The sequence below is a fragment of the Astyanax mexicanus genome, chromosome 1, assembly GCF_023375975.1.
Source record: "Astyanax mexicanus isolate ESR-SI-001 chromosome 1, AstMex3_surface, whole genome shotgun sequence".
NCBI classification, from domain to species: Eukaryota; Metazoa; Chordata; class Actinopteri; order Characiformes; family Acestrorhamphidae; genus Astyanax; species Astyanax mexicanus.
The window spans coordinates 17,415,026-17,559,204 of NC_064408.1; the positions used below are offsets into that span (position 1 = coordinate 17,415,026).

Here is a 144,179-nt window from a genome sequence, read left to right on the forward strand (position 1 = left end):
GTAATGAGGGGTCAACAATTGTCTCATCCCATCATAGGATTTAACGTAATTGAGCACATCCTCAGTAATACTGACAAAACAAAGCAGTATAGTACAGTCAAAACAGCTTTTCCTAACTTTAGAAAGAGCAGAGTTAGAGCACTCATTCAAGCAGTTAGTGCTGGACAGGCAAGTGAGTATGTCGTAAAAACAAAGAGATTGGGAGTAGTGATTCCAAAGCTCAGTGTTGTTCAGACGGAGTGTCGTATAGCTTCTCAGTCACCCAGAGAGGACACCTTCATGATCTTTGAACCAGATCTAAATCCTCAGTGGCCAGAAGGCCTTGAGCTCAGTGACGCATTAGTTAACATTAGAAAGGGAGCTGATCCAGTCATTAAGATTGGTATTGCAAACAAAACTGACAGAGACATCACATTAGCAGGGCGCACACAGATTGGTACAGTGCAGCCAATAATGACAGTGTTACCATGGCATGCTACTGAAGATGTCACCACCACTGCCACCATCAGCCAAGCTGTGACTTCAGAGAATGACAAAGAAAAGGATGGAATGTGGGACCCACCCATAGATCTAAGCCACCTTGATGAGGACAAGCGACAGATTGTACAACAAATGCTGAGAGAGGAGTGTCACTCTTTCTCATGCTCAGACAATGATATTGGATGTATTGAGAGTTTACAAATGAACATAGCTCTTAAAGATCTGGAGCCAGTTCAGCGCACATATATGTCAGTCCCAAAACCTTTATACCAAGAGATGAAGGGGTATCTCCATGATTTAATTGCACAAGGCTGGATTCGAAAGTCAAACTCTCCTTACTCCTCACCTGTAGTTTGTGTTAGAAAAAAAGACGGCACTCTACGCTTATGTGTCGACTACAGGGACCTGAATATGAAAACCCATCAAGATCGCCAGCCTATCCCCCGTGTCCAAGACATTCTGGACAGCCTAGGTGGAAATTCCTGGTTTTCCCTCTTGGACCAGGGGAAGGCGTATCACCAAGGATTCATCACTGAAGAAAGTAGACCACTCACTGCATTTGTGACGCCATGGGGCCTATATGAGTGGGTGCGTATCCCTTTTGGGCTCACTAACGCCCCAGCAGCGTTTCAACGCTGTATGGAAGAGTGCTTAGAGGGACTGAGAGATGATATCTGCATCCCCTACTTAGATGATACCCTTGTGTTCAGTCGGACATTTGAAGATCATGTGAATGATGTGCGCAAAGTTCTGCAGAGGCTCAGACAGCATGGCATCAAACTCAAGCCCAGCAAATGTGACTTATTTAAATCTGAAATACGCTACCTAGGGAGAATTGTTTCTGCAGAAGGTAGTCGAATCGATCCTGCTGACTTTGAAGCTGTAAGAGCACTAAAAGCCATCAAGCCAAAAAATGTTGGACAACTCAGGAAGGTGCTTGGTCTACTGACCTATTATCGACAGTACATTAAAGACTTCTCTAGAATAGCAAGTCCCCTTTATGACTTACTCAAGGCAGATACTGAAGATGGTCCCATTACCTGCAGCAAAAAAAGAACAAAAGCAAAACCAAGAAAAAGCTGTGTAGTGCCTTCTAACCAGCTGATCTCTTGGAATGATCTTCATCAGCAGACCCTTGAACAGTTGATTGACTGTTTACTTAACCCACCTGTTCTAGGCTTCCCAGATTTCACCCAGCCTTTTGTTTTGCATACAGATGCATCACAGCAGGGCCTGGGAGCTGTTTTATATCAAAAGCAGAATGAGAAACTGAGAGTTATAGCCTATGGATCACGCACCTTGACAGCAGCAGAGAAAAACTATAATTTGCATGCAGGTAAATTAGAATTTCTCGCTCTAAAATGGGCCATTACTGAAAAATTCAGGGATTATCTGTACTATTCCCCAACTTTCACTGTGTACAGTGATAATAATCCACTGACCTACGTCCTATCTACTGCAAAACTGAATGCCACAACTTCAAGGTGGGTTGCAGAGTTGGCCGATTTTCACTTCACTATTAAGTATCGGCCTGGGAGGGAGAACAGAGATGCGGATGCTTTGTCCAGAATGCCGCTTGATGTAGAGTCAATAATGAAAGAATGTTCTGAAGATCTGTCTCCTGATGTTGTTATGGCTGCCATTCAGTCTGTTGAGGTCCAAAAGGAGATTGGAGTAAGCTGGTCAACCGCACTGGTGACCCAAACTCCACCAGAACACAGTGCAGTTGGGTCTGTTGTCCCCATAACAAAAGATGAGTTGAGAGAAGCACAAAAATCCGATCCATCCATTAATCCAGTGCTTGAGTATAAATTACAGGGTTGCAAACCACCAACTCAAACCCTAAAAACATTCAACTCAAAGACAAAATGCCTGTTTCGTGAATGGGACAAACTAACAGTAGATGATGATGGCATTATGTATCGAATCACAGCAACCCGCAAACAACTAGTGCTGCCTGAAGAGTATAAGGCCAGAGTGCTAAAAGAACTACATAATAACATGGGACATCAGGGTGCTGAACGTACAGTATCACTTGTGCGTGACCGTTTTTTCTGGCCCTATCTGCAATCTGATGTTGAGCACTATGTGACCAGAACCTGTGTCTGCCTGAAACAAAGGAAACCCAGCCGTGAGAGCAGAGCTCCTCTCACCAACATTGTGACAACACATCCCTTTGAATTGGTCTCTATTGATTTCCTTCACCTGGATCAATGCAAAGGTGGTTATCAATATATACTTCTGATTGTAGACCACTTTACCCGTTTTGGCCAGGCTTATGCTACAACCTCTAAATCAGGTAAAGTAGCTGCAAACCTCATATTCAATGATTATGCCTTGAAATTTGGGTTCCCAGCCAGAATTCACCACGACCAAGGTGGAGAATTTGAAAATCAGCTCTTCACCCAGTTGAAAAAGCTTGCTGGTGTGTCTGGGTCACGAACTAGCCCCTACCATCCCATGGGAAATGGGCAGGTGGAACGGATGAACAGAACGTTATTACAGATGTTGAAGACCCTAACCGAAACACAGAAGTCAAACTGGAAGGAACATCTGAATAAACTGATGTATGCCTACAATTGTACACGTAGTGAAGTGACGGGATATGCTCCTTTTCATCTCCTTTATGGTAGATCACCTAGACTTCCAGTCGACCTGTTGTTTGGATTGCACTCACAATCAGACCCCGAAGAACTCCGAGACTTTGTTCAGACCTGGAAACAAGGTATGGAAGAGGCTTACACCATTGCAAGGAAAAATATAGAGAAATCAGCTGAAAGGGGTAAGCGATTTTATGACACAAAAGTTAGGAGTTCAGTACTACAGCCTGGAGATCGTGTACTAGTGAAAAACCTCTCACCTAGGGGAGGGCCTGGCAAGCTCCGCAACTACTGGGAGGATAGTATTCAGACAGTGGTTCGGCAAATGGGGTCAGATCTTCCCATCTACGAAGTGAGACCAGAGCAAGGGAAAGGGCGTTCCAGAATCCTACATAGGAACTTGCTCATGCCATGTGACCATCTCCCATTTGAGAAGTTAGATCCAAATTCTACTTCCAAAAAGAAACAAGAAAGGAGGCCAAAGCCTGTTCCTCAACCCCTGCAAGTGGACACAGATAGTGAAGATGAGAGTGATTACAATTATGTGGTTCCTCAAGCTAACATGAGACAAGAAGACAGACAACTTCAATCGGATGCAAGAGTTGAACCTACTGATCAAGAAAGGGAACAAGAGGATGAGATGTTGGAAGATGAGATGCTTGCTGTTCCTGATGAGACTCATAGTCATGAAGATGCTGAAGATAATTCTATGGCATTCCATGAATCTCTGGAACATCCAACTGATGAGAAGGATGAAATCTCCTTGATGAGTAGTAAAGCAGAGTCAGATGATCAAGTCTACCAGCGACCACAAAGAGATAGACACCCGCCAAGGCGAACCACATATGATCAGTTGGGGATTCCCTCATGCTACCAAGTTGAACAAACATGTAGTGGTCAGTCACACTTACAACCAGTACCAACGTACCCTTTTCCAGGACTGATTGCATTCCAGCCACCTTATTACTGGCCCACATACATGTACAAACCCCAACCAGCACAAACATAGTCATGGACAATTTATGGACTGTTCATTCAGGTTATTGCCATGAATAATCCAACGACTATGTACTATGGACCATGCCCTCAAGCATTAAGTGGACGTTACTATCATGCAAAAGGAAGTAGGCATGTAATGTTTTTTGCGTGTGAACTGAGGACAGTTAAAATGTCGAGACGACATTTATTTTGCAGGGAAGCATGTGACTAGTTAAAAATAATACATGATTTGTTGCATAGTACTTTAAAAACAGAATGTTAAAAACAATTATCTGTGGTAAAAGCTGAGCTAAAAATTTATTAAGAATTAATTTACAAATTCATGTATGAAAAGAGTAAAAACTATGGTGAAATCATGCTGAAGAAAAAAAAGGTATTTACAAAAACAAAAGAATTTATAAACATTAAGTCTAGCTGTTTTTAAATTGGAAATCAGCTAATAGTACTTGCTAGAGTGATTTGTGATTGTGTGGCTATGCCTTGATTCAGACAGTAGGGGGCGACCACAGCGTTTTCCTCATTCTAGATAAAACTATCACTGAGGAAACAGCACTGTTTACTGTGGTCTTTTTCACTCCCTATATTCAGGTAAGAAACCAACAAAATAGGGTTTTATATTGTCTAAAATGCCACTGGGAAGTCATATGAAGTCAACAGCATAAGCTTAATGGTTATAAATACAAGTTAACTCAGTAAATAGTTGATGTATTTTTGGAAAGTTCCAGAGCAGACTTGCTGAGTGAGCTAGTGTGTAATGGCCATAGCTAGCATTGTTTTAGGACCACATAAGAAAAGATATATGTCAAATGTGGATGAAATTCCAGTAGAAAATATATATTTTTGTGGTTAGAGTGTGTTTATACATTTTCAAATGTGATTTATGTGTATCTTTGAGTTTGTTAGTAAAGTAGGTCACCGCCGCCATTTTAAAATGCTTTTGTTTATATAAAATGTGCGTGCTTAGTTAGATAAATGTGACCAGTACTAGTCTATGTAATTCATCTGTCTTAAAAACAAAGTAGTTAATTTATACATAATAGAGGATCTCTCAGATGTGTTGTTCATTTTGTTAGAAAACTGTTAAAGAGATAATGTGAGTTATGGCTTGAGATAAATTTTGAGAAGAGAAAAAGTATACATATACCTAGTGGAAAATTGAGTTTGAGTTTGAATATTTCATTCTATATTTTTGTGTTGTCAGAAAAGGAATTTCTTTGTTTTTTATTATTATCTCACTGTTCTTAAGTTGTAGCTATTGCAGTGACACTGGGCGCTGGAAATCATTCATGTATTGAAATGTGTCTAAATTCTATTTCTCTGTAAAAAGACTGAATTGAAGAGAATGTAAACAAGCCTTGTTTTATAATATATTTTTGTGAAATTCTAGATAAAACTATCACTGAGGAAACAGCACTGTTTACTGTGGTCTTTTTCACTCCCTATATTCAGGGGCGTAACATATAGATCAGATTTCTTTTAAATCGAAAATGCATGGATCTGAATTATTTTAGTTCTAAAAATGTATGGATCAGATTTCTTTTATATCTAAAAATCATATATAAAATCATTTTTAGATCTAAAAATGTATAGATCTGTTTTAGATGTATGGATCTGAATGATTTTAATTCTGAAAATGTATGGATCAGATTTCTTTGAGAATCAGATATAAAATCATTTTTAGATCTAAAAACGTATGGATCTTATTTGGTTTAGGTATGAAAATATATGGATCAGATTTTTTTTATCTGAAAATTTATGGATCTATTTTTTTTCGATCTGAAAATGTATAAATTGTTTTTTAAATCTGAAAATGTATGGATCTGATTGTTTTAGCTCTAAACATTTATCAATGTGATTTTTCTATTTTAAAACGTATAGATCCTACTTGGGATCCTAAGAGTGTTTAATTCTTATGTGTATATAATTATTTTGGCGAAGCGTTAACAATAAAAAATTATATATATATATAAAAAAGTATAATAATATTATTATATAGGACAATAATATTTAAACAATCCCTTGTTTCTTAATATTTTTACTAGCTTTCTGCGTCTGGGCTCTGTGTACATGAACATTTGTTATGTGAATAAATCATTGCGTTAAATTGCATTTACAGTAATTCAATTGAATCAAGTGGGAGTCGGTCTACCCTGTCTGTTTACAGCGCAAAATATCGCGAGTCTTCATCATCCACTCCGTTCACACCTATAGTGTAGGCTTCGAATTCTCGCGAGACTTTACGTCAGGCACACTAGTGAGGTCCTTATGCCAGGAAATGCTAAGGGGACTGACAGCCTGTTAGATACTAACAAATCAACCCAGCAAAGAGAGGAGATTCTACACCGAGAGGTAACCTGACCTGCTTTCTGAACTGGAGAATCTTTATTCATTTCTGATAGGGATAGGGATAAAGCTGAGCGGTGGTTTATATAGGTTAGCCGGTTAGCTGTTATCTGCATGTGTATAGTAACGTTAGTGTTTTGTTGTCTAACTGTAGTTAACCTAACCTAGGTTGTCTAACCTAGTTAATCTGGATAACCTAAAGCTAGTTTACTTTATTCATACATTTAACTAAGAGCAGTAGACAGAGTGTTATCCAGCTATTGGTGCTGTAACTAACCTAGATAAAGGCTTAAAGTTCCATTTATTTACTAGGAAAGGTGTTGTATGACTGTACAACATAATTAGCAAGGTTAGGTTAGCTGTTATCTAGGCTATCTGGCGCATGTCCTGATGTAAAACAGCACATTAAATATCTGCTTTATTGTTTTTGTTTAGTTATGTTGTTAACTAGGTAACAGCTAGCTATGTGCTTTTTCTCGTTTGTCTTTCCTTTATTGGTTGTTCGGTAAACAGTACCAGTCAAAAAACTGGACACTCCTCTTCTCATTCATTGTGTTTTCTTTCTTTTAGTGACTCTTTACATTGTACATTTAATATTGAAGACTATATTAAAGCTATACAGAAACACGTGCTGAATTATTCTGTAAACATATGTTTTATACTTTAGAGTCTTCTAAGTAACACATTTATCTTTGAGGACAGATCTGCACACTCTTGGTATTTTAATCTCAGTGTCTTCATGAGGAGAGTTACGTGGAATAGTTTTCTTAGCGTCTTGAAGGAGTTTCTAGAGGTTCTGAATAATAGTTGCGACCTTCCACTGTGAAGCTCCAGCTCATCCCAAATCACCATCTCAGCTGATCATGTTTAGATCAGGTGATCGTTTTTTTTTGTTTACTACACAATTTCATTTTATGTCTTTCATATTAATCTACAATGTAGAAAACAAATAAGAGGTGTGTTCAAACCTTTCACTGGCACTGTAAAAAAATAAGAGACAACTTCAGTTTTTGAATCAGTTTCTCTGATTTTGCAATTTATAGATATATATTATATTAATTACAAACAACATTTCTCCCAAATTCCAAATATAAATATTGAATTTAAAGCATTTATATGCAGACAATGAGAAATGGCAAAAAATAAGAGATCACTTTAAAAAGATGAGTGTCTTTGATTTTAGCAAATTCAAAACCTTTGAAATATAATCAAGAAAAAGATGATCACAAGTCATCAAACCAAGCTGAACTTGCACCAGCAGTGGCATAAAGTTATTCAAAAGCAGTGTGTAAGACTGGTGGAGAACATGCCAAGATGCATAAAAACTGTGATTTAAAACCACTCTTAAAACTTTATGAATATGAACTTGTTATCTTTGCATGGTTTGAGGTCTGAAAGCTCTGCATCTTTTTTTGGTTATTTCATCCAATTCTCATTTTCTGCAAATAAATGCTCTAAATGACAATTTTAATGTTGTCCGTAGTTTATAAAATAAAACAACAATGTTCATTTTACTCAAGCATATACCTATAAATAGCTTCAGATAAATTGATTCAGAAACTCAAGTGGTCTCTTATTTTTTTCCAGAGCTGTATATCCAAAAGTTATATCACAATCCAAAATAATTCTGATAATTTTGAAAATATGACCAAATTTAAAAGACACCATCTGTGGTGTACTGTACGATGTCACACACTGACTTTCCCAAGGCTATGGTAGCCTGTAGTGCCCTGTAATGACATAAGTCAGTAAAAGACACTGTAATTGATGCATATTAAAATATTAGGAATGTGTTTAAATGTCATATGAAACATTTTCCATCCTTATATAGGGTGATGCATAATGGGTTGATTCTTCAGCCCTAGTCAGGAACTGTAATCAAAAGTAAAATGTAGGTCTGACCTGTCTGTAACTGCTATATGATAGCTGGTTTTACTGAGTAAACCAGTGTAATGTTTTAACTTAGTCATATTTAATATCAGTAATTAAACTCAGCTGAAGTGCTGAGGTATGCTGTATTGTTGTTTGTATAAAGGTGTCCCTCTGAGTTAATTCCTGTTGGAATTCTGCTGCAGCGCTACAGAAAGCAAGCTTCATATAGAAGAGGCCGCTTTAGGCTAAAGTGGAGGTTCACAATGCCTCTGTTCTATAAGAAGAAGAAGCAGAGTGAAGATTCCAGGAAACGCTTAGAGTATCAGTTGTGTCTGGTGAGTCTGCTTGTGCATGTGTTTGATTTTATTATTGTAATAATAATGCATTGAAGTGGGGATTGGAGACTGATGGGAACATCTGATCTAGATCTGAGACAGCTACCTGCAACAGTGACAATAAAAATCTCCTTATATGAGTGTTTAGAGTTTATTTGCATTGTAAAAAACTAATATTAGAATTAATTAAAATAATAGTTGTAAAAAAGATGATTCTAAATCCCTGTGTTTATTAAAACATCCCCAAAGCACTCGGTCATAGCTTAGGCTAGTATTATTATATTATATTTATCATCATATCAACAGCTGGCTTGGTAAATCAGTGCTTAATCAGGTAATGGAAGTGAACCCATCCATTGAGGCGCTGGCTGGGGGTGTCCAAGCTTTGTTTCTAAAACTAGCTTACAAGATCTCAACTAATTCCTTCACCAGGAGAAAATGTATTTTTATTTACATTATTATACATATGTGTGTATTATGCCCATACTGATATATTTCATTAATTGTATAAATTGGGACTTATTTTAGTATGGTTTTGTCATAATTGTGTATCTCTAGTTTTAATTAAATGTCTGACAAAAAAAATGTTGTTAAAATAGTGTTGAATATGTAAATGATGCTGCGCTGAACACCATTTAAGTCTTGTGTGTTTTCTGCCAGTCTAAAGAAGCTGGAGCAGATGATATACTGGACATTTCAAACTGTGAGCTTACTGAGGTAAAATTTCCACCATCTAGTTGTTGAAGGTTTGAGGTTCTGCTTTAGAATTCTGAGGTTGTTCTTCTTCTTCATTATTCCATCCACTTTGTGTATTGTATATGTTTTCACCTCTAGAGCATGATGCTACCGCCACCATGCTTAACAGTTGTCTCATCTGACCTGAAAGAAATCTTCTTCAGAAGGCTCCAGTTCATGGCAGATTTGTGCCTTGATGCTTTTTGAGATGTTTCTGACTATCTGAACCAGTTTAATCTTAGATGAGAGTGACAGTTTGGGTCTCCTTCCAGGCCTTGCCAATGTGACTACACCAATAAGTAGTTTGTACTTGTGTACAGTATAGTTGTGTAAAAGTTATTGATTATGGCATTGCAATTTAGAAACAGCTCCACATGTTTGTGGCTTGTGTAAATCTGTGATCATCATTCTCAGATCTGCACTGAGGTTCTTGGACTTTCCAAATATACTGTGTGTTGGTCAGTCTCGTGAGTGCCGTCAAACAACTCCTTTTTATGTGGGCACAGAGAAGTACTAGTGATCATAGCCAGTCATGATCACTAAGAGGAAGTTCAGAGGCATTGGTCTTAGCAAGTAAAGACATTCTAACTCTTTCAGCATTTGTGTATTTAAACAACTAGCCTACATAATAGCCATACACATGTACTGTGATATTGATTGATTTGAATTATTTTGTTGACTTTTGCTTCTATGTTTATTGACCATGTAACATGATAAAAGTGCCAGATGCTCTTAATCAGACAAATTCTATATACAGCTTTTGAAAAAAATAAGAGACCACTTAAAAAAAAAAAGAGTTGATTTTACCAAATTAAAAACCTCTGGAATATAATCAAGAGGAAGATGGATGATCACCATCAAATCAAGCTGAACTGTTGGAATTTTTGCACCAGGAGTGGCATAAAGTTATCCAAAAGCAGTGTGTAAGAGGGGAGGGCGGAGGGGAACATGCCAAGATGCATGAAACCTGTGATTAAAAACCAGGCTTATTCCACTTAATATAACTAATATAACTAATTTTTTAAGCTCGTTTTCTTTGCATTACATAAGGTCTGAAATTTCTCTTAATGGTCTCTTATTTTTTTCCAGAGCTGTATATTCTATAAATGTAACTGAAATATTTACTGTTCATAGGTTCCGTCCAGTGCCTTGTCCATATGTAAGGTGCTCCAGAAAAAGGTGAAGTTCTGTTCTTAAATCTATTGAAAATCTAAATCTATAAATTGAGATATTTTAAACAGAAATAGGCCTTGATTACAGTATTTTCTGTCTTCACTGCAGGTCTTCATTCTCCATGGAAATGAGCTAAGGTCACTGTTACCCAAAGGTTGCAGCATCAGTTCTTTAGAAACTATAAAGGTATATAAAAAAGAATATATAAAATAATATAACTATAAAATAATATATTGAACGGTTATTTAAAAAAAAAGGTCTTTTCTTGTGTTCCTAAGGTTTTGGATCTGCATGAAAACAAGCTTACCTCACTCCCAGATGACATAGGACAACTGTCTGCCCTGCAGGTAATATTATGGTCTGTTAAGTTGTGTGTTACTGTATTTGCAGTTGGGTTTATTTTCTGTTGAACTACCATGTTAAACAATGCTGTTGTTGTCCAGGTATTGAATGCAGAACACAACCAAATCAAGACACTCCCAGAGTCTATAGGCAATCTTCATAATCTGCAGACCCTTAATGTTAAAGGTGAGCTGTATGAACAAAAAGAACAATACAGTGATCATATGGAAGAATCAGCTTTGATTGTAAAAAGTTTTCAAGTTTTAAATCCACATAATTCCAAAAGTTTTAAAGAAACCAAAAGCAGTTCTTGTAAGGCACTGCTTCAGTAATAACATTTATAGAATAGAAAGTCAAGTTCAAGTTTTAGCTACTTGTTACTATAGAGTGTATACTTTTAATTGTTTTGTCCAAAAATGTATTGTAATTATTGTTATTTATTGGAAAAAATATGTATTTTTACCACTACTCTTAGCCTAAATTATTTTATTGTAAATAATTGTAAAATTATGCCAATATGTTTTACATAAAGGGAACTGCCTGAGTCAGATTCCTTCATCTGTGGGGAAGATGAGCAGCCTTCGCACCCTGGACCTGAGTGAGAACAGCATCAGAGAGCTGCCCAAAGAGCTGGCCAACGTCCGCACCCTGGAGGTGAGACTGAGGTCTTCATGTTTATAAGTGATCTGTATTTGTGTACAGTGTGTGATCCACATGCATTATGGATTAGAATAAATGAACAGTGAATTTATTAAATGACAGTCTGGTAAAGAGGATCAAATTAATAGGGTAAACCTACAGTGAAGAATACAGTTTAGCAATTCCTGTGAAACTGTTATACAGCTCAGGAAAAAAAACTAATAGGCCACTTCAGTTTCTGAATAAGTTTCTCTGATTTTGCCATTTATAGGTATATGTTTGAGTAAAAATTAACATTGATGTTTTATTCTGTAAACCACGGACAACATTTCTACCAAATTCCATACAACAAAATTGTCATTTAAAGCATTTATTTGCAGAAAATGAGAAATGACTGAAATAACAACAAAAATGCAGAGCTTTCACACCTCAAATACTGCAAAGAAAAAGTTTTAAGAGTTCAGAAATCAATATTTGGTGGTTTTTAATCACAGTTTTCGTGCATCTTGGCATGTTCCCCTCCACCAGTCTTACACACTGCTTTTGGATAACTTTTTGCCACTCCTGGTGCAAATATTCAAGCAATTGAGCTTGGTTTGATGGCTTGTATTTAAAATTCAATAAATCCATAAATCCTGGTATTTACTTATTTAGTAGTATTTTACCCTCTTCAGGAACACAGATGCTGAGAAGTATCGAATTTTTATTTCATTATGTTCGTATCATGATTGTATCTCTTGTGATGCTCATGTATAAAGGTGTGTCTGTGTCTTTATAAATGTGTGTAGAGTCTGACTCTGGATGCGAGTACAATGAACTACCCGCCAGTCTCAGTCTGCACAGCTGGCACAGAAGAGATCCAGCGCTACCTCTGCTCCGGTAAAGATCCCGTTTACTGTCTAGTAGCACACATTTTGCTAATTTTTGCTTTTTAGAATAACAGCTTTTGGCTGTTATACAAACAAAATTAACCAAGCATTTAGAGTCAGAAAATTGTCCATAAACTAGTTGAAAACATCTTTAGGACAAACTTTCGACTGGTACTGCAGCTTACACAACCCTGATCACACTCAGCAGAGCCATGCAGTAAGTCTGTCTGATTAATGGTGTGCTTTTACAGAGCTGGGTGTGGAATACTGTCCTCCCTCTCAGTATCTGCTGCCTGTACTGGAGAATGATAGCAGCAAGCAGAGCAATGACTGTGTGGATGGAGAAGTCATGGCCTGGCAGGTGAGATTTCAGCACTGCTGTTCCTAGGGACAGTGTCCTTCATTCATATGCGCATTTGGATAAAACATTTGTGTGGTTTTATCAATCAGTCAAACTTAATTTACATGAAGTTTTTAACACTGTTTTCATTGTCAATATCGTACATGAAATGAAGACAAAAAATGGATTTTCAGATAGAAATTTGAACATGTTCACAGGAAAGTGTACTCACATGTGTTGCCAGGTATTTAGACATTAATGTCTGCATGTTGAGTATACAGAGGACAGTAAATTTATACTGCTATAAAAGCTGTACACTGACTACTGTTAGGTATATCTAGTTTTCATCTAGTGTTCTCCCATAAAAATATATGATATATATAATGAAATATTTGAAAAAATGTGAAAATATTTGTCAGATTTTATATATAAGTGATACATATTTAAAGCATTTAAAAAGATAAATAATAATAAAAAAAGATAAATAAGATACAAATAAAATAGTGATAAAATAAAAAGGTAAAAAGGTCAAATGTAAAACATAAATTAAATACATAATAATAAAAAGAAAAGAAAAGGTTGAAAGAAAACGCAATTAAAAGTAAAACACCTATCTATCTATCTATCTATCTATCTATCTATCTATCTATCTATCTATCTATCTATCTATCTATCTATCTATCTATTTAAGTATTTTGAGTGTATTGAATGCAGTAGGTTTATAATATGGATAAACACTAGATTATATTTGATTGTGTATAAATTGCTTATTTAAACTGTATGATTGTTAGGTAGACTGCATTGTTTTGGCTGTTATTTTAATACTCAGTCTCTTGCTTTGCAGAGCAAGTTCATGGACTATGAGAAGAGAAAGGTATGCTGAATTAGTCTAAATGTGTTAATTTCTTAAATTAATGAGTTTTGTGACTCTTGAGATCTTCCTCGTTCTCTCTCGCTGTCTCTATTAGGAGCAGAAGCAGCTGGAGAAGCTAAACTTTGAGAAAGACCTGGAGGAAAAGCAGAGGGAGCAAGCGCAGCTCGTCGTCCTTAACAACTCCCGCAAAGAGGGCATGCTGCTGTCCGTCAAACTGGTACCAATTACAGACACAAACACACTGCATATAACATACACAACATACAGTGTTTAATACAGTTTTTATTGACAAAGACACAATTGGCCATAATTTGGGCATGTTCACTGTGAGGTGTATTATTGCAGCTATTTATAGATTAATGGCTGTGTGTTCAATTTGAGAGGAAAGTAAATCTATACTGTTATACAAGCTGTACAGTGAATACGTCATATTCAGGTTTCATTTCTGTAGTATTTTCCCATGAAAAGATATTATATATAATATAATATAAAAACATGTGAGGGGTGTACTCACTTTTAAAAATGTTATTATAAAGAACAAGGCATTTCATCCATGGCTGTTTGTGTATATCAGGAGCAGGAACGCGTGGAGAAGGACGTGTGTCAGCAGCAGAAGACCCAGGAGGCCGAGAGGCAGAGAGTGCTGGAGAAAGTTCGACAGGCTGAGACCAGCATTTCCACCCGCATCTCTAACCTGCTGCTGGACAACAAACGGTGATTATACAGAGAAAACACTGTTCCATATAGAAATTATAGACAGCTTTATATAGTAACTCCTGGCTTAAAATTAATTGAATAAGCTGACATAATTAAAAATAGAATAATTATTTTAATGGCAATCCTGTGTTAAAAATGTCCTGTTTCTATAAGCCAAGAGAATTACTAAACCTTAGACCCATAGAAAATTACTAGACACATGTTGTGTTAGAAGGATAATTTTCAAATGGCATATTTATGTGATGAATAACACCTTTACTATCAGGGTGCATTCATTCACATTACTCACAACAGAATGTCTAATTCATAATTAACTCATAGATTATTACATCATATTATTAATCTTTACATATTGATTTTTTTATGCAACTAATTCCTGAATTCATTATTATTTACAACATTCTTAAGAATTTAAATTTAGTAATATTTAATACTATTTAACTTGTTTTAACTAATAATTAGTTGAGACATTATTTAATAATTTAACAATATTTATTACTATTGTTAGTACTGTTATTTGTGACCCTTATTGTAAAGTGTTACCTTGTGATGTCATTACTGTGAAGTCTGATGTCATGATAAAAAGTACAGTATGTAGAGTCAGTTGTTACTTGTTACAGTTGTTACAGTTGTTAAAAATTACTGTACTCCTCTGTTTACAGGCAGGCTAAGAGTGCTGAGATTCTGCAGGCAATGGAAGAGGAACGGTAAGAACAGGCTGCAGTTTTATTGATCTTTACTGATGGAGAAAAATGTGCTAAACTATTTATCCACTCTACAGTGGTTCCCTCCAAGATAATCTGGTTATATATATATATCACACACACACACACACACACACCAACACACACATATACACAGACAGACAAACACTCACACATGCAGACAGGCACATACAAACACACAAGATGCATTACAAGATGCATTAAACTGCTATTTCTGGATGCAGTCACAGATTGTAGCTTGGCCAAAAACACAGCAAGTAAAGAATTAAAAAACAGTAGGTTTTTAATAGATGAACTATAAAAAAGGATGTGTTTTTATTAACGTTTTCATTTCAGATGTGATTATTAGAGCAGATACAATCAACTGTCGCAATAAATTCACAAAATATGTGGTTTATATATATGTTTAACTTGCTGGTAAATTGGTGTCAATAAATAATTTAGACACAGCAGCTGTTTTTGTAATATTTTGTGACCACTGGAAATGCTTCATTCGTATTTCAAATAAAATATCTTTATACAATTTAAATTATTTTGCATTTTCTTCTAGTTTACCATAGAGTTGCTCCTATTTCTGAGATATACTTATCAAAAATCAAAAATATGCTTAAAATATGTTACCTCATATACATACACATATTATATGATTGGTATTAAATATTAAACATCTCTCTGTATGAAGGATCCGCGTGGAGCATCTAACTGCCATCACACAGGAAGAGGCCAACTCTCTGAGGAAGAAAGATGTTGCAGGTAAACATGGAATATGAAGTACCATACATCATCAAAACATATAAAATAAATAAATGTATTTCTTTCCAATACATACCAATGCAGCATGAAATAAAATCTTTTTTTTTTTTTGACTCAGGAATAAATTGCTTACATCCACGATCATAAATAATTAAGCAGATATAATGGAGCAGTGGAACTGTGTTCTCTGGAATTATACTGTACCCAGGGGCGTAGCAACAAATTCGGGGCCCTGTACACTCTCAGTGACAGTGGGCCCCTATCCATGCCAGTACACAAGGAACGTGAGCAAAAATTTTCATGGGCCCCTCTCTCTACTTGGGCCCTGGGTGGTCAGGTCCACTTTTCCCCCCACTACCACGCCCATGACTGTACCATCCAGTACTTTTCAGATGTGGTGGTCATCCAACATCCTGACCTTACTAATGCTCTTATCTGATGTTCTTGTCGCTGAATTCAATTAAATCTGTAGGGCAATGCTTCAGAATCTAGTAGAAATTAATGCAGTTGATATATGTTATATATATAGGTTTTAGTTGCAGCTGAAATACGGGAAGTAAGGGATATATTGTGTGAACACATTAGCAGTGAAGTCCCTTGTTATCTAGTTGCTAAACATCTATTGATGGATTTTGAATGTTCTGCCATTATATTCTTGATAATATCTGCTCGCCATTATATGTTTGTAGTGGCAATGCAGACCATGTTATCTGAGAGCTACTCGATGAGGTTACTGCAGGAGGCCAGCGAGGCCAGAAGACAGAGTATGATGTCTGAAGCCTGCAAAAGGTACGAGCAAAAACCTTTACTCCGTTTTAAGTAGGGATGGGAAAATAAATCTAAATCACAATATATTGTATATTTTTGATTTTGAACATATTGTATCATATTGATATGTGGCATCAAATATTGATATATTTTTTTTAACATAGGCGCTCTAAACTCCCTAAACGCTTGGTGGCGCTATAATCTAATGAATAAAGTACCGTATTTTTTTGCACTATAAGGGCACTTAAAATCCTTTAATTTCCCAAAAATTGTCAGTGCACCTGATAATCTGGTGCACCTTATGTATGAATTCTACCAGTCAGGTTGTAAGGAGCAGTAAAGTGCAGCATTATACAGGAGTTTCAGTTTAGTTCTCCAGCAATATTAGCATTAGCTGCTAACCGCTCTGAGCGCTAGCTCTTTTGCCATTCAGAGGTGAGTATTATCGGACTGTAGCCTGCTGCTAACCCCGGCTAGCACTGCTGGAGTAGCATTAGCATTAGCCACTAACCACAGCGCTAGCTCTTTTGCTGTTAAGAGGTGAGTATATCAAACTGTAGCCTCCATGTTTACTGTGTTAAACAAACTACGTGGGACAAACCACTAGCTAATATTGCCCTGTCTTAACAAAACACTTAGGGTTCCTCAAGGTAGCTCTATCAGGTGGCCTAAGCCACTAATCGCTAGCAGTTAGCTGCTAATGCTAATGTTTCAGCTTGAAAATCTGTAAACCTAAGCTTACTGTAAATAAACAGAAGCACTTTACTCACCCAAATAAACAGTTTTCAGGAGAGAAATCTGTGTAGATTAATATCCAGCGCTCGTTTGACTTGTCTGACTCATCTGAAATTTTTAAGAATTACAGTTTTGTTCACTTAAATTGGATGTAGAAGAAAAACATGGCAACAATCCGGTTTCTACTACTAGTTACAAGTTACTAGTGTCGCATAAAATGCGCCTTATTATTCGGTGCATCTTATGTATAAAAAAATAGACCAGAAAATAGGCGTTTATTGATAGTGTGCCTTATAGTGCGAAAAATATGGTAAATTTGACACCAATAAATCCATTATTCATGGTATTTGCTCATTTAAAAGTATGAAAGTATTAAGTAAGTTTAAAAGTATTTTATCTTGTTCAGTTGCACAGATGGTTTGAAGTATCTAGAGAAATGTCTTGCGATATATATTGAGTATCACAGAATAATAGTTTTGTAATTATCCTGTTATTGTGGGCACAGTATTGTGATAATATTTTTATTGTGAGACACCCTGGGATTCCCTCCCCTAGTCTTAGGTAACTGACTGCTGATGTATCTCTGTCTTGTCTGTCTCTTTAGTATGGAAACAATGGATAAGAAGTTTGAGCAGGTGCTGTCGCTACAGCAGCTTGACAAAAGCAAAGCCATCTGCCAGATCCTGCAGGAGGTAAGGAATATTGTGATCTATATTGTTTTTTGAAAGCAGGTTCAGTTTAGTACACATTACTGACAATTTGACTTTTTTTTCTGTGGCAGGAAGAAATGCAGAAGGCAGCCTTTGAAGCCCTGCAGCTCCAGAGGGACAGCGTGCACGGTTACATCCGCAACCAGGTAGATAACACTGGAGATAGCCTTAAAGTGATAGTTCAGCCAGGACTATTATTATATACACTTTTCCAATAAGCTCACATGTATTACCTTATTTTTCTAATTTTGTGATGGAGTCAATTTAGAAGAAATCCAGTGACTTTTAATACCATTTTAATATCAAACAAAAATGTCTTGGTTTGGTCAACTACATCATAAGTTTTTATCTATATATTGTATGATTTTAAACACAGTATCATTGTCCAGAATCATTGCAGCTATTCAAGTAAACTTAGATACTTAGATACTCTGTGCCTCACTTGGTTCTAGATTAATCTAATCTATTACTTCTTAAAGTTCATCTCCAGCAAACCACTGCAAAATATTTTATTTTCTTTAATTTTGGCAGCTTTTTCAGCTCACTCTTTTGCTTACCACCACCAGTGCAGTGTTCATATTGCTCAGACATTACTGGTGGCTGTGTTTTCTCATTTGTTCAGTATTTTGGCTCCATCAAGCCCATTCACACTCCCTGTGTCTCCATGTCCCTAGATTAAGCTAATTGAGGCAGAATTAATGCAGCTGACAAAGCTGGAGGTTAAAAGGAAGAATCTGGATGCAGAGAACCTGCAGGTATGTTGGGAAAGTAGATTCTGTGGTGGTTTTATCTGTAGTCTGTTTTTTGTGTGTGTCTGTAGAACAGTGAGAGGTGTAAATCTGTTTGATTGTGATTCTAGTTCAGTGAGTCATCATTAGATAGAGAATAGATCTTTTTGAATTATTAAGTATGTTCAGGAGATCGCCTGTTCGAATCCTGTTCATTTAGGTTGCAATCAGCTGCTGGAGCCCTGAGAGAGCACAATTGGCCTTACTCTCTTTCTGGGCAGGGAAATGGCGCTCTTTCCCCCACATCACTCCAAAGGGTGATGTCTGCAGCACAAGGCATCTGTGAGCCGATGTATCAGAACCGAGTGCGCTGTGATGCTACTAGGAAATGTTGCATCAGCAGCAGTTCAAAAACAGGTGGTGACTGGCTTCACATGTGTCTGAGGAGGCATGTGCTAGTCTTTAACCTCCTGGTGATGGGGCATCCCTAGTGATAGGAGGATTCCTAATGAGTCGGTTGGGTAATTGGTTGTGTAAATTGGGGAGAGAATGGGAAAAACATTTAGAAAAAAAAGAATGATTAAATATGTCAAGTTGTTTTGAACTTGTTTTTGGTCTGACGTGTACATACACTCATCATGGACATTTATTGGACCTTTCATGATTTATTCAAACTGCCTGGGGTGGAATAAGTGTACAACGTCAAGAGATAAAATTAGTTTTTTATTACTTGTCTGGGTTTAACACAGGACCAGTTATATACACATACAGTCACACGACACTCACTTGTGTCAATTTGTCAACTGTTTAGGTTTAAAATAGCTGTCCTTCCTTAATATTTCATCCAAAGGACATGTACGTTCTGCAACACAACAAACCAAAGCAAACCTACAACCACCATGCTTAACAGTTGGTACTGTTCAGAGACTGTAAAAAAAGATGGACGCTGTGTCTCCGTTCCCATTCATTCAATGAAAATGAAGCCAAAATCTTCCGCCGTTTTGGCGATCCTGAAACCCGATTCTGCGCAGTAGAGACCAGAGGAGGGAGAAAGACTGTGGATAGCAGTCTACTCATTTAAATAACCCCGCCCCTGAGGGCTGCCTCGCGGTCACAGGCTGCAGAGAGGGGTGGAGCGGAGCTGACGGTCTGTTATTGGTCCCGCCCATAACCAGCCCTTTTACAATAACCACACCTTTTTTGAATAGAGCTGAATAACGTTTTAAAAAGCGAATTCTGTGGGACTATAAACATTTGACAATATAAGCAGAGGTTACACTAGCTGTTGCATTTAAATAATGGAGGTAGAATTAAAGTATATTGGAAGAAAACGTGATTGAAAGTTGTCTGTTTTGCCATTGAAACCTATGGGGATGGGTGGGGTTACACGGCTTTCTGAAACCGAACAGCAGTTGGCTCCTGACCTGTGGTGGCTTCACTTTTGAGAGACGATGCTCTGTCCAGCTATACACAGTCTATGGTACTGTTCATGGGGACAAATGTTCCTTGTGGCCAAAACTCTTAATAACATTAATAATGAAAGCTCCGTCATTGTCCTTCCAGTAACTTGTACTTCTCTGTTGATGATCTTACAATCAGATTGTCGGTTCTGAGAGACATTATTGACTTGTAAATGTACAATAATACTTCTCAGATCAGAACTGAGCTGCTTGGACTTTCCCATTGGACTTTGGTTTGTTTAATTTACAAGTGCTTTTAGATAAACCCCTTTTTTAAATAGGCAGTGAAAGGCCTTGACAAGTTAAAAGACATTTTGTATCACTTTGAGCACCACTGAATCAATAATGAAGGCATGTCTTTGTATATTTTTGACCCTGACATAATATCCAAAATGACCAGTTAAATATTGTACAACTGAATTAAATATTGTGCACCAGAGCAAGAATAGTTCAAAGACATCATTAAAAGTCTAAAAGTGCCACGACATTCATCTATAATGTCTATAATGAGTGTATATAAACGTCCGACCACAACTGTTCAATATTAGTGTATTAAAACAGGATTTTTATTTCAAATATTCTAATATATATAAATTCCAGGTTATTCCAGAATAAGATTAATTTCCACCTATGAATTGATTTTGCTCTCATTACATCAGATTTTTATTATTTTTTCCTCCATATGCTCTTCTGCTTCTGCCATTGACCAATTGGCACCTCATGTTCACAGTACAGATGTATAGTATAGTATAAATATATATATGTATTATTGACCTCAGTCTCTGTACCCGTCTCTCTCTGTGTTTGTATATATGTAATGTGTCTGTTATAGGAAGTGTTGGCGGAGCAGAGAGAAGCTCTCTCAGACATGCTGCAGCAGTTACTGAAACAGAAGGACCAGAGAGAGGTGGAGCTCAAGCATATCTTGGTAAGGCCACTGCTGACCCTGGGTCAGTTTCCATAAGGCAGCTTTCATCATCTCAGGGAGCATCACCTCATTAGCTGTTAATTTCATACTGTGGCTGCATTTTTATGCCCTCTGTTTTGACCAGTTCACTGACAAATAATTGCCATTGAAAAATTTGTTTAAACTAATGAGAACTGATCATTAATGTATCACGCTTTGAGGAGAGATTCGGAGGTATATTAAAAAGATTAGATTAAAAAAACATTTTAGTCCAAATTCAAGCTTGTATAATAAAAACGAGATTAAAGAGACCATATTTGTGCTTTAATTTTCTGGCCAATTGTAAAATCTTGCTTTGTGTCGCTAGCTAATTCAATGCTGTAGTTTACCAAATTAGCTTCTGTATATTAATAAAGGATTACGCTATATTGTTAATAAAATATTTAATGAAATATATTCATATGAATATATATATATATGTATAGGGAGTCAAGTGGTCTAGTGGTCTAAAGCACTGCCACAATGGTCGAATCCCTATCATGTAGCTTGCCATCAGCTGCCGGAGCCCTGAGAGAGCACAATTGGCTCTCTCTGGGTGGGTAGATGACGCTCTTTTCCCTCATCACTTCAAAGGTGATGGTTGAAGGTTGAAGGTTGAAGGTTGATCAGCACAAGGCTGCGTCTGTGAGCTGATGTATCAGTACCGAGTTGCTGCGCTTTCCTCCAAACACGCTGTGATGCTACTCGGTAAGGCTGCATCAGCAGCAGTTTAAAAAAAAACAGGCTGTGGCTGACTTTACATGTATCGGAGGAAGCATGTTCAAGTCTTCACCCTCCTGGTGTTGAGGCATCACCTGTGATGGGGGATATACAATGGGTGGGATATACAATATGAATGGGTGGGACAGTTGGCCTAGCTAAAGTTGGGAGAAAATGGGAAAAAGTAGATATTAAATTCTTTAAAAAAAAAAAAAGAATATCTTCAAAATGTCATATTTTACAGGAAAAGGAAAAAATCCATTCAACCACACATTTATCCACATTAAGAGATGCACCAATGTGGGAATTCTGAGCCAATATTATACATGTACATATCTGCATCCACATTTATAAATTACAGAGAGCCCTGATATCCTGGTATAGCTTCAGAAATAAATGTATTTATTTGCCTCACATTTTAGCTTTTATTCAACTGTATACAAATGATAAAATGAAAGGTTTCTCCTGAGAAATTAGCTTTCACTATTTTTTGTTTTTACATTTATTTAACTAACTTTACAGCTTTAAATAAAAATTTTTAATCAATGCATTTTAAAGTAATGTGGCCAGTGTAAAATTCTGGCCAGCATCTATTGTCCTTTTCCAGCATAAAATAAGTACATCAGCAAGTATCAGTCTGAAATATTGTCCAAATGTCAATGTAGATGATTAAAAAAAAATACAAATAATTAAAAAAAGAAGCAATTATCGTCTGTTAAAATTCCTTGTTGATGGAAGTTGATGATTTGTTTGTAGATGGAGATGGAGCTAAAGAGTGACTCCACTCAGCAGAACTACTGGATGATTCAGTATCAGAGACTGCTGGATGCTAAGCCTCTGTCTCTGCGTATGCAGGTGAGCTCAGTTCAGCTGAGATCTTCAGCGCTCCTGATCTATTCAGCTCTACAGCTGTAGTTATATAAACCCTGCTCTGCTCTGTTCTCCTCCTGCTCTCAGGAAGCTGGTGTGGATAAGGATCTGGTGAGCTTGCTCTGTAAACTGTCTGCCCAGCACTACCTGCCAATCCTGGCTCATCATCGAATCACAGCAGAGGCTCTGCGGCACATGACCACCAGAGACCTCAGCAAGGTGGGTCCTACTTCTCCTTACTGATGTTTCCTTGTGCTTCTGTGTTTTACATTATTTTAAAGGATTTTATGTGCAAAAATTAATGTTTCCATCTAATATAATTCTTGCTTTTGTTGATCATTATGTTAATTTCTAATAAAACAAATAGTTTGGTTAAAAAAAACAAAAGTACATGCAGAATTCAGCCGTTCAGACAGCTGTTTATACTGTTTTAATAACGTACAATACATTTTTTTTAAGGAACACAAATTAAGGGTCTGTTAAGGTCTTGATCTTTGTTCAGTAAAGCTTGAATCAGATATTTTATTATTGTTTATTTTAAATGCATTATGATTTATTATTTATGGCATTAATCTAGTTTTCTATCACTTTGTTAATGTTTTGTATTGCTGTTTTGGAAGTTACTGAGCACAAATTACAAAGTTTTAGTGCAGTTTTAGAGTTTAAGAATTAATTTAGTCACTTATACCATGTCCATGTTCAAATGTAATGAGGAAAGAAAAGCACAGAATACATTTTTCTAATGAGTCAATTTGCATCACAATGTAATTTCTATTTATTGTGCTTGTGTATTTGTACATTGTGTTAACAAACTTTCTGCAATTTGTTGTTAAAACAGTTAAACTAACTTCTGGCTATCTGGACATTTTAGATGATATCTATTACACATAGAATAATTTGAGACTAAGCAGCTCTAAAATAGCATAACAGGGTGGTAAGTGTTTTGTGCATTATTACAATTAATATAACAAACAAATTAACAGATCTTCAATTTTGTAGGCCATAATAAACAAATATTAATGTGTAGTAAATAAATCGTTTACATACAGCTTTGGAAAAAAAACACATTCAAAATGACAAGTTTCTTTGATTTTAGCTAATTAAAAACCTCTGGAATATATTCAAGAGGAAGATGGATGATCACATGCCATCAAACCAAATTGAACTGCTTGAATTTTTCACCAGGAGTGGCATAAAGTTATCCAAAAGCAGTGTGTAAGACTGGTGGAGGAGAACATGCCAGGATGCATGAAAACTGTGATTAAAAACCAGTGTTATTCCACCAAATTTTGATTTCTGAACTCTTTAAAATTTATGAGTATAAACTTGTTTTCTTTGAATTATTTCAGGTCTGAAAGCTCTGCATCTTTTTTGTTTTTTCAGCAATTTCCCTTTTTTTGCAAATAAATGCTTTAAATTACAATATTTTTATGTGGAATTTGAGAGAGTTGTTGTCTGTAGTTTATAGAACAGAACAATGTTCGTTTCATTTTGTCAAACATAAACCTATTAATAGCAAAATCAGAGGAACTGATTCAGAAACTGAAGTGGTCTCTTATTTATTTTTCCAGAGCTGTATATAGTAAGGAAGTAACTAAATTTCTTTACTATTAACTAAGGGTTTAATGCTTGTTTAATGATTTTTATTTTGCTGAACTGTTTCTTTAACTGTGTGAAGTGCTTTTAGCTCTATTTTCTGTTTTGCTATCTCAGCTGGGGATCAATGAAGTGGGAGTGCAAAAATCTCTCCTCCACTGGGCCAGAGAACAGCCATGTAAGCAACACCTCACATCTCACTCTCTTCAAAATATCAGTCTTTTATCAAATGTTAAGAACCGTATATATAGTGGTGCTTGAAAATGCATGAAAAAGATAGATTATTCTAATGATATGGAGAACTGTAACTTGTTTATATTAATGGAATGACATATTAAGATAAAGCTGCATCAAAGAAACATTTACATTAAAACTCACTCAGATATCTAACTACTCAGGTTCTCCTAAGAAGCTCCATGAGGAACGAGAGGCTGGTGCAGTTTTACCCACTGCCCCCCTGCAGGAGCAGCTGACTCCCCCACTCACCCCCAAAACCCCCCTCACTCCAACAGTACCCAGCCCGATGGACGGACCCAGCAGCTCCGAGTGTGTGGTGTGTATGGAGGCTGAGGTAAGGCTTAGAGATTTGTATTTTACCTTTCAAAGCCTGGAGTAATTGTCCATTTGCTAAACATTTCATTTATTATACACACATATTTATATTAGGGCTATCGATATTAAAGTGTTAATGCATGCAATTAATTTGGAATCAGTCGCATCATTATTTTATTTTACGCAAGTTAATTACTCCACAAGGTTTGTCAGTTGCGGGTAAAAATTCAGGGGTGGTGAGGCGCGCTTTTTTGGGGGTTACTTCAACACGGCAGGCAAATATGTAGAAGTCAGCACTAAAATAAATCTTCCTTGAACAATAAGAACCAGGAGAACATAATGATATAAGATAGACAGCGTGAAAAGGAGAAAGAGAGAGAGAGAGAGAGAGATGAAAAAAAATGTTAAAGGGGAGAAAAGAGAGTTTAGGAGGGGGAAGAACAAAAACAAGTAAGTAAAAGTCAGTTCTTTTTTCTTTTTTTTTTTTCGCTAATTGTTATTTGCTAAGCATTATTTTTGCTACTATCATCTTGACTGGGATCGTCTTGACTTACCTCACCTACACACACACACACACACACCCACCCACTCAGCACACAGAGACTGAAATGTCTTTATTCCTATCAGCAATATTTGCTGCTACTCCTAAAAAACTATAAACTCTACCTCAGTAGCTGCTCTGATTATATATGTTCTATATGTTACAGTATGTTGCACATCTCTGCACCTTATCCTCACTATACACTTTATTATACCGTATCGGTACTGCACTGTCCTGTCTAAATTGTCTCGTCTTTTGTATTTATTGTAGTGTTATAGTTTTATGTTGAACGTCACTCTTGCACTTTATGTTGCCTATTGCTTGTTCCAGAGGAATATAATTTTACTACACTGTGTACCTGTACTCAGATGTAATGACAATAAAAGCCTCTTGACTTGGGATATAAAACTGTAATAAAAGAACTAATAAAACACTAATGTTACAATATTATTAATGACTTTAAGATAAATAGCATTACTGATAATAAATTCCTTATAAACAGAATACTAAGTCCTACACTCATAGTTGTTTTGCCATTTACTTTAACCGTGTAACATATATATTTTGGGCTAGTTTAAGTTTCTGAAGGGCAGATTTTAGACTGACTTTGGGCTGGATATTTTTTTTTGGAACTGGCAACCCTGCCTTAAAGCATTGTGTAGCTGAATAAAATGCCTTCATTAAAAGTGGTGTTCACTTGTATCATGTATATAGTGTGTATATCTCCTGTGCATGATAAATCCTCACAGTGCATCCTTTGCTCTTTGCCTTCTTTGTTTTTTTTCCAGTCTCAGGTGATCTACCTTCCATGTGGGCATGTATGCTGTTGCCAGGTGTGCAGCGATGCCCTGTATTCCTGCCCGCTGTGCCGCAGTGACATCTCTCAGCGCATCCGTCTTTACCATGGCTGAACCCGGTCAGCACACCCCCACTATTCGAACCGTATCCTGACCTCTGATGGATCTCGGGGTTACGTCTCATTTCAAACTCGCCCAGTTTCACAGTTTCTGCATGAAGTGATGAGCATCTGAATTGCTGTACCATGTATCCTTCTGTCCACTGCTGCACTTTCCTTCCTCAACTGGCCAATCAAACGGGAGTATTAGATGCTGAAAGACAATGACCTCATTTTCCCTTTACCTAGTGCAAATGGTGTGCTGTCCTTAAGTTAGAGTGTTAAGAGAAATAATGGAAGATGACTTAGTACTAGTTCTAATGTTATGCACTTGCACTACTATACTGAGTATTTGTGCCTTTCTTGTGTGTCTGTTTCTTTCCAAATCATGTCCATTATATACTTCACAGTCATTATTCTATTCATTACCCTAAAAAAACACCTTAAAAAACCCTTATTTACTCACTTCATCTTTGGCCATGCTCAGGTTGTTTCAAGATAGATATCAATCTAATTAAAAAAAAAAATGTACTTAAGCATTTTTCAACCTAACCTTCATCAGGCTCATCTGAAACATGGTTATTATAGGTTTTTGACATTTCCCTTTATAAAGTTAAAGTTAAACTCTTTAGGGACATTGTTTTGGCTTCTGTTATGGATGTGCTTTTGTGAAACAAACACTTAACCCACCTTTGTTCACACCCAGCATTCTGAAATACAGCACTTTTAGCCAATGCTCCCAACAGGCTTACAATGCTAGTGATAAGGGCAAAGCCTTGCCCATCCAAAGAATCACTATTTTTTACACCATTACCAAACTCAAAGTAGCTCCACACTTCATCGGTAGAATTCTGAGGTTTTTGACATTTAAAACGAGGCACTGAGAGCTTTAAAAGTGCACAGATAGTTTATTAAAAACACTGTTCAATACACACAGTACCTTCAGGTAGTCGACTGAAGAGCATGAACGTATACAGTACAGGCCAAAAGTTTGGACACACCTTCTCTTTTTCAATGCGTTTTCTTTATTTTCATGACTATTTACATTGTAGATTCTCACTGAAGGCATCAAAACTATGAATGAACACGTGGAGTTTTGTACTTAACAAAAAAAAAAAGGGGTGAAATAACTGAAAACATGTTTTATATTCTAGTTTCTTCAAAATAGCCAACCTTTGCTCTGATTACTGCTTTGCACACTCTTGGCATCATTCTCTCAATGAGCTTCAAGAGGTGGTCACCTGAAATGGTTTTCCAACAGTCTTAAAGGAAGGAGTTCCCAGAGGTGTTTAGCACTTGTTGCCCCTTTGCCTTCTTCACTCTGCGGTCCAGCTCACCCCAAACCATCTGGATTGGGTTCAGGTCCGGTGATTGTGGAGGTCAGATAATTTTTTGTTAAGCACATAAAACTCCACATGTGTTCATTCATAGTTTTGATGCCTTCAGGGAGAATCTACAATGTAAACAATCATGAAAATAAAGAAAACGCATTGAATGAGAAGGTGTGTCCAATCTTTTGGCCTGTACTGTAGGTAGAGTAGAGGAACAGATAGCAAAATGAATTACAAGCATTACAAGCCTGTTGGGAGTATCGACTAAAAGTGCTGTGTTTTAGAACGCTGGGAGTGAATGGAGGAGATGGGCTATTTGACAAAGGTTTGTATTTGTTATGTTTCACCAATTTCACCAAGTCTATTATTTTATAGGATCTATGTAAGTTTGAACACCAAAACGCCTGGATACGCCCCTGTCAGCATTAATTACCATCACTGCTGCCATAAAGGAGAGCTAGAAGAGCACTTACCTTATATAGAACAGTACTTTAGGTACAGACTCTACACTATTTTCATCTTATTCAATAAAAGTATTTAGTAGGTGTCAGTGCACAGATCTCACTTAACTGTGTTGTATTCTGGGCCTCCAGGATCAGAACTGAAAATCCCCTAATAGAACCTTGAAGGATAAAATGTATATCATCGCTGTCCAGTGAAAAACAAGTATCTCCATTTTTGTCAAACTATTTCTTACACTGTGTCCAAATTTCTTAATGAATGGACCAATAGAAAATATCCAAAATTAGCTGTAAGGAACATTCATTGACTTCCATTAAAAGTTAAGAATGTTTAATCTCTCTACTGTAATTCATGTTTTTCATTGGAAAGTGTCATAAAGGTTTCTAGCTCTAGTTGGTTCACCTGAACCCTCGTCACCAAACAACGAAAGCCTTTTTATTTATTTAAAACATTTACTTTTTGTTTGTATGTGTTTGACTATATGTTTGAATGTTGATTAGATTTTTAAATAGCAGTTTTGGCTTCCGTGTTTTTATATTTCTTTTAATTGTAAGAGTTTGACTAAAAGTGCTCCCTTTCAATCCGGCACATTAATCAATCTCTAAAATCCATTTTCACATTGTTCCTAAATGTATCAGTCAGTTTCACATTTTATGCTTTGTAAAAAATATTAATTTAATCACTAGGTCAAAGTTGTGTTGAATTAAATGTGGGTACCCTCTTTAGATCACGTAACTATTTCCTGGTCCATCTCAAGCTAAGACATTTTACCTCCTTCAGTTCGTCTACAGTTATTCGTATAGCCAAAATGCAAAAAATAAATAAGGAAATCTCTGAAGTGCTCTTATAACTATAAGCATGCTTTAAAATATATGTGACTGTGATTATATAGAAAGCAAAGAAAATGTAATTTAGCATCAGTAAATGTATATGAAAGATCTAACTGGTTTAGCTCATCTAACACTAGTAAAACACCAGCTATATGTGCATGTTGAAAGACCTGTTTGTATTTATAATATAAAAGTCCCACAGTCTGGTTAAAAATGACTTTTTGTCATTTTGTATTTCTGCCCACTGCCTAGTGATACGATCCAGCTGCACACAGCTGCATCTAACTATTAGCCGTTAGCTGCCTCTGTCTACACATCTCTGTATGTTGCTGTAATTTTTAACTGTGAATGTTAAATCTACAAAAAACAAGGAAAAGCTTCCCAGGAAAAAAAAGTTTCATGTCATATAATCTCTAATCTCTAATTAATTATTAATATGCGCCTATTATGGCATGTACTGCAGAGGTGGCAAATCCAGGTCCAAAAATATTCAAAATGCAGGATTTAGCTGCCTGGATTTTCACTTTATGGACCTGGATGGATGTTTCAGAGCTGATTGTTTGGCGAAAAGTATAATTAGCAGGTGATTGTTGTCTGTGCAGCCTCTAGCCTCTATTTATAATAATATCTATTATTAGATTCCCCTTAAATGTCATGATATCATAGTGTATGTTTGCCTTAAATGTGAAACCCTGTCATATTCTTTTATGTTTTTCACCATCAGACACTGTATAAATTGTGGGTGGGTTATTATTTTTGTATATAATATCTTCTATAGTTTTTTTTGTGTAATATAATTTGTGTGTTGGTTTTGTCAAAGTTTAAAATCAGTACATTATTAGTGTGATAAAAATGTGAAAAATAAACTTGCCTGACATATGACTCCACTGACTTGTTCCTTAGTAGTGTTTTTTTTTTAAAAGTTATATTTGTTATATCCACAGGTACTCCCAAGCTTTATAATCAAATTATAATCAAAAATGAAAATTTTCCTCCCCAAAAATATACATATCTGTCAAGTTTTGGATTTAAAAATAAGGGAAATTTTCCGCCGCCTGCTTCGAGCCATTCCACCAGCCCAACCCCCAAGCCCAAGGTTCAGTATCATAGTATCATGATATAGTATGTAGTAATTAATATTATTAGATGAATTATTTCATTGTATATATTAATATATAATATTTTATTGTTATTTTATATGTTATTTTGTTTTGTTGTTCAGCCTAGTGGCTAGTGACGTTTTAGTTTGGAGAGGCACACGTTTTTTATTTTATTTTTTTATTATAATATAATATAGGAAATTTACGGGCAATATGGTAGAAATTGTTAGATTTCCGACCAAAACAGGAGATTTGACAGGTATGAAAATATAATTAATGTCAAAGAGGGTTAAAACTATTTGAATCTTTATTTATTTTTTTAGTTATCAGACTTTCATGACATTTCAAGACTCATAGGCCAAAAGATTTGCTAAAAAAAGAAAATTACCTTTGAAAGGTCAAATTTTACAAAGTTTTTCCTTCTCCTGCAGTGTTAAAAGTTTGGAAATCCAAGGTTTCTGCATGACAGTGACGATATGTGTATTCCTATTTCTGAAATACACTGACATGCCAAAAGTCATGGGATAACAGGGATATGTAAATGTAAAAGTCATAAAATATTTACTCATGGGATGGCTTGGGAACATCCACACCTGTATAAGTTGTGAGGTGATGTCTTGTGAATGAGGTTTAACAGTTTCACAATGGCCAGTGTGCTCATCATGGACAGCCAATGTGAATTATCCGAATTATCCGAGTAGGTGCCATCACTTTTGGCATGTTGGGTTCCCCTCATAAAAGTTTCTTAAAGTCAAACGTTTAGTTTAATTCAATTGAAACACAATTTACAAACAGTCAACAAAATTCTATTACATTAAATAATAATGGGATTATTTCAATATTAATTATTCAAATTAGTTTAACCAAAACACTCATGATTAATTCAGCTGATGATCTTTATATCAGAGTTACGTTGGTTAAAGAATTAGGCACAAGAGTATCCAGTGTCTCCACTGCCTCCCACTTCTTCCCACTAATTTAAAAATGGTTCTTCTACACTTTCTCTGTTTCCCTTTCTTTGAAGTGACCATCTTTCACCTCTGTATTAATGGAGGACTGTATTCTGGATTGTGATTGGCTACAATGATGTTGATTCTAATCCCCATGCTCATCCCTCCACTCTGTATCCACCGGCTGCCCTTCTACAACCAGAGCTATAGAAGAAGAGGAGTCACTAATCAGCTTAGATGATTCCAGGTGCGTTGTTTCTTGTGCAGTCATGTAGGTCTGGTCCAGACTTTCCTGAAAATCCTCTTTTTCACATTTTATTCCACTTTCCTCCACGTTCTCCTCCTTCCCTGTGTCTTCTGCAGAGAAATACCGCTCCTCTTCATCACCTGCTTCACTATCTGCTGCAGGATCCAGCTCCTGATGGTGTTTGAGAAGTCGCATGGTCACATGCTAAGAAAAAAAAAAAAAAAAACATAATTCATAAATATTGAATATTGAACATTACAACGCTTCCTCAGATTTTCAGGAATTTCCTGTGATGAAAATGTTAGCTGTATGTGTGAAATGTTTTAAGGACACTCCTTTTAATAAATGCAAGTAGCATCTAGAGCTGCACGATATTGAAAAACATTTACATTGTGATATTTTGTAATAGAGCAATATTTAAAATACAGGGATTTTCAGAAGGTCAGGATGTCACTGGAGGAACAGTGTTGATATGGTTCTCTTGTGAATGTCTATGTCTATCTCTATCTCTTTCTGGATGTTCAGAGCCTACCTTGATGGTCTTGAGGATCATCTTTAGAACAGAGTCCCCGGTGTAGGACCCCTGCAGAGCAAACTGTGCCCTTAGAGAGTGATACAGTCTGTTCATCACCTGCTTTATCTGTACCAGACACACAAACATACACACACAGTGCTTTTAGGTCCCAGTGATATGCACACAAACATTCATTGTACAGAAATAACTGGATATGGACTTAAGACTTGGATATTACAGCTAAAAGAAATACTAGATAATTTAGAATATAAGTGTGTGATATGGAAAGAATGTTGTTATAATTAATGACTTCATATTTATTGAGACAAATTTGTTATCAGACTTATAAAGATACAGTGATTCTGCGATACTTAATACATCACAAAACAGTTTTCTAAAATACTTCACAGCATCTGTGTTACTGAAGAGGATACAAAACACCTAAAAGGCAAAAAACAGGAATTATGGATTTATTAGGGTCAGTTTGACCAATAAGTGGGGAAAAATATCCAACTCAACCACAAGAATTGAAATATTTTTTATTTTATTTTATTTTATTTTATTTGGAATTTGGGAGAAATGTTGTCTATAGGTTCTAGAATAAAACAACAATGTTCATTTTACTCAAACATTTACTTATAAATAGCAAAATCAGAGAAACTGATTCAGAAAATGAAAAACAAGTATCTCCATTTTTGAAGTGTCTCTTACACTGTGCCAACATTTCTTGATGAACAGACCAAACTTACCTGAAATAAACTCTTTTTACGTTGACTTCCATTGAAAGTTTAGACGTTTTTTTCTCTCTCCTGTCAAGCTGCTGTTCTGGAGATACTTGTTTTTCACTGGACAGCGAGGATATATACTAAACAGCTCAGCCAATCAGTGATTAGTGCTTGTGTGTTCCAATCGGGTGCTGAACAAATGTTTTATTTCCAATAAAACTGAAACCACTTAAAACCTTGGAGTATTGCAATAACCTGCATAAGGTTAAAAACAATAACAGCTCCTCACCTGAACAGCCAGCTGGGTCTCGAGCAGCTGTCCATCACTCTCCTGTTTCTTCTGTAAAGCAGCACACTATGTAATACAGACACAGATTTTAATAAGACTGAATAAACTGGTTACAAAGATATTGATGGTAAAAATAAACACGTCTGATCAGAACTCCTCTCATGCTTTTATCTCTGGCCTGTAGCACTTGTACCTGTTCCTTCAGCTGATTAACCACTGCTTCTAATTTCACTGTCTGAGTCTTCACAGACACATCACACCTCTCCTGCCACTCTAGATCCAGCTCAGCCTGTAGATAAAAAAAAACACAACTACAATGTACAAAATGTTACCATACTAAGGTGCTGCCACTATGGTCGGGAGGTCGCTGGTTCGAATCCCATTCATGTAGCTTGCCTTCAGCTGCTGGAGCCCTGAGAGAGCACAACTGGGTGGGTAGATGGCACTGTCTCCCCACATCACTTCAAAAAGGGTGATGTCGATCAGCACAAGGCGTCTGTGAGCTGATGTATCGAAATAGAGTTGCTGCGCTTTCCTCCCAGTGTGCTGTGATACTATTCGGCAATGCTGCATCAGCAGCAGTTCAAAAAGACTCGGAGGAGGCATGTGCTAGTTTTCATCCTCCTGGTGTTGGGTAGCTAATGAGTAGATTGGGCAATTTGCCTTAAAATTTGGGGAAAAAATAGGATAAAAATGTAACATGACAATAAAAAAGTTACTATTTGATGATAAATTACCGTATTTTTCAGACTATAAGGTGCACCAGATTATAAGGTGCATTAATCAACACTAATAAGGATGCCTACATTGAAGTGAGTAAGAGTGTCGCTATGTTTCCCTCCTAATAGGGAAGCTGTGGGGAAGCGCCTAAGTAAAGAAAACTGTAATTCTTAAAAAAAATGTAAAATAAAATATATATATATATATAATTTCAAAGTTAAACGAGCACTGGATGTTAATCTACACAGATTTCTGTCCTGAAAAACGTTTATTTGGGTGAGTAAAGTGCTTCCATTTATTTACAGGCTTTTATTATATACTTACAAATATCCCTTCCAATTTCAGAAAAGCATCAATCATTCCCTAGTTATAATATCATATAAAACTGCATTTTAAAATCAGCCCTGACTGAGTTCACCTGCTGTCTGGCGTGTGCGTCTGCGCTGGCTCTGGCTCTCCTGAGCTGCTCACGGAGCTGCTGGTTCTCCTCTTCACTGCTCCTGCGCTGCTCCTCCTGCTCCATCAGGAGACGCTCCCGTTCCAGCTGCCACCTCCTCTTCCTGTCTGACAGCGTCTAGCAGAACACACAGAGAAACACACAGATGACAGCAGATGGCATGTCTCTCCAAACCATCACTGATTGTGAAACTTCACACCAGACCTTAAGCAGTTTGGACTGTGTGTCTCTCCACTCTTCCTCCAGACTCTGCTCCCTTGATTTCCAAATGAAATGTAAAATTTACTGATGATCAGTGATGGTTTGGAGAGACATGTCATCTGCTGGTGTTGATCCACTGTGTTTTATTATCAAGTCTAAAGTCAGTGCAGTGTTTTCCCACAAAATCTTACAGCACTTCATGATTCCCTCTGCTGAGAACTTTTCTGGAGATGTGGATTTCATTTTCCAGCAGGACTTGGCACACTGCCAAAAGTTCCAGTTGGTCTTATATAATATTCTAATTTTCTGAGATATTTTTTATTTCTGAGATTTTTTATTGGCTGTAAGCCATAATCATCAACAATTAAAGAAACAAATGTTTAAAATAGATCACTCTGTGTGTAATACATCAATATAATATTTAGTTTTACATTTTGAACGGAATTACTGAAATAAAGTAATTTGTCAATGATATCCTATTTTTTTAGAAACACTAGTACTTTTACTAGATTAAGTCACTTAAAGCAAGTGCAAGGAAGTTTAAAATAAATAATTCATTAATAAATATTTAGACTACATTTGAGAGGATTTCACTTGCTATTTTTGTTTGTACAGTGCAATGAGGTACACAAAATGTAATGGTTATAAAAGAAAACACACACACACACACACACAAACACACACACCTGTTCAAGAATCTCTTTCTCAGTTCTGAGGTCATGTATGTCCTCCTCCATGGTTTTCAGTGTGAGTTCCATCTTCCGGCTCTTCTGTTTTTCTGCTCTCCACTCCTGCTGAGACTGATCCCTCTCATTCTTCAGCTCTACATACACATTTACAAAATCAAGGATACAATGATATAATAAAGGAGATATATCCTGATTTTGTTGGAGTAACTGTCTCTACTGTCCAGGAAAAGCAGTGCTGTGAAGATTGAAGTATTAGTGCAGTCTGAACGCACAGAAGAATTCTTTCAGAAAACACAGCTCATTCCACTCACTGCTCCACAGCTCAATACTGGGGGCTTTAAATCCCTCTGGCCCATGCCTACAATTAGGGAGTCCTATTCTATTGGCAGTACTTTTCACGGATACTAGACAAGCTGTGTGTGCTCATATTTGCATATCCATGTCAGCAGTGGGTGCAGCTTTATGTAGCTTAATGCTTTCACCACATTTTTACAAACATTCAGACATGCTGTGATATATTTTTCAGTACAATATATGTGCTGTTCTTCTACCTTCTACTTGGGTCTGCAGGGAGCTGATGAGGGAACAGTGGTGTTGGCCCTCCTGTAGTGCAGTATCTAGCTGGGACTGAAGCTCTGTTGCCCTCTGCTGGAGCTGCACTGCTTTATCCTGCAGCTCACACACTTCAGAGGAGGAGGAGGAACTCAGCTCTTCAGATAAACACACCTGTATGGAGGGAGGTTACCGGTAAATGTTTTGTTCTGTTCTAATTAATATTCAGTACCATATAAGAGTCATAAGACTCTATATATTGATGACAAATTCAGAATTGAATTAGATAAATTCAGTGAGCAGATCATTTTGTTTGTTTCTTATTGTGGGAACATGACTGTAAATAATTTAAAAAGGTTAAAATCCTGATATAACATAACTCACACAACAACAATTTTATAATTATTAAGGACACCTAAAAGGTGCACCATCAATGAACATCTATTTTCTGGTCTATTTTATTACATAAGGCACACCAGATTATAAGGTGCATTAAGCAACACTAGTAAGGATGCCTACATTGAAGGGAGCAAGGGTGTTTCAGCCATGCTTCCCTTCTAATGGGGAGGCTTGGGATGTAAAAACTAATTCTTAAAAAGAAAAAAAAAAAAAAAACATTTTTTCAGAGTCAAATGAGTGCTGGATGTTCATCTAGACAGATTTCTCTCCTGAAGCTTAGATTTCCAATATTTTGTCTAAGGGCGAGTTTTTTTTTTTTTTGTGAAGTTTCTCCAGCAAAAAGGCTGGATGCAGCAGCATTAGCATTAGCCGCTAACCGCAGCACTAGACTGCGTGTTCTGATAACCCAAATTGCTATCAGCTAGCGATTCGTCCCACATGGCTTGTGTTAAGATGCAGTCCAATATACTCGCCTCTGAACGGCGAAAGAGCTAGCGCTGCGGTTTGCGGCCAATGATAATGCTGCTGCACCTAGCCTTGGTGCTGGAGAAACTTCTAAGGAATATAAACTTCAGGAGAGAAACTTGACTGAAACATCTGTATAACGCTGCACTTCAGCAGAGTGGCTTTACTGCTCCTTACAACCTGACTGATAAAATTCAAACAGAAGGAGCACCAGATTATAATGTAAACTGTCGATTTTTGGGAAAATGAAATGATTTTAGGTGCGCCTTATAGTGCAAAACAAATTCAGTATATGGAAGGTGAAACACTTAATTAAACAATTTAAAATGGTTAAACTAATTGGAACAGAGCTGTAGAAACAGAAAACAACTCTTAACAAAAGCTTTTTTAACTCCAGCACTAACCCAGCACTCCTACATTCTGTAAATAAGGTTAGATGATGGAACAAATGTTCACACACTGTGCTGTGATGATGCTCTCAGGATGTTCAGCAGTTAGCTATAGGTCACTGGGACTTCATGAGTTAAAAGGATGGACAGAGTGCTGTAAGGAACTTTAAACAGCTTTTAAAGGGTCTGTGACACACATTACCATGGGCTCTTTTTGGATTAAAAACAAAAAACATAATGAAGCCTGATAATGTGCAAGACTAAACATTTTAGACTTATTTCTCAAATTAAATGTTCACTTGTGACCTTAACATCACAGGATGAAAAAGAATGGATGCCTATGAACTCAAGCTTAGCACTAGAAGAACAAACCATACCTTTTCATGTTCAGTTTTCAGCAGTACCAGTCTGGTATTGTTTTGTTGGCTGCAGGTTTGCTGAGTACTGTTGCTCTGCTCCATCAACAAGTTGCTCTGCTCCATGTACCTAATGTTCATGTACACAAATACATAAAAAAAGTTTAGAAATGCTGGCTCTAAGCAGTGTTCACCAGGAAATGCTGAAATGCAATTTAAACCCAATTATCAAAGCCAGTTTTCCTGATATTTTCTGTATTAATGTGCACACAAATTTATTTTAAGAAAGTTAGATAGCTTTTTAATTTGCAATTGAATATGCTTTTTCAAGACAGACTTTTAAATGCACTGGTTGCTTTATGTACAAATATCAATGTGTGTATGTGTATTACTTTTATTATTTGGCTGCAAGAGTAAATGCATAATAGAAAAGAGCATTTAATCCACAAAATAATGAAATTAGAAACTTAGTAAAGTGCAATTTGTTCCATAATACAAATCTAAATTAAGAATAAAACACGCCAGCTATCTGTATTTACGATCAGACTCGGTGTGAATATGCCTTAATTCTGGCAGTACATTTTATTAATCTAGCCCGCAGTGTCTGAAACAGTCAATCATGTATTGAGAATCACTCTGTAAAACGAACCTCTGCCTCTGTTCAATGAGCTCTCCTATTTTACGGGTCTGCTCTTCCACTTTACAATCCCTCTCCAGAACCTCCTTCTTCAGAGAGCTGTTCTCCTGTAAAAGCACAGGCTGTGGTTTACACACCAATCTCTAGATTTTTCTCTAGATTTACTAGGTTTTACTGAAGTTTAATCACACCTGAACGATTCTCTGTATGTTGTTCAAGATCATGGCAGGTTCCAGTGATATGGAGGACATGCCGAATGCACAGAAACCCTGCTTCTGTAGGTTTTCCACCTGGAGGAGAAAGTTCAAATTAAATACAGTTTTTTTTTCTCTAGGGAAATGCTTTGGATGTGTATTTTAACATGGTTTAAATTAACCATAATACTTAAAACAATAACTTGTGCTAAAACTGGATCATTTGGTTAAAGGCCACATGCTATACCTTGGAGGCCAGCTGGTCCAGTCTGTCAGCCACCTTTCCTACAGCTAATCGGACTTCAGTGTTGTGTTGTCGTGTCTCGGTCAACAGGAAGGAGCTGATGTCAACAGCTTGAAGACAAAAACGGTCAGAAAAAATAGGCCTATATCTACTTTATCTTATATCTGAGGCATTTTAACACTTCTAAAGACAAAGACATAAAAAGATGAAGGTTTAGAGATCGTAGTACTGTATACTCACCCTGGTATGCAGTTTGGTATTGGGATGGAAAGACTGATGCAAAAGGATGCAGCTGTGATGCAGTGTAAGGCTGATGATCAAACACAGAACACAGAATTCCAATTGTAAACAAAAATCACTCTGTAAAGATCTTTTAAAAGATCTCTGTCAGATCTTTTAAGTTTTTTTTTTAATATTACAGTTTGTGCATCATCCTCATTATTCATCAGTGGTCACAGGACATCCTAATAATTAAAGAACAGGGTGAATGGAGGAAAATAAAAGTATACAGAAAAACAGATACAGGACTACAGTCCTGATCATAGAACTACAAAGTTTCCTTTATGATCAGTAGAGCTGAAAAAATTGATTAAGAGAGTAAAACAAGGTGGTGGTGGTCATAATGTTATGCCAACCTTTACGAGCGACTTGACTGTTTTGTGTGTAATGTTTTTTATTTTTTTATTTTACCTATTATGACTTATAAAATGCATATGCATAATAAAATGCAATGTGTCTGGCTCCAAGTAGTCCAGCAGGCTAAGCGCTGCCACTATGATCAGGAGATCGCCGGTTCGAATCCCGTTCATGTAGCTTGCCATCGGCTGCCAGAGTCCTGAGAGAGCACAATTGGCCTTGCTCTCTCTGGGTGGGTAGACAGCGCTCTCTCCCCACATCACTCCAAAGGGTGATGTTGATCAGCACAAATAGTCTGTGAGCTGATGTATCAGAACCGAGTCGCTGCACTTTCCTCCAAGCATGATTTATAGCAGCAAATCAAAAAGAGGTGGTGTCTGACTTTACATGTGTCGGAAGAGGCATGTGCTAGTCTTTACCTGCCTGGTGTTGGGGCATTAATAGTTATAGGGGGAGTCCTAATAAGTGGGTTGGGTGATTGGCCGTGTAAACTGGAGAGAAAATGGAAAAAGAAAGAAAAAAAAAAGTATAAATAAATAAATGCAATGTGTCCCTAAGACTTAGACCTGGAAAGCCCGACCCGAGGAGACGTCCACTTGTTGGGGAAATCCTGTGGTGTTGGTCTCTGGCTGCTGGATGGCCACAGGTTTTGGAGACACTAAAAAAGAACCACAACATGAGCAGTTATTAGAAATGGAGTGTGTATAGAGAAGTAGTGACAAATGCTAAGGGGCTTTTTTCTCACCAGAACAGGGTGAAGGTTTAGAAGCCACCTGAACAGGCTGTGGAGATGATGAACGAGAGATTTCTTGAGGGAATGGATCACAAACTGGGTCAGACTCACCAACATTCTATAGAGACAGAGTGGAAACATAGAGTTAAAATAAAAAGTAAATGAAAGTGATCCTTTTGAAAGTGCCTGGATTTCCGCATTGTTTGCAAATCCTTATATACATCCAAATTACAAACAAACACACTTAAACTAAATTTATTAAAAACAAACATTCCTGTGCTGTTAGTGCCTTGTTTCGAGCACACTAACTAAATATCCAAACTGAAGGACAGGAAAAAATAAGTGAACTACTTTTAAACCACTTACCTTTTCTTGTTCAGGCTGAACTGGGATGGCCCCTTTGAGGAAAGGCAGCATGGGCTGACCCATCTTAGCCATGCGTGAGATCAGCTTGGCTTTGGCTTCATCTGAGTTCTGAGTATAGAGTTTAGAGCATGTATTAGCAGATAATTATAAATTGTCAAAATAACGAAAAAGATGCAAGGCTTTCAGGCTTTAAAAATGGACAAAACAAGTTAATATTTGTTTAGAAAACAGCAATATTAATGTTTAAGACGTTCAGAAGTCAATATTTAGTGGAATAAACCTGATTTGTAATCACAGATTTCGTGTTCTTCTCCATCAGTCTTACACACTGCTTTTGGGTGACTCCTGACTTGTTTGATGACTTGCGACATTCCATCCACCTGGAAGATTGATTTATGTTGTTGCTCTTTGCATTATTAAGTCTAAAAGCTCTGCATCTTTTTTATTATTTCAGACATTTCTTTCCTGCAAATAAATGCTGTAAATGACAGTATTTTTGGGGGAATTTGGAAGATAAGTTGTCTGTAGTTTAAAGAATAAAACAACAATGTGCATTTTACTCAAACATAAACCTATAAATAGTAAAATCAGAGAATTTTTTTAGAGAATTTTTTTTCTGGAACTGTATATGTAGGTTCAAAAACATTTAAAAACAGTTTGAAAAGGTTTAGGAAGGGTAACCTGTAACATTACAGAATTAACGCTTCACGAACATTCTCCCAACATGCAACACAATAATGGTTTGCATCGCAACGTTATTAAATAACTTCTCTCCAAATCTTAAAAGTAACTTTTAAGAACATCCAGTAAACTTGCCAGATTAAATGTTGTAAAAACGTTAACTGTAACATTAAACAAACTTTCTACGAACCAAAGATTGTTAGCTAGGATGTTGGTTAGCTTTTAGAAACAACCAAAAACTAATTCTGAAATAAAATAAATCACAGCAGATTAGAGTGTTTCATTACATACCTTTGGAAGCTCGTTTAGGGCTCCTGATTTACCATGTGGCGCTTGATCTTGATCTCTACAGAATAAACAGCCTTTAACTCACATATGGCTGAATCACAATGCAGTTTTTATCCTGTATAAAAGTTTGACATGTCTTAGACAAACCTTTGGTCAGGAGACACAGAGACGGCAGATTGATCTGTACTTTCTAAAGCTGAACTGTCAAGTGGAACTGGAGAAGCAGTGGCAGAGTCTGCAGATCCACTGCTAAAGCAGTCTTCATCTTTGGAGAACTTGACCTTAGAGGATCATGGAATAAAGGAATGAAGAAAACACACAGTCTGATACCAGCTAACTGTGAGAGATATAAACTGCTACTGGTATCATTGAACCTACCTGATGAATCTCCACGTCATACACCAGTGTGCTTGTTGATGGTACATGGCTGGGGACACCCTTTAACCCATGACCCATACCGGGAGGAATGATGAGAAGACGACGTCCTCTTTTTCTCATCCCCACCATGCCATCCTCCCAGCCCTAAAAAAGAAAACATATAGAGAAAGATTAGGAAAGAAAGAGGGAGGTTATTTGTTGGTAATTTTTAGATAAAACAATGGTTTTAACACCTCACCTTCAGGACCTTCCCGGAGCCCAGCCTTACTCTCTGCAGCTTGTTTTTGCCAATGTTGGAATCAAACATCTGCAAGACAGAAACACACATCTCTTACTGAGCCATTCCACTGAATTCACTCAGTCCTGTTACTGTGACACATTACCCCATCTGAACAATCTGGAACATTCTACAAGTCAGATCTACAACAGGAAGTGACATCAGCTGGTTCTTATGAAGACCAAAATTAAGTTCCCTTATTTGTTTTTCTGTATATTTGATCTTATTGTAACTATGACTGAGGAGATCAATCTCAACACTCATTCCTGTTACCTAAATCTATCTAAATCAATCTTATTTCTATTTGTTCATTTTTTAAATACAAATTTTGGGAAAATCACTAGAAGGTGCTCAGTGTCCTCATGCTATTAGCATAGCCGCCATTTAGCTATTTTTCTTGTATTTGCTAATTCTATGCTAAAAACTCATTCCTGATACTTAATTAATAATTAATAATAAAAATAAGGAAAACAGGAGTGAGTTCCAGTAACAGGAGTGCGTGCAAGTAACTGGAGTGATTTTTTTTGTCATATATATCAATTATTTGAACATGCATCAACTATTTCCTTAAAATAAACACTTTCTTAAGAGAAAATCAAAGAAACATTCTTTTTAAGAGTTTTGTAACCACCTTCGGTTTGGAAACCTTGTGAAAAATTAAGTAAAGCTGCCTGAGTTCGACCAGTACATGTTTTATGTTTTGACCAGTTAAATAAATGTGTTATTAGATTCAGAGTTGAAAGAAGATATAAAAAATAAGTTTAATTTGGAAGAGTTAAAACAAGCAAATAGCACCCATTCATGGAATGGCCCTACTATAACCAGCCATGAGTGGTTGAAACGGCAGAGATGCAATTATGAGCATAAGTGTAAACTGCAGGAGAGCATTTAAGTAAAGAGGGAATGACCTGAGTTAGTAATGAGCAGCACAGCTGTCTGAAAAGCAGGATCATGAGTAAAGAAGAAAAAGAAAAAAAAATACAAAGTTCTACTGTGAAAACTTCAACATGCAGTAAACTGCATTACTACACCCTGAACACTAGCTCTGTGGAAATAACCACATTTCAGTTTTTTCAAATACCAAGTATCTGTTATATCCCCTCATTCTTCTTAACCCCTGCTTCAGTAATCTTCGATGAAGGCCTTAGTTCTGCCAATACATGTCAAAACAGAAATATAAATATAGCACACACACAAATACAGCACTTAAAAATGATGAGTTTCTTAGATTTTACCAAATTGGAAACCCCTGAAATAAAATCAAGAGGAAGATGGATGATCAAAAGCCATCAAACCAAGCTGAACTGCGTGAATTTTTGCACCAGGAGTAAAGGCATAAAGTTATCCAAAAGCAGTGTGTAAGACTGGTGGAGGAGAACATGCCAAGATGCATGAAAACTGTGATTAAAATACAGGCTTATTTCACCAAATATTGATTTCTGAACTTGTTTTCTTTGCATTATTTGAGGTCTGAAAGCTCTACATCGTTTTTGTTACTTTTGCCATTTCTCATTTTCTGCAAATAAATGCTCCAAAAGGAAATATTTTATTTGTTATTGAGGAGAAATGGTCCGTAGTTTATAGAATAAAACATTACCTACCTCAAACTTATACCTATAAATAGAAAATTCAGAGAAACTGATTCAGAAACTGAAGTGGCCTCTTATTTTTTTCTATAGCTGCATATATAAAATCACCTGTCCAACAGCATGATTCTGAAGCAGCCAGCCAGAGAATGCCACCTCCACAGTGTCCCCCACATCCACAGCCATACCCTCACCCTGCAGGAGGTCCTGGACCACCAGACCATCAACACAGGTCCGGCTGTTAAATTTAGCTAAACACACCTGAGAAAAAAAAGAAACAGAAAAGTGGACAGAGAGAGGAAAATGAACAGAGAAGGGCAGGAAGAAACAGAAGACAGAGAGAGGCAAGACAGACAGGACAAACAAGGGACAGAGAAGAAAAAAGGGAGGGAGGGATAAGGACAGAGATACAGGCATACACACAGATAGGAAGAACAGGGAGAAAGAAGGACAGAGAGAGAGAGATAGAAAGGGGAAAATATGTAGAGAGAAGGAGAAACAGACAGGGAAAAAGTGGGAGAGAAAGGGACAGAGGAACAGAGATACAGACAGAGAGAGGAAATAAGAGGGACAGAGAGACAGACAGATCGGGAAAATGATGAAGAGTAAACAGACTTTGAGACAGAGGGATAACATAGTTCTTTATCTCTGTTCTTTTTGCACTATGTTTGTCTCTTTGCTTCAATTTAATCCAAAGTTCTTTACGCTGTATTATTTTTATGTAATGCACTTGTGATTTGCATTTATTAAAGAAATGGGATTCTATTTCTATTTACTTGCAACTAAACAATATACACTGTGTGCTATCAGTAATTAAACAAGCCCATATATATTAAACAAGACCATACAGATAAAAAAAGACCATGGCTGCTATGCTAGTAAAATGTAATACAGTTTAAGAAAGCCAAAACAAAGTCATGTCAAAGCTTCTGTAACAGGTATTTTGTTTGAGTTAAGATTTACCTCTTTGCAAAAATCTAATCCAGCTTTTTCTGGGTCAAACTTTAGAGACCAGTTCTGACGCTGATCATCGTAGAACGTGATGTAGTTTCCAGACTGAACCTGCAAAGAAGAAGGAACAATTTTCTGGTGGTCAATATTATGGTATGTTTTCATGTTTTCATTTGTGATACATTATCAATAGTGGTGTCAAATATTGATATTGTTATTGAAATATCGAATTTCTAAACTCCCTAAGACTCGACATGGTGGCACTAATCAAATGAATAGGGTAAACCTGACACCAATAAATCCATACTTCCTGGTATTTTCTTATTTAGAAGTATTTTCATCCTCTTGAGTAACAAAGATGCTGTAAAGTACTGTAGAGTATCACACAATCACAGTCTCATATCATCATTATCGTGGGAAATGTATCATGATGATATCGCACTGTGAGATGCCCTGTGATTTAATCCCTACTACTGACGGAATAGCACAACACAGCATAGCACAGTATTGAGAATAAGTAATAAAGAAGTGATCAAAATTAAATATATGATAGATGAGAATGAAACAGAATACAAGGAAAAAAATTTAAGGAGAAGAAAAGAAAAGATAAATAAAGAAGAGAAGAGAAGAGAAGGGAAGAGAAGAAACAAGAGAAGAGAAGGGAAGAAAAGAAACAAGAGAAGAGAGGAGAGGAGAAGAGAAGAGAAGAAACAAGAGAAGAGAAGAAACAAGAGAAGAGAAGAAACAAGAGAAGAGAGGAGAAGAAACAAGAGAAGAGAAGAGAAGAGAAGAGAAGAGAAGAGAAGAGAAGAGAAGAGAAGAGAAGAGAAGAGAAGAGTTACCGTGAGGATAAATCCAGGATGTATTCTGGCTGTGGTGATGTGCTTCTGTTGACTCCCATACAGCAGAATTTTATACTGTTAAAACAAACACAAAAATCATAATCCTATACACATTCATTTACATAATTTAGTTTAACCTTGCTTATAATAATGATTTTCTCACCTCTTTGGTCACATGGTTACCCAGGATGGCTGCACCCAGCTTACCCTGCTTCACATACTGTCCATTAACACTAAAAAACACAGCTTAGTTAGAGACTCTTCAGCAGCCATGACAGTGTAATTATTATTAGACATGTGAAGAATCAAATATTTGTAATATAAAAGTGTCCATTGAGAAACACCTATGTACTCACTAGCAGAATGCGTGGACACCTGTAGCAAACAGAACAGCTGGAGCAGATGGAGGCGGCCCTAAAAAATGCAAAATGCAAAGAAAAAAAGATTTTAGTGGGCAATATTAAGATTTGTTATCATTAAAGGTGGACGATATGACCCTAAAATAATTGTGATAATTAAAGAAATAATAATAAAAAAAGGTTTTGTGTAACAACTTAGTGTAAAAAGGTTTGTCTATTTCATACAATAACTCACCAACACTCATTTTGTATAAAATAATAAAAAACTATCAAAATAAAAAAATCCAACAAAATGTTGGTAGATACAGTAAAAAGCAAAACAAATACAAAACATACTAAATTCAAGAACATTGTGATATTACAAAATATTTTGCAATATTTTTCTGTATGATACAACATGGCACCCCCCAGTTACCAATATTGTAACACATTTACCAAGATACTTTTCAAAGCATATCAGGGAAATTGCACTAGCTGTACAAGTGTGTTGTGAGGTGTTATCTTGTGAGTGAGATTGAATGCTGGTCAGTGTGTTAGTGGCATGTGTTTGATTCAGGCCTGATAGTGGATGCCCAATGAATGGGAAGTTCTGTGGATATTTAACATTCCTTGATCCACAGTATCACATAATAGAAGGCATTACCACCCAGACTGCAAACTGCAAAGTCTGTGGTAATATTAGTGACTGCCAACGTCTGGCTAGAATTGTCCATTTGAACAGACAATTGACTCTGGCATAAATCAGATCTACGTTATAAGAGACAAGAGGCCAAACACATACTGCATATCCTGCAGGTCAGTGCAGTGTTCTTTTGCTTTGGAGGGACATGGCAAAAGTCACATGACACTACAGTAATCCTTGTCAGGGTATTTTTGCCACATTAAACAGAGTTCGTTAACCACTTTTAATACGATAATATATTGCTACAGCTGGCAGCACGGATGATGTTAAAATGATAGAATTTTGACTATGGATAAATGCACCTGCAGTAGCAGAGGGTTTTTTGGGTTGCTTGGGGGCGGTGAACTGGAAGGACTCATTTCCCTGACTCTCCGCCTGATGCAGGCCAAAGAGAGAGGCCAGCTTTGCCCTGTGAGAAACACACACATACAATATTTGTCACATTTTAAATTTTGCAATCAAAGTTAGAACATTTTTCCTTAATTAGTAGAAGGACAAGAATATTATTAAAGTATTTCTGTATTCTGTATTTTTGTGTTTAATGTTTTTTCCTGATTCTCTGTCCACCAATCACATTTCTGTAAAGCTGCTTTGTTAAAACATCCGTTGTAAAAAGCGCTACACAAATAAATTTGAATTGATTAAAGTTCACATTTTCAGATAGTTACTGAAGCTATAAGAGCCGTGTATATTTATCACAATACAAATGTTATCCAGATTAGTGATGTCAGTCCATGATCAATTGTGATTAAATGCACCTTTTTAATCAGAAATCCTTTAAATGCTGGTAAAGCTTCTCCAAAATTGAGCTGTGTTCTCTGCAATGATTACTGTAACTCTAAATAACTTCTGCTCTAAATACTAGTATAAAACTTCCCTGGACAGTAGACACAGTTTCTCCACCAAAAGCAAGATAAACACTGATTAATAACTTTGATTCAAGAAGAAACGATAAATGAAAAGGTATCTAGTCTGATTAAACAATTGCTTTAAAATATACAAATATACTGCAGAAGTCAACAGTCTTTGACTGGTCAGTGTCTGGTGATGACTGCAGCACATGGTCAGTGTTTGGTTGGTGAGATCATTTATAAACAGTGGTATCTGTTCAAAATCTAAGACAAACCTATTCTATACACTACAAGCCACATTTTGACTGGGATGACTGCAATACAAACTGCAGTGGGCCGTGAAGCCCCCTTTAGGGGTCCAACGACCCATCCTCAGAGGGTAACAGCACTTTAAATCATAAAAGTATAAGTGGAAATAAAAACCAAGAGATCAGTTATGATTAAACTATGAGCATTATTTACAAATTAATAGAAACACAAAAAATACTTTACAAAAATAACTTAAGGTAAATAAAACATTATTAGTTTGAGAAATGCAGCTGATTTAGACAATTAGCTAAATAAGCTTAAATGAATAAAGGTGACATTTACTTTTAAAAAGCAATAAATTTGCTATTGTAAATTCTCCAATTCTATGTTTTACCTTTTTAGCGTCAACACTTTAGATATAAAAGACTAAAAACTGTTTTACAAAAAACATAAAATTTTGTTTTCTTGTTGGCCATTATCCCTTCTTATTATAAACAAGCAGGCTGTGAGAACTGACATAATATAAAACACCCCCTATGTGAAGTATTTTTAACAGATAACAGCCAGATAATATACCAGACAACAGAAATAATCACTAACATATTTATCTTGCCTTAAAAAAGCATGACTTTCAGTTATTATTATAGAGAAAAACAGCCACAAAGTCATATACTCAAATCAGATTAACAGCAGAGATGTCATGAGTGTCCCTTATTTCCCCCAAAGCATCACTTCAAAATCCTCTTTTCCAAAATCAAATTTCAGGTCTTCTGCTGATATAAAACTCTTCCCTTTCTCTTGCTTTTACCCAAAAACTAACCCCCTCAGCGTTCAGGGTTCAGAAGTGAGTACCCTATACTGACCCCTGCACCTCTCTCCACAGATAGTCAGTGTCCCACACGGCCGACATGACTGCCAGCTTTCAGAAGCTGCCCAACAGGCCGAGCAGCCTGAAGGGTAAAATAAAGAAAAGAAGAACTATTCCTCCGGTCTCGTCCTCGGTGTCTCTCCCGGACTCGTTGTTTGTGAGTTGTGATGGGTGGACTGCAGTGATGCCGTGTCCCGTAATAACTAGCATGTGAGTGACATTATACAGACTCCTGATTATGATGCTCCACCTATTCAGCTCTTCTTCTTCTTCTTTTTTCCTGCTCTTACAGCTAATGGCATGGTATGGAAGGCCATTTTCTCCACTTAAAAAAAATAAGGGACCAGTAAATCATAATAATGAGAAACCATGTCATGATTATGAGATTTTAAGTCAATGTTTTGAGAGAGCAAATAATTATTATGAGATAGTAATTTGATATGATATATTTTGGAAAAGGAAGAATGCCTAATTTGTAAGTCATTATTATGAGATTGTAATGTACTGTTGAAACTTTTTTTAAAATAGTAAAGTCATCATTATGAGATAGTAAGTCATAATTATAAGATAGTAAATCATCATTATGAGAGAGTAAGTTGACTTAGTATCTCAATTATGATTTAGCTTTTAATTATTAGTATGCATTAGTGGCAGAAATGGGCTTCGACAGCGTGTACCAAATATTAGAACTGTGATTACTCTATATTGCTTAAGGGAATGTCATAAGTCAACCTGATATAATAGGGTAGATGGGTGTGTTGATGGCGTGTCGATATGATACATTTATGGATGAAAATAAATAATAATAAATAAATAAATAAATAAAAGAGAATGTAAACATGTCCTCACTGCAGAACCAGAGGCCACATCCACAATAAGGTTACGTCAATTCCAAATGTGATTTTTTTTTTTTTTTTTTTTACAAAATGTTTTTCTTTTTTTACAATAAATGCCACAAAGCAGCTTTACAGAGATTCGGATCCAAGCACAAAAGTAACAATGGCAACAGTGACAAGGAAAAACTCCTTCAGACTGAGAGGAAGAAAGCCTTGGAGGAACCCATCCTCCCGTGATTGACTCGAACAGCACAAACAAATAACAGAACAAAACTTTTTTTTATTTAATCCTGTTAATTAGACACTATTTTTATTAACTTCTGAACTCATACAAAATAAGGTCATTTTATTATATGAGTACAACAAACAAAAAACTGTGTCACTCTACATGACAGATACTGATCACTTCTTAAAAAGAGAAACACAGTTTGAACTTTGACTTGCATATATTGAATGGTCATCATGGGTTTTTGAGTTCAGTGTAAACAACAAACAAAACCACACCGGCCTAGGGTTAACACATTTAACAGTGAATACGTTTTTACAATGGTGTCTACAATTAATTCTACAGATAAATACACGTTTGGGTCAACAGTTTTACCTACATGTAGTCTCTTTTTAAAGTCAATGAATCTGGTGATTTTTATAGTGAAGATTCTGTTACACTCTTTTACCTTGTCAGCTATTTTTAAGTATAAATCTGTGGGTTTTTTTGGGTTAACAGTGCATGAATAAGCATGAAGATTTGTCTGTGATCTTTGTATTTACAGTAGCTCTTGTATCAGCTCAGTAATTGCTCAGGTAACCAGCAAAAGCTGTAATAGTCAGAAAAGGGTCCTTGAACCTACGGACCATGATTTTAAAATGAATATATATGTGGCTTTGCAGGAATAGTAGCAGAAGCACACTGATACTACTTATTGAAATAATTTCCCCTCATCCCACTTTCACCTTCTATTTAAAATGCAGAATTTTTTAGGACTGCTGCTTTAGGCTAGATTTGACTTTCAACATAGTGAATGTTGCAACTTAAAAAAAGACAATTTTATTTGTACATAAAATTAATTGATACACTTCTTGTTAAACTTGATAAATATCATATCATAGGCCTGTGAATTTATTTAAAAACTAGAGAATATTCTGTTCGTGTTCAGTTTCTGCTCCTCTAAGACTGCAGGCTTTTAATTTGTAGTGGTTCAGTCAATTATTCAGCAGCTTTACTAAACTAACAAACAATAAACCCCCTCATACAGAACTGTCTGCAGTCTTACCCGCTCTTAGGAGCCAGAAACTCTTCATCAAGATAGTCTGTAAAAATCTCTGTAACTTCTTTCATCCTCTGCTCACACACTCCACACACTCCACACACTCCACACACCCCACACACACACCAAACTACTCCTCAAACACAGCAGCTCTGATTCATACACCACACGGTTAACCTGCTCTGAGACCCTGAGAGAGGGAGAGAGAGAGAGAGAGAGAGAGAGAGAGAGAGAGAGAGAGAGAGAGAGAGAGAGAGAGAGAGAGAGAGAGAGAGAGAGAGAGAGAGTAAACCCCGCCCTCTGCCCAACCAGAGCGCGAGAAATCTCGATGGCGTCATTACATTTCTTCCAGTGCAATGGTTAGTGTAACGATTATTAATTACATTTTCTGACCGTTTTAGGCTAAATGCAAAAATATAAAAATTTAATGTAAAAACTCATTATTTATTTTTTATGTAATTTAGTGTACAACCAATAAGTTTTCATCCATTTTTCCAATTTTAGTTTTTTCATCTCTGCCCCTCACAATCAGAATTTCAGGAAAATGGATTATACCATCAGATTTGTGTTACAAGATACAAAAATGGACAAATAAATTTTTTCCTTAAAATTCTGTTTGTGAAAGACCAAAACAAAAAACTAGATAATTTAAAAAAATGGATAAAACATATTTTTTTCTTTACTATACTGAATGGAAAAAATATATAATTAAATTTCATACCCAATTTTTTTATTTTCAAATTTATCTTGATACTGTCAGAAAATGAAACTGCTAAACGTTACACTGACCTGCAATCAACATGTATCATAAATGGCATATTCCGCCATTTATGATACAGTGCCATTTCCATCCTCAGGAAATTACATGTATAAATGTGCACACAAAATAACTTTAAAATAAATATTTTTTAAGCTTGGTGTGTTGTACATTGACCTAATTGCAAAAGTAAAATATGTAATTAAAAACATTAATAAAAACTACTCAGAACACTGAAAAAATATCATTTGTTACCTGTCCCCACTCTCTAACTATAAACTTTACCATGAAATACAACTATTATACTATTATACTATACTAACTATTATACAACTATATCCTTTAAAATATACATTTAGTTGTGTTCCTGGGTTTCACTCAGTCCTGTTACTGTAACACTTTACACCATCTGAAACATCTATAAGTACAATAACAAGCCTGTAAGTGAAATGATCTGTAAATATGTACATTAATGTACTGAAGCAAATTAATTTGTACAAAAAGACAGAATTAAATGAAACAATGTTCCCGAGATGTATAAAATTCTTCTAAATAAAATTGTCAATGAGGGTCTTCGTGAATTAACTGTCTGCAAATATATTTTTAGGTCTAAATATATAAAAACCTGTTTTAAAACAGGCATTAGGTATTTTCTATTGACTATAAATGGGAATGGTTCTGTTACAGGGTGTCTTATAGTAATGCTTACCTCTGTAACAGTTTAAATTAAAATATGTAAACTAGAAGCTCTACTGAGGCATAGCTACATCAGTCTCAATTTCTCTTATTTTCCAGAGACTTACTGAACACAGAAAAAAGAGCCACTTGATTGATTTTTCGACCTACCTAAAAAGTTTGTTTATTTTCAGGTTCAGTTCATTTTTCAGTTCCCAAAAATATTCTGTCAAATAAACATTCAGAGTTCCAGGTATATCCTAAATGTCTGTCTGGAGATCCTGTAGAAAGGTGTTCTTTGGGTGCTGTCTTTTCCACTTCCCTTAAGGGTTTCATGTCGGAACAAGTCTGATTAGTCAACATCATCAGTTGCTTGTTAACACCACCAGATAAGGTTTTTATCAAATAAATATTTTACTCTTTAATCAGTTTATTGGTGTTCATATGTTAAAAAACCAGCAGACAACAACTACATGCAAAAACAGTGATACGAATCAGTTGTAATTAATTCAATGTATACAGTTTTGTAAAAATTATATCAGTCAGCTCAGATTATTAAATTCACCCAAGCAGATCAGGCTGATCATAAAAAAAAACACTGGATTCACTGGAGCTCAGGGAAAGAATTAAACTCTCTACTGAACTATATTTTTATGATACAGAGCAGAATGGAAGAGAATTGTATTCTGAAACACGATATTCATGTTTAATTCTCGCTAAACTCCTCAAACACACTGTTAAATATGCACCAAAGTGTCATATTTCAACTGGACTGTGTAGTATATTATGCAGGACAGTTGTGGCAAATATCCTGTAAAAGTTTCCTGAAGAGTGCTGGAGTGATTTACAAAATAAATATTAATACAATATTAAAATTAGTTACCAGGAACAAAGTTTTAAACAGCTTTTTTTATTTTTAAACATAATCAATAACACCTGATATTAACACTATTCTCTTATTATAGAAATTATTTTCAATTCCTGTCCCAATCAGACAATCAATCACATGATTTAACAGTCAAATTAATAAATTAGAATCAACAATGCAAAGTTACATAGATTGGGACCTGAACAAAATATGACGAATATTAATTTTGCAGTCTTATAGTACAATCCTGTACAAATCAACAATGTGCAAAGAGATCAAATATAATATTAGTATGTTTCTGTATTTACATAATTATATAACTAAAATATAAGCAAATGACAAATGCCACACACACACACACACATTCCCATGCACACACACTCAAAAGCAGCATTCTGGCATCAGGACAATTCACTTATCATTGACTACAATCTTCCATTATTCCCGTTACATACAGCCATGTGTTTTCGGATCCAAACAGTAGAATTCATATCAAAGATATTTAATTTTGTAAAATTAAGACATTTCAAATAAAATTTCAAAATGAAATTTCTTGGTTATGAATTATATTTTTAGGTTCTTAAAATTTAGCCCATTTTGATACAATATATTCCATTTAATATATTGTGGTCAAAAAAGGAGGACATCCACTGCTGTAATGGCAACAAGTTTTGCATGTGGCAAAACAAAACTGAAATATGACACAATGAAATGAACTTAATTTTCAAACAATTCAAGAAACATGTGAAGGGACGAGACCTTCAACAGGAAAGTGCTCCTCAACCACCAGTTCCCTAAAACATCCAAAAAAGTTCAGCAAATTTGGTGGCGACACCAAAAAAGGGCACTTTGTAAACTGATTTACAGTCAGCTGTATTTGATGTAAGTGATTAGTCAGTTATCAGGGCTTTAACAGGTCCTGTCCTCAGGCTCAGACCAGTGGGGTTAGTAAGTGTTCTTATAGCTTGGCTTTAGGCGTCTGCTCCAGAAGGTTCTTCATGTCCAGCAGAGCGTCCTCCAGAGACTGAGCCATTCGGGCAGCGTTAGTGTCCGCACAGCTGTTGAACGCTGACACGGCAAAGTTGATGTGCTGCTCCATTGGGTTGTAACACACACCATAGCCGTCAGGGACGACTGGGCCAAAACACATCACACAGTCTGTCTTTGCTGGCACCTGAAGAGGAAGAGAGAGAAGGATTTAAAAAACAAAAACAAACAAAAAAACTATATAGCGTTTTTCTGTGCAATAAGATAATTTTAGTATATTAATTATTAATGTAACAAAAATAATGTTTTTGTTTTTTACAATAAGAGACCACTTAAAAATAATGAGTTTCTTCAATAATAAAGAGGAAGATGGATGATCACAAGCCATCAAATCAAGCTGAACTGATTGAATATTTGGCACCAGGAGTGGCATAAAGTTATCCAAAATCAGTGTGTAAGACTGGTGGAGGAGAACATGCGAAGTGATTACAAACCAGGGTTATTCCACCAAATATTGATTTCTAAACTTCTAAAACTGTATGAATATGAACATGTTTTCTTTGCATTGTTTGAGGTCTAAAGGCTCTGTATCTTTTTTGTTATTTCAGCCATTTCTCATTTTCTGCAAATAAATGCTCTAAATGACAATATTTTTATTTGGAATCCGTAGTTTCCGTAGTTTATAGATTAAAACAACAATGTTCATTTTACTCAAGTATATATACCTATAAATAGCAAAATCAGAGAAACTGACTCAGAAACTAAAGTGGTCTATCCATTTTTTCCCAGAGCTGTATATTCTTAAAAGTAATTAAATATCTTTCAGTGTCATACAGCACAGAATATTAGTATTGTAAAAATACTATGAAATACTATTATCATATTATTTCAGGGCGATATTTGCTGGACAAACAGAAATTGAAAGGTGTACACAGATTATGCAGCTTAAAGAAGTTTTTGTATTGAGTATTCATCCTATTACTGAATAACGGATCATCATCATTAATTAAGTGGTTGCTTTATGTGACTTATATTACATTTGAGGGGAAAAGGACAGATGAGGACATACTTAATATTTACAGTAGGGAAGACTGACTGGTCGTACCTGACTGGTTGAAAGATTATAGTGGTTGGCAACAGCATAGGACGTGTCCATGAAGATATCTGGCAACGCTGACAAGTCTTCAATGGCCTGCAACTTCAAGCCCAGCAAATGCCTGTCGATGGCCTGCCCACGGATTGCCTGCACAAACACGCGCAGCATTTTTTATATTAATATCTTTCTGTCTCTTAATTATAACCTAAAAACAAAAACAAACTTTCCCCCAAGGTAGTCATCTAATAGTGGGTTATAACATCCAAATTACTTAAAGCTCACCTTCCGCGAAAATCCAATTTTTCTTGTTTTTTGTGGAATACAGTAGGTCTCTCCGAGTTGAATGTGTACACCTGCACATTAAACTGTTTTGCAGCCCCCATTGTCTGCAGGAGCTAAGCAAAGAAATCCCCCCTCCCCCCCTCCGAAAAACGGGTGAATTTTGAATTATCTTTCTGCCTACGTAGGCAGAAACTCACAGACCAGCCCACCTTGGCTCGAGAAACTCCCAGAGGCGGAGCTGAAGCGACGCAACATCACCGCTCATCAGTTAGGAGGTGGGAGGCAGTGAGCGGCAGAGCGGTGGAGGGGCGTCGCAGTGCTCCTAGCCAATCAGAGGAGAGATATTTGCATTCTGTTTGCATGTATGAATATTCATGAGCAAAGCTGGAATCCGGTCATTTTGGACACACCCCTAAAACAGTCCATTAAAAAAGAGCTATACAGAGACACCTGAGCACTTTTTTTTACAAAAACGGCTCACATGTCATTCATTCATACTAGAGACCACAACTAGACATTTTAAAATGAAAGAAAAAACGACGGAAGGTGAGCTTTAAACACCACACCACTGTAAGAAATGCAAAGCTAACAAAATAAGTTTAAACGGTTTTCAGGCAAGATGTGACCTACTTCACGTTTTTAATATCTGATGCAAAAATGAAGCACCACCTTCACAAATGAAGAACCAACATTGTGTCACATACCAAGGATAATTTTGTAGTATTCTTTGGTTGCGGTTAAAATGTTCTCAGCTTCAGAAAAGATTCTCATAAATAGACTGGGATTTTTTTTCTTTTCAGATTAGCTATTCAGACATTCTCACATGTATAAACATTAGCAACATTCAAAGCAACATCCATAGGATTTCACTATTAAAACAGCAAGATGTCACTCACGATATCCGTGTATGATCTGTGAGCTTTCACTGCCTTTTCTAGCAGTGTCACCTTCTCCTGGTTCTGTTGAACAAAACAGCATCGTACAGTTTCAGAAACCACATAAGCAAAACCACCTAAGATTACTAATCATGCCAGCATTGTTTGTGCAAACTTTGATTTAAGAAAAAGTATAAATGGTATTGAGTTTAAGCTCAACAACAGAATTTAGTTAGGTGATGGAGGACTCTGTGCAAACAGACTTTATAACAGGGTTCATATATGTTTTAACCAATCATTTTTTGATGATTTGTCATGACTTTTCCATGCCTTCAAGGCAAATTTTTATGATCATACAATTTTTAAAACATCAGTGCCGACATGGACAATGAAACAAAAAAATCAATTCAAACTTTAGACAAAACTGATTAAAGTAGGCCTAAAGTGAATCAGATAAAATGTTGACACACAATATTTAATAATAAAATGTTTGTCAGATCCTGAGAGTTCCGTTGTGTAGGCTTAAATTACTGAATTTACTCTGAGCTGATGTATTTGTTAGCTCAAAATAGATTTTCCATTAATGAACTTAAAGATTTGTAGAGCAAATTTCCATTACTTTTCCAAAACTTTCTTGGTATTTTTAATTTTTCCAAAATGTATCCAGGTCGGAAACAAAAGGTTTCTTTTAATTCTGTGTTTATTGTCACTTTAGACACAATCAGTCACCCAGCCTATGTGCACTAAATTGTGATGCTTTGTTATGAATAGTACATAGTGTTACACCCCCAGTACCTACTGAGGTATTATTCTGCTTTGCTTTACCTAACTTGTGTAAGTTGAAAGAACCAAATTCACAAGGCAATGCAATGGAGAAGTAAGCAATAGCAGATAGTGGTACTATAAAAAACTAAAGATGAGTAAACCTGTTTGGCAGAATCATCCATGGCTTTGACAAAATTGGCAGAATCGATGGATGCTGAGCGGATTGTGTCAGTTCGACCCAGTCTGAACATGCGAAGAGAGGCGCTCTCATATGTTGCACAGCAACGCTTATACATCCTGAAAAGTAAACCAATGGCACATGTACATCTCTTTAAATTTCTGAATTATTTCGGAGAAATCATCATTTACATCTGTTTATGTAAGGGTTTATTTTAATTCAAGTTTATTAGCACTTACCTGTAATAGGCTAGCTGAAGACCAACCTGAATAAAGGCATCAGGACTCATCTTATAAGACTTTGGAACATTTTTGCCAAAGTGGGGGAACACAATGACTTTCACATCCAAGTCATGAACCATTCTGCAAGATTAACAAGAGTACCAACAGTTTGTTTCAGAATAAAATTCTCATATTTTGGCATTTAGCTGTATATAATATAATACAAAAATATTTCTGAAATTTGTCTGTAGTAGTGCTGAGCAGTATGACTGACAGATTCTGGCAGTTTTATTTATTTATTCTGGCTTTCATTAAGGCTTTAAGATAAGGCTTTGATTACTATTGGGTTTCTTTTGTATTACAAAATTACACAATATATAAATAAACCAGACTTCATTAGCAGAAAAACAGCTGAAGAATGTAAACAATAGACCTTAAAACGGGCCAACAACTTTAACACGGCTTCCTTTACAAAACTATATATTTTAAATAGTTCCATAAACACTATATACAAACCTAAAATACTTAATGTTTAAGTATAAGAGAGATTTCTTAAAGTAAGACAATTTAAAATCAATTAAAGCCATTAGAAGCATTAAAGTAATAAAATCAGCCACTATTCCCTTCTTTCTCCAGTTAAATAAATGTAAACAATTAAATAAATGTAACTACAGTATGAATATATTTAAATGGGCTTTAGTTACTGCTCTTGAAGCATATTTTCTGTAGTTACCTTGTTTCCAGAGTTTAAGGGAGTTTTATCTCATGTTGAATAAATGATTCTGCCCTCAGGACAGTTTCTGGGCTCGTCTGGGGAATTTTTTCTGAGTTAATAATTGCTGTTTGCTGTTGTTTTATTTTACTCATATAAAAACACTCATACAGCGAGGGACAGCAGCAGGAACTACTCTGATAAGGTTCTGTTGTCATTTCTCTCCAGGCAGGACAGCCCGAGACGCTGTAGCTGAGCTGCAGTCATGTGCTTGTATGCCAACTGGCTAGTGCCTGTGTCTGTCTGTGCTTCCTCAACGACGCTGTTCTGGTCCGGCTACGCAGTGCTTCTAGTGGTATGGCGGTATGTAAAAAATGCATACCGGTTCTAAATTCCCCTACGGTTTACCATATGAACTGCTATACCGCCCAGCACTAGTCTGTAGTTATTAAAGTCAAAACAAAGAAACAAGAATACTTGTTATCCTCTTACATGTTCATGTTCTGCTTGGCCTCCTCAATGTCCCTCTTAATCTCTGGTGTGATGTTGAAGCGCAGTTTTTGAGGCATAGGCAGTGGAACCATGGGGGTGCGCACCATCTCTGACTTCTTACTGATGAACAAAACCACATTCAATATGGAGTTATGTGACAATATATGATGCACCATCACCATCCTCTGTAAAATGTTACATAAAACAGAACTTACGTGTATTCTACCACATGGTCAATTAGTGCCACAATTGGTGGACCTTCTGCAGGCGCGTGTTCATAAATCACACCACACGTTCCATCTTCACCGATGATAAACTAAAAAGAGAAGTAAGTAACAGAACAGGAGTGCTGAGTGGATAAAGTCCTGCCCATGACACAATTACTGTTATTCTGTTTATGAACTTCAAAAACAAAGTAAAAAACAGCAATGTAGAGAAGTGTAGAAGTAATTTAGAGAAGTTTATCATACAGCAATGTAGAGAAGTTTATCATACACAAACCTGCTAATTGATTGTTAAGTTAAAATATTAAGGAAATAAGAAAAAAAGGAAAAAGTAAGAGTTTATCCTGTTTTTTTGGACTAATTGTCTCTACTGTCCAAGGAACAATGTCTACTATGTTTTAGAGGATTGCTGTGAGGATTTAACTGCATTCAACAACAAAACTCACCTCATCCCAAAAGTACTGGATGGAGCTCCAATGCTCCAGAGAACATAATTTCACTGCTCCACAGCTCAATGATGGGGGTCTTTATTCCCCTCTAGCCCACTGGTGCCAGTAGTTTTTTGTTTATCTGCTCTACATAGTCCTATTCTATTGGTAATAATTCTCTACAAGGACTAGACAAATTGTGTTTGTGCATTTGCATACATGGGTCAGCAGTGCATGCAACTTAAAATCATTAGATCAAGTGGACAGAGATGTTGCTGTGTTGCTGATAGTTAAAGCAGTTAAGGACAGCGGAATTAAATATTATTTTGTAAGATATTTTATGACCTTAAACTTCATAAACCAAATACTTAGCAACGTTTTAATACCAACCTGAAGTGTCTTGTCGAACCAGCGGTTTCCACTGTTCCACCGGCTGCCCCCTCCATGCAGCATCTGCACAGCTGCTCGACTGCGGTACATTTCATCAGAGACTCGAGGCATTGGAGCATCCAGACACACAGTGAAGATACTCTTTTGAATGGCCCGAACCGACTCTTTATTTGTTTTATCTGAAAAAGGGGAAAAAATCTTCAGTGATTTGTGTGCTAAAAAGTGTTCTGAAAGTGAATACTCAATCTAATGTAACAAGTAAAACTGAAACCTGAAGAGCTAATTAGCAGCTAATGCTAATTCTGCTTTGCAGTGCTATCTGGTGTTAGCAGCAAGGTACTGGCTGATAATATTCACCTACGGCCAAAGAGCTAGCACGCAGCGAGGTTAGCGGCTAAATCTAATGCTGCTCTAGAAACCCATGTTTGTACATTCTAAAAGTTCTCTTGAAAACACTACATATTCTATTTTTCTAACCTTTAATAAGGTTGTGGTAGGCCTTTCCCCAGCTGTTGCGATGGTTGGAGGTGAGGATGCCGATTGGCTCCTTGTTGGTCTGAAGGGAGGAGTTCCATATTTTCTCCAGCTGAAGATAAAGCTGATCCACGGTCAGTGGGGTGCAGTCACTGTTGTACACATCCAGAACAAAGAACTACAACAGACAGATGAGAAACACGTGTTTATACTTATAGCCATCAAGCTTTTTCTCCACATAGTGCTTTGTCTTGCAATTTGACAAATCTTTCACCTGTAAAAACAGGGTCAAAACTAAATGTGAGAAAATTCTCAATCTGAAAACAAGACAGAGAGAAGTGTAACTGTTGGGAAAAAAATACTAGGCGAAAACAGATTTCTTATGAAAGTAAAACACAAAACGTTATATTAAAATCTCCTTTCAGTATTAAACATCCTGTTTACAAACATGATTTAAAAATTCTTGATAATAATATTAGTCCTCTCGATTTTAAATTTAAATATTTTGGTTATGGATTATACTTTTGGTTCTTAAAATATTTAACCCTATTTTGACGCCAAAGACCTTAAGTCAATCGTCTGCCAAACCTCTGCTAACCTGGTAGTTGTGGACCACGGTGATGTGAGTTGGCGGCCTCTTGTTTCGTGCATGGTTCACCACCGAGTCACTCTTTGTTCCTGGTATACGGCATGAGGACAGCACCTGGTAGTACTGGTTCATACACAGCGGCTTCCCACCCAGATATTCCAGTGGCAACGTTTCACTGCAACACAGAATATGATGATGAATAAATGCTTACTGAATAATTAAATTCCCAACTAAGCTTTAATGTGTTTTCTATTTGAATATATTACTAACAAGTGCAACTACTGGTAATGACGAGAATGTTATAATTCTAATGTAAATGGCAGCAGTCATGCTATACATTGGAATTGTACTGCTCTCAAAAACAAATGTAGGACTACTGCAGTGTAGTCCATGATACAGGTAACTACTTTATCCCACACCTCACTGCCTTATTCCTTTATCTCTCTGTGCTTCCAGTCCATTTGCACTGTTTAAGTGGTTGGAAGGCTATATTATTAACACAAGGGACATATTCATGACCCAGCTTAATCCACAACAGCATGGGTCTGAAGTTACTGGATTAAAGTTACTCCTGTGGCTGTTACCGATACCACCTGATAGAATTTTTTTTACTGAAAACATATGCATGTGTTCAAAACACTTAAATCCAGATTGTTTAAGAAGGATTTAAACTGGACTTTTTAAACCAGCATCAAATCCAGATTGGAGTTAATTCTTTCAGATCAAATACCCTTTCAAAGAAAACCTGAGCTGATGTAATCTGTATTAAATGAGGTTTATTAGCTTTGCATAAATAGGTTTTGGCTACAAGAAAGAGTGCTTTCTTGATAGAATGCCAACACATTTCAGTACACAACTTTTTTATTTATCAGTTAAACGTGCTTAAGAGTGAAAAATGGACATTTTTCTTGGCACAGTGCAATAATGATAATGTATTTGGCATAACCATCACAGAACAGGCCAATTCCAAAACTCTACATAAAGATTGTTATGCAACAGTACTGAATCTTATTTGTTAATCCCCTTAAAAAATAACCAAGCCCACTAGCAAAAGCACAGCCATAGCTGGTAAGATGTGCTGGAAAAAGGAGAATATGCTGTTCTGGATTACCTCAGACTATAGTTCATTATGAAAAAACAACTTGCTATGAAAACAAGGCCTTATAACCACGGCTTTACCTGTGCCAGTGTTCACAGAAGGGAAGCTCAAACTTAGCCAATGGGGGTTCTCACTAGGCTAAAAGCTAACTATAGCATTTTACAGTGTCTTAAAAATCATCTCACATAAAAACAAACTGTACTGTAAAGTAAATAAATAATACGTTTAAAAAAAAAACTGTACTACATCAGAATACAAACTTTTTAAGATTAAAACTGGTGGCAAGTCTAAACAAAAAATAGGCTACGACCTCTTCATTTTAATTAACAGCACATCACACTAAGCACACAAAACAAGACAAACCAATAAAATCAGAGCTCATCATTTTTTTATTCCACAAGTCCACTATAAAAGGAAAATCAGTGTATTTCAATTTGAGGCAAAATAACAGGGTTGTAAATGGGCCAGTAAAACTGCATCTGAGGATTTTCATCCAATCGAAATCATATAAATCACTGATATGATTATACTACTATATTTTTCGTATCATACTATTTATACTAATATCAATTTCAGCATTTCATCAGTGAATCATCAGTAAAATCTGTATGTTTTAACAAGATTTAACAAGATTTGATTTTGTGTCACTTTTATTGTGTGGGATTAATGTGTAATTGTTATAACATACAATATGTTACTCACTTGTCAATCATGGACTTGAAATCCAAAACTCCAGCAATCAACTTAGCAGCATATCTGTGTGGAACAGGCAAAATTGCACATTAACTCTGTGACGTGAAACAGGCCAAACAGACTTTGGTCTACTATATAAACTACACAAATCAACAACAAAACACCTAAATCACCTCAATTTATGCATGGAACTTGATTAAACCATCTGTTCATTTATTTTATGTGTTGTACATTTTTAATTATGTATTACTACATGACAGAACATACTAATTCAGTAGAATTTCATGATCCATCCTAAGCCAGGCAGTAAATGGTTAAAGTGACGATTTGTAAAAGAAAACTGGCTTTGGATCAGGACTTTCTGCTGTCAGCAGCAATGTACGCTCTCTGAATAGCGCAGCTCCAGCAGGGTTAGTGTGTACAAAGGTCACTAGCACACATGCGTGTATTATTAGTCATAGAAACATGAACCTGATCAAAACAGCATTAAAAATCCATGTTCTGAATAATTATACACAGAATTTTATACATATACATATAAAGAATATCACTTCTTGGTCTTCAAACTGAAACTAGTTTAGAATAAACCTGTAAAAAAAAAAAGCTCATCACTCATAAATTAAGTTCTTAAAGACTTCTTAATACAGTCATATAGAGTCAGTGTTCTGACCTCATCTGACCTTGTCGATCATTAAATTCCAAACGAGGGAGGACAACTCCAGGACTTGAGTGGATAACCACAGGCAGCCGGTAGTCCAGATAGGCCACCTGTAGCCACCAGTCAGAGAGCTAAACAGAAAGTGGGAAGAATGAGGCGACAAAAAGAGAAGAGAAAACAAAAGCAGTTCATAGGGAACTCCAATAATACAACAAAAACATACTTTTTAACTTCCTTACATGAGTAGCATAAGATAAAGAAAATGTACATTTGCTTAGGGTGTGTCTTGGTCATAAAATTGTGCAAGCACCATGACACAAGCAGGGAAACAGGGCAAAGGCAAAACAGCAGATTATGACAACTGATGAAAATATGAAATAGCTCATTACAGCAAGCAAAAGACAAAGCTAAACCAGACACTGTAACAATACGCCATATTTTTGCATTAATAATGCAGACAAGGTTCTGAGTTCTACAATGTAAATTTGCCCTGGAACAGGAGTCATACTGTCACAGACAATAGAGTAAACTGTTCATATTCCATGACTGTAAAGCTGCATTATCTGTATGCCACGTAATGCTGTACATTATTGTATTTACAGCAGTTCTCAGTGGTATAAAAATATACAAAACATTGTCAATATTGGAATTTATTATTTGTTTTATTCTGTACTGCCATTAAATATCAATATCATCCTTAATATTTGTGAAAAAATAGATATTATACTATTTCCTAATGGTGTTGGCTTTCTGTTCTTTCTACTCCGCATATCTTGTATATTGTCGATGTCACACAAAAACTTTATATCACTAAAACGGCAACTTTAAAGGAGGAAAAAAATGTCATTTTAAAGCAATGGGTCTAAAATGTTTTGAAGTAGATTTACTTCAGTTTCAGATTTACTTTGTCAAAATATGAAACCTTGCACACATGCAGATACAAGGATTTTGTGTGAACAGGAAAATACGTTTCGTATAATCTCAAATTCTACAAAAAAAAAAAAAAAAATAATAACATTTCACCAGTATTTAGCATCCTGCCCAGAAATGTCCACCTACCCAGTTATTTGCCTTGTGCGCCCGGCGCTCCAAGCCCTTCTGCAGCCTCTCTCCAACTCCTCCAGGCATCTGAAATTCATCCACCAGCTTTTTTGTGTGCTGCAGCTCCTCTGAGTCCACAATGGGCTCCAGAGCAGCTAGGTACCGGTCGCATGTCTGCTTTAAGGCTGGCACAGGGAGTTTAGGGAGACTCTCCTGATGGGCTAGGTAGCGTCCGGGGATTCTCGTCAAAGCTACTGGTTTCACAAGGCGGGAGGGCTTTGCCATGCCAGTCTTCCCCTTTATGAAAGAGAAAAACAGATAGATAGTGGTCAGAGATTTGTGGACCTGCTTGACTGACAGAGTAAAACAGTTGAGTTGTGCTGCATAGATACTGTTTACTGGCTCAAAACCCTATAACTAAATCAGCTGTTGAAGGACCAGGGATAAATAGTTTCATATTTTAAAAAAATATATATAAAAATAAATATGTATACACTACCAGTCAAAAGTTTTAAAACAGCTACATTTTTCTATATATTTTTGCAATTCAAGGACTTCAGGTCCAGTGAATAGCCTGCCAGGGCTTTTAAAGAAGAAATTGGACTTAAAAAAAAACTTTTTTTTACTGCAGTATTTACACAATGCTGCACGTTTAGACTTTCATCTCAATAACTAGAAAAAGACACAGAAAGAGAAGATAAATTATTATTATTATTTTCCAGAGCTGTATATATATTTACAGCAGTCTTACCTCAAAATAAAGTATGCAGAGAAGTAAACAGACGGATCCAAGACTTCCTCACAAACAAACAGCCTAAGTCATAGCTAGATAGCTAATAAACCCCTGTACCCGAATAATTTAGCTAGCTAGCTAATTAAATAGCTTGTAAGCTAAGCTAACTAACGCTACTAACCCCAGACTCAGAGGAAGGTTAAACTCTAAACTGTACACTCTCAGATCCTGTTGCCCACTTTAACCTGTGAATCACGTTCAGGTAATAGTTCCAAAGGTTTATTTGATAAGCTAACTCCATCACTGCTGTACTGCAGTCCGCTATGTAGCGTTAGCTGCAGTTCTAAACCCCACAGAAACGCTTCTATATCCTCCAGCACAACTAACGCTGCTCCTGCTTCTAACTAACCCTGCTAACCGGCTAACAAACTGCTGTTATTTACCCTGTCCGTCTACCCCAGTGCGGCTCTCCAGCGGTTAAATTAACCGTTATAATAACTGTCGGTACTCACCGCGGCCCTGGCCAGGAAAGCTAATGCCGTCATTGTGGAAGTTATTTGGCCGAAACGCCCCCAAAACCACACAACCCGAGCAGGAGGAGAAAGCGGCCCCTGAGATCTGACGAAGGACGTTCATGAGCTCCGCTCCTGCTGCAGCGATACCACACTCAACCGCCGGGGGCGCCCAACCACAACACAGCGGGTCAGCATAGAAAAAAAAGAGTCCTTTAAAAAGAGAAAAATAAAATAATAAAAATAAATAAAGGACTAAAATGAAACTAAGAACTAAAATCGATATAAAGTAAATAATAATAATAAAATAACAATAACAAATAATGATAAAAAAACATTCTTCATTATTTTATAAACACGGTCTTAATAATATCAGCAAATTGTTTGAAACTATAAATAATAATAAAAAAGAACTATTATCTTATCTATTATATTAACTATTATCAAATTCGCAAATATAATTAAATCTAATTGCGAAATAAATTCGATATAAATACTATTTCATTTAACATAACAGACATTTTAAATAATACACATAAAGGGGCGCTTTAAAAACAATATTAATATTGTGGTTTTATTTTTACTTACGTTTGTTTGTTTTTGTTTGTTTGCGTCCTTGCTTTATTTTTCATTGTATCACGTAAAAATATTTTTAAAAAATTATAGTATTTATTTTAAACACGGAATTACATATTACAATAATAATACAAAATAAATAAATATACAAAATCATTTAAAACGTTGGATTATTGCACATCAGAAAATAATATAAATATTACGTGAAAATGCATTTATGTGAAGCACACTGCATCCTATATAAAATGTCTTTGTTACGCTTTAATAAAATGAGTTACCATTTGTGGAGGTCAGAGGTCGCGGCGTCAAGTTTGCTTCAGCCCTCATCAAACATGGCGGAGAGCGAGCAGCAGACAGGTACATTAAAAGCGGAATAAGAGCTGTAAACTGCAAAACTGCGCTGTTAAACCGGTGTATGTGAATTCTCTACTGATTAACCGGTTCCAGCAGCAGCCCGGTGCTCGGAGGAGGACGATAGGCGGCTGTGGAGTCCGGTATTGTGATTCCGCCTCATTCAGTTTAGTGGGTTCTCACTAGCTTAGCGATTAGCTTGCTGGAGGAGCTGGAGCCCGGTAGCGTTTTAATAAATGAATAATTAACAGGTGATGTTAGGTTAGAGCTGTGCTTCGTATTAAATCATATTAATCATACTTAATAAAGTCAGCAGTTGCGTTATTAAACGAGGGTACAGAGTTTCTGACTAGCTTAGTTCAGGAGCAGTTAGGGCAGGTGTGAATGGGCTCAGAGCTGAGCTCTGCTGTCAGTTTAGTAACTTTAGTATTTTAAGTAATTTAATTAGTCTCAAGTCTAAACGTACTAACGTGTATTTAAAGCATGTGTGCATGCAGTCCTGTGTATGTTGATTCATAAGCTAGCTAGTTAACTAGGTGTTGTTTTTTTAGGTCTAACTTGCTTGTTTAGCAATGTCTTAATAATGTTTTATTAAAGACAATAAACTACAATATATGTATTACCATAATTACACTTAATATAAAGGCGTTATATTAAGTGTACTTATGGCAATACATATATTGTATTTTATTGTACATTTCATGATATAATATATATTTATATAATATATTCACCATGGTATTTGTTCCTGCTGTTTCCCCATTACTTTACTTTACTTTACTTAGCTTTTAGCATATTTGAAGTGTTTGCTATACAGGACTGGAGGGCTTGTGATGGGACAAAAATGTAAATTTATTTGTAATGGTTGCTGTTGTTATTATTGTTAATCATCATTGTCATTATTATTTCATTATGGCATTCTTACCATCACTACGTTTAGTAAGTTCAGTATTTTAAGTATTTTACTTAGTTTAAAAAGTCTAAACGTAGATGTGTATTTAAAGCATGTGCACATGCAGTCCTGTGTATGTTAATATATAAGCTTGTTAACTGGGTGTTTTTTTTTTTGTTTGTTTTTTTAGGTCTAACTTGCATGTTTAGCTAGATCTTTTTCTCTAGCTTTGCTCAAATTGAATAACTATTTTAACCTCAGATCAGCTGCTCATTCTCATTCATTTTGTATGACATGACACACCAAATCTCAGTTTGGTGTGTGCCATATTATATCGCATGCAATATAATTTATTTGGTTGCAGGAGTGTATTCTTTATTATTATTTTTTTTTAATAATTTGTCTTTTTGCCTAGAATATTGTTGTCCTACAAATACCCTAGTAATTAGAAAATTGCTACTTTGAGCCTGTGTAAGCCTTAGTATGGTCGATAGTGGAGGGAGAGGAACTAGTTTTAATTACTGCCATTATTATTATTATTATTATTATTATTATTATTATTACTATTATTATTACTACAGTCATCATTACTTACCACTATAGGCATCTGGTCTGTGGCTGGTGAGCCAGGATATTGACATAGTGTTGTAAGACGTCCTTTATGTTTTGTAAAAAATATAATAATAAATATACTGTAGTTTAGTGTAAGCATTTTATGATACAATGATAGAATATGTTTACCAGTCCTGCTGTTTCCCTCACTTTAGATCAGGGGGCTTTTAACATATTTAACAGGTTTTCTATAAAGGATGCTGAAGGCTAGTGGTGGGACATAAAAGATAAAGACTGTCGATGTAGGAGAATCTTAAATCATGTAAAGCTGAGTATGCAAGTGGATTCATGCTTTATGTGTCAGTTTATTGATAATGTTTTTTATTACTGGCTATCTGTAAAACTGGAAAATGTAGCTTTAGCCACCTTGAATCCTAAGCACCATCTGACATATCCGACATTTTCAAGTGCTCTTCACATCCAACACACCTGACCCACAGTATTGACCAGAGTTGGTCTGGGGAAAGTGGCTACAGAGCTTGCAAACATGTGAGTGAAAGTTTCCATTGGTGTTTCAGTCATGCATGACTGGCAAATTGATCTAGTGAAAAGCCAGAAAAAGAGAGCATTTAATCCTGGGTGGTTTCTTTTCTTTCTCTCTGTGATTACACAGTACAACTGCAGGGATTATAAACGTATGCAGGGGTTTTTGTTGTGGACAGTAGGTTTGGAGATTGGCATCTGGAGATTAGCATAGAACACACATACCCCATGCACGCCATAGGAGAGGCCAGACTACAACATGTACTGCAACTGCCAGAAAACGTCAATGAGTGAGAGTAAAATGTAGGTCACCAGAGGTTCATTCTGCTGTTATGTAATGTTTAGTAGTGTTTGTGGGTCAAGCCTGGTTAGATTGGTATTTTAACATTTAAAGTTCAGCTGTTTTTGCAAATGGCTGTAATTTATTAAAAATTAAATAATTTATGACAAAAAAATGCTTGTATTTAGGAAGTTTAACTCTGGTTCTTTAGAGCGTTTTGTGATTTGGTGGTTTTCATCATTTAATTGATTGATCCAGTGTTTTAATTGACATTTAATTGGTGTCTAAATAGGGGATTGCTTTCAGGACCAGAATTAAGCAACCCATAGATGATTCACCAGTTTACCCACCAATAAATTATGTGATTTAGGGAATTATTAGATGATCATTAGAAGTTTTTATGGTTAACAGTAGAGACAGTAGTGAAAGATCAGTGTTGTTGTTCATTCAGCTCGATCGCCTGATTGCAGATCAGCAATTAGTAATAGCAAAAGTGGTGTTTTTGGGAGATAGAATCAAATGAACCAATTGATTCAGAAAAGATTTGATTCGGATAGATTAAACTCTGCCTGTAGACCTTGTGAGACATTTGAATCATCGTCATTCACCACAGTCACATCTCGTGGGCAATTAGGCACTTTACCAGTTTGTCTTCAAGTTTAAAATGATCCCAAACAGCAGATTTTACAAATGCATACTGTTCAACAAGTTTTAAGCAATAAATAATAAAGCAATGCAATGTCTTGTGATATTTCTCCACGAAAAAAAACAAACATTTACAACGCAACGCTTCTCTTTTAAAGTGTGTGACAGCGTCATATGTTATGTTGACAACAAATACAGTTCTGAGATCAGAGATAATATTTTTCAGCAGATTGCACTTTCTTAGGTACATAGAAAACTGTGTAGCAAAACTGTGTGACATAACAAAACCTGTTTTGCGTCGATAGCGTGGAGGTTTGTTAGCTCTGCTGTGTTGCTTTGCTAATAGCTACTCATTGCAGGGAATAAAAGATAAAAGTCTTTATTCACTTTCCTCCATGTGGCATGCTAGTCTTATTCTATACATAAATATATGAGTCAGAATTGTGAAGAGTCTACTCATTGAGAACTACGTCTCTGGCTGTTAATGAGTTTCTACTGACTGTATCTGTCTATGAGCCACTGTAATCTTTAACTCCTGGATATAATCTGATTGGCTCTAAGGATCAGTTAAAGTAGAGAAACATTGGTCAATACCGGTACATATACAATCGTTAAGTTTTTTTCCTTGATTTTGCCTGATTTGTAGACCATAGCTTTACTACATAATGTGGTTTTATATTTAAAAACAAATATATTTAGAACCTGAGTAGGTGGCACACACGATTGTGAGACTGTGAATCTATACCTCTAGTTAGGAGGAGTTTAGATCGATATGTTAAATTAAATTGACTATTTACTTTGTTTTGCTGTTTGTCCAGGTACTTCTACTGAAGATGACGGGCCTCCCATATCTGCCAAGTTCAACTTCATGGTGCCAAAGAAGGAGATCAGCATGGTGCCTGATATGGGCAAATGGAAGAGATCTCAGGTAACCCCACCATGTCCATGTCACTGCAGTGCTGCAAATAACCCACCACCCAAATAATACCTGCTCTATGGCTGTCTATGCTGTGGGATCCTGACCATTGAAGAACAGGGTGACAGGAGAATAATATGCTTTCAGACCTCAAATAATGCAAAGAAAACAAGTTCATATTCATAAAGTTTTAAGAGATTAGAAATCAATATTTGATGGAATAGCCCTGGTTTTTAATCACAGATTTCATGCATCTTGGCATCATGTTCTCCTCCACCAGTCTTGCACACTGCTTTTGGATAAATTTATGCCTTTACTCCTGGTGCAAATATTCAAGCAGTTCACCTTGGTTTTATAGCTTGTGATCATCCATCTTCCTCTTAATTATATTCCAGAGGTTTTCAGTTTGGTAAAATCAAAAACTTATTTTCAAGTGGTCTCTAAATTTTTTCCCAGAGCTGTGTGATTGGTAAAGCCGATGTGTAGAAATAAAGAGGTGGTCATAATGTTATGCTTGATCTGTGTAGTCATTAAATTACTAGTTCAGTTAAATTATCAGTAAGATGATCTTTCTCCTGCCCCACCCATTAACTACTACTGATTGAGTCATTCTGAATAAGTCTTAACATTTTGTTTTTTTTCTTATCTGTGTGTAGGCGTATGCAGATTACATGGGATTCGTTCTGACTCTGAATGAAGGGGTGAAAGGAAAGAAGCTCACATGTGAATACCCAGTTTCAGAGGTGAGAGCAGAATCAGGTTTCATTCATCTGACCCTTTAGATATACAGCTGTTGGGTGTTGGTCCTCAATCTTCTTATTAAAGTCTTTATTAAAATCTATTTATTTATACATGTTGCTGTGTTTTAAATCCTGTTGTACTTATTTGTATTTTCTCTGTGTTTGTTCTGTCTCTGGCTGTTAGACAGTGGAGAAGCTGCTGTCACTGTTGGGAACTTTAGATCGCTGGATAGATGAAACTCCACCTGTAGACCAGCCTTCACGCTTTGGCAATAAGGCATATCGCACCTGGTATGCCAAAGTAGACCAGGTACAGACTTCATGTTTGTGACTTTCCTATATTCAGCTCTGTTGATGTAAACATATATACAGACATAAAACAAATATGTAAATGTACAAAAAACAAACAAATAACAAATAAAACCTTGACATTGACATTTGATGCTTTACACCACCTTATCACAACTACAGAATATTGCCGTGTATTATGGACTGAGCAGTTAGTAAGACAAAGGCCCTAACCACACATCATTTTTTTTTTAGTCTTTAGAGGCATGTCTTCATCCACACAATAATTCAAAAGTACCCTCAATAAATCCTAAGATTGCTCATGTAAGCTTTAAAGCCTAGTAAGGCACCACCAAAAGAACTCCAACTTATAATAACCGTACTGGTACTTTTCAGCAAACCAGCAAAACTAGCATTTCCACCAGTTTTAGTGGAACCATAAAAATGCCCCACTATAGGTCATCAACAGAGGGCGTTTCACAGCAGTGATCATGGTTTGCGCTGAATAACATAGTATTCTTCAGGTCCTGCTTCAAAAAAACGTTTCTGGTTCCGAAACCTCAAAATTAGTTTCGCAAATCGGACTGGTGCCGATTGATGAAAAGGTGATAGTAGGCTTTTTTTTAATACTATACAAAGTTTGATATCAAATTCCTCAATAAGCAGCATAATGGCCAAAACAGCCCTAAATACAGCACCAAGCTGAAATATATTTTCTAATGAAAAATGACAACTGGGTTGTTCAATTACAATAACTCTTCCAAGCACAATCTTACACATAGACTAAAGAACATCTATCTTAAAAAGTTATTATTTATATATTTAATTTTTTTTTTTTCTCTATTGCGTAGACAAACCTGTACGGCATTATCAAAAATGTGTATTTGACCCACCCACACGAAAACATTCTCAAATAGTCTCTTAATGGAGTTCACCTTGGAGATTATAAAAGTTGTTCAGTAAACTAAAATGCTGTGTTTATTCGGACAGGAGGCCAGAGTGCAGAAATAAAGATGGAAAAATTAGATTAAAAAATATATATTTCAGCATGCTTTCACATATCTTGGCAGGTTTCAGTTGGCAATCTACAGCTATTTATATTATAATAGGAATAACTTATATTGTGATTGTGTGTATGTATGTGTGTGTGTGTGTTTGTCTAGGATGCTGAGGCTCTGGTCTCTACACTGCTCCCCCCTGACGTCAGTGCTGCTGCTCCTGAGATCGCCGTGTACCTGAAGGAGGCTGTAGGCAACTCTACCAGAATTGATTATGGCACAGGTGTGCATGTATGTGTGTGAGCACTGACAAACCCGTAAAAGAAATGTGCAAATGTCCAAATGGGAATTTGTCAAAGGCCAAAACAGCGAACTGCAAACTCCCACCAACAGACGTGAAGGCCCTAATTCACAAATACATAAATGAGAAGTGGCAAAACGAATGGAACACCCAAATAAACAGCAAACTGTACGAGCTCAATCCCAAAATTGATCGTGTCACCAACACGTATGTAGACAATAGATGGGATCAAGTCATTTACTCAAGATGCCGCATTGGCCACACCAGACTGACGCACTCCTTTTTACTGAAGGGCGAAAGACCAACGAACTATTACTATAAAACATATATTTACCGAATGCCCAAGATACTTATCTACGAAACAAAAAATCTGCCTGTCAGATACACTAGTGGACATTTTCAACAAAGACAATGCAAACAAAGTACTGACCTTTTTAACTGTTACCAACCTACGAGTCCTCATCTAAGGACGAGATCATAGAACCTTGTGAATAAACAATACCTATCCTGCCACGAAATAGCTGACGAGCTGATGTGGCGTTAAACTCAACTAACCAACCAACCAACCAAATGGGAATTTGATTAGACTTAATAAAAGACTGCTTAACCCTTTCAGACCTAAATTATGTTCCAGTGATTTATAAGAATAGAAGAGTGCTGTTTTGTGTCTATAATGCACATGGAAACCAGATTTGGTTCAGAACTATATAAAATAAGGAATAAAAAGGATAAAATGTTAATTTTAGTGTAATCATTTGTTTAACATTTTTTTTCCCCATATACGTTTTTTTTTTCCACAAGTCATTCCTAAGCATTAAAGAAAAACTTGTAACCTGAAAAAAGGGACTTACATTCCCTTATTAGCTGGAATGCTGCCATGCTTTACTTCAGTGTGCAGATTTTTATTTTTCCAGTACTGTGGAAGGTGCTAATTGCTGCTGATTTATTGGCTGATAAATGTCTATTCTCATGGAAAATATGTCTCAGTCTGTGTTAAGTGCAGGTATACACAGCCAATGAATGCAGGGTCTGAAAGGCTTAAGGCTATTTGTGAGAATATGTATTCGTTGCTCCTGGGCTCCCCCTGCAGTCAGGTTTTACACATGCATTTCTGGATGAGCTGAAAGATACAGGGCAGTCACTGACAAGTGTGTGGATAGACTGATGTGGTAGAGTATTAGATCAGCATATTATAAGATTTTACACAACAATGACTCTGGTTTTACAGTGTTCTGTAGTGTTGTTTGCAAGAAGTGTCCTGTAATCTTTGCAAAAATTATAGTTACCATTGTTTAGACCCCGAATTAACACCAGCATACTTTCTTTTCATCTTTTATTTGTCAGTGCGGTATCACCATTATTTTGTAGCTAAAAAAATCTACAGAATGTTGCTTTAATTTGGCTGTTTCTAAGATTTGCAGTTAAAATGTTTACTAATTTCTGTGTATTGTCACATATTACATATTCTGGAGTCAAACATGTATTTTGGTGCATTTTACATTAAAGTGAGGCCTGAAGGAGTAGTAAATAAACTCAGTTCATATTCAATAGGAGGATACTTTTCTGTAGGTCCACTGGAGGGCACTGTTGTAGCATGAATGCCAGTCCTGAAGCCTCACTGTGGCCCAGTAAACAACTGCAAGACGTAATACTGAATAAACTGTTCACCTCTGTTTTTTATTGTTTTCAGTTTGTGTTTTTAATGGAATGTGAAAAATATTAGTCATCACCGTGTTGCACATCATACTTATGTTAAAGGTGAATTAATATATGTGTGTGTGTGTTTGTGTGTTTTGTGTGTGTGTGTTTGCAGGTCACGAAGCTGCCTTTGCTGCATTTCTTTGCTGTCTCTGTAAAGTGGGAGCGCTCAGAGTGGACGACCAGCTGGCCATCGTTTTTAAAGTCTTTGACAGGTTAGATATGTGAAAATGTGGATTATATATTTTTCCCTTCACTGTTCACCGTTTCATTCATTAGTCAAAACTACTGTTTAACTAATGCATGAATGCACTTTATTTATTTATAGCATTCAGTAATACACTGCATACTGAACATATTGTACATATGTATTTGGTACAAGAACAGTGGAGTGTAAAATATACTGTATATTTATTTATACAAGGCGTGTTTATAGCCAGATATTTTCTGTCTGTCTATCTTTTTTAGATCTATATATGCAAAGGTTTAAGGCGCTTGTGAAAGTTATAATAAAAAAACTCCTACTCTGCCCAGAAATAACAACAAATGTCCACTGATGTTAGAATAAAATACGAATAATGGTAACTATTAATAATTACTTATAATACTAACTATAATCAAATCAATAAACCACTTTAGTTTCTGAATCAGTTTCTCTGATTTTGCTATTTATAGGTATATGTTTGAGTAAAATAAACATTGTCGTTTTATTCTATAAACTACTGATTTTCTCACAAATTCCAAAATAAAATTATTGTAACTTAAAGCATTTATTTGCAGAAAATGAGAAATGGCTAAAACAACAAAAAAGATGCAGAACTTTCAGACCTCAAATAATGCAAAGAAAACAAGTTCATATTCATAAAGAGTTCAGAAATCAGTATTTTGAGAAATAACCCTGGTTTTAATCACAGTTTTCATGCATCTTGGCATGTTCTCCTCCACCAGTCTTACACACTGCTTTTGGATAACTTTATGCCTTTACTCCTGGTGCAAAAATTCAAGCAGTTCAGCGTGGTTTGATGGCTTGTGATCATCCATCTTCCTCTTGATTATATTCCAGAGGTTTTTAATTTGGTAAAATCAAAGAAACTCATCATTTTTAAGTGGTCTTTTATTTTTTTCCAGAGCTGTAGTTTTAAATAATGTGCCAAAACTATATATACATCTATAAATAGATCAACAACAATTTTGGAGAACATTTTGGAACATTTCTATTGGTCCGGCCACAATGAGATGTTAATGCAATATATTGTCAAAACGTGAAAAATAATAAGAATTAAAATTTTCGGAAGTCAGCAATTTTATATTTATCGACCTATAGCTTGTTTTACACTTAACATGTATGTCCAATATATATTTTTATTGTCTCATATTATTGCACATTTCCTTGTGATATGTTCTCTGTTTTGTTTTTTTTCACAGTACCGTTATTTGCACTTGGAGTTATGCTAACTGCATTTCTTTGTTTTATTTTTGTATTGAGAAATAACAAAAACACTCTATCAGTGTCTTCTTATATATTTACATAACTACATGTTGAAAAATGAAATATATTGATATTTTTGCTCGTCTACTTTTGTTTGCTTGACGATTATTAGCATAATTACTGCACAGTCACAGGGTACTGGGGGTTGGTAGTGTGAAAAATGCTGCATGTGATGCACATTTGCATGTTAATGAGCTGTGGGCTGTGATGGGTGCAGGTATCTGCGGGTGATGCGGAAGCTGCAGAAGACGTATAGGATGGAGCCGGCGGGCAGCCAGGGCGTGTGGGGGCTTGATGACTTCCAGTTTTTGCCTTTTATATGGGGCAGCTCACAACTCATAGGTATCACTGTCTCTTTTTCACTCTTTCAGTCTTAACCCCTCTGTGACGTGATGAGACATAAATGAGAGAGAAAAAATAAATGTCCATTTGTTTTATAAGTCAATTGAAAGTAAATTGTTAGTAATTAAACTTGGTTCAGTTCATTTAAAGTTCAATTAGAGCTGGAAATAACAATTATTACTCTTAATTGATTTAACCTATTAACAGTCAAGCCGTTCATTTAGTCTTGTCACAGTCCTGCTATTGTGCATTGTGTCTCGTTCTCTACAGCTGTATGCAAAAGACTCTGCACACCCACCTATATATTTAGTAGATAAAAATCTATAACATTCTTTAATGATATTATTTGTTTTCCAATGTTTTCCAATCTTACACATCATTTACAAAATAGATTTGTAGAATACTTTTTTTTAAATAAAATTTCTTGATATAAAGACCACAATTGTGTCATTATTACTGTTAATAATCCAAGTCATTACGTTCCTCTACAGTATATTTCACATCAAACAACTGAAAATTGCTTGGTTAAATTTTTTATGAATAAAATACAATGACCATTTACTGGTATAAGTGAGTTATTGCTACATTAAAGCCAGCTATATATATATATATATATATATATATATATATATATATATATATATATATATATATATATATATATATATATATATATATATTGCAGATAATAAGATTATATCAATATATATATCAAGATTATATCAATTATATAATAAGATTTATATCAAAGTCTACTCAACACAATCTCAGACAAAGTAGCTTCCAGAATTTTTTTTTTCTTTTTCCTTTCATCACCACTATTGGCAGTTCTTACTCTGTAACCGGGCATTTCACAGCAAACCCCTTTCAACAGCTTTATTTACTTAAGCAGAAATGTTTAAAATGGGTAGAATTAACATTTAAAAGTGTCAAAACATTGGTGGAACTCTTCTTTGATCCTCAAATTAATCTGTTGAGCCAAAATATATTCAAATATATGATACAATTCTAAAACGAGGCAAAAACATTAAATATTGGTTCTACTAGCTCTTTTGTAATGAAACATAAGCATTGTTTTGAAAGTGTGCATATGGGGTTTGCTGCATTGACTGCTATGGGGGAAGGGTGACACCTGCTGGTGACTGTGATGAAGTGCATTAAGTGTTTTTTTTTTCCATTTCTGAGGTCTTCTCTTTATCTCTCTCCATTCTACTCTTTTCTACCCTCTTTTATAATACTACATTATAATTTGCTACACCGTTTACTGAGTTAAATAGGATTAGTCAGGATTGCTGGTTGGATCACATTTTAGGGGCTGATCTGTAATGTAGTGCTATTTCAACTCTCTCTCTCCCGCTCTGATCAGACCACCCTACCTTGGAGCCCAGGCACTTCGTGGAGGAGAAGGTGGTGAACGAGTACCACCAGGACTACATGTTCCTAGAGTGCATCAAGTTCATCAACGAGGTGTGTGTGTCTGTGAGAGAGAGAGCCTGTAAATGAATGTGTCTCTCAGGTGACGTCCCCTTTTAGCAGGGCCTGTTCTAAATATGACACGAGACAATAGAGGGAGGAGGAACAGTAAGGAGGTTACTGAGAATTATGGGACTGAACGTTAGGAACGTAAGGAGAAAGCCCAGTTCAGGTCACATTTACTGTATTTCTTTTAGTAAGACGTTAAGTTATGATGGTAGTCAAGTTTAGGTTTTAGGATAAATTTTAAACTGCCCAGTGCCCCCATATTAATTCAGTGTTTGTGTTCTGGTAAAAGGCCTCTTAAGGATCCATGCAAAGAAAATTGTTTAGAGATTATCTGTTGTTTTTAAATCCACTTTGATTAGAAATTGTGCTTTATGTAAAAACTAAAAGGTTTAAAAGCTGGGGGGTTAAACAGATTAATTTGATTAATAAAATTAATTACAGTTTTAATGTGCTTTTCACTTGGGGTAATGGAGATTGCACATCTTACATGAAGAAGCTGCCAGAGAGAATCTCAGTAAATAGACATTTGCTTCTGTCAGAAGTCTTTAAAAAAAAAAAAAAAAAAACTCTCTAATGTGGCAGTGATTTTCATATTTTACACATTTCCAAAACAGGAAAATAAAAAAAAAATTGGTATTAATGTAAAGGAAATAATAACTTAAGCATCACTTTAGACAGTGAAATTTCTTAAACAATAATAACTAAAAATCGTAATTAAAATTAATTCATATATTTTTACAATATTGCACAGCCCTAATAGGTATACAATAATAAAAATCAGCCCAAAACTAAACAGAAGGGATGCACTGAAAATACATTTTTGGCCAAAACCAAACAAAATGTAACATTTGGCCGAAGTATTTTTGTCTGTATTGTTTGTATTATTGTTTGTATTATTGTTTTTTTTTTTGTTTTTTTTTTACACAACTAGCAATTACACAACTATATTTGAAAAATTATTTCACATCAATCATGCTATTCTAAATACAAATTTACCTCAGCAGTGCAATTCTAGTCACACACTTAACAGTGCAATATAGTCATCGGTTTACTTCATGTGCCTCATAAATGTAACCTTAGCTGAATATTCAAGTTATATGTGTGTGAGATTTACACAGAGAAAGGCAGCCATGCTTCTGATAAACAAACACTGAGAGACAATAAGACTAATTTACATCAGCCAGTTTAACTATACTTCTAGTGTTGCTAGCCCAGTACAGCTAGTTTCTTTCAGTTGGAAAACATTTATTAAGACTCAGTAAGCTGCTATTAAGAGTGATGAGTGATGCAGAATTATATATTTCATTTATTTTTTTTAATTAGAAACTAACAGTGAACTTTAACCTGCCAGTGGTCATCTCCCGGCTGCCCCTTCCCCATCTCCCCCCATAAATCATTAAAGGAAACACTGCAATATGACTTAAAATAGGCAGTCGTTGTTTGGTAAGAATTATTTAGTAGCATTTTCACTAATTTTACCAAACACTGGCTGTGCTTTTTGTTTTTATTGTTTTCACTAAAAATGTTTTGGTTGCCAAATATTCTGTGCATCCATAATAAACTATAAGAATGACACAGATATAACCAAAGAAAACCAGTAATAAATGTTAAGTCGTATCACTGTTAAGCTGTTTTTAGTATATCCTATGTTTTGGCCAATATGTCGAATTGTACCTCATTTGAGTTGCAGTGGAAACTAATGACCTGTTTGTAAATAGCAGTGTCAAGTGCCATGATACACATGTACAGCTCTTGAAAAAAGTAAGAGACCACTTCAGTTTCTGAATCATTTTCTCAGATTTTGCTATTTATAGGTATTAACTTACTTATGTTTGAGTAAAAGGAACATTGTTGTTTTATTCTATGAACTATGCACAACATTTCTCCCAAACTCCAAATTAAACTATTGTCATTTAGAGCATTTATTTACAGAAAATGAGAAATGGCTGAAATAACAAAAAAAACAGAGCTTTCAGACCTCAAATAATGTAAAAAAGCAAGTTCATATTCATAAAGTTTTAAGAGTTCAGAAATCAATATTTGGTGGAATAACCCTGTTTTTTAATCACAGTTTTCATGCATCTTGGCGTGTTCTCCTCCACCAGTCTTACACACTGCTTTTGGATAACTTTATGCCACTCCTGGTGCAAAAATATAAGCAGTTCAGCTTGGTTTAATGGTTTGTGGTCATCCATCTTCCTCTTGATTATATTCCAGAAGTTTTAAATTTCTTAAAATCAAAGAAACTCATCAATTTTAAGTGGTCTCTTATTTTTTTTTTCCAGAGCTGTATAACAAATAGCAGAGGTCCCTTAATAGAACCCTGTGAACCCTGTGTTGCTTATTGGATATAATATATTAAGTGAGATGTCAACAATATACTGATAACTAAATATGAAACCATTGGATGGTGGTTATCAATATGGAAACATCAGCAGCAGTGTGTAACATTGTGGTGTTCATGCTATTGGAGCAGCCAGAGTGGAGCCCTTCATGGTCATCCCAGCTGAAGATGAGCTCCAACAGGCTCAGCTTATCTCATGTCACTGTGTCCTTTTCTAGGAACAATTGTTCTGTGTGCGTCAGATGATCTTGACACTTGTCTTAATGTCTCTAAAATTAGTGAATAGGAACACTCTTCTGGTTAATTCGTTGATTTAGGCCACATAGAACAGGCAAGCTAAGAACATGAGCATGTAATTCTGTATAGCTGTTTGAGCCTGCTTACACCACGCATTAACATTTAGGGGTGTTGGTGATCAGATCACTTTTGGATTTCTCTCGAGTACATACGAAAAGCCAGGTGTAAAATCTGTGAAGGTTTGTGGGAGACAGTAAAATCAGATCTCTTCTGGTATCATTGGGAATGTATTTTTAATAACAAGTATGATGATAACAGCTTCAGCTTGTCATCAGCTGCCAGAGCCCTGAGAGAGCACAATTTGCCTTGCTCTCTCTGGGTGGGTAGATGGCGCTCTTTCTCTACATCACTCCAAAGGGTGATGTGGATCAGCACAAGGCTGCGTCTGTGAGCTGATGTATCAGAACCGAGTCACTGCGCTTTCCTCTGAGCGCCCTGTGATGCTACTTTGGTAATACTGCATCAGCAGCAGTTTGAAAAGAGACGGTGGCTGACTTCACATGTATCGGAGGAGGCATGTGCTAGTCTTCACCCTCCTGGTATTGGAGCATCACTAGTGATAGGGATTGGGGAAAATAGGATAGAAATTAGAAATAAAAAGGAAAAAAGTGTGAACAAAATTCAGTCAAAGTAGATCCAGATACCTTGCAGATCTGAAATGCATATTAGAGGTGTACCATATCACATTGTGCACAATAATATCGCAAAAAAATGTTTGACACAATAAAAAGAACTACGTATGATAATGACGTTATTCTTGAAAGCAGGTTATTTTGTATTTTTGTTATTTACTGTTTTTTAATTTTTATTGATTGTTTGCAGTTTATATACATGCAATAAATATGCTGCATGTTTTGTGGTAGATTTTTGTAAAAAAAAAAAAAAATGTTTTACTTTATTACACTAATATTATCTTATACAAAATTAGCGTCTTGGGAAGTTACTGTTCAGGAAATAGACAAATCTTTTTTTTTTTTTAGTCAGTGTTTTTTTAAATCACCAAAAATATCCTGAAATATTGTGATAACATTTTTAGGGCCATATCGCCCACCCCTCGTGCACATTAAAGCAAGGTGTAAAAAGGCCTTTTGTCCCGTAGTTCATACTCGTGCAGCTCAGTCTCATTTCTTCAGTTTATGTTCTGCTCAACACAGCAGAAAAGCATCCTGATAACAGCCTTCAGCAGAACATCTCAGTCTTCTAAAAAATATAAACATCATCGTTCAAAGCAATCTCCAAGGCTTAAACAAATAGTTATCGTGACACAGCTAAAACCACAGATAACTCTGATGTCCGAGCTCCAGTCTGAACAGGCTAAAGGCCACTGTGATAAAGAATTAAGGTGTTAATATGGAGCAACCTCAAAATGACCCAAGTTCAAAAAGGGGGACTTGTCCTCTTTGGGCCCACACCAGAAATAATAGGCAATAGATTACGAGATTCTATATTAAAGATCATGCAGACTTGTAATAGTTATGAGACTATTTAAAAGAATGTACATTTACATTTTGGGGGTTGTCTTAAATTACTTAAATTAAATATTTCATATAAATACAGACAATCTCGGACATGTGATTTCTTTGTAGATGCTGCCTTGTCGAAACTCAAGGATGTTTTTTTTTGGTTTAATATAAATCCAGTGTGATTGGTTCTGTCTTTCCTCATATATTACATATACGATTCTACAAACATCATTGTACAAACAGCTCTGGGGAAAAAATTAGAGACCACTTTTCTTTGATTTTACCCAATTGAAAACCTCTGGAATATAATCAAGAGGAAGGTGCATGATCATAAGCCATCAAACCAAGATGAACTGCTTGATTTTTTTCACCAGGAGGGGTAGAAAGTTATCCAAAAGCAGTGGGTAAGACTGGTGGAGGAGAACATGCCAAGAGCTCTGCAAAGCTCTGCAGCTTTTTGTTATTTCAGCCATTGCTCAATTTATGCATATAAATGCTCTAAATAACTACTTTTATTTGGAATTTGGGAGAAATATTGTCTGTAGTTTATAGAAAGAAAACAACAGTGTTTATTTTATTTTACTATAAACATATACCTATAAATAGCTAAATCAAAGAACAGAATCAACTGCTTCAGAAACTAAAGTGGTCTCTTTAATTTTATCCAGAGCTGTATATGATTGATTTATATGTACAGTACATACTCAGAATAAAAAAAAACATTTTGAGTGAAACAATAGGTTTATCACAATTAATTAAATATGTTTTCATTCCGTCATTTATTTGTTGAAGGTCCTTTAATACAAGATCTTAAATGTGTTTGCCCATAATCTGGACATTGTCTGTTAAGTCTCAAATGATGCCACGTCCATCTGTAGCCAGGAAGCCCAGAGTTGGGATCCCAGTTGGCCATGTTCTCTTAGAGTGTGTAGGATGGTCCTAATTGTCCTCCATGGTGGTAAAACAGAATTAGCAGTGAGCATTCTGAATTAAGGCAGCCTGTTAGTTGTAGTCACAAGCATGTCTCAGACTGCCTTCATTGAGCTTATAGCATAGAAGCACAGTAAATTTCTCTTCTAGATACCCAGTTTGTGCACTGTATATAATGTTTCAGCAGTAACAGTCCAGTTCATAACTCTGTGTAATGAACTGAAAGGGCATGATACAGGTCTTGCAGATGGTCTGTTTCAGTCAAGATGGTCAGTCACCTTCTCATGATATAGTAGAATAAGGATTTGTAAACTGATTTCTGGAGGAAACATAGCTTATTATATAATTTCATTATAAATCAGTACAGAGACAAGTCCAGCTTTAACTAGAAAACTTGCGTAAAAGACCTACTATCTGTCAAAAACATAAACATATTTAAGTCTGCATTATGAACAGTAAGTGTGTGTTTGTGTGTGTGAGGGAGGGAGGAGTGTGTGTAGAGTGTAGAGGAGAGGATGCTGCAGCTGTGGCTACAGAGTGATTCAACTTCCCAGAATGCAGAAAGGAGAGTAAAGTGTGTGTGTGGTGGGGGTGCAGTGTAGGAGCGCTGGAGTCTAGAATTAACACTGACTTACCCTACAACATTCTCTCTCTCTCTCTCTCTCTCTCTCTTTCCCTCCTTCTCTGTCTCTCCCAGTTTATATATGTCTGTCTTTCTTTTTTGTCTGTCTCTCTTCTTTTGTCTGTACATGTCTTACTCTCTGTCTGTAGATTTATCTTTGTCTCTGCCTCTCTTTCTTTGTACCTCTGTCTCAACCTCTCTGTCTCCATTGCTTTGCTTTCTTTCTCTCCACCTCTCACTGTCTCTCTTTTTCTCTCTCTGTACCTCTCTCATTCTCTTTGTCTGTATCCCTTTGTCTCTGCTTATCTTTAGCCGTGTCTCACTCTCTTTCTCTGTCTCTCTGTCAACCTCTCTCACTCACGCTCTCATTGTGTCTCTCTCGCGTCTCTTTCTTTCTACCTCTGTCTCACTCTCTGTCTGTCTGTCTCTTTGTCCCTGTCTCCCTTTCTCTTTACCTCTGTTTTACTTTCTCTTTCTCTTCCTGTCTCTCTGTCTGTCACACTTTTTATGACTTGCTCTTCATGTGTCTCCCCCTCCCGTATTTCACCCCTCTTTCCCTCTCACTCTTTTAGTCTTTCTGTCTATTTTTGTCTCTGCCTTTCTTTCTTTATAACTCTGTCTCAACCTCTGTCTCCATTTCTTTGCTTTCTTTCTCTCCACCTCTCACTCTGTATTTAGATTTTTTATCTGTCTCACTGTCTCTCTCTTACTCTCTCTTTACCTCTCTCATTCTCTTTGTCTGTATCCCTTTGTCTCTGCTTATCTTTAGCCGTGTCTCACTCTCTTTCTCTGTCTCTGTCAACCTCTCTCACTCACGCTCTCATTGTGTCTCTCTCGCTTCTCTTTCTTTCTACCTCTGTCTCACTCTCTGTCTGTCTGTCTCTTTGTCCCTGTCTCCCTTTCTCTCTACCTCTGTTTTACTTTCTCTTTCTCTTCCTGTCTCTCTGTCTGACACACTTTGTATGACTTGCTCTTTATGTGTCCCCCTCTCCCCTATTTCACCCCTCTTTCCCTCTCACTCTCTCTTTCTTTCTGTTTGTCTTTGTCTCTCTCTCTTTTTTTCTATCGGTCTCACCCTCTTTTTGTCTCGGTCTTTCTTTCTTGCCACCTCTCACTCTGTATTTTACTTTCTACATGTCTCACTCTTTGTCTCTGCCTCTCTTTCTTTCTACCTCTGTCTCACTCTCTCTCTGTATTTTTTTTGTCCCTGTGTCCCTTTCTCTCTACTTCTGTTTTACTCATTCTTTCTCTTCCTGTCTCTCTCTCACACTTTTAGTGACTCGCTCTTCATGTGTCTCCCTCTCCCCTTTCACCCTTTTTCCTTTTCACTCTTTCTTTCTATCTATCTTTGTCTCTCTCTCTTTCTATCTCTCTTTCTCTCTCTCTCTTTCATCTCTCTCATTGTCTCTACCTCTGTCTCACTCTATTTGTCTCTTAATGTCTTTGCTTATTCTCACTACTTTTGTTTTACTTTGTCTTCCTCTTCCTGTCTCTCTGTCTCCCTCTCTCCTTTTCCTCCCCTGTTCTCACACCCTCCTCTGTTTTCTGTTTTCTCTCATATATACTGTATACCTCTCCCTCCCCCTTTTTCACTTTTTTTTCTCTGTCTGTCCCCCCAATGCTACCCCCTTCTTCTTTCTGTCTCTCTCTTTCAGCTTCCGTATCCTGATACAGCGGTTACAATGCAATATATCGGGATATATTAAGATGCTATAAGCAAGATAATAAACAATACAATTTTAGGGAACAAAAATACTGTCAAAAGCTCTATCCGCACGGCATTAGTTTCATGATTAGGACATCTGTGAAAAATATTTTACACTTTTACACTACTCAGTGTTAAAACACTTTCATTTGGAGTGCAATTGAAAAAACAAGAGGACCAGTGAGGGTTTTTTTGGGGCTTTTTTGGTCATGTGACATCATGTTCAGTAGCTCCTCCATTTCCACTTGCTGTTGTGTTTATGTGGATCTCTGTGGAAACGCGCGCCCAAAGTGTAATTATGGTGTGTAGCAGTGGACCAATGTCTATTTTATCAAGCGCGACGTGACGAAACTCAGAGATGTGCGTCCAGAGGAGACTAAAAGGAGGAGTTCAGTGAAAAACAGTAGATAATTCAGCCTGTAATTTTCTCAGAGGACGTCTCAGAAAAACACATACATGGTCGTTCTGGACATAAAATCACAGAGGACCCCCATAAAAGAGAAAAATTACCCCAGAACCCCCTGAAAAACGAGGGCTTTAGATTGAGAACACTCAAACATCATATTTTTAAAATCTAAATAAAAGAAAAGTTTACTTTTTATGCAGTTAGAACAGTGGAATCTATTGAAGGAGTACAACACTAATATTGTTTTTAAAACCCTCCCACTGAACAGTACTCACCTGAGCCACTGTCTGACAGCAATCTTTTAATCTGAACTAATTATTCAAAAAAGCTGTATTGTTATCTAAAAAATTGCAATATAACATTGTCTTTTTTTTCCTTATGACCCTATTTTTATACTGTATTTGTCTCTCTCTGCTCATCTTTTTCATTTTGTGTGTGTCTCTTTCCCTTGTATCCCCCGTCTCTTTTGTCCCCATCTGTCTCTCTGTCCTTGTATCTCTCTGTCTCTCCTCCTCCCCCGTTCTCACCCCCTCTCAGTCTCTGCCTCTCTTCTCTCATATGTAGTAGATGTGTCTCCCTCCCCCATCTCTCCCTCCCTCCCTTCTTTCTGTCTGTCTCTCTCGCTGTGTCTCCTCCTTCACTACCCCCTCTTTCTCTCCCGGTATCCCCCTATCTCTCTCCCTCTCCCTTTCTCCAGTCATGTTTAGGCTTGTTTTTACTCTGTTGTGCCATTTCTTAAGACAAAGAGGAAATTGACAGTGTTGTTTAACACACAAGTGCTTAATGTACACACCCTTAATATTATAACTTGCTTTGTTGAAATTTCATAATCCACATTTTTGTGTTTTTTTTGTACTTTAAATTGTTTTAAAAAACTATGACACAAAATTCTGAGCTCTCCAATGTAAAACGCATTGACAAAGGATTTCTTACGAAATCAAAAATACTGTATTATTCTTGTTTGAATCTCTCTCTCTCTCTCTCTTTCTCTCTCTTCTCTCTCTCTCTCTCTCTCTCTCTCTCTCTCTCTCTCTCTCTCTCTCTCTCTCTCAGAGGTTATGTGTAGAGCACTCTGCTCACATGAGTCATTTCCTTCCACACATGCTGTTGTGAATCATTCACTCCCTTAGCACCCCCCACCCCCACCCCATGCTGGGCCCCACTGGAAAGTCCAGCCTCAGGAGGGCAGTCTGGGAAAGTGTGTGTGTGTGTGTTTGTGTGTGTGTGTGTTTGTGTGTTTGTGTGTTTGTGTGTGTGTGTGTGTGTGTGTGTGTGTGTGTGTGTGTGTGTGTGTGTGTGTGTGTGTGTGTGTGTGTGTGTGTGCTTGTGCATAGAGTAAAGCTACGCAGCACTACACTGCACTCCATTCATGAGCTCGTCTTTCCTTGGAGCAAAGCCCCCCACACCAGACTTTCTCCCCTATTGGCCTCTTGAATGGACCCTGAACTACAGTTATTACTACTGTGTTACTTCTAATATTACCATTAAAACCAGAGCACCCTTTAGAACTTACAACTCTAATTACAGCTCACTCCAGAGGTTACAGCCGTCACCATGTCTCTCCTTTCATATAACACATACCACTATCGCCTGACTACTATACTTACAGGGCCCTCCATTAGTCGTAATGACCAGCCATTTCTACTGTTTTTACTTTTAACACTTTTTTTTTTTTTTTTTAGCACATTTTTCTTTTTTTGTAGTTTAATATACAGCTCTGGACAAAAATAAGATACCACATAAAAATTATGAGTTTCTTTGATTTTACCAAATGGAAAACCTCTAGAATATAATCAAAAGGAAGATGGATGATCACAAGCCATCAAACCAAGCTGAACTGCATGAATTTCTGCACCAGGAGTGGCATAAAGTTATCCAAAAGCAGTGTGTAAGACTGGTGAAGGAGAACATGCTGAGATGCATGACAACTGTGATTAAAAAACAGGTTTATTCCACCAAATATTGATTTCTGAACTCTATGAATTTAGGAATTGTTTTCTTTGTCTTATTTGAGGTCTGAAAGCTCTGCATTTATTTTGTTATTTCAGCCAATGAGTTATTTCTCATTTTCTGCAAATAAATGCTTTAAATGACTATTTTTATTTGGAATTCAGGAGAAGTGTTGTCTGTAGTTTATAGAATAAAACGACAATGTTAATTTTGCTCAAACATATACTTATAAATAGCAGAAGCAGAGAAACTGATAAAGAAACTGAATTTTCTCTTTGGCCATTGGTCAGTTTCCATGATTTTGTATCTGTATTTTAGAGATAGTAGGATATGTTTCCACAGCAATTTAAGGATTTTAAATTAGTTTGTGTGTACTGTTTTTCTGCATCAATGTTGTCATATAATTTTTTTGTATTACCCTGTAGCCCTGTCCCACAGATTATTTGGCCATATTTCACATTTTAAAAATATCATTGTGTTTTTTCACAAATTAATCTCTCTATATTTAACTGAGGCCAAACTGTAATCTAAAAAGTTATTCTGTATATAAATATATTATTATTATTATTTTTTTTTCTCTCTTATAGTGTGTTTTTTTTTCTCTCATTAGATGAAAACCGGCCCCTTTGCTGAGCACTCTAACCAATTGTGGAACATCAGCGCTGTCCCTGTTTGGTCCAAAGTCAACCAAGGCCTTGTACGAATGTACAAAGCTGAAGTAAGTGCAAGAATATCACAGTATACTGCGATATGCACCAATCACAGATGATGAAAAACTGATGATGGAAAACACATAGTCCCAGGGCAAAACATGAATAATTATAAAACAATAGCCAAAAACTTTTTTTTTATTTGTCCTGACATAATCTGTGAACACTAGATTATTTAAAAATGTTGACTTTTTAACCATATTGTTTGCAGCAAAGCAAAAAGCTGGCATGTTTATTTAACCTATCCAGCTCAAGCTAAAACCCCAATGAGATGATGGTATAACACAGCCTGCCATTTCTGAGCTAAAAGAGCTTGGACTTGGAATTTTGCCATTTGTGGCTAAAGACAACCGCATTCACCATTTGTTCAGAGCACACACACACACACACACACAGTGAGCACACATGCCTGGAGTGGTGAGGGTTAACGCACAACAGTCACAGCTCGTCAAACCCGGGTGTTAAACCTTATGATCAGTTACGCAGCACTGTAACCACTGAGCCACCGACGCCTTTTATATTTATTATTACTATATTTGTTAAATTATTGAAATCTATTGTTTAATCTGTGTTATTAAATGTCCTCACAGTGTGAAAGGCAACTGACATAGTGTAAAACAGATTGGGTTTGTGTATGTTGGTCTTTCTTCACAGCTTTGTTTCTGTGAATTTCTTTTCTGGGAGAAAAGATAGAATTAGCTTCATCTGACATATTGAACTTCCTTAAGACTGTTTCAGTATGAATGTTAGAGGAGCTGTGGTGTCCGAACCTTTAACTGAGAGCACCCTGTAATGGTTTAGTGCTGGAAAGAAAGAGTTAAACAGAAGTATAATTTTATTAATTTTTTTTTGTTAAAGAATTAGAATATTAGCATTCAGATATATAGCTTTTACGTGCACATTTCTTAATGGCATGGGTTAAACTAAATGTTAGGTTTTCTATTAATTCAGATTTTCAAATTTACTGTTAATTAACAAACATTTTACAGTTAAATTTCAAATGTTATGAATTGATGTCTTTATGAGCAGGATAGGGTTAAGTGTGTGTGTGTGTGTGTGTGTGTGTGTGTCTAAAGCCCCACCCCCTCTTCCAGAGCCACATCCTGTGTTGTTGAGAGAGAAGGCCTTTTGGCCCCTCCCCTCCCGCAGCTGAGGGGCCAGTCTGTCTGCAATCCTCCCCACCCCCACGCAGCACACACACACACACACACACACACACACACACCCTTGCATTCCCTTCTCCACTGCTTTAGCTCTGCAGTCCTCAGCGCGCCTTCAGGCTGACTATTCCTTCAGCTATATTATACAAGTCTGAAAATTAATGCCGCTGCCTGAATGTGAGGGAACTAAATGATACAGTAATAAAATGAGGGTACACGATGAGCTTGAATGATACAAACGTTCATAAGATTTATTGTGTTATAATGACTCAAATTCAGTTACAAATTACTATGAGCGAGTTACAGAGGTTTTTATTACTTGGGGTGTTTCTCTCATACATAGCTTCTAATATTACTATTACTACATTTATACTATAATATATGTAGTTATGTTTATAATGACTATATCACACACAGACAGTAGATAACACTGTTAACATCCAGTGGTTCTTTGTGTTCTTTTGGAAACTGGCTTGTGGGCCTGGAATATTCTTTACCAGGATGATAGTCTGTTATCATCTTTCTAAATGACTTTAAAAGTATGTGATTAGTTAATTATTTAATGTTCTACAGTGTTCTATAGCTGATAATTAAGTGCAATCTTTTCTGTTGTATACATTTTGGACCAATTTAGGTCAAAAAAGAAAAGACAAATCAAAACAATCAATAAAATTAACATATAAAAGGGAATAAATAGAGATAATCCGAATATTATCAATGCTTTTAAATTCATGCACTATTTGATCCACTATCCACTGCCAGTCAATAGTCAGATAAATCAGATCACGATTTTAGCTGTTACCTAATTTCATAACATTATGTAAGAAATTGCAGTTAAGAGGAACGTGGCCCAAGTGCTCATGGCAAGGCACTGTGAATAACCAGAGTTTAACAGAGGCCTAATAGTGGTTGCCAGATAGATAGGTGTTTCATTATGAAGTTGTGCAGGCATTTAACATTCCTCTATTGTGTCACATGTGTGCTGGGAATACTTAATAAAATACATTACCATCCACAGTAGACAGCACAGTGGGTCATAATGACTGTAACTGGCAGATCTTGCTTGAATTGTCCATGCAAACCAACAAGTGACTTAAAAAAATCACATCAGTGCATTCAATTCAGGCCCCACATGCTTATCTTACAGGTCAGTGTATCGTTCTTTAGCTTCCGTGGACCTTGGCTAAAGTCATGGAACATGATGTTTTTTGTATTTATTATATATATTACTATTATTATGCACTCATTTGTACTGTTATGGCACTGTGGCTCCTATTTATCTTTTTACTTACTGATCATTCTTACTACCATATATCTTATTAGTGCAATAATATTCTGCTTTTGTTAATATCTTGCATACTAATTTAAACACATGGGCTTATTTCATTGGTTATTTTATGGTTATTTCTTAATATGCCCATTATTGCATTACCTACTGAAGCCGCTACTGCATGTTTATCCTGGTTAATGTATGTATTTGCTTCACAGTACATACTTCATATAGGTTCAGAGACAGGGCATATAGACTTTTATTATTGGTCACTAATAGTTCTTCTGTGATTTCCACTATTTATTTTGATAATGTATGCCATTTTTGTGTAATGTGTGTAGTACTGTGCCACTGCAATTTACTTTGGGATCAATAAAGTGTTATTTTATCTCTTATCTTAAAGAATTGTTCCTATTGATCAGCAGATAACTTATTAGTCTCAAGTTGAAAAGTAGCATCTGTTAAAAATGTAATAATATTTAAACATCTAATAATTTTAGATTATATAGTTATATAGTTCAACAAAACCATACAGTAGTGACTATATCAACTTTATATATACTTTATAATTTTAAGTTGGGAAATACAAAAATCAATTTCTTATTTAAATTACAGTTTTACAGTATAAACTTAATTTCAAATGGCATAAATGATTTCTTTTATCTTCTGTTTGTATAAGTATAGGCTACAATATATTGTCAGTAATTGTATTGGCCAAAACAATAATAAATAGAATTATCACATTAACACAGATCTACAGTTGGTAAAGAACTATATTTAATTATGATATATTAAATGTACAGTTACAAAATGGTAAAAGTGTATCTATCCACCTACAGAGCAGAAATTAATTTCCCACTAACAGGAAACACATTCCATGCTCTTTATTCACCGGCTGCCGCCGGGGCCACGTGAACAGGATGTCCGTGTGTTAGGCATGGGTTTAAATGTACTGAATAGGGAGCTGCGTGATTCTACGTAATTTCCCTCCCAGTGGACGGACACATTGTCTGTACTGACCAAGCGTACAATTACACTAGCATGCAGTGCTAGTTTGGGTATGCCTGATAGAAATGTTTGTTACTGTGAATAGTTATGTGAGCAGAAAAAGAACTAAAAGTTTGGTCTTTCCAAAAAGGTTTACTAAGATCCCAATACTTTATTAACTAGTTACAATAAAACCCAATGAAAAAAAATAAGGTGCCTTAAATGGCTCTTTGATCAATTAAAATATAATAGAACAAGTGGTTCTCTTATTGGAGAACCATATTTGCAATAGAAATGTATGAATTATGTGATTCTTTAGACTCTTAAAAGCTTCTTCACACTCACACATTTCTATTACAACAATGATTTATGGATAATTTATGGAACCTAAAGGCCATCACCCAAGAAAACACTGGATAAATCTACTATACAGTATCTTAAGTATAGGGCTATTATTTGTGGGTTGTGGGTTCATACACCCTAAATTTGTCTTTGGGCCCTTTTCCTTTGTTTGTAAATATTAAACTGTACAATACAAATAAATGGAACAGTATTTTTGCTGAAAATAGTGAAGAAATGTGCAATCTTTAAACGTATAACTTCCGCAAAGCGGAATATATATATATATATATATATATATATATATATATATATATATATATATATATATATATATATATATATATATATATATATATAATCATATTTTCTGCTTCTTTATGGTTTTATTGTTATTTTTACAGAAAGGGACCCTTTTAAGCAGGGTCACGTCATGTGCCTTTGATTGTGTGTGTGTATATAAACAGACACACACAGGACACATTTAAAATAGGTATAAAACTCATCCCTCAACCCACTTTAGAAGTTGATCTGAGACTTATTTAAGCCACATTATAGCAGTGTAATCGCATTCCTCTCTCCGAAACACATTCAACAACCAAACCTCCACCCAGTACAACCAAACCTCCAGTAGTAACTGACACACAATGAGAGGATTTGCTTATTTTGTCCCACACAGCAATCGGATTCCAGTCACCAAATGAGTGGTCAAAAGGTGACCAGGGTGTAAACAGGTTGGAGATTTAACAAATGGAAAGCAATTCATATTTTTGACAGAATTGTTATATATTTCATTGACAGCTTCTGCAAGAAACCTTAATTTCCTCTTCACCTAAAGAGTCTGGAAGTGTATAGAAATTAAAATACACTAAATGACATTTGTTTTCTCTCTCTTTCTGCCCTTTACCTTCTGCAGTGTCTAGAGAAGTTTCCTGTCATCCAGCACTTCAAGTTTGGCAGCCTGCTTTCCATCCAGCCTGTTAAACCATGAACGAGTGGCGGCAGGAACAGCCACTCGGAGACCACAACCAAAACTGGAGTCCCAGAACAAACCCTCTGAGTCCCCCTTAGCCACAAGCACCAAGCCCCAGTATTCACCCACCATGCGAAACTATTTAATAGATGTGCCTACAATCTGAATCCACCTTCTAACATCAAGCCAACATGGCGGCTACCCCTTTTAAATTATGGATTCAATTTTGTTTTGTTGAATTTTCTCCCTGCTGCGAGCTGACAATTCAGTGCCCCCTCCCGACCCCAAAGAAAAATTCTAACAGTTATAGTGTTCTGTTTTAGGCCTAAGTATAGTCAATGGCGCAATAGGACTTGTGCATACTCATGATCTCCAGCATTCTTATTTATTTATGTAAATGTACTTACGAGGAGTAGCGCTTGCCTGAATGGATACGTAGAGGCTTGGTTTTTGGTTTTGATGCTGAAGAAAGCAGGCACTTTGTCAATTTTCCCCATTTAGAGTGTGTAATGATCTTTGACAAATGGATGAATTGTGTGGGTGTGCACGTACGTCTGTCTCCAAAGGGACGGTGTTTGTTTGTTTGTTTTTTTTGTACGGCTTTCTTGGCTTGTTCACCACTTGCTGGAGCCTGTATTTGCTGTGAATGTAAGTGTGCAAGTGTGTAATGCTCAAGTGTCATTTTGTCACAGTCTGACATTAATAACCTGTCAACTATTTTAGTCTTATGTGTCTGTAATGCTTAATTCTTCCTAAAACTGAAGTAGTGCAAATGATTACACCTTGACCAAGAACCTTCCATTCAGAAGCTCAAACTTCATACTGGCTTTATCGACGGCAGCTGTTGGATTAGAGGAAGCACACTGGATGGCATCCAGATTTCATGCTGTGTAAATAAATGGTTTTAAGTTAATCCAACACTATTTCTCCATTTCAGAAGGACCTCTTATCCCAGTTTGTATCATGGTATGCGGTACGCCTTGTAGTGACCACAGCATGTGCCCACCTAGTAGTTTCCAAGTTAGAATGAATCACACAGTCCACTTTAGTAGAAAATCCTACTTCTACACGACCATCAACTACCATATAAATACATATAAATATAAATAACATATAAATGTTCACTATGAATTAGATAAATCTGATTAAATGATTCCATAAAGGAGCTGTAAACTGTGTAAAGCTAAACCTTTACATTCAGTTGTTTAAACATTTTAAAGGGGACATACAGGGGTTGGACAATGAGACTGAAACACCTGTCATTTTAGTGTTTGAGGTTTCATGGCTAAATTGGACCAGCCTGTTGACCAGTAAGAGCAGAGTGTAAAGGTTCAATTAGCAGGGTAAGAGCACAGTTTTGCTCAAAATATTGCAATGCACACATTATGGGTGACATACCAGAGTTTAAAAGAGGACAAATTGTTGGTGCACGTCTTGCTGGCGCATCTGTGACCAAGACAGCAAGTCTTTGTGATGTATCAAGAGCCACAGTATCCAGGGTAATGTCAGCATACCACCAAGAAGGAAGAACCACATTCAACAGGATTAACTGTGGACACAAGAGGAAGCTGTCTGAAAGGGATGTTCGGGTGCTAACCCGGATTGTATCCAAAAAACATAAAACCACGGCTGCCCAAATCACGTCAGAGTTCAATGTGCACCTCAACTCTCCCCTTTTCACCAGAACTGTCCGTCGGGACAATAAATTATTGTGGTCTAAAACCAGGTGTTTCAGTTTCATTGTATAACCCCTGTATATTACTTTTTTTTTTTTTACACACAATAGAATAGAGTCTATAGACTATACAAAACATGTGATTTCATTTCTTTTTACAAAATCACTCACATAAAGAGATCTCACCAGCCATTTAAGGGCTCTGTCACTTTAATGCAAATAATCTGTTGCTGGCCACAACATGTTTACGCTGTTTACACCTTAGTGTTAGCTTGTGCTAAACAGCAAAACACAGACAAGCACAAAACTCATTATTTGAAAGTGGTTACATCTCACTCATCTGCTGACTTGCCACAGACAGTAGGTACAGATCCCTCCCTCAGACAAAGTACAGTAGTCAACCAGCAGACCGAAATGGTAGATTGTCATCTGATCTAGTGGGTGAAGCTAAAACTCTTTCAGCTGATTCACAGAAAATGGAGGGATGTTTTTTTGCACTTGGAGTGTGAGTTTTACATAATATGTCTCCTTTAAAATGTTCACACGTGAACAGATTAGCCATAACATTAATACCAATACTATTTTACTAGCACAGGTGAAGCGAAAAATACTACTTTATCAGCTGTGGGCAGGTATAAAAGAAAGACAATGTGAATTGTTAAAAGCAGAAAAAGGGCAGTTATAAGAATCTAAGAATCTGGGCCACTTGGACGAGGCCCAAAATATGATGGCTAGACTACTGAGTCAGAACATTTCCAAAACATTAGGAAGATCTTGTGGGTTTTTATGGTTTGCTGAGGCAAATATCTATTAAAAGTGCTCTAAGAAAGTACAACTGGTAAACTGGAGACAGCATTATGGACACCTAAGGCTCAGTAAAATGATCCATGAAGACCAACTCACAACTTCTAGAAGAATCGCCTGCTAATGTATTGATGCCAGAAACCCCAGGACACTTCTAGAAGTCTTGTGAAGTCCAGTCTTTAAATGGTCAGGTCTGTTGGGGTGGCACAAGGCAGGTAATGTTATCATTATAGCTGATCAGTCTCTCAAACTCTTACAAAAATGGTTCTTCTATGGCATTGTTCACTTGTGTGATGGTTGAAAGTGTATTGCTTCAGACTGCTTTAGTACTAAGAGCTTTAGCTATAATTCCTATAAATCATGGCTGCTAGACAATTATTGCAAAAAAAAAAAAAAAATTACTGGGAACACCTAACTATCCACATGGGGTACCACAAAAACCATTTGGCAACATGCTTGCTGCCACATGGTATGCCATACTAACCACCTAGCAACCACAAAGCAACTCCATAGCAACTGCCATAGCAAAACAGCAAACAGTATCTTCCTGGTTACCATAAGCAACAACCTAGCAACAGTGGAAGTGTGGTTCTATAATGAAATACATGTTTTCTAGAACATGTGTTCTATAATCCTCCAATATGAAACAAATGTAATTTGACCAAATTTGACAAACATTTGTGACTGTCTACTGTATAAACCTATTTTGGGCTTTGTGGAGGCTGTATTTTAGGCATAGCTAGCTCTCACTCTGAGTCATTTATCTGCTTCAAAACGAAACCAACTTGAGCCTCTAGAAGGTGAGTAATTGTGAGTGAATTGAGTGTGAATTGTGACTGAAACCACACCAAGGTAAATGTGAAACACTTGTGAGAGCTGGTAGTTTAGCGTAAAATTCTAAAAAAAATGTATAGCCTTGCTTCATTTAGCCTATTATAGGTTCCATTTACAATAGCAACATTTGACCAACACTTTACCTAGGGTCTTTGCTTATTTGTGTATTGTAGAATCAAACCTGTCTGTCATAGGGAAGGTGGTAGTGTTATCCACTACACTCCATTAACCCTTTCACACCTGAATTATCTCCAGTGATGGAAAAAAATGTAAGAATGTATTTTTCTGTCTGTAATGCACAGAAAAGAAGACTAATGTTCTTCTATAAAATCTATATAGCAAATAAATCTAATTAACTCAAATAATTAAGGTTTTTTTTTTATTTCAATTGCACTGGAAGCTTATTTGTAATATTTTATTCTTCAAACTGACCTTTTTATTTATCATCTGTAAAAATATATGATCTGCTTCTACTGATGCAATTTTTATCCTGTACGTAATAATGTTTAATTAAAATGTTTTTAAATACAGCTCTAGAAAAAAATGAGATCACTTCAGTTTCTGAATCAGTTTCTCTGATTTTGCTTTTTATAGGTTTATGTTTGAGTAAAATGAACACTGTCCTTTTATTCTATAAACTACAACTTTGTGAGACAACAGTTCTCCCAAATTCCAAATAACATATTGTCATTCAGAGCATTTATGTGCAGAACATGAGAAATGGCTGAAATAAAAAAAGATGCAGAGCTTTCAGACCTCAAATAAAGTTCATATTCATAAAGTTTTAAGATTTCAGAAATCTATATTTGGTGGAATAACCCTGTTTTTAATCACAGTTTTCATGCATCTTGGCATGTTCTCCTCCACCAGTCTTACACACTGCTTTTGGATAACTTTATGTCACTCCTGGTGCAAAAATTCAAAGAAAAATCTAAAGTAAAATCAAAGAAACTCATTTTTAATTCTTATTTTTTCCAGAGCTGTATATCAAGCTATAATCTGCCCCTATAATCTCCACCCCTGGTTAGGGCCATATATATGATTAGCGGAAACAAAGTACATTAAATAGATACTTAGTTTCTTAGTGACTTAGAGCTGGTAAAGCACATATTTAACTTGAAACTGTTTCAGTTTTATCAAAGTCATGGTTACTTGGTCTTGTGGCCTCTAGCTAGAGCTGATGTTGCTTTATCATGAAAATGCCAACCAGCCCAATCATGAACTATCAACCGCTCCATTTGTTGTGAGTCACTGTGATGTTGGCCTGTGAGCTCCTACTCCTGCGGGTTTCAGCTCAACTTTTGCTGAGTAATTTGGGTGAAACGGGCAAATGGTTAAATACAGCCGTTTAACCCCCTCCTCTTTTGTATTCAGGCAAAGGGCTCCACACTCCCACCTCTGATAAGATGGCTGGCTAAATGTTTTAAAACCACAAGGCTAGTATTTCTAATGAATAGTGTAGATTAGCCTAGCCCAGCTCCTTTACAACGTCCTACAGCTTCTGAGACCAACCTGAAACCATTCCAGCCAGACTGTATTATATTCATTTTTAACCATGTTAGTACTGTTTCCGTTCTCACAGACCAGTTACCAACTGCACCATTCTTCCCAGCTTTTGTAAAGGCTTGAATGTTGCTATTTAGCATTAGCGCCCCATCTCCTCCTCTACTGTAGTCTACACAGACACAGGGCTTTACACTTCACACCATCTCCCACCACCTCTGATAAGATAAGACTGGAACCTCAGAAACTTTCATTTAAATTACCAGTTTTTACTTGTATCAGGCTGAGCAGTGGTTCGTTAAAAAAAACAAAAACATTTTAAAACACTGTTAAGAGTAAACTAGGTTTGTCATGTATCTAAAAGAAAGCCTTTGCTTATCTCACAAAACTTCCACAAGCATTTTGGTCCACGGTAGGATGTCTACAGAACCTGGGAAACATCTCCCATTTTCTATATGGGGGCCAAATTTAGATTCAGGACATTTTAAATTAGGTCTGGTTGTTTAACTAACTAACTGTTTAATTAACTAGGTCTAGTTGTTAAACTATCCGACCTCTGACATATGTAACAACCAGCTATAATGTTAAATACTACATAGGAATTGTACTTATCATTATCATTAACATACTTGATTAAAAATACCACCTTAATTTCAATTGTATTGTAATACAGAGTATACTTTCCCTTCAATATGGATATTGTCAGTGCTTTGAGAACATTGACCAACTACACGTTTTTTATACAGATTATATCCTGTTTGATTGGATGAAGTGCATCATATTTTGAATAAAAAACATTGTAATTTGTAAGTATGAGAAAGTATCTGAATAGCAGTTTTAGCAATCTGTCATATCAAAATTCTGTAATAAATATTGTGATTTATAGAAATTTCTTATAAATAAATAAAATATGGGCCATCATTCCAAGTGGTATATAGTAAATATCAGTGCCAGTTATGGCCCAGGTTTTTTATACATTAATACTGTCATCAGAGCAAAGGGTTACAGAAAGCTTATTTGTATGGTGTTTTGTAAACATGTGTTTAAATATCACAACATACCAGTAATTTATTGCCCATTCTTCTTGTTAGGCTCATATTTAGGGTTAGGATGTAGGATTTATGCTAAATTGTGTTGTTTGCATACATATAAATAATTAAATGTTCTTTTAGAGGTGTAAAAAAGATTTAAAAAAAACATGTGAATGTGGGTTTTATACATTTATAAATGGTATGTGGGCCACTGGTAAATATTATTTACTGGTTATTAATTAGTGGGTTACTGGTGCTTTTAGAAAGGACAATTGGTGAAACTTTGCCAGCGTCATGTGATCTATGAAGACCCAGGTACCACAGCGCACTTCAAGAGGTCTTGTGTAGTTCACACATATATGTGTTCCACATGTACAACTTCCATATGTAGTTCACAGTATATATATATATATATATATATATATATATATATATATATATATATATATACGTTTTCTTTTAGATGTGTAAAAGAAAAAGATTTAAAAAAAAAGATTAAGTGCTAAGTGCAAGTGCCAGATACTGCAGATAGGTGTTGTTACATGTAGTATATGAAAAGGACTGTATTTTCTTTCAGCAGATGTAAATGATGAAACTGTAAATGTGTTCCATGTCAGGCACAGCATTGCAAGTGGTATGTGAGCCACTAGTGAAGACCGGTGCCAGATTTGGACCATGTTTGTTTGGGCCACATTACAGCAGAGGAAGTCTACAGCTCTGGAAAAAAATGAGACCACTTAAAAATGATAAGTTTCTTTGATTTGACCAAATTAAAAACTTCTGGAATATAATCAAAAGGAAGGTGGATGATCACAAGCCATCAAACCAAACTGAACTGCTTGAAAAAAGGAGTGGCTTAAAGTTATCCAAAAGAGGGTGTGTAAGACTTGTGGAGGAGAAAATGCCAAGATGCATGGAAACTGTGATTAAAAACCAGAGTTATTCCACCAAATATTGATTTCTGAACTCTTAAAACTTTATTATTATGATATAACTTGTTTACTTTGCATTAGTTGAGGTCTGAAAGCTCATTTTCTGCAAATAAATGCTGTAAATTGCAGTATTTTATTTGGAATTTGGGAGAAATGCTGTCCGTAGTTTATAGAATAAAACAACAATGTTCATTTTACTCAAACATATACATATAAATAGCAAAATCAGAGAAACTGATTCAAAAAGTGAAGTCTCGTATTTTTTCCAGAGCTGTGTATACAGAATATACTGTAGAAAGCGTGCTCGTGTTTGGCGCAGTTCTTCCTGCGGCCGCCGGGGGGAGCTCGCCACACATGGCTGAACGTAAACCAACCACTTGTGTACCACTATGAACATTTTCCATAAGAAAAATAAAACTATTCGCTATAAAATCAAACTGAAACGACATAAAAGTCGACTGTGAGAGCGTTTACTGTTTACTGCGGCACGCTGGACGCTGATAATCGTGCTAGAAGACGAGCGCGTGCTGGATTTGGGATCATACGTAATTACGTCATTATCAGAACTCTGTATAATAAACACGCAGCAGCAGAAGCACGTGTATTATTATAGCTAAAAAACTAAATTAACCGTACCAGATTACCCTATTCTTCTACTCAGTATGAAAACACGACACGGCACGACGGGTTTGTTCATGTTTATGCACGGTTTAAAGCCTAAAGCTCCTGCTCTCTGCTTCATTTCGCCGGATTTACCTGCTTTCTGTGCTTTTAGGTCATTTTTTAACAGTCAGCCTGGCCGGAGTAGGTGCAGACCCCTGCGTTCGGCGCTGCTGCAGCAGCTCAAATTGAGAGGAGTCGAGAGGTTTCAGCTGGAAATGGAAGATGAGGAGAGGAGGAGGAGGAGAGGAGGATGGGGAGGGGAGGGGTGGTTATGGGGGAGCAAACGGATCCGAGGTCAGCCCGAGGTGCCGCTCCATAGGCGCTCTAATACCTCCATTCATCGATTTTGAAGAACACCACCATGTGGCACACAGCAGAGATAACACAGCCTGCGAGTATTTTGCAAAAAGTGCCTGGCTAAAAAAAAAAGAAAGGAAAAAGGGAAAAGCTCACAGCAGCGCCCAGTACAGCACTGGTTAGAAATTACAGCAGCCTCACTAGATTAACTGGTCATTTCTTTGCTTTTTAATATGTGTGGAGTACTAGTGGTTTTGCTTTGTATATGTATATTTTTGTTTTTGTTACAGTATTAGATTCAAAAAGGAAAAAGCTATGTATTTGTGTGGCCATCATTTAAAAATAATAATCAAAAAGTTTTGACATTCTAAATGTTTAGTTACAGAGTTATAAAGGTATAGTTATAATTTACAGCTTAATCTTTAACATTTGTTTGTTTGTGCTGCTCCTTAAAAAGGATTGTAAGTACTGTTTTAGCACCCACAAACCAATGTGGCCAATGTGAGATGTGTTCCAATATGTTTATTTAACACCTACATCTACATTCTACTCATCTCTCATCATACACAGGCCTCAATATATTACATTATTATACATTTCATATTGAATGTTTCAGCATCTACTACTGTATAAAGTAATAGAAGAACTTCAGTAGACTTTATTATTATTGTTACTGTTATGGTTGTTTTATGGGTATCCCACTTTGTATCCCTGAATATAATGAATGATAATACTCTTGTATCTGTAGTGTTTAGTATTCTTAGTAATGATATGTATATTGTATTACGTAGTGGTGTGGTAACTAGATGTAGACACATTAGCATTAGAACATGTTTGCCTAAACATCTGAATATGACTAACAATTCTAACAAGAAGACTAATGAAAGAGGAAAAACAGCAGAAGTGAGCCAGAAATGAATTTGATTTTTTATTAAGGTTATAAATTTTAAACAAATACTTTCTAAAACAGTTTTACCCGGTGATATACAATTTAATATGCACAAAAATACAAGAATACCAACAAAATATGGAGAGTACGTCTGAAAACGTCTTTAATTCAGTACACATAGTGCTTATATAATGTGAGGACTTATGGCTAACTTATGAGATTGCCTTTTTAGAACAAAAGGTCTAACATTCGTAGAAAATAAAATCAAACCCACAAAACCAAGCAAATGCTGGCATCATGAATTACTGTGAAGGCTTAATCAACTTTTTTTGTTGTTTTTAAAGAGGAAAAGGGAGGGAAGTGATGTTGACGCTCTGGATGGAGACCAAACAGTCAACAACGAAAAAATAAAACAAAAATAACAATAATTAACCCAAAAACAAACACCTGGCTGATTAAATTGCGTCGTCGTTACTCGTGCATTCTGGGAGTTGTAGTGTTAATTGATGGCCCCCGGCGTTCAGTGGGATGAGGTGACTGGCATAGGTGGACTACAAACACAAGTGGGGAGGAAACTGGTGCTGTAAATAAAAAGTCAGTGCAGTCAACAAAACGCACCAGGCCACTTTAGAAAAAATACAGAGGAGACAAGAAACAGAAAGCGGACAGAAAATATTGCACCTTCATTAGCCTACTCGATCGATTGCCTTGCTGTTTGATATTATTAGCTAGGTTAAGAGATGTAGTCAGGGATATATGCCAGTCCTCTGCTGGAGCTGCTGTGAAGCCTGTTCAGAAACTAGGCTAGCTAACCTAACTAAACTAACATCAGTCTGGTTAGCCTAGTGAAAGTAGTAGTATCTTAACCTAACTTACACACCACCCTAAACGTATTATTGAACTACTGACTGAGGAGGACGTAGTTACTTGGATTGTTTCAAACATTACAATGGGTAATGTAAGCAATTTACTTTACAAGACATCGTTGAGAGAAGTTTCTTGTGAGAAGATCAACCGAAAAAAGCAGGGAAAAGAGGGAAAGCAGAAATAAACAATCCGCTAGCAAAGCACATTCAGGCTGTTTTCATGATATTGAGAGCTAGCGCTAGCTAGCAGTTCGCTCTGGTCTTCTGTGAGGGGGCTTTAAGGCAACGAAATTCAACTTCGTTAGGATTTGTTAAGCTATTTCTGTAAAGTTTAACCATTTGTTTTTAAAATAGGACACGTCCCAACCCGAGTGGTTGCTAGGTAACATGGGTAGCTAGATAACTAATTAACCTAGCTAGCGGTTAGTTAGCTAGCTAACTAGTTAGCTAACTAACTTGGGCTAGTAGTTAGCTAGCTAACTAGCTACTCCTCCCTCTCTCCCCATCATTGAAACGAAACTAACGTAACTTCAGAAAAGAAAAGAAAGAAAAAACACACGTTTAAATAACATCTCGCTGCAAAAATAAAGTCGATTTGTGTCTTTAGACTTTTGTACAATTTCATAAAGCGTTTGTTTCTCGAGTCCATGCTTGTCTTCTCTCTCTCTCTATCTTTCAGTTCATTCACCACCACACGCGGGGTCAAAAAGCTACGATGGCTCTTGTCCAGGCGCCTAAACTCGCCAGCGCCTGCTTGCTGCAGAACTGTCCGTTAAACGCCTGCTCAAAGTCCGCCTGTCTGCTCACGAGTCCCGAGAAGCCCGAGCCGAATATGGAGATCAGGTTGGAGATGTTCGCCGTGTCTAAGTCTACTAAACAGTCCGAGCAGCAGTCCTCCAGCTTGGCTCGCTTGCACGGCGCGGGATCCACCGAGACGTCCTCCAGCTCGGGCGCGTAGTAGCCGCAGCCGCTGTAGTCCGACACTTTGCGCTTTTTGGACGACGGGCTGCTGCACGGCTGCAGCGGCGTACAGCAGCAGTCCTGGTGCAGGCAGCCGTTCTCCACCGTGGTGACTACGTGAGTGTCCAGGTCCAGCACGGTGGTCTTATTGCAGTGCGCCGGGGAGAAGTCGCACGGCGACGGGGGAGGCGGCGGGTAGGGCTCCGCGCAGCAGCTCCGGTAGAACAGCGTCTCGGAGGTTTTGCACGCCTCCTCGGGCGCGGAGGGTAACGAGCACGGCTGCGCTCCGCACAGGCTCGCCTGCCCGCCGGCCATGCCGCCCGCGCAGCACTGCTGCTGCTCGGCGACTCCCGCGTCCTCGCACTCGTCCGCGGCTGCGCCGCCGGCCACCACGTCGAGCGGGTCGAGCTCCTGGATCTCGTTGCATACGGTCATCACCTCCTCGTACTGCTGCATCCTGTAGATCTCGGCGTACTTCTCGTTCATGTAGACCTGCCGCGCGTTCCTCAGCACGTACGACACCAGCAGGTTCTTGTGCAGCTTGATGCCACCGCGCTGCGTCCGCGAGTTGTGGATCTTCCGCAGCGAGATGGAGATGAGGCTCTGCGCGTCCACCGCGCACTCCGCCGTGCTGATCATCGTCTCGGGGGCTGGCTGGTGCTACGGGTGCCCTCCGACGCCTCCTTGCTCCCGGGGAAAAGCGCTCAGCTCAGGCAAAATCGGTGCGTCTCGGCCGGTGGAGAAGCTCTGAGTGCTGCGCTCCTTGGAGAAACATTGAACCGCGCTCGTCGCTTCCACTGCGAGCGAAAGGCGCCAGCGAGCATTTAGCTTCAAACCCCTTCCCAGGGTATTTATACAGCCACGCCGCGCCCCGCCCCCCTCGCCGCGGACCAACGGGCTGCGGGAAGCGCCCGTGAGCGGCAGGCAAGTCCCGGCCACCCGCGCCGATTCCAGCCAATCAGAGCGAGGCGGTTCTTCTGTGCTATTCAAATTCCAAACTGACTTTAGCAAACTGGAATGTTCTCATGAGGCGCTGAGGCGGTTGAGGACCCGGTCGGCTGTGGGAGCGCACATGTTGAGCATGATACGCTTTAATACAGTTCAACCAACTTATATGAGATAATCTCGCGATAAATGACACTAAAAAATGTTTTTGTTTTTTTAATGTCCTGCTTTCGCGTGACCCCGCGTTCTTTTAGGATTATATGCTGTTTATTACTATCAAAACTGCAGGATTTTCAATAACTGCTGTTAGAAGTTATCAATAAATGGTGTTTTAATACGACAAGCCGATTTTAGCCTAAAATAACACCAGCAATACAAGTCCTAACCCAGTATTTAGTAGTAAAAACTCTAATTCAGGATATTTATAATACAGTTTTTAATTACTAGCAGTTACTTTCATTTCGTATATGATTTTTGCTAATAATAATATCAGATAAACAGCTCTATAAATCTATTCCAACTGGTCATATTGCCAGGGTGTAATTTTGACTAGTTGTATGTTACCATTGATGTGCATAGAATTTCACTTTCTCTTATCTATAATTACTTTTTTTACTAGTTATAACTCCAATAACTCCATTTACAGATACATATACTTACTTTTTTTACTAGTGAAAGTGCTGGTTACAGACATCCACATACACGTATTTATCACTTATCGTCTTGCAATTTTTTGACATCTTCACTGTAATTCTGACTAGTAAAAACTGTTTTAGCTAACAATAATATTATTATCACTCAAAGTCAAAGTGTAGATGTTGGAGTAGTGTGGTTTATTGACATTTTTCTTATATTTTTCCCTCACTTATGAAATAAGCATAATGCTATTATTATCCCTTAGAATGAAACAGGCTGGGTTTCTGACTACCCAATAGGGACTGTCTATGGAATATGTGGATCTAAGGCCCTGGCCACACGTATCTGGGTATTTAAAACATAATATTTTCTATGCTTTTTGGCCTAACATCACACATTAATTTTTTTTTTAGGTTACTGATATACTTTGAAGGTATTTTTCAGTATGTTTCAACACACACCCACAATGAAATGCAGCTGTTCTAAAAACACTGATATCTCAGACTTTACCTGGTTACAGTCTAGACAGAACATACTGTACTCACATTTGGATAAAAAGACACAAAAACTAATTCTCTGCCTAAACTCTGTGATATTTACCTTTATTTTAAGCATTTATTATGTGAAATATTTGGATTAAAAGGGGCTGTTGTTAGAACACACATTGAAAAAAAACCTTGGTTATTAGCAAACCATTTCATTTTCAGCTTTGCACTTTGCTTTAGGTCTGTTTTGGCTGTTGTGCTGCAACATCAAAACTTATTATTATATATTATAATAATATTTATTATTATATAATTATTTTATTTTATTTAGTTTTTTTTTTTTTTTTTTGGTCCTTTTACCATTATGTAAAACACAAAAATGCACAAATATCCACAAAAATTAGATCTCAAGTAGGCATTCAGACAATGAGAAACTGTGCTGCATTGTGTGCAGGTAAAGGTAATTAGTTCATTTGCTAATTCAAATTATGTTAGTTTACCTGCAATAAATATAATATCCTTTATAAACAATAACTACTGCGCTATGTTACTGTAGCTGTTTGCTTCACATTGCTTTGCTGCTCTCTGCAACTAATGAAAACTCTCTAGCATTAACGGGTGAATCATGCAGATCCAGTAGATCATGTGAAGCTCTCTCTCTGTCTCTCTCTCTCTCTCTCTCTCTCTCTCTCTCTCTCTCTCTCTCTCTCTCTCTCTCTCTCAGATCTCCAGTGTGCAACCACAGGCAAAGTGCTGGAGCTACCAGTTCTGCATCTTAACAATGCCTTGGATCAGGAGCACCCATCTCTTAGCTATGCATTGCAAGGGAAGAAATCAATACGCATGTGAGGGGAACCATATCAGACCGAACTGGAATGGTGATAAGGCAACAGAATGGCGATTCATTAGGAGTGTGTATGTGTACAAAAAAGAACGGAGTAAGAAAACAGGAGAAAAGATAGATGAAGTGTTTTTCACAATATTATGTTAAAAGGAAGAGCTATTTATGTTAGGGTAGAGTTTTCATTATTTGGACAAAGATAGTGTTATATAATAATAGGAATGACTCATAACCAAAATTATCAAAAAAAAAACCACATTATACTTGAAATCATCAGTGCATACCCTCGTTTTTCATTTTAATTAATGCTCTGATGCTAAGATGTAAAATAAGAGCAAAAACAGTAAGCCAATCTATTTTATGTTGGTAGTACGTACCTTCTATGTCCATTAACCCTTTTAACTATAGGCTAATTACTCAGATACATATGTTCCATTAACTAAAATAGATTATTCATTAACTAGTAGTAAACTACACAGTAACTGCCAAGTGACAAAGGCTATGCAGTCATATTATAAATTAAATTTACCAGTATTAAATCTATACTTCTATTATTAAATTAACCCCAGACTGGAATTAAGCCTAGTCTTGGTCTACACAGCATTGTTAATGGAGATTTTTTTAATTGAAAGGTAAAAACAGTCTATGACTAGGCTTAATCCATGTCTAGGAAACTGCCCCAGAGATTGTTAAAATTGAACACTGATAGTGTTGCTTTCCAGAACAGGGATTAAATCTAGTCTTGGTTTGCACAGTTAGAATGGAGTTTTTTCATTGAAAGAAAAATTTAATATAGGACTAGGCCTAATCCAATTAGCTTGGTTTTCCAGACAGCGATTAAGCTAATTCTAGGACTACACAGCATTTTTATTTTATTTAGGTTTTTGGTTTGACGCCTGGATCTAGACAGATTTGGACTTGGGTTTCTACCCTAGCAGAAACCGGGTTCAAGTTTTTGTACTTGGCCATTGGCATTGTTCACTTAAACGAGGCACTGAACCCCCAGCTGCATTAGGGTGTTTCATATGACACCTCCATCCCATTCCTCCACTCTACCCCAGCCCCCATGAATAAATGAGGAGCCAAAAGTGAGCAGCAGTGCAGTCGTTTGAAAAGCTATTAATCAGCGATACCGGTCAAGTATGTGATGAAGACAAAGAAACGTTTACAGTGATGCTTCCAGTGATGCTGGGTAATGATTGTGGGTGGGACTGTTTACACTTATCAAGTGTGAACGAAGCCTTTAAGAGTTAAGTGGCACCCTTTCAAAGTTCCTGCTGCTAGGTTACCACTCCCTCTCGGTTTCACGCAGCCAGCACACAGGGTTAAGAGCCATCAGCTACAGATGTTTACCTGGGTCCCTGGTTCACTCTAGTAGGTGTGCTCAGACATAGAAGCAACTATGCTGCTTAATAGGCTAAAGTTCTTGCACTATCTGAAGCTTATACTCTTTAATAGCAATAGTTTTATATATAGACAAAATGCAACTCGACAGATGTTTGGATTGTTTTTTGTATTTTTAATTTATTTCTTTCAATGGTAAAATGCAAAGAATGGTTTTGTGGCAACAAAAAGGATTAGTTACAAGTCTTGGAACTCATTTTGGATCTTTTTACTGTGAGTATACAAAGCATTTTCTAGTTAGTATCTGTGCTCCTCTTTCTGGAGTGTGTGTGGATTCCACAAATATTTAAGGACAAAAAATATTCTATATAATATTTAAAATATGGTAATCTATCTTAGATTGAAATGCTCCAATTTGAATTTAAGGTTATTTTTTTTTAGCTTAAGGTAATATTCACATTGACTCTCCAAATAGGTGATTTTAACATAGCATGCCTGTTAGTGCCAGGCTGGTACAATTATTTTGAAAACATCAATTTAGTGGCAGTTCTACATCTTTTCTTATCAACTCCTTGTTGATAAGAAACATTTAACAAAGACATGTCAGGCTGGTTAGAGCTGGTCAAAATGAGCAACATAAAACTTTAGGGAGAATGGCCAATAACAGTAGAAGACCACATCGGGGTCACGTCTGTCAGCCAAGAACAGAAAGCTGAGGCTGCAGTGGGCAAATATTCACCAACACAGCTGAAGACTAGATAATGTAGCCTGAAGCTGCCATGTGCCAAAAGTCCATGCTGGTGGGGGGTGGTATAATGGTGTTGGCCATATATTAGACCTGTAAATACCAATCAATCATCACTTGAATGCCACAGACTGTTTAAGAATTGTTGCTGGTTTCTTACCCTGTTCATCCACCCATGGCCACAATTTTCCATTTTTACAAAAGGCTATTTTTAGCACAATAAGGCACCATGTCACAGTGCAGAATACATCTCAAACCGGTTTCATGAACCTCACGATGAGTTTAGTGCGTTTCAGAGGCTTTCCCACTCACTAGATCGGAATCAAAAAGATGTGATAGCATGAAAGTGCTCCAGAAATAAAAATATGTGATGCAATCATGTCAACATGAACCAGAACCTCAAAGTTTCCAACATGTTGTGGAATCTGTGCCACAAAGAAGTGAGGCTGTTTTGAGAGCAAAAAGGGGGGAAAGCTATTAGTAAGTTTAAATAATGAACAATCAAGATTATTATAATCGTTAAAGGAAAGGTTTATAATTGGTATTTTTGCTCTTATAATACCTTTCACCAGGTGTTAACCAGAGAACCTACTGAAATCAGAATCTACACTAACATGCCAAAAGTTGGATGGTTGGTTTGGAAATGCTCACCTTTGTGTAATATGTGAGGTGATATCTTGTAAGTATGGCTAAACACTGGTCAGAGTGCTCAAGGCAAGGCAGAATGAATTATTATAATGAATGAGTTTTAGCGAGGTGACACAATATTTTGAATTTTTCAAACATTCCTTGATCCACAGTGTCACATGTGTACCTGTAATATGACATAGAAAGCATGTGACCACCACAGATGGTGGTAATATTTATGACTGGCTGTGTCTGGCTAGAATCGTCCATGTGAACAGACAAGCAACTCTGGCTGAAATCACATCCACATTCAAAGCAGGTGACACCAAATGCATATTAAGCATTACGTCATGAGATATGGTAATAGACCAGTGACATGCTACTATGGTAGTTCTTGTCATTGATATTTCTGATGTCATTGTAAAATGGGAGCTTATGCACAGCCTGTTCATTTTAAGGGGTTAAAACAATGCAAAAAGTTACAGCTAGCCTTGTTATAAAGAATTTCTGTTTTAAGCCATATTGTTCCGTATGATTTCAGCCCACAGTTCTGGAGGAAGGGGTAGCTCCACCAACCATGCTAAACTTGGGTTATTGAAAATGTAACAGATCAATGTTACAACAGACTCCATTGCCCTTACCTTCCTTTCAAACTTAAAGTTTCATAATCACAGGAGCCACTAATGTTATTGATTATTTGGTGAAGGAACGGTATATATGTCCAAATATTTGTGAACATCACTTGTGAAGATTGCATTCAGCTACTTTAAGTTGCACTCATTGCTGACATAGATGTGCAAATGCACACATACACAGATACACACACAGCTTGTCTAGTCCCTGTAGAGAAGTATTGCCAATGTAATATTACTCTGTTGACCAGACAAACATGAAGCTATTATCATCGTGCCTAATGCCAGCCATGAGCTGGAGGAGCATAAAGCTACTCAGAATTGATCTTTTTTCAGTGTAACTGTGTTCTCTAGAATGATTCTGACCTTTCGGGTTTAGTTGAGGATGAGGTGACTCTTGTGGCATAATACAATCAAATTCTCAAAACAATGCAAAAAATCTAAATCAAGTAGAAAAGCTTTTCTGGATGGCAGAGACAGCTATTTTTGAATGTGTGACTTTTTTTTTTATTAAACGTTACACTTAAAAAAAAAAAAAACAATTCCATAGCTTTCTACAGGGCTTACTTAATTTTGGAAGAGACATTGAGTTAGAAAGTGTCCCAATAATTTTGCCTATTTAGTGTATGAACATTGCATTGATGTGAATGCAGCCAGTCTGGCAACTAATGTCCAAACATCTTCTCTACAGTGCAGAAAGTGATATGTTAAAGTTAACTTGACCCATAAGACCTATAGAAATACAATAAATTAAATACACAATGGTATAAATCCATTATTTTTTTAAATTAGATTCACATTTGTATTTTTTAATATGCTGAGTTTTGGCAACAAGTACGATTTTACCTGAAGTACAGTGATCAGTATGAGGCAAAATGTGTGGAACTGGAGCCATAGAAAGTGTAAAAAATAGGTCTCATGCCATATAAGCATTGCTATTCCAGCCTTTAGAAAATTCTAATATTTGATGCTGCTACAAAGCCTGAAACTATATTGTACTGTACGACTTTCATAGCTGCATGCACTCTGTAGGTGAGAGACCTCCACCTTTGTCTTAGATTTGACTCTAGACAGGAACTGCACCAAACCACACTGTAGCTTGAAGTTTACAATGTGTAATGTTTTGCTTTCGTGCTTGTACGTCATATACTGCTGTTTCTCTAATGGCCACGTGGCTGAACTCCAGATGACTCATGGCCTGAATTTTCCCATTTAAAGTGCAATGAGACCATAAGCGCTTGCAATAGTCCTGTTTTTAATAACTGTGACTGAAAATTGCACTTGCCTCAACCTAAACATTAGGCTGTGTTAGCAAAATAGATAAGGTACAATCCAATTAATACACTAGTATTGGCAGCTATAAGCTAAACTGTATATACAGGCTTAAGTAATTAGTATTCATCTTTAATTATAACGTATATGTCATATTTAATGTATAGTTGTGCACCGAAACTCTTATGCTGGCTTCCATTTGAGCACAAATGATGAAAACTGAATCTGGAACGTCTGCATAAGTCCTCTAGTTCAAATTCCAAGATGGCTGCACCACACATCAACAGTAGTAAAGGGAATAGTATTATAGAGTCTCTTAACACTCCTAATAGTGTTTTATTAAGTTTGTACACACAGTATTGACCGACGTCTATTTGTGGACGTGGTTTTATTGTGTTTGGATGTTGCATAATGTGTTAATACACTGCTAATAATGCTAAATTGGGACATATATTGTTTAGATTCACAATAAAACAGAGTTTTTGGTAATGTTAGTAATGTTAGTGTACATTTACTTAAATGCATAACTGAAACACTGTCACCTTGGAGTGACATAATTCACATCTCTAATATAAAATTTCTGGGCTAAATAAAATTAAGTATAAATATTATCTAATGCTGTTTTCAAGTAATCATCAGAAGGTTGTATGTACCAAATGGTTTACAAGTAAATTTCCCTCCACACAGATGCTTGTTGGAAGATTCACATCATATCTCATTCACTTGTGCATGGGCGTGGTAGGGGGGGGAAAAGTGGACCTGACTACCCAGGGCCCGAGTAGGGAGAGGGGCCCATGAAAATCCTGATTTTTTTTTCGCTCACTTTCCTTTGTTTACTGGCATGGATAGGGGCCCATTAACATAGAGGGTGTACAGGGCCCAGAATTTGCTGCTACGCCCCTGCACTTGTGTATTATGTAGAATCCTGAGTTTCCCTCTTGTAAAAACAGCTTCACTGCCTGTTCCAGGGCAATTTACAAGTGGTACAAACAATACCACTCGAATGCAGCATTATTAGCATATGGTATTGATATTCAAAATGTTTCAATGCAACATGCTACACAATATTGTAATATTATGAGTAATGAAATACCTTAAAATAAATAAACCAGCTTAAACATTAGACAATCTTAAATATAACAGTTTAAAATGTAGATAAACATATCATGTTCATGCTAAGAAAAATCCAGTTCCAGACCAACACCAAGTTTTCACACCTAAAACAGGCCAGACCAGAGTCTGCACCAAGGTCTGTGGGTTTGTTACAATATATTGTTACATACAAGTGCATCTCCAAAAAAAAAAATTTGAATATCATTGAAAAAAAGTTACTTTAGTTTAAAATGTGAAACTCATATATTAAATAGATGTATTACACACAGAGTGATGTTTTTTTAGTGCGTGTTCACCTATCCTTTTTTCATCAACTTTCTGTAATGGGTCTGAAAGTCTGAACAATCTAGAAAAGTGCTTTAACACTGTGGACGAACCAAATCATAGTTTAGTAGACCACCTCCTGTGGTCAGATTAACCTTTTTTTCCCCATTGGAAAATCAGAAAATGGAAATATGCAATGTCAATGTCAATGTCTTTTTTTTAAATAAACACAGTCAAGATAATTCCATCATAATTCCATAACTTTATACAGGGCTTAACTTATCCATAGTTATCCAAGGTGATTGTAAAACAAGGTGATGCAAGTGAATTATGTATCTATATGTATTTTTTCTGCCCCATCCCTCTCCTTTCTCTCTTCTTTATAATGGTTGTGCCTTAATGTAATAATGCTGTGTTGTTATACTGTAACGGAGCTACTGTTTTTTTGTGCAAAACAAATTTCAAATCATGGATCTGACAATAAATATTATCTATTTATTTTTTTTATTTTTTTTCAGATTTTGCCCCAGACGAGTCCCCCTGTCACTCTTGCCTCTCTGAAGGAAAAAGTCCTAAAGACTACATTCCCCGCTCTGCGCGGACAGGCGGAGGGGATACTTTTCATCAAAGGAGAATTGTGGGATTTGAAGTGTGCAGCAGCAGCAGCTCGTTGCCCAGGACACTCTTAAGGCATTCCGGTGGCAGGAGGGCCAGTGGGTGAAATATGAGGGCGGAGCTTCCTCTGCTTGGCAGATAGATGCCTTGTGAACTTAAAGGCAAAGTAATCAACATGAACATAAATCGCAACACTCAACTTCACAGTCGTACGCCACCGTACGTCCTGGACGTACCGCAGTAGTAGCCCTCCTTTCATGATACAAACATGACGCGCTTCACACGGCGCTCAGTGTTTTATAAAAAGCTCGTTTTCTACATGCAGCTGAGAGCCGCGTGTTAATCTGTGGGGGTGAGAGCATTGATCCGTTGTGCTGTTCTTTTTTTCTTTCTTTTTTTTAGTCGTTCGTGATCAGGTAAGATCTAAACTTGAGCTCTGAGTCTTGATGAGATGGTGCTGTCTGTCTGCACGGTAAGCTGCACATTTTTGTATATGGATGCTTTTTTTTTCATAGTTAGCATTTTTTTCGGATCATTAAAAAATGAGATTAATGAAATACACGTCGTTATTTAGCCTGGGTGTTAGATTATTTTTTAAGATTTTTTTTTTGTATTTGTTCGGAGCATGCTGTTAAAAAAATAATAAAAAATAATACATGTCTATTAAAATGTTTAAATGTTTTATTTTTTTTATTTATTTAAATATTTACAATGAATGAGGACGATTTTAGCCTCTTTTTTAGCTTCTATTTGTACCCAAATCTAGACAACTAGATAGCTCAGTAAGATAGGTTAGCTCAAAAGCTAAAGCTATGCTATTGAGTAGCCTGTGCCCTTCTCAGACCCACGGACCCCTTTTTATTTTACATAAATCAGCTCAAACCGGTCATTTCAAGCTATTTTGTGCTGCTATATATTTTTTTACATTTTTTTACTAAACAAAAAGAAACAGATATATAATAAAATGTTAGATTCGTGGTTTTAATCTTAATCTTCGTGTGAATCGCGTTTTCCCCCACCGGTCCAAAACCGTAGGCTAATTTATTTCCCCTTTAAGAACACGAGATGTGAGGTGGGGTAGCGGGCGGGGTCGAGCCCCCAGCCGCACAATTTCAGCCAATCAGAAGACGCCGACCCCCACAACAATTGGTCCGTTTTTGAGAGGGGCGTGGTTTCAGGCTCCAGCGGCAACTGTGCTGCTTGACCTCCACGCGCACACACGCCCACTCCGGCAAGTTCTGGTTGCCGGGCAACGGCTGCGTCTGTTCACGTATAGCTGCTTGTTTTTATACAGTTTCAGAGAGTTAAGAGAAGTTTAATACATTTAAAAGCGGTTAAAAACTCAAATAACTGTAGTTAAAATGCATGTGTGGTTATATAAGGATAGAAAAGGGGGGGAGGGTGGCTGAAAGAGCTGTTATCGCGCGTATTCAGCTCATTTAACGACGTGTGAAACGATCATTTCTATGTAAATGTGGAGAAACTTGGAGTTTTGGCTGTAATGAATATTTAAATCTATATTTTTTCTGCCTGTTTTCTGGTGATTAAGCATAAAAACAAATAAATGGTTACCATGACGTGATATTTATAGTTTTTCCCCCAAAAATCTTTTTTTTTTTGCATAAATTAAAATACTCTCCAGATAGTTAAGCTAGCTATTTAACAAGCTTAGTCATAATCAGACAACCTGTATGGTCAAGCATGACCATACTGGTTGACCAGTATGACCACAATCAAATGCAGCATACACAATGCTGGCCTAGAGCTGCGTAACCAGCTGGTTTACCAATATACACTGCCTGACCAAAAAAAAGTAATCACCACAAAAATTGTCTCATACTCTTAATATTTTGTTGGGCTGCCTTTAGCTTTGATTACTGCATTGTTTCAATAAGATTCTGCAATGTCACAAGATTTATTTCATAATTTTTTACCAAGATCTTGCAGCAGCATTGATGATGGTAGAGTGTGACCGCTGCACAAAGTCTTCTCCAGCACATCCCAAAGTTTCTCAATGAGGTTAAGTTCTGGACTCTGTGGTGAACAATCCATGTGTGAAAATGATGATCTGATGCTCCCTGAACCACTCTTTCACAATTCCAGCCCCATGAATCCTGACATCATCTTGGAATATGGCCGTGCGATCAGGGAAGAAAAAATCCATTGATGGAATAACCTGCTCTATATTCAGTATATTCTGGTAGTCAGCTGACCTCATTCTTTCAGCACACACTGTTGCTGAACCTAAACCTGACCAACTGCAGCAACAACCCCACATCATTACTTACTTAAATCCAGGTGGCAACTTTTTTTGTTCAGACTGTGTAGAGTATATTTTATATTTCAACCACCTTAACAAGGCCCCTTACAATACATTTTTTGTGGATTTTATATATCGTCCCAGAATATATTGCGATAAACAATCGATAATGTAATTATGGTGACAGTCCTAACCTTAACCATTAAATAACAGCTAAGAGCGTCTGAAACCATCTATCACCAAAAGCTTTTTTAGCATATATTTTAGATATAGAATAAAATAATTAGATATCAATTTCAGTGTCATTAAAACACTGAAATTAAAATTCAAATGACTCAGTTTTGCTTTATGATATTTGTCTATTATCCACAAAAAATCTATTATATATTTGTATTTTTAGACATAGTTTCTGTAGGTAATTGCACAGTAATATATAATTTATATAATTAACAGCACAGTTAATGTATGTTAAAACAAATTCAAGTTTTACATTCAGAAGTTTTGATATGTGCGTGTGCTGTTTTTTTTTTTAAACTCCCCTTGCTCCTTTTATCCACACCCCAACACCCCTCTCTCTCTCTCTCTCTCTCTCTCTCTCTCTCACACACACACACACACACACACACACACCCTAGCTAGCTTGCTCTCTCTCTCCTTCTCACACACAAAAGAATATGCACTCCCCCACTCTCTCTCTCTTGCGCACACACACACACACACACATAGAGAAGCACACATGCTCACTCGCTCACACACACACATACATACACATTCTCTCTTTCTCTCCCTCTCCCTCTTTCGCCTTCTCTCTTCCTGCTCTCTCCCTCTCTCTTTTCGCTCACTATTTCACAGAGGTTTGGAGCTGAACTGGAATTTCGACTTCCTGTGACCTGTCGAGACTCATCTGCCTGCCCGGACTGAGGGTGTGTTGGGTGTTGGGTGGGGGGTGGTGCCTGCATGTGGGGAGGGGGCATAATTGGGAGAGATGCGGAGAGTGGAAGAAAGAGGGAGCTGTATCTCTCTCTCTGTCTCGGACACACACACACATATATACCACACTGCGGAACCTTTTATTATAGGCCTTTATGGTTAAAATCGTCTGCTCATTTAGATAGAATATTGTTTGAACGCATTACAGCTACACTATTCTTCAGACACTTTGGAAGGTATGAGTGAAACACTAATAAAAGCCATTAAATCATCAGTCTGGAAATCTGTGTTGGTCCATGAGTTTAAGAGGAGGCCTTTAAGATATGGAAGCCTCAGTGAAGTGTGTATGTCAGTTACTGCTCTGTTGGTCTATATAGCAAGAAATAAGCACTTAATATCCTTGCTGAAAAAGAAAAGCAGCCTGGCCAGCTTAGTCTGGTCAAGCTGGTTAGGCTGGTTGACCGGCTTAGTGCTTGACCAGCAGCGCAAGGTATTTTGGTTTTGTTTAATTACTCTCAGCCCTGGTTCTGAAGTCCTGCTTTTTGGCTATGCAGTCTTGTAGACAACCGGCCGTGTTGTGAAAAAATAAGAGACCACTTAAAAATTATAGGTTTCTTTGATTTTACCAAATTGAAAACCTCTGAAATATAATCAAAAGGATGATGGATAATCACAAGCCATCAAACCAAACTGAACTGCTCAAAGTTTTCACCAGGAGTGTCATAAAGTTATCTAAAAGCAATATGTAAGACTGGTGGAGGAGAACATGCCAAGATGTTATTCCACCAAATTTTGATTTCTGACCTCTTAAAACTTTCTGAATATAAACTTATTTTGTTTGCATTACTTGAGGTCTAAAAGCTGTTTACCTTTTTGTTATTTCAGCCATTTCTCATTGTGTCTGTGTTGTGAACACATTACACATCATACTGGATGCTTCCACTAGACTCTTCCTCAAATCAAACATATGCACATAGCCATTCTAAAAAACTTTTCACTATTTTAATCCCCTTATATGCCTGCATTGGTTTTATGTTTACTACACCTTTGGTAGGAGTTGCACAACAGACCCATTAAATAAACCCAGAATATATGAGGCAGCCATTATTTGTAATAAAAAAATAAATAAGTAAGAGACCACTACAGTTTCTGAATCAGATACAGAGCTTTCAGACCTCAAATAATACAAGAAACTTTTTAAGAGTTCAGATATCAATATTTGGTGGAATAATCCAGTTTTTTAATCACAGTTTTCATGCATCTTGGCATGTTCTCCTCCACCAGTCTTACACACTGCTTTTGGATAACTTTATGATTCAAGCAGTTCAGTTTGGTTTGATGGCTTGTGATCATCCATCTTCCTCTAGGTTTTATTCCAGAGTTTTTCAATTTGGTAAAATTTATTCTGATCAGGAGTCAACCTCAGGTAACACTTCCATGTGGGGCCAATTGAGAACCAGGGAATTTTGTTCACATATGGATGTCAGTGCTGGTCCCCATCAGAGGCAGTGATGGACCCAGGTGGGCTTAAACATGGGCTCCATCTGGGTTATACATTGCACATGGGGCCTAGATGGGACCCATATGATATTAAAGTGGGCTGTAATGAAAATGAGTCTCAGTACAAATCCACATTCTAGCCATGTGAATCCTTTATACGTTTCTTGACTGGGAAGCTGGTCTTCCAGTGTAAGCATCTAGCTTAGCAGCATGAAGGGTATAATATTTCCTCAATGACCACCTTAGGCCATCTGAAACAGGCTCTTGAGCTTGATTATCAGCAGGGGTAAAGTTGTATGGACAAAAGTATTGGCACACCTGCTCATTTATTGATTCTTCCTAAATCAATGACAATAAAAATATTTAATACTGGTGGTGTTGGAGTCTTTCTACTAGATTTTAGAGCACAGTGTGTGTGTGAGTGTGTGTGTAGATAAATCATTTATTAAAAAAGGTGTCCACAACATTTGCACAACCTTGTTACACAGGTAGGTGAATGCAGAGTTAAGGATCTTCCCCAATTACTATTTTCCAGCCAGAGTTAACTAATTAGCTTAACAGCCTGTATTGAGTAAAAGTGGGTGTGTTAAAGCACTTTTGATTTAATTCATATTTTAAAAGAGTAATGATTGATTTTTTTTATTTCAACTGGCATTTATGACTTATATACTATGTACCTTAATATATGAGAAGGGTACTGTTAAAATTGTTAAATTGTTATAATTCACTTCATAATCAATTTTTTTAACACTTTAAAATTTTTAACACTTTAAAAGATTTGGTTAAGTAAAGATTGATTTTCAGTTTAAACAGGACAAATTTATTTTTATGGAACTGCATTTATGAATATATGTACTGTAATATATGAGATGGTTAGCAAACATATGCTATAGTAAATTACACATGTAATACATGTTTTTATACTAATGTTGTAAATCTATTGTATAGCATAAATACAATTCTCATTGTGTATTTAAAACACAATAACATAATCTGGTATGTACACACTAGAAACACATGTATTTGATAGTTTTATATAATTTTGAAACAAATGTTTAATACTCATTTAATAAGCACTGAATACATTCCAATGAATATTAATAATGCAGTGTTTTTTTTATATTTATATTTTCTGATTTAAAAAAGGCACATAAAATTTTAATAAAATAGAAAAGAATATAACTTATTTTTCTCAAATAGGAGAAATGGTTGATATATGGTTATTCGTTGGAATGGTGACAAAATTCTTTACAAAAATTTCATACAAAAAAACAATTGCACTTTTGCTTTTGGTATATAATGCTTTTTTTACATTAACTCCTTTAATATTTGTAAAAAGAAATGTTAATGTGGAAGTTTTGATGTTGACATCATTAAATGGCAAAACCCTTTCAAAATACTGGTTGACCAGTTGGATTTTTTAGCAGGGAATACATGGCTCTGGCAAAGTAAATGGAGTTTAATTACACTATATCAGGTATTGTACTATAAATACTAGTAAATTAATTTATTAACATACTGTATTAATATTAATAAATCCTTCATATTTGTATAGTTGATCATTGTTATTAAATAACTGACTCACCAGCACAATGTCATACCATCATTGCAAAAAATATATTGTTTTATTCTTGTATGAAAAGCCAAACTAGATAAGTGTGAGGGGATGAAGAAAGTATGTTTGTATATAATTTATCAAGATAACGAATGTTTTTAATACATAACTCGAGTTTATATATAAATACTTATTTATATATATGTAACTGTTCGTGTTTCCTCTCAGAACATTTAGTCCCACTAAATGAAAGAGAAAAACACGAAGGCGCGCGGGCACGCGCATGCGCACACACACGCACACCGCCCACGCGGGCCCGCGCGCAGAAGGCTCGAGGAGGCTGCAGTTCACTGTAGCAGCAGCAGAGTATCTACTACAATCCCAAAGACCCTTTCTACCACAGATAAACACGCTAAACGAAGGTAAAAACACGCACAGTAAACACGCGCCGCTTCTCCAGCCCTCAGCTCTTCAGTTCAGCTGTGCTTTAGGATCAGGCAGTCTTAGGGGGGTAGTGCTTTCATCATATTTAGGGTCTTTTGCGTCATAACAGTGCTGGGTACAGTGACGCCACCGCTCCTCTCGGTGCTGTTTACCTCTTGTGTGCTCTCTCCTGCAGTGGGCCCGTTTCCTACTGATACCAAGAGCTCAGGCTATTAACCCCTTATACCATCTTAATTGTGTCTAATTATTGGTTAATTAAGTTTTAATCTCTGTTTTTTAGTCAGGTCCTAGCCACTATGCTAATATTGGTCTCGTATGGGTGGTACTATGTGTGAGCTAGGTAGGTTTTAGGTGGATATGAGCTGCCTGACCAAAAAAATGGCCACCTGGATTTAACTAAGTAAATGATGTGTGGTTGAGTTCCTGCAGTTGGTCAGGTCTAGGTTCAGCAACAGTATGTGCTGAAAGAATAAGATCAGCTGACTACCTGAATATTGGCCAAGTTATTCCACCAATGGATTTTTTTCTTCCCCGGTGGCACGGGCATATTCCAAGATGACAATGTCAGGATTCATGGTGCTGGAATTGTGAAAGAGTGGTTCAGGGAGCATGAGATCATCATTTTCACACATGGATTAAGAGAGTTCACCACAGAGTCAAGATTTTAACCTCATTGAGAATCTTTGGGATGTGCTGGATGGAGAAGAGCTTTGTGTAGCGGTCAGACTCTACTACCATCAATGCTGCTGCAAGATCTTGGTGAAAATTTAATGCAACACTGGATTGAAATAAATCTTGCGACATTGAAGAAGCTCATCAAAACAATCTCACCATGAATGTGTGCTGCAATTCAAGCTAAAGGCGATTCAACTAACTATTAGAGTGTGTGACCTTTTTTTTTGACCAGGCAGTTTACATGGGCAAAGAAGTAAAAAGTACTTACATCCATTACTTAGGTAGAAGTAAAGACACTAGGGTTTAAAATACTCAAACTTTTTACTCAAATAAAAGTGTAAAAGTGCTGATTTCAAAACTACTTCAATTATAAAAGTAATAGTAATGTAAGTGCAATAATGCCATTGACTAAAGCTTAGGCTGCCCCACAGGATCCTATAGTGCACTAACTTCCTCCCTAAAACATTTTTCTAAAAGCCGTAATGACTATAATGTTATAATAAAAAATAAAATTATAATGTTAATAAATATGGGATGCACTAGGCTCCCTGTTTTAGCTGCATATATACCCATTGAAAATGAATGTATTTTAGAACAATGTAAATATATTAAAGAAGCATAGTTGGCACATTTCACTGCTCGAGTTCTCTGGAGTCTCTGCCAAAGATCACCTTCATACTAGACTACAAACATCTGCTATGTTCTTGCTGGAGTTAATGGTTTATGTTCATAATTTCACATCCAACAGCAATCAAATTCAGCTGTAATGAAAACAAACAAAAAAAAGAAGTAGAAGACACCATACTAGTTCATGTCCCATAACCTTTGGCATGTCAGTGTTTTTTGGTTAAATATGTATGATGCTTGTGTGATGTACATATATTCTGAGTGAAAAATCCTTGGAAGCCCAGCCCAATATTACTGTGACATTTATATTTGTGTACATAAATGCTTAAACTCTTCAGAAATGTATAATGTGGGAACTTTATTGCATATTAAAACATTTTATAACATCTTTCTTGTCTTGGGGGTCCCCCTCGGCAGTTGAGGGCTTCTATGCAACTGGTGTGGGTTTGGAAAGGAAGTTAGTTTTTGAACTAATTTAACCTTGATTTAGACATACTGTTTTAATGTGTTATTCTTGCTGGTTTAATCATTTATTCTTTAATGAATTATGTCATTATTTTATTGAAACCTTGACCAGCTGAACACACGCATATGCTGAGAGACTGTTCACGTCTAATTCTGAGTTGCTTTGCCTATTTGCAGCTGAGGGTTAGCTGCTGCTATAGGGAGTGTCCCTGCACTGAGGAAACAGCTCAGGAAGTGGTGAGTGAGCTGGCTGTGTGTGTGTGTGTGTGTGTGTGTGTGTGTGTGTGTGTGTGTGTGTGTGTGTGTGTGTGTGTGCGTGTGTGCGTGTGTGTGTGTGTGCGCATGTTCAGCATCCTGCCTTAATGCACTCCCTCTACTGGTGTCCACTCTGTCACTCTCGCTGTGAAACTTAGATTTGTACAAATCCACCAGCAAAGGATGGAGAAGGATGGAGGTGGATATGAAACAATCTTATGCTTATTACTGAGGGGATGATTCTAGATTTTAGAGCTTTGCTGTGAGGATTTGATTGCATTTAGTGATGAGTTCAAGGGCCATTAAGGATTATATTTTCTGTAGTAACTAATAACATGATCAGGATGTATCATTAGATATTAAGGAAACATGCTTAAAGCACTTACAGCTGGTGTCAGCAGAGCTTCAGACAGTATTTTCTTATTTGAACTATGTGGTATGTCACGGTCATATCTGCATCAACCACACCCACACCCCCAGTCCCATTTCCATTTCCATACCCGGTGCCAGGTAAAGACATTAACACACACACGCACAGTGTACTGTAGTCATGGTAAGGGGTGAGCTGAACAGGTAATCACTGAGCTTCAGTAAGATTGCTAATCATAGCTGTGTGATATATAACACCACCACTAGCGTAGTAGAGATGGGCATTTTAGACACTAAAACACACATTTATATATTCACTGGTAAGCTAAAGTGAGTAAGACTTGTAGTTGCATGCCACTGTATGTAAATCTGGCAATATTTGGGTTGCATCTGGGGTAGAAAACTCTATCCAGTGTATCTATATCTTACTGATTGTTCCTCTAAATATTTTACACTTCTACTCAGTGTTAAAACTCTTGCATGGACTGCAATTGAAAAAAAAAATTGGACCAGTGAGTTTTTTGGCTTTCTCGGTTACATGACATCGGGTTCAGTAGCTCCTCCATTTCCACTCGCTGTTGTGTTTACGTGGATCTCCGTGGAAAGAACATACATGGTCGATCCGGACAGGAATACAATTACAGAAGACCCCTATAAAAGAGAAAATTACCCCCCTTGAGAAACTAATCCCATCGGGATAGGGCTTAAGAGTTATGTTTTTGTGGTGAGAATGTTGGATTTTTATTGGTGTAGCACTGCATAGTCACCCAGTCTCCCACATGGTATCATGGCTCACTGGCAAGTATGTTGTTACCCCACGCAAGTATTGTTCATACCCAACTCCCCAGCTCATCATAAAAGTATTGGATTGATCAGCACCATTCCAGAGAACACAGTTCCACTGCTCTACAGCTCAATGCTGGGGGCTTTATATCCCTCAAGTCCACAGTAGGCATTAGGTCTGGTGCCAAAAATCTCTATGTTTATTTCCTATTCTATTGGCAGCACTTCTCTACAGGCACTAGAAAAGCTTTGTGTTTGTGTCAGCAATGGGTGCAAATTCGCTGAATGCATTTATTATAAGGTATGTTCCCAAACATTTGGACATAATGTACAGTAAATTTAATATATTTTCTCCCAGTGAGTGATATTTGCAGTTGAGTCATGAGACATGTTTGTTACAACCAATAAACAGATTAATCAGAAAATCAGTTCTACCTCCCTTTTTCCTTCTTTCTTTCTCATTTTTTTTCTTTCTGTCTTTCTTATTTTTTCTTTCTCTCTTTCTTTTCTTATTTTTTTTTCTTATTATTTTCAAACCTGAACCTTTTGCAACAGACAGTGAGAGAGAGCGCAGACTTAGTGTGTGGAATCAGGTCACAGAATTCCTGAAGCTTGTTCGGGAAATCTGGAACACCCGGAATTCCAGAGGAGGGGCCTGCGCTAGAGAGCGCTCCATAAACAAATACTGCAGCAAGCGCTAATAGAACCCACATGCTTGCGTTCACGAAGAGGAGTGGATGCTGGGAAGGAGCGGGTACTTTCCAAGTCGTTTCCTGGAGTCTGACCTGCCTTCTCCAAAGTCTGCAGTGCAGTTCACATTCTGTAGCACTGCAGACCAGTACACACTGGTTATATGCAGTTCAGGGCTGTGCGGATATTTTAGTTTCTTAAGAAAATTATGTTTAAAATTTAAGAGTTTCATACTGGGCAGCTAACAGTTCATTAGCTCTGATGTAGACACATTTATTAGAATATACACAAACATAACAACAGTAAAAATGTGTTTGTATGCATGTCAAAATGTTTGTTGAACCATTTGCAAATGTCTTCATAAAAAAAAGCCCTAGTATACACATAGAGGTGCTATAAATAGTTATTTTAGTGGAGACATAGACAAAGCACTTTTGGTTCCATAAAGAACCATGGTTGTAACAGTGATATGTAAGGATGAAGAAGCTTACTAGTTTAAAAGATCTTTACACTTCAGTCATCTTTCTTTAGAAGCAATTATTTCTTAAATCCCACTTTCATTAATTTTTTACATAGATTTTGACATTCAGCAGTGTTCTTTTGGGATCATTGGGACATTGGGATCCATCATTATAAAACTAGGTTTTAAACAGTTATGAATATGATGTACACTTTAAATTATATATACACTTTAAATATTATATATAATTAGTTAATTTAATCCTTAGTAAAATATAAGTACAGTTTTTTGCACTATACGTTGCACTTAAAATCCCTTCATTTTCTCAAAAATTATAATCTAGTGAGCCGTGTGTATGAATTTTACCAGTCAGGTTGTATTAGCATTAGCCGCTAAGCGTTAGCTCTTTCCCCGTTCAGAGGTGAGTATTATCGGCCTGTAGCCTGCTGCTAACCCCAGCTAGCATTGTTGGAGCAGCATAGCATTAGCTGCTAAGTGTGCTAAGCGCTAGCTCTTTTGCTGTTTAGAGATCAGTATTATTGGCTTGTAGCCTGCTGCTAACCCCATCTAGAACTGCTGGAGCATCATTAGCATTAGCCGCTAAGCATGCTAGCTCTTTTGCTCTTCAGAGATGAGTATTATCGATCTGTACCCTGCTGCTAACACTGGCTAGCACTGCTGGAGTAGCATTAGCATTAGCCCCTAAGTGCCCTAGCTCTTTTGCTGTTCAGAGATAAGTATTTTTGGCTTGTAGCCTGCTGCTAACCCCATCTAGAACTGCTGGAGCAGCATTAGCATTAGCCACTAAGCATGCTAGCTTTTTTGCTGTTTAGAGATGAGTATTTATGGTCTGCAGCCTGCTGCTAACACCATCTAGAACTGCTGGATAATCATTAGCATTATATATTTATACCACTCCAGCCCATGCGTGACATTATATATGGTACCGATCGTTTCATATTTATCTGCTTCAGTGAGTCATATTCTATTGGCAGTACTTCTCTACAGGAACTAGACAAACTATGTGTATGTGTGTTTGCACATCTCTGTCAGCATTGTGTGTGACTAAAAGTAGCCAAATGCATTTATTATAAGGGGTGTTCACAAACATTAGAGTATACAGGGTCAGTTTCCCAGAGAAGGTTTAAGCCTAGTTGTAGGTGATATTTTTCTTTTAATGGAAAATTTCTATTCAGAATGCTGTGTAGTCTAAAACTAGGTTTAATTCTTGTCTGGGAAAATATTGCATAGTTTATAGAGTGTGTCTAACAAAAACATGAATATAAAAAAATTATTCTTGAATAAAAAGGTTGTATAGGTTGCTTTTTTGTATTGTAAACAAGCTGCTTTTTTATTTTCTCATCTTAGTAATGAATTTATTACTGCACGTCACCTGTCAGACCTCTTCAACTGCTGAATTTTTCTCTTCACTGCTGAAACTGAGACCTAATTCAATGTTAATCTGAGCTACAAGCGTTGCCATGTGGGTCAGCCAGACCTGAATCTTCTTGTACAAGTTTTCTCCAGTTTCCAGTTTCTTTTTAAACTCTAGCTTTATTTGTAATTTCTGTAAAATGTGCTATGTGTAATTTTCAATCAGTTCCAACACTGCTTTACTACAGAATTTTTTTTACTAGTGTAAATCCACTTTTAAAGTTAAGTATATTTTCATCGCTACCTACCAGCTGTAAGCTGTTAACCAATGGACTGTTTGCTAAAAGAAACATCCCCTCTTCTTAAAAACAACATAATATTTGTCACAATGTACTAATATTAATGTTATTTATTTACAGTTCTTAATTTACTTTTTTAATTTTTAGTTCATTCATTTTCTTTAAAAGCTCTGGCAGTTTACTGCAACATTTTGTACACTGGATTTTGTACCATTTCCGGTAATTGACTGGACCTGAAGGGCTTAAATGGCAAAAAAAAGAAAAAAAAATGGGCATGTTCTGAAACTTTTGACTGGTAGAGTGTATAGTATTTTTCCATTTTAGCAACCGACGACGAGAAAATTCTAATTAAATAAGACAAAATGTTGTCAAGTCAAAGTAGACAGATTTGCTGAGATTGCTTTCCGTTGTTTTTCAGCAGAGCTGAGGACGGCTCTCACCATGCTGCCTCTAAAAATGGGCCACAAAAATAAGAACAGCAGTCCGACCCTGTGCTTCTTTCCAGCAGACGTGTCCTCAGCAGCGCTTCTCACAGCAGTGTTTGTGATGCTGTAGGAAGGTTTGTTGAGAGTTGGAATCTAGGGCAGAGGGTGTGCCCTCCACCATACTCAGATGTTTATTGAGTCCAATAGAGTCCCGTTTGTATGAGTCGCTGTATGTTGCGGTACGCGCTTTTAATCATGCTACTTCATTGGAGCTGCCATCCAATTAACTATTTATCACAAGAAATGGTCGTCACAACAGCTTTCACGCGCACACACACACACACACACACACACACACTCACACACTCACACACACACACACACAGTTTAATTTCGTTGACTTGTGTGGAGCAGATGCCTTTGTTACTCAGTAACAGAGCAGAGCGCACAAGAGCAAAATAAACCCAAAACAAGGTAACATAATAAACAGAGTTTCATTAATACCCACAAATACAATAAGATCCCCTGTTTAAAGTGCAACTAAAAGAGTTGGAAAAAGGCACCAGTAATCTTTTAATTTGAACTTTTCTTCATATTCATATTGTAAAGACATAATCATACTTTTTTTTCTAAATATGGCTTTTATGTATGAATTGTATGGCAACTGCTGATAAATACCAGCAGTTCAAATACAAAATAGTGCGAATTTTATCCAGGATGTGCTTTGAAACTGAGCTCCAAGCTAAAGGCTCAGACCCGTCACGCTGGGTTAACCTTCCTAACCTGAGAGTCTGGGTTAAAGTACCTCAGACTGAGCTCGGTGTAATGTTTACCCAGCACAAAACCAGGTAATAAACAAGAGTGCCTCTTTTTTGGGGGGGAATTGGAACAGAGACTAGCTGCTAAAACTGCTAAGCTTCAATTAGCAGTTTTGTATCTTTAAACTTTAATATATTTTTTATTCTTAAGTTCAACCAAACACTACTCAATGTAAAAATGCCTATTGCCAAATTCATTCACAATCCATTTTCCCCCTTATATGCAGTGTACAATGCAGACAGCTGCCGCTGTGATTGATCCACAGGGTGTTGTCATGTTCCCAGACTCACATTCCAACTTTCACAGTTCAAACTGCAGTGTGGTGCTGAGTTGCGGACACACCATCACACAAGTGTAAACACTTAAGGAGTTGGCATAAGGTACACAGTATATACTGCATCCAGCCAGCAGAGGCACTAGAGCTGTGGTGGTTTCACTTTTGAGATACATTGAGTTATCCATGTTTTCTACAGTTACTTTTCTAAATAGAATGAGAATAAAAGTGCCACTATTTTATAGCACTGACAGAAGGTTTTTATTGTTTGGTCATTTAAACCAGTTTAAAGCAGCATTGTGTGTAATCTGGTCATTTGTGCTCGTGGTTCTCCTTATATTTGGGAGTATAATTCACTTTTACTTCACTTTGGTATATACAGATTATGCTTTGAGTGCCCCCTCAATGCACACATATGGGTGATGGTGTCGATATTTTGTTTCACCTCTAGCACACAAGCCTTTCTAAAAAATAAAAAGCTGAGAGTGAAAAGTGAAAGAAGCATGTGGACTGAGACAGTCGACTAAAGCCCTATCTGGATGGGATTAGTTTCTTAGGGGATCCTCGGGTAATTTTCTTTTTTAATGGGGGGTCTCCTGTGATTTTATTGCCGTCCTGAACACGACCATGTATGTGTTTTTCTTAGACGTCACCTCTCGTTTAATAAAATTTGTCCAATGCCCCACACCGTAAGTACCCTTTAGTTGCGCGTTTCCACAGAGATCCATGTAAACACAACAGCGAGTGGAAATGGAGGAGCTACTGAATGCGATGTCATGTGACTGAGAAAGCCAAAGAAAACTCACTGATCCTCCAGTTTTTTCAATTGCAGTCCAGGTGTAAGAGTTTTATCACTGAGAATCTAATCCCGTCCGGATAGGGCATATGATTGCAGGATTTTACACAATTATAACAATTACACAGCTTTACTGCACACGTGTGCAGCTTCAGTAGCAGAGTTACAGCCATTTTCCTGTTTACAAGTCAGTGGAGCAAAAAAATGAATTTGGAGCTGCTATATTAAGATACCGTTGCTACATAATGTTGCATTAATGTTGATAATAATGTCCAAACTATGCTGCTTTGATCACATAATCTGAAGCATGTTTGTGGGAAATCCCACATTTTAATATGAACTGACCAATCATATACCAATAACTTACAAATTACATTTTGGAACCTCCTTTGGTAAGTTAGACCCAGCATAAACAGAGCTATAAAATAGCCATAAAATAGGTAACATGTATTTGTATGTCAAAACTAACTAAGTACATAATATTACGAATACACCAAAATAAACCAATGGTCTAAAATCAAAACTTAAACTGAAGAAATAAAATCCAAATACTGAAAACAAAACAGGTTTTCATCCATTTTGGTCACTTTATTCACTGTAATTACTGTAAATATATATTTGTCATTCCTTTTAATTGAAAAAGCAATTCTAAAACACACAATTTCATTTTTCATTCAAAGCATTTATTGAACACTGAACATTTTAACATCCCAGCTGTTTATCTATTATTTGATCGTGTCATCAAATCTTTCATTGTTGAGTATAAATTACATAAGTATAAAGTTTTTTTTTATTTATTCAGCTGAACAACAAAAAGGTGCAATTTTTGTCATTTTTTGGCTGAATAATAAATCTTGTCCAATATTGAGAGCATTCCTATTGGATATTAACTTTTTAAAGTTTGTATTTGTTGAAAAATGTAAGGAAAGTAAACACATACTGCCCACATAGCCATAATAGTTTTATATTAATTATTGATTAAAAGAAAACAGAGATGTAGCTGTAGATGTAGGTTGGTGCATATGTGTGTGTATTTATTGAGAATGTAGTTATAGATTATAGCTTTTGTTATTGTGTGTGTGTGTGTTTGTGTGTGTGTGTGTGTGTGTGTGTGTGTGTGTGTGTGTGTGAGTGCTCCTCCACTCCTCAGCTCGGAGGGCGTGGGTGCGCTGTTTGAACTCAGTGGTTAAGCTGTGAGCCTCAGATGAATGCAGGGGGAGCTCAGTCTCCTCTTTGAAGTCTGACACGGCGGTGGTGCTGTGGTGGTGGGATGTGGAGGGGGAGGTGAGGGGAGGGGGGGGGGTGGGTTATCCCTCCCACCAGGAGGGGCCTGGGCAGAGAAAGAGAGAAACTTTCCTGTCTTGTTTTTGTGAGGAACACTAGAGGTCCAGCTTGAGTCTCGGATGCTCAGAAAATGTCACAGAACGGTATAATGGAGATTCCTGTCTGAATTATTCATCCAGAGAACAGGAGTGATACACCTGTATATGCTGAGTGTTCTAACGGTGTAAAACAGTCTAAAGTGAACTTTTCACCCCAAAAACTATATGGATCTGAATGTGGGTCTACAGGTCAGGGCCTCCCTTTTATAAATATGCAGCATATCGGTTGTAGTTTCAGAGTAATAATACTGTTTAAAGAAAATGCTGTTCAGTATAATAATACTGGTATTATTATTGTGTAGATAGTACCGTAGTTTAAGTTGTTTTAGTTTATTTTGGTCATTTATTATTATTTAATTTTTTTTATTATTATTTATTATTTGAGTTAAACATGAGTTAAACATAGCGTTAGCATGTTAGCAAATTGCAGCTAATATATACATACAAAAACACAGTCCAGTTCAGTAGCTGTGTAAACTAGAACTAAAACACTATTCTTTCTTTATCTCTTTTTGTCGCTATAAGGCACCGGATTTTAAGACGTACTATCCTCCCTTTTATAAAGGGCCTCCCTTTTATAAATATGCAGCATATCGGTTGTAGTTTCAGAGTAATAATACTGTTTAAAGAAAATGCTGTTCAGTATAATAATACTGGTATTATTATTGTGTAGATAGTACCGTAGTTTAAGTTGTTTTAGTTTATTTTGGTCATTTATTATTATTTAATTTTTTTTATTATTATTTATTATTTGAGTTAAACATGAGTTAAACATAGCGTTAGCATGTTAGCAAATTGCAGCTAATATATACATACAAAAACACAGTCCAGTTCAGTAGCTGTGTAAACTAGAACTAAAACACTATTCTTTCTTTATCTCTTTTTGTCGCTATAAGGCACCGGATTTTAAGACGTACTATCAATAAACTTCTATTTTCTGGTCTATTTTCATACACAAGTTGCACCAGATTATAAGGCGCATTATTACTATAATGCAACACTATTATGGAACAGGGGTGTCGCTATGTCTTCAAAACAGTAATTCTTTTCTGGAGTGCTGGTTGTTAAAATACACAGATTTTTCCTAAATACTATTTATTTGGTTGAGTAATACGCTTCCGTTTATTTACAGTAAGCTTAGATTTCCAGATTTCCACTAAGGCTGGGTGCAGCATATATTTTTTTATTTTTAAACTCTCAGTTCGTAATTACTTACAATATTCTTTAGCATAAAAATTTTGTAATATTTAATACTGTCTTAACTAGTCTTAATTAATAATTAGTTAAGAAATTACTGAACTATTTAATAATGTTTATAACAGTCGTAAGTTCTATCTATTGTGACCCTTATTATAAAGTGTTACCCATTTTATTGACCTTTTATGAACCTTGCTGTTCTAGCACATAGTGTACAGCAATCTATTTGAAAAATCATCTTTGCTTTAATAGTATAATAAAATTAAATAGTCCAATCATATTAAATATTGATATAAAAAGATTTCCCTATTTATTTTGTGTTAGGGTTGTTTTGGGTTGGGCATGACAGTCCCTGACTAGCATGAAAAAGCCCAAAATATAAAATAAACAATTTAAAAGAACTTTTTTTTTTTTGCTCCTACACACACTTTACTGATGTCAGTTCCTCTTTGTGATGTCATTTAAAGCAACAGTGCATAATTGATAATAAATACTGAGGAATACATACAAATTTCATATTTTTACAAAGTCTAAACAAAAATGTATTTGTAAAAGGTTTTCATTTTTTACCATTGATTAAAACATTATTTATTTATAATATTCCCATTTATTTTTATAGATTCAAATATTATCCTAAAATAACGCTTGGTTTCACAGGCCATTTAAGAAGTGGGAAGTTCCTTACAGCTTTTGTCTGACATTTTAACTCATGAAGAACCTACACTGTATACACTGAATATCCTGAGAACATCATTATCCATATATCTAGTTCCATATATCTAGTTCTGACCTGATTTCTTAAACAAAGGGTTCAAATATAAGCTATAAAATTGTTGTTGTATTATTTCAGAAATTAAATACAAAATATGGTTTATTTATAGTTATTAAGTAATAAGTATTTTATTGTACAGTATAAATGTATTATTATTATTTTAGCTTTAAGCTTAGAAAATGAACTTTGGCACATTTATTATTATTTTTTTTGCATAATGCATCCCATCAGACTTTTCGTTGAATGACTCACCTACCAAAGAATGTATTTGGAGGCGGAGCATAAAAAGGTCACTTCAGTACTTCATGACAAATAAGCTTTAAGACTAATAACTGAGTAATAAAAGTAGTGTGGAGGAAAAAGTGCTGTTTAGCTGAAAATAAGAGTGAAATCATGTCACTGGTGCTTCTCCTGTTTACGCTCACCTTTGTCTCTTTCAGAGAATCCTGAGCGGGGGAAGTCCCGCTTCACCCAGACCTCCCAACCTGTCTGTCTCTCCTTGAGTCCTCACTACGCTCACGCACACACTCAGAGGCATGCTGCGTCGTGTCTGGGAGCCACCTCAAAGTGCAGCAGAGGCCCAGGTGTGCTGTGGTGGTTGGGGGTGGGATGGGTACAGGCAGGCCTGTGTCGGATCCCCTGGCAGGCGGAGGTGTTCCCTGTGCTGGCTTGTTTCTCCTCTTTTCTCTTACCTCTCTTTTACTGTGTCTAAAAGTTTAACATGTAAAGCCACTGTGTTCTTTCTCTTCTAGCTCCCTTTGTTTCTTTCTTTTGGTAAAACATCCAATAGAATTTAAAATGAAGCTTTTAAATAACTATGGTCACTGTAGGAACCCACCTAGTTTTTTCTTTTTTTTTTGCTTTGCAACTGTGTTTAAAGAGAAAATCTATACATTTTCTAACAGTTTCGATATGTGTTCATGTTTAATGGGGACAGTTTAACCCAAAAGAGCATCATACATGGTGAAAAATAGCATCATAACTGGATGAAATCCGCATCTCCATAAAAGTTGTCAGTATACAGAAGCATGAAGTGCTGTAAGATTTTGTGGGAAAACACTGCACTGACTTTAGACTTGATGTAACACAGTGGATCAACACCAGCAGATGACATGTCTCTCCAAACCATCACTGATTGTGGAAACTTCACACTAGACCTCAAGCAGCTTGAACTGTGTGTCTCTTCACTCTTCCTCCAGACTCTGCTTCCTTGCTTTCCAAATAAAATGCAAAATTTACTGATAATCATTGATGGTTGAGAGAATTCCAATAATTAATACTGTCTTGCCATGAGAATGAGCATGCTGGCTAATATTTAACCTCACTCACAAGGTAACACCTCTCAGCTTATACAGGTGAGGGCATTTCCAAGCCGCCCCTGAGGTAACACATCATGATCAATGTACATATTTCTATTTTATAACTGTTGACATGTAAGTGCAGTTTTTTATAACCTTTTTTTAATTAAAGCTCAGTACGTTTGAAAAACATTTTATATATTTATATTATTTATATAAGCACATATTTTATCATTTCAATGGGAAATCCAAGGACATGATATCTCATTCCACTGGCGTGTTTGATTAGAAATAAGAGTGTGAATGTTGTGAAAATGGTGGATATGTTCATAGATAAGTGTATTCATGTTCATATGCTGTTTTAGTGTTGGCTGCTTGTGTGCTTGTATAAGCCTTTATAGCTCGTATTAAAAACGGCTTTGGTTGGAAGTGAATGTGAAAACACTCACACTCAAAGAAGTCTTCCTCAGACTGTCAGAGGTAATTGAAAAAGCAGCAGCGTAATATGTGACTAGTCACTGCTTCCAGTGGGTTGCTTTTGTGGTTTAGAGTGTGCAAACAGGTTTTAGCTGTAATGAATATTTCATAAATCTTAAAATGTGCTTTCTGCACCAAAACAACCTAGACTGTGAAAAGAAGCTCTTCACAGAAGCTTTTGTTGCGTACACACAGTACACTGCGCCACTAACACATTCATGGACTTCACCCTGAAGTGTGTTTTGTGTGAACTTGCAAAGCAGCCATACTGTACACAGATGCATGCAGAGGTTTTGTCACCCTCTGCCATTTTACACATTGATTTTGCTATTTATAGGTATATGTTTAAGTAAAATGAACATTGTTGTTTTATTCTATAAACTACGGACAACATTTCTCCCAAATTCCAAACAAGACTATTGTCATTTAGAGCGTTTAGTTGCAGAAAATGAGACAGCTTTTAGGATAACTTTGTCACTCCTGGTGCAAACATTCAAGCAGTTCAGTTTGGTTTGATGGCTTGTGATCATCCATCTTCCTCTTGATTATATTACAGAAGTTTTCAATTTGGTAAAATCAAAGAAACTCATAATTTTTAAGTGGTCTGTTATTTTGTGCCAGAGTTGTAGTCACGTGTGACTTGTGCAAAAATCGGTACACTTTACAGACTTAGTACTTAGTACTGAAGTGCTTTTACACATACCTAGTGTTGTGCTGAAAACTGAATTCCACAGAATTCCACACCTAAAAAGGCAACTTGCTGAATTGAAAAAATGCCGCTGTCTGACACACATTCATCTCCAGACCATTCAGTGTAAAGTATTGCTAGATGTAGCCCATGTATGTGATGATGGCAGGATGTAGGAAAGTTCTCTTTAATCCACTGACTAAACTGCAGTTTACCAGACCAAATTAATCAGACCAAATATTCACAGTGTAACAAAAACCTGAACCTTTGTTCAAATATTGGTCCAGAATTTGATCTGGGAAATTAATGCTTTTAATAACACCCTCTTTGGCTTTTTGTAGTCTTTAAATTCTTGTAGTTTTGGCTCCTACTTTTCTTTTCAGAATGCTTCTGGTCTAAAAATATTCTTGTTTTGCTTGTGCGACTTTGTTTAAAGACATTTCTGCACTTATCACAAATGCAAAAGTCCACACTCAGACCAATTCTCGCCTTGCTCAAGGGAGGGGCTTATTATCACTGGTTTGTTTTTTTAAGCAGAAAAAATCGATTCAAACCTTGCATTGATTGTGCAATTTCGAATTTCACTTTTCTGCTTGCAATTTTGCAAAATAATAAATCTTTGGTTCATCTGTTTGTTTCTTTTTATTGTTTTCATTGAATTCAACACTCAAAGAGTGTTTGCAGGCCTGTCCAAGACACGCATTTCAGCAGTCATGTGACAGACACAGTACCAGAAGCGCATTCAAACCTTCCTCTTCGGCTACAGACAGCATCAGTGTCCTCTTGAAATGAACCCCAGTCCACCAATTTCAGGAGAACTCGACATCAGTGCTGTGGCTAAAAACAGCTTCCACACCTGACCAAACTTACTGAACACTCCAAAAACACTGCTCCACCCCTCTTTTTGTAAATGTTTTTTGGCCAGCTTTTCTCCTATTTGTCCCACCCATTCAGCTGCTACTTAGCTGCATATCCTCCATCATTAGTGATGCTACAACACAAGGAGGGTGAAGACTAGCACATGCCTCCTCTGATACATGTGAAGTCAGCCACCGTTTCTTTGTTCTTGCTGCTGATGTAGCATTGCTAAATTTCCATTACTCTTGGAGGAAAGCGCAGCGGCACGGGTTCAGATACATCAGCTCACAGATGCCTTGTGCTCATTGGCATCACCCTAGAATTAATGTTGGGAAAGAGCGCCATCTACCCACCCAGAGAGAGCAAGGCCAGTTGTGGTCTCTCAGTGCTCCGGCAGCTGATGTCAAACTGCTAAATCCCTCTCGGTTCAGCCAAATATTCATGCAGGTTCTTGGCAGTAATATGTGTGTTTGGATTTGCCTTTCTTACCATCATACATGCAGTGGAAAACATTAATTATCTTCCTATTACCATGTCCTGTGATTGATGCTCGTCGATGGTCACAATCCGTGCTACCCACTGCATTGTCCACTGCCTTCTATGATGTATTTCTGAAACACTGTTGATTGAGGAATATTAACTGCTTGCACAACTTGATGAATGTCCCATCCATCTGGCACCCACTATCAGACCTTGGGTCACCTTGCAATGAGCACATTTGCCAGTGTTCATCCTTATTCACAAGATAGCTCCTCACAACTCATGAAGGTGTGTGCATCTTCAAGCCTTATCAGTTTGGATTCTGCAATTTTATGACTTTCTTATGTTGAGGTTTAAAAAAACGTGCAAGCATAAGGATCTGAATCACTAACAAGGGCTAAATTGCTAATGGCTTGGTGCCAGATATCACAGGACACCTTCAGAGATCTTGTTGAGTTCATGCATGAATGGTCAAATCTGTTGTGGTGGAACAAGGGGGACCTACTTAATGTTAGGCAGGTGGTGTTAATGTTATGGCTGATTTCTCAAATATGGTTCACACTGGATGCTGAATGGGGAGAAGTATCATTCAGCATCCAGTGGAATGTGCTGTGTGTGTGTAGGTGTGCCTCAGGTGTTTATTCACATGGGAGAAGACGTGACTTTGGTGCCTCCAGTGGCAGTTTTACGATGTTGTCTGTAACTGACCATTACATATGCGCACACACACACACATGCACACACACTCACCCACCCATCAACCCACAGAGCAGAGCTGCTACCGGCAAAAAAAAAACAAAGCTGTTACTAAAATGTGTTTGCAAGATGAGATTATTGCCACTTATTTTAGACTGTTATGGGTCATATATAAACTGTAATATATCAGAGATTTTTTCTTATTTTGTACATTTAAATATTCATTAATGTTTAACTGATGTAGCTGAGATCAAGCCCTCATCCACCAGAACCAAAGTGTAGTCCTGTGTCTCACGCAATTGATATAATTTCCCCTACAATTGTGATGCTAATGGACACTACAACATATGGGCAAAAGTATTGGAGCGCCTACTAGTTAATTATTTCTTTTTAATTTAAACAGAATAAAAAAGAGTTTATCCTGCAAAGAGCATTAGTGTGGTGAGGATGATTAAAAGAACTGGACGGTGCACCATCATTTTAGAGAATACAGTTCCACTGCTCCATTAGATATGGTACCAATAGCTTCAAGTTTATCTGAAGCTATTGTTTTGTTTTGGCATGTTTTGGTGTGTGTGTTTGCACGTCTGTAAAATAAAGAAATAAAAGTTTCAGTAGGTAAATACATTCAATAACATATACATTGGCTTGCTATCAAAAGTTTGATGCAGCTACTCTCAAATTTGAAGCCACCACAGGTCTAGTGCCTCTGCTGGCTGGTTGCAGTAGGATGAGTAGCGCCACCAAACTACATTTGTTATAAAACAGATTATTTGCATCTAATTTTTCTTCCTTCCATCTCGACTGTCTAATTTTAACAGTTATGTTTCCCTGCAAGTCTTTTATTTTCCACCAGAAATCAGTTTTAAAGCGTAATTCTGCTATATCGTTAAAAGGTGTGTTTACACTTAGTAATGAAGTGATTGTCAGTCTGGAAAATGTATGGAAAACAAGCCAAGTCATCAGCAGGACTTGCATTATGTACTTTTTCTTTATGATGTGAACTGCTGTTAAAACATTACACTTGCTGCATGAGCTGGGTATCCAGCCTTACTTCTTTGCTGTGAACTCAATGAAGGCAGTCTGAGAGACTTGCTTGGTCTGAAAGACGAGGATCGAGTGAGTCTGGCTCCACATCTGGTCTTTACTACGTAGACTTTGGTTGCAAATTTGGGAACATAGACTTTTTTTTTTTACCTTCATTTCAATAGTGTCCAAATGTTATATATTTTTACAGTCATTGTTACAGACTGATGGTCAATTCTTTGTATACACTTTTTACAGGACATTTCAGTAATGTTAGAATAGATGATAGTGCAACATCACTAAAAGAACTGCCACTGTCTACATTTAAATGTAATTTGCTTACATGACATTAACAGATTAGCCATAAGATTAAAACAAACAAAAAATCTAAAATTCTCCCTCTTGTCAACAAAACAGATTATATTTTTACTATAGTAGCCTCACAACACTCCTGCCACCACAAGACCTGCCTGATGTTTTGAAGATGCTCTCATCCAGCTGTCTAACCATCATAATCCGAGTCATGTCAAAGTCAAAGTGGCTCAGATCCTTCGCTTGTCCATTTTTCCGCCTATCAACACATTACCTTCCAGCACTGGCTGTTCACTCGCTGCTAATATCGCCCACTTCTTGACAGGTGTCAGTATGACGAGATAATTAATGTTGTTCATGTTGTTTCATGTCAATGTTATGACTGATTGGTGGATATACAATGCTTCTGACATAACATCCAGGGAAATAATTGCATTAAAATAAATGAGTATAGTAATAGCAGTAAATTATAAATATATACCTTTCTCTGCTTGTTTTACTTATGAGGCTTAGCTTTTGACGGCAGTTTAATGACAGTTGTTCTGTTGCCTATATTAGGCTGTACTGTAGGCTATGTTTTAAAAACAGTGGTGCTCAAGTCTGTAATTAACAACCTGTGAATCTGTGATTTCTGAGCTACTTGATTGTTCACACCACAATTTTAGCCAGACACCACAAGTCATGATCATTACCACTCACTGCACTGTCCACTGTGGGTGGTAATACCTTCTTTAACATACAGTACTGTGCAAAGTTTTTAGGCACCAAAGCAAATTACACTAATCCATTTATCTCAGTAATATGAGTGTTTTTACCTGAAAAAAGCACCACATATGATTTAAACAGATGCAAATAAACATACATACAGTAAAACGCAACAAAGAAATTCTTATTTTTAACTAAGTTTTATGTTATATCCTGTGAGCCAAGCTGAAGAACAAAGTGTAGTTCCAGATTTCTCCTGGATGCTCCTCAGCCAGCATGTGTATATGTTCAGTTCCATCAGCAGCTCATCTGATTTACCACATTTACCAATTTACCAAACCAGGTGTTAATATGATGAGAACTAGAAATAACTCTATTAAACTCAGATGAGAAGAAGAGATTAGGAGATGTTTTAAGGAAAACAGGTCTGTAAAAGCACAGCTTTTTGTAAAATTGCTGCTTGTATTTATTATAATGCTCAGTGTTTTATAAACACTTACTTCACAGATAAGAAGCTTTTTCTTAACTAAAATTCCCACAGGCGCCTAAATAATTTGCATAATACTGTATATCTGGTACATGTTAAACTGTGGATTGAGGAATGTTAACTCCAATAATTTATACTGACTTGTCAGGAGCACACTGGCCAGTGTTTATTCCAACTCACAAGATAACACCTTACAACTGATACAGCTGTGGGCGTGGGTGTTTTGAAAAAAAAAAAAAAAACATTATTAAAAACAAAATTAGCTCATTTTGAGGTAAACTATGATATGGGAGGGCGAGGAACCAATCTGATGTGCAAAAAATAGATATTAACAAAAAAATCCCAAAAATGTAATCGGTTAATAAAATTAATTTGAAATTGATTTAACTATTTTTTTAATTAATTTTAATAACTAATCATTTTTTATGTATATTTTTTTGCACGTTAAGTTGGTGTCTCACCTTCCTATATAATAGTTTACCTTAAAATGGGCTTTTTTATAAGTTGTGTTTTAAAATCATTAAAGTTCTGTTTTATTTATTTATTACAAAATTTACCTCAGGTGTTAAGTTAAGTGTTAGTTATTAGTCAATAAATGCCAATATGTATTCCTAATAATGCCCCCTGTAATCCTAATATCAGAATGGTAATAGTAACAACACGGTTTTCCTATTTTGTCCTGTTTTTAAGCTAATAGTATTCTAACAATGTGTTCCACAACCCGAGTAACTGAACTGGGTCTTTCTCGTCGTTGTTATAAATATGTTATGAGCTGATTTCCTTCCACAATAAACGCGTGAGAAGTTGACAGGGAGGAGGCGGCATGTAAATGCTCCTGCAGTGTGTATGTGTAAATGTGTGTGGCAGATCCTTAAGAGGGGGCAGGTCTCATTAATCCATTTTATAGCCCTGAGATGAGGGGGGATGCGGCTCCCAACCTGATTTACTGCCTGTGAGCTTGAGTAAGTGATAAAATATGTTTACCATCCATACTGCATAAAAATCTCTCCACCTACACATACACCCGCATATACACACACATGCGTGTTGTTAGAATTCTGGTACTAAAAATAAGCAAGATATTTGGTTTTAATATTAGTTTTAATAACCAGCACTGACTGTTTACTTCACCTGCAGTATCCATTCTATAAAGTCTGTTCTTCATAAATGAAGAACCCAAACTTCCTAACTTTCAATGAAAGTGAATGTAAAAAGTTTCTATTGGTCTGTTTTGGCACAATTTCAAGAACAACTGCTATATTCAAATCATGTCAAAACCAAAAAGGGCAAGAATGGCTATACATTGTTTTTGCATGGCTGCAATTGCATATAGTAGTCTGTGACTCACATATGAATGGATTGCATCTATCTAAAACTGAGAAAAAAATGCAGTCAAAAGCAAGACCATTTTTTCTCAGGTAGATCTCAGAAAACTTTTTTTATTACATTTTTATTACAATAGCAATATGCAATCAGTACATTAAGAACTCATTAGCAACAGCTTAGGAGCCAAGCCATTACCACAGCAACTAGTAATACTTTAGCATCCACATGAACCAACAGGCACAGTATCTCAACACCTTAGCAACCACAGTGAAAATGTGGTAAAATAAAGCAGTGTTAAGTTTGAAGGAAACACCACCTTCAGGCGTGAAGAAATTATTATAGATGAGTTCTTTTAGACTCACAAGCAAGAGTTAAATCACAAATAAGAAATCAACTCACAACTGAGTGTTGAATCACAACAGAGAAACAACTCAGCAGAGCATTGAATCACAACCGAGAATTGAATTACAACTGAGAATCAACTCACAACTGAGCATTGAATCACAACTGAGAATTGAATCACAACTGAGAATTGAATCACAACTGAGAATCAACTCACATCTAAGTTAAATCACAACTAAGGAGTGAATCACAACTGAGAATCAACGCAGCTGAGCATTGAATCACAACTGAGAATTGAATCACAACTGAGAATTGAATCGTAATTGAGAAACAACTCACGACTGAGTTGAATCACAACTACGGAGTGAATCACAACTGAGAATCAACTCAGCTGAGCATTGAATCATAACTGAGCATTGAATCACCACTGAGGATTAAATCACAACTGATTATTGAATCACAACTGAGAATTGAATCACAACTGAGAATCAACTCACAACTGAGTTGAATCACAACTTAGGGTTGAATCACAACTTAGGAGTGAATCACAACTAAGGAGTGAATCACAAATGAGTTGAATCACAACTGAGAATCAACTCAGCTGAGCATTGAATCACAACTGAGCATTGAATCACAACTGAGGATTAAATCACAACTGATTATTGAATCACAACTGAGAATTGAATCACAACTGAGTATTGAATCACAACTGAGAATTGAATCACAACTGAGAATCAACTCAGCTGAGCATTGAATCATAACTGAGCATTGAATCACAACTGAGGATTAAATCACAACTGATTATTGAATCACAACTGAGAATTGAATCACAACTGAGTATTGAATCACAACTGAGAATTGAATCACAACTGAGAATCAACTCACAACTGAGTTGAATCACAACTAAGGAGTGAATCACAACTAAGGAGTGAATCACAACTGAGAATCAACTCAGCTGAGCATTGAATCACAACTGAGAATTGAATCACAACTGAGAATTGAATCATAACTGAGAAACAACTCACAACTGAGTTGAATCACAACTACGGAATGAATCACAACTAAGAGTCAACTCAGCTGAGCACTGAATCACAACTGAGAATTGAATCACAACTGAGGTTTGAATCACAACTGAGTTGAAGCACAACTGAGGAGTGAATCACAACTGAGAATCAACTCAGCTGAGCATTGAATCACAACTGAGGTTGAATCACAACTGAGAATCAACTCAGCTGAGCATTGAATTACAAATGAGTTGAATCACAACTGAGAATCAACTCAGCTGAGCATTGAATCACAACTGAGAATTGAATCACAGCTGAGAATTGAATCATAACTGAGAAACAACTCACAACTGAGTTGAATCACAACTAAGGGATGAATCACAACTGAGAATCAACTCAGCTGAGCATTGAATCATAACTGAGCATTGAATCACAACTGAGAATTGAATCACAACTGAGGATTAAATCACAACTGATTATTGAATCACAACTGATTATTGAATCACAACTGGAAATTGAATCACAACTGGGAATCAACTCACAATTGATTATTGAATATTGAATAGCACAACCAGTGTTTAGGAGAAAATGCAGATGGTTATGTTGATTCTTGTATTTGTGGCTTTAATAATATGGCTGATCTGTTTATTCATTATGTTAAGGCAGGATTAATATGCTATTTGTCTTTTATATATAGGCATAATGTGTGTGTATGTGTGTGTGTGTGTGGGGGGGGGAATTAGTAAGGTGTATTCGGGAAGTTTAATGTTAAAGGGGGACTTTTTGGAAGTTTGGAAGCCACTAAAAGAAGATATGTTTAGTGTGTCATCTTCAATTTTGTGAGATCCAGTTTTTTACATAATAAGTTAGTTAATGTGCATCAGGATGACTCTATCTTCTAATTCTAACCTATACTAGTTCAGATTTCTTCGCCTGGGGGGACATGACTTCTATTCAAAGAAGTGTCCAGCAAGAGTCAGGGGAGTCCAATTGTTGCCTTTATCCAATAGCAGCTCCCTTATCTTCACCCTCTCTCTCTCTCTCTCTCTCTCTCTCTCTCTCTCTCTCTCTCTCTCTCTCTCTCTTCTTCTCTCCCTCTAGGTCTGCTCCGAGAATCTCACAGTGACACGGCTACTTCCAGCCCTGCATTTATTAATAAATATGGTAACTATGTCAGTCGTGACATTACTGCTAACACAGACAACGACGGAAGAGTCAACAAAAGGAAGTGGAGCAGTGTAGAGCATATGGACAGAGCTTCCTCAGGTTAGGAGTGGTCAGTGTCCGTTTACTTAAATAAGACTTAAATATTGAATTTATTTATTGAGTATTTTAGGTTGTATATATATGAACAGTAAATATAAGACTTTTGGGTGGAATTACTCAGATTATTTTAAACAAGCCCATTTACAACCCTGTTGTTTTGCCTTAAAAAACACAAAGGCTGCATCCCTAATTTGTAATCCAAAAACTTGATCACTGTCCAATAAAAAAGACGAATCTCCTTTTTTGATTAATTTATTTCTTGATGATTTTTCCAAAATACCCTGAAATAAACAATTTTTATATTGACTTCCGTTAAACATTAAGATTTAATCTCTTCTGAAAAGTTGCGGTTTTGGAGATGCATGTTTTTCACTGGACAGCGACAATATATGTTAACAGCATGGGTTAGGAAGGTTAGGACACAAAATATGAATGTGGCAAAGCTTTGACAACATACAACTCGGGACAAAAATTAAGATATCACTTCCGTTTCTGAATCAGTTTCTCTGATTTTGCTATTTATAGGTTTATGTTTGAGTAAAATGAACATTGATGTTTTATTCTATAAACTACGGCCAACATTTCTTCCAAATTCCCCCCATAAATTTGTAATTTACAGCATTTATTTGCAGAAAATAAGAAACGGCTGAAATAACAAAAAAAGATGCAGAGCTTTCAGACTTCAAACAATGCAAAGAAAACAAGTTCATATTCATAAAGTTTTAAGATTTCAGAAATCAATATTTGGTGAAATAACCATGTTTTTTAATCACAGTTTTCTTGGCATGTTCTCCTCCACCAGTCTTACACACTGCTTTTGGATAACTTTGTATCACTCCTTGCAAAAATTCAAGCAGTTCAGTTTGGTTTGATGGCTTGTGATCATCCATCTTCCTCTTGATTATATTCTAGAGGTTTTCAATTTGGTGAAATCAAAGAAACCATTTTTAAGTGGTCTCTTATTTTTTAACATATATCCATTAATAGCAAAATCAGAGAAACTGATTCAGAAACTGAAGTAGTCTTTTAATTTTCCAGAGCTGTATAAAAAGTCCAGACTGTTACATCACAGTTTTGGAGTTTTGGAATTGACCTGTTTTAGAGCTCAATTTTGGTTAAACAGGATATATTTTTGAACTAAAAATAACAGTATTAAGGTTTATGGTATGTCAGCTCCATATACCAAACTTTTTAATTCAGCCATGCCAAGGTAAATACAGGATTCCATTCCATTTCTTGCCCCCCTCTTAACTTCTTTCCCTGAAACCATGAAAAAAGGCAGCCTTTTGACATGTGAAACTCTTTTTCAGAGCTTGTGCATCTCTCTGCATTGCTGTGAACTGTAGTTTTCAACACGGAAAGAAGCAGCAAAAATTATTTTAAGTGCACTTTAAGTGTGTCTGGAATTTGTATAGTATTGCCTTCTTTATCAGTGTGATTTTAAAAACGCACACGCACTTAAAAACACACACATACAAAAACATTCATTAAACAAGTTCACCATTACATACCACAAGGACGTTGCTACTTTTATTATTGCCATCATTTTTGTTGACTCAAAAAATGAAACCATAGCTTTGAAATCTGTTTATTTATAAGAGAGAAAATTATATGTGTGTCGTCGTCTTCAGTGACAGGCGTGGGAGGAGTGCGTTTTCACATTCGTCCATAAACACATTTTTCAGCCTTCAGCATTGAAATCAGATGACAAAAAGCTGCGTTTACACAGTGAGGGGAGATCTGAGTATGCTTTACGGCTGAGATAAAACTCATGTGAATGTCCCTATTCTGTATACATACAAGTAGAGAAGCATGAATGATGCTGAGTATCTTGTTGTAAAGTCGCCTGTCAGGGTGTGGGTGGGATACACATACAAGGCTATATGTCCAAATGTTTCAGGACACCCCTTTTAATAAATGCATTCAGCTACTTTAGGTTGCACCCTTTGCTGGCAGCTGTGTGCAAATGCACACACATACACAGCTTGTCTCGTCCTATTAGAGAAGTATTGCCAATAGAATAGGACTATAATCTGGTGCAGATAACCATTAGTCTATTGGCATCATGCCTAATGTCAGACATGGCCTATAGGGGTTTATGATGCCTTTAACTAGGAGACTTCATCAGCAGCTTCCACCTCTCTCTGTAAAACACATCTACTTACACATATACTTTACTGCTTTCAGATGCTGATGTTTTCTCTATTCCCTTCTTCCTCCACTCCTCCGCTAGTTTGGTCCACCCATTTGTACAGAATGGTAAGTAAGTAAGTAAGTAATTAAGTAAGTAAAATGTATTTATATAGCACTTATCCCAGATAGCTGTCACAAAATGCTTTACAGAAGATCAAAAACAACAAAACAAACATTTAACATAAAAACACATTTAAAAAAAACATCAGTACACCTAAATAGATTAGCCAAATGCCTGTTTAAACAAATGAGTCTTCAAATGTTTTTTAAAAGACTCCACTGACTCAGCAACTCTCAAAGAATATGGTAGAGTATTCCAGAGTTTGGGAGCAAAGACCTCAAATGCCCAATCACCCCGTGTCTTTAAACGGGAGCATGGAACAGACAACAAGTGCAAATTATTAGACCTAAGGTATTGTGGTGAAATGTGCAAATGCAGAAGGTCAGAAACATACATAAGTGCCTGACCATGTAGGTGACTCCGCCCATGCCTTCTCTATGGTTGAATCTGCGAGATCCAGATGTTTTAAGCCCTGAGCCTTAAATGGGGCCCATGCCTTACACTTCAACCTTCCTGTTATACTCAGCAGCAAGGAATTTCACATTATCATAATTAAAATTAATTCAAACAATATTTACCATAATATGAAGTAAACATGATTTAAACATTTTTTATTTTAAGAGTATAAGCATTTTGATTACAAAAAACTTTGAAAAGATGGTTATCTTAGAAATATTTTTACTTTTTCATCAGAATTAAAGTTTTTCTTTTTGTATACTTGC

General features: G+C 36.7%; 5 protein-coding genes and 1 long non-coding RNA gene across 12 annotated transcripts; 3 read left to right on the top strand and 3 right to left on the bottom strand.

The window, feature by feature from the left end:
• The first annotated feature begins 6,317 nt into the window (after nucleotides 1–6,317).
• lrsam1 (leucine rich repeat and sterile alpha motif containing 1) lies at nucleotides 6,318–29,827 on the top strand. 4 transcript variants are annotated; one of them, XM_022666233.2, is made up of 26 exons: nucleotides 6,341–6,428; nucleotides 7,155–7,298; nucleotides 8,498–8,629; nucleotides 9,290–9,346; nucleotides 10,499–10,543; nucleotides 10,646–10,723; nucleotides 10,816–10,884; nucleotides 10,981–11,065; nucleotides 11,412–11,533; nucleotides 12,307–12,397; nucleotides 12,639–12,748; nucleotides 13,572–13,601; nucleotides 13,696–13,818; nucleotides 14,176–14,315; nucleotides 14,981–15,025; nucleotides 15,726–15,796; nucleotides 16,486–16,585; nucleotides 17,904–17,991; nucleotides 18,081–18,155; nucleotides 18,684–18,764; nucleotides 21,030–21,125; nucleotides 22,620–22,718; nucleotides 22,821–22,952; nucleotides 24,447–24,507; nucleotides 24,728–24,900; nucleotides 26,211–29,827. In XM_022666233.2, the coding sequence occupies exons 3-26, from the start codon at nucleotides 8,558–8,560 to the stop codon at nucleotides 26,331–26,333; spliced, it is 2,166 nt and encodes a 721-aa protein (XP_022521954.2). In that variant the 5' UTR covers nucleotides 6,341–6,428; nucleotides 7,155–7,298; nucleotides 8,498–8,557; the 3' UTR covers nucleotides 26,334–29,827. The 4 variants fall into 4 exon arrangements, with proteins under 4 accessions (XP_007257042.3, XP_049329201.1, XP_022521954.2 ...); XM_007256980.4 differs by lacking the exon at nucleotides 7,155–7,298 and having other exon boundaries at nucleotides 6,318–6,428; XM_022666234.2 differs by lacking the exon at nucleotides 7,155–7,298 and having other exon boundaries at nucleotides 8,458–8,629.
• Nucleotides 29,828–30,336: 509 nt separating this feature from the next.
• fkbp15a (FKBP prolyl isomerase family member 15a) lies at nucleotides 30,337–50,096 on the bottom strand. Of its 3 annotated transcripts, none has more exons than XM_022666232.2 (26): nucleotides 49,923–50,096; nucleotides 46,150–46,256; nucleotides 45,163–45,220; nucleotides 44,970–45,039; nucleotides 44,807–44,881; nucleotides 43,977–44,075; nucleotides 43,125–43,274; nucleotides 41,389–41,457; nucleotides 41,151–41,294; nucleotides 40,920–41,053; nucleotides 40,776–40,830; nucleotides 39,804–39,911; nucleotides 39,450–39,555; nucleotides 39,271–39,362; nucleotides 38,309–38,378; nucleotides 38,072–38,178; nucleotides 37,822–37,920; nucleotides 37,643–37,737; nucleotides 37,015–37,123; nucleotides 35,384–35,558; nucleotides 34,830–34,966; nucleotides 33,904–34,059; nucleotides 32,959–33,054; nucleotides 32,766–32,816; nucleotides 31,770–31,877; nucleotides 30,337–31,441 (listed from the first exon to the last, which is right to left on the bottom strand). In XM_022666232.2, exons 1-26 carry the CDS (start codon nucleotides 49,985–49,987, stop codon nucleotides 31,136–31,138), a joined length of 2,841 nt encoding a protein of 946 aa, XP_022521953.2. In that variant the 5' UTR covers nucleotides 49,988–50,096; the 3' UTR covers nucleotides 30,337–31,135. The 3 variants fall into 3 exon arrangements, with proteins under 3 accessions (XP_022521953.2, XP_022521952.2, XP_049329255.1); XM_022666231.2 differs by having other exon boundaries at nucleotides 32,766–32,831; nucleotides 49,923–50,093; XM_049473298.1 differs by lacking the exon at nucleotides 49,923–50,096 and adding an exon at nucleotides 47,811–47,986 and having other exon boundaries at nucleotides 32,766–32,831.
• Nucleotides 50,097–52,239: 2,143 nt separating this feature from the next.
• On the bottom strand, nucleotides 52,240–64,819 carry crata (carnitine O-acetyltransferase a). Of its 2 annotated transcripts, none has more exons than XM_007256983.4 (14): nucleotides 64,666–64,819; nucleotides 63,439–63,717; nucleotides 62,392–62,510; nucleotides 61,731–61,784; nucleotides 59,939–60,104; nucleotides 59,344–59,518; nucleotides 58,867–59,045; nucleotides 58,040–58,140; nucleotides 57,825–57,944; nucleotides 56,639–56,761; nucleotides 56,383–56,518; nucleotides 55,478–55,540; nucleotides 54,309–54,446; nucleotides 52,240–53,390 (listed from the first exon to the last, which is right to left on the bottom strand). In XM_007256983.4, the coding sequence occupies exons 1-14, from the start codon at nucleotides 64,696–64,698 to the stop codon at nucleotides 53,175–53,177; spliced, it is 1,902 nt and encodes a 633-aa protein (XP_007257045.3). In that variant the 5' UTR covers nucleotides 64,699–64,819; the 3' UTR covers nucleotides 52,240–53,174. The 2 variants fall into 2 exon arrangements, with proteins under 2 accessions (XP_007257045.3, XP_007257046.3); XM_007256984.4 differs by lacking the exon at nucleotides 64,666–64,819 and adding an exon at nucleotides 64,172–64,565.
• Nucleotides 64,820–65,518: 699 nt separating this feature from the next.
• Nucleotides 65,519–92,827, top strand: ptpa (protein phosphatase 2 phosphatase activator). Its single transcript, XM_022666238.2, has 10 exons — nucleotides 65,519–65,598; nucleotides 69,323–69,432; nucleotides 70,077–70,163; nucleotides 70,345–70,470; nucleotides 71,612–71,729; nucleotides 73,561–73,660; nucleotides 75,152–75,276; nucleotides 76,643–76,743; nucleotides 87,086–87,193; nucleotides 91,858–92,827. The coding sequence occupies exons 1-10, from the start codon at nucleotides 65,574–65,576 to the stop codon at nucleotides 91,930–91,932; spliced, it is 975 nt and encodes a 324-aa protein (XP_022521959.2). The 5' UTR covers nucleotides 65,519–65,573; the 3' UTR covers nucleotides 91,933–92,827.
• A 7,741-nt stretch (nucleotides 92,828–100,568) lies between these two features.
• ier5l (immediate early response 5-like) lies at nucleotides 100,569–103,198 on the bottom strand. The gene has a single exon (XM_007256985.4). It carries the CDS (start codon nucleotides 103,005–103,007, stop codon nucleotides 102,111–102,113), a length of 897 nt encoding a protein of 298 aa, XP_007257047.3. The 5' UTR covers nucleotides 103,008–103,198; the 3' UTR covers nucleotides 100,569–102,110.
• A 15,250-nt stretch (nucleotides 103,199–118,448) lies between these two features.
• Nucleotides 118,449–131,483, top strand: LOC107197823 (uncharacterized). Its single transcript, XR_002649472.2, has 3 exons — nucleotides 118,449–118,554; nucleotides 120,521–120,580; nucleotides 130,679–131,483. It is a non-coding gene; the product is annotated as an uncharacterized LOC107197823 (long non-coding RNA).
• Nucleotides 131,484–144,179: the final 12,696 nt, after the last annotated feature.

What these genes read in the sequence shown, in the direction of transcription:
- ptpa (XM_022666238.2), top strand. Translation starts at nt 65,574, where the DNA reads ATGGCGGAGAGCGAGCAGCAGACAG. An exon ending in GTGAATACCCAGTTTCAGAG is followed by an intron (nt 70,164 to 70,344) that starts GTGAGAGCAGAA and finishes TCTGGCTGTTAG; the next exon opens with ACAGTGGAGAAGCTGCTGTC. An exon ending in GGTATGCCAAAGTAGACCAG is followed by an intron (nt 70,471 to 71,611) that starts GTACAGACTTCA and finishes GTGTTTGTCTAG; the next exon opens with GATGCTGAGGCTCTGGTCTC.
- crata (XM_007256983.4), bottom strand. Translation starts at nt 64,698, where the DNA reads ATGACGGCATTAGCTTTCCTGGCCAGGGCCGCG. An exon ending in CTTTCCTGGCCAGGGCCGCG is followed by an intron (nt 63,718 to 64,665) that starts GTGAGTACCGAC and finishes TCTTTCATAAAG; the next exon opens with GGGAAGACTGGCATGGCAAA. An exon ending in GGTTCGACAAGACACTTCAG is followed by an intron (nt 58,141 to 58,866) that starts GTTGGTATTAAA and finishes TTCTCTTTTTAG; the next exon opens with TTTATCATCGGTGAAGATGG.
- fkbp15a (XM_022666231.2), bottom strand. Translation starts at nt 49,987, where the DNA reads ATGAAAGAAGTTACAGAGATTTTTACAGACTATCTTGATGAAGAGTTT. An exon ending in GATTAGATTTTTGCAAAGAG is followed by an intron (nt 43,275 to 43,976) that starts GTAAATCTTAAC and finishes TTTTTTTCTCAG; the next exon opens with GTGTGTTTAGCTAAATTTAA. An exon ending in CCTCGGGTCGGGCTTTCCAG is followed by an intron (nt 38,379 to 39,270) that starts GTCTAAGTCTTA and finishes TTTGATCATCAG; the next exon opens with CCTTACACTGCATCACAGCT.
- lrsam1 (XM_007256980.4), top strand. Translation starts at nt 6,345, where the DNA reads ATGCCAGGAAATGCTAAGGGGACTGACAGCCTGTTAGATACTAACAAA. An exon ending in AGGAGATTCTACACCGAGAG is followed by an intron (nt 6,429 to 8,497) that starts GTAACCTGACCT and finishes ATTCTGCTGCAG; the next exon opens with CGCTACAGAAAGCAAGCTTC. An exon ending in GTAAGGTGCTCCAGAAAAAG is followed by an intron (nt 10,544 to 10,645) that starts GTGAAGTTCTGT and finishes TCTTCACTGCAG; the next exon opens with GTCTTCATTCTCCATGGAAA.
- ier5l (XM_007256985.4), bottom strand. Translation starts at nt 103,007, where the DNA reads ATGATCAGCACGGCGGAGTGCGCGGTGGACGCGCAGAGCCTCATCTCC.